The sequence below is a fragment of the Choloepus didactylus genome, chromosome 2 (assembly GCF_015220235.1).
Source record: "Choloepus didactylus isolate mChoDid1 chromosome 2, mChoDid1.pri, whole genome shotgun sequence".
Classification (NCBI taxonomy): domain Eukaryota; kingdom Metazoa; phylum Chordata; class Mammalia; order Pilosa; family Megalonychidae; genus Choloepus; species Choloepus didactylus.
Genome location: NC_051308.1, coordinates 92,782,817 through 92,916,841, shown reverse-complemented (window position 1 = coordinate 92,916,841; position 134,025 = coordinate 92,782,817). Strand labels below are relative to the sequence as shown.

Below are 134,025 nucleotides of genomic sequence, written 5' to 3'. Positions count from 1 at the left end.
ACCAATAGACATTCTTCAGCAAAGCTAGCAAATCAGAACATTGACTAAAATACTGTACACCATAAACTCACCACGTTGACACCTGAAATTACCATCGTAGTCCAGATATGGACAGAAAGATGTTTGGAGATGCTAAACTAAGAGATGCTAGCCCAGAGTTTGCTCCAAAGAAACTAAGAGAGGACCCCCAGATGGTTAGATACACAGGAATGGAAGAGGCTAAGAGACACAACCCAAAGACATTTTGAAGAAAGCCATTTTTAAACACAACCCAGGAACAGCAGACGCTAGCTACATGCCTTCCCAGCTGACACAGATGTTCCTGATGCCATTGGCCATTCTTCTCTGAAGGTATCTTCCTGTTGATACCTTAGTTTGGACACTTTTATGGGCTTAGGACTGTAAATTTGCAACCAAATAAATCCCCTTTATAAAAACAAATTCATTTCTGGTATTTTGCATAATGGCAGCATTAGCAAACCGGAACAGCTACATGGAGGTTCATTATATTCTTTCTCTTTGTGCATTTTTAAAAATTTCCACAATAAAGTTTTTTTAAAGATTTTTCTCAGTGACACATTCTGCACCAAATTCTTGCTTTAGTCTCTTTTAGAAATATTGTTTTGACAAACCTTCCTCCAGAAGCACATTAGAATATAAACACAATGACAATGACCCTTCCCATTCTTTGTTCTCAAATACCAATTCAGCATCCATGTATTGAATAATATATGCTTGGTGTTTGATGCAGGCAGTGCAGAGGCAACAGGATTTAAAAGGAGCACATGATCTGGTCCACCACGGCAAGTTAACTTTCTGCTCTTTAGTTTCCTTACCAGAAAATGAACAGACTAAACTGGATAACCTATAATCTTTCCTTCTATTTCTATGTGTCTTTCAGTCTAGCTTCTTGGGAATAAGGGCCAGAATGATCTTTCTGTTTAGACAGTATAAAACAATTAGACTTCAAATACGTATGCACTTAATGACAGGTGACATTGAGCCAGATGCATATTCCTTCATATGATAATAAAATACTCTTCATAGCACTCCTTCACCTGCCCTTTTCTTTCCTGGTACTGGTTTCTTTCTATGAAAAATCTGGGTTTTTCAGCCAAATAATTGCATTGAAGAATCTCCTCTATAGTTTTTGTGGTACTGAGGTGTATCTTTGGAATCAGCTGGCAATGATGTTTTATAGCAGAAGATGACCTAGTTGTTGTTGTCAGACAATTTATCCTTTGACTTCTGGATTTTTGACGTTTTAAACTGTGGTTTTAACCAAAAGTTTTAGTGATTTCACTCAACCTAGCTTTTTTTTTAAAAATGAGACCACATTCCCAAATTTAAAATATTTATTTTCTTCAGCTACAAAGAAGGAGGGGGTCAGGAACTCTAACTAGATAAGCCAAGCATAATCTGGTATGCAGGTATTAGGACATGAGGAAGAATTAAAACTTCCATTTTGACATGCTTGTTAAGAAAACAGGTAAATACCAGGATGTGCTAAAGAAAATAATTTAAAATAAATGTGACTATTAGAAAATGTGTTTAGCAGAGGCATGGGCAAAACATACTTACTGAGTTGAATTAAATTTCATGGAGAATTCAGAAGTTAACTTTTTTTTTTTGTTAACAACAAAAAAGGATAAACCAATTTCTACAAAAACATCCTCTTTGAAGCTCCCTGCACTAAATCAGAGTTGTTATATCTTTTTATTCTTCTGTTAGTTTATGTTGGCATTATATTATGATTAAATAATAATCATTTCCATCAAATATTGCCCAAATAGTATCTTATTCAGGGAGGCTTAGAGATTCATTCTGCAGTCAACACTACTAAGTGTATGTCTTTCTGAAATTTTTTCTTGAGAATTGGAAGTACAGAATGTAACTGCATGGCTTAGTTAACATTTTTATTAGTTGGGGGATGGGGATGGGTAGGCAAGAGCAAACTTAAGTTGATAACGTACATTTTCTTCTGTTTACAAATGATAGAAAATGTCTGGGTCCGTACCCCACCCCACGCCTAGTTTCTTCAGTCATCCTTCCTCCTCCCTTTCTTTCTTAAACAAAGATTTATTTAGATCTTTCTATAAGTCAGCTGTTAGGGATTCAGAAAAGTAGAGATGTGATGTAGAGGAGAGGGGCTTCGACCTTCCACTCGTCAAGAAAGTCATAAATTCTAGGGCAGAACTATATACCTATCACAATCTATTGTCCACCATTCTGATTCTCTCCTCAGCTCTCTAATTGTATTTCCAATTTTTAATTGGATTTTCTTCTAGCTAAAATTACTAATGATTACTATTGAGGTTTATATGCCTTCTCTCTTTAAACTCTTTTAGAAAACTTCAAAGGCAGGTACTGCTTATTCGGCTCATTTGACAGATGAAGAGATGGAGGCTCAGAACAATTAAATGGCTGAGCCAGGGCTCAAGTCCATTTGATGCAGAAATCTATGCTTTCTTTAGTTCCTTACTACCCTTATGTATGGTAGGATCCCAAACCCATGTATCTAATGGAGCTGGAGGTCCAGTGCAGACTGGAGATCTGGGGAACGCATGCTACATTCAATGGTGGAGGCGGCACATCAGCTCCATTCAGCTGAAGCCAGGCAGAAATGCAGTCTTGGTTTGCAGTGCTTCTGGTCTTTTGAAAGAAGTTGAATATAGAACTTTTGTGTGTGTGTGAAATCTCCCACATTAAATGATGATATTTAATTACACACACATTTTTAGATAATGTGAGGCCTAAACAAAACATGCCTGCAGGCACCTCAGCCTCAGCACATTGACATCTGGATTCCTCTTTTCCCCTCAAAACCTGCTCCCATTCTGTCTTTATTGCAGGAATGGCATCTCTAGTCTAACAATTTTCTGTGTTCAAAACTGAAGTTGTCCCTGACTCTCCTCTCTTCTATCCCACATCTGCAACCCTAGAAATAGCTCTCCAATCTGACACTTTCTCTACACCAGATGCTACTGCTGTTGGTCACCTTCTTATTTCTGTCTGAATTACAGCAGCATCCCTTACCTAGTATCCTACTTCCAATCTCCCTCCTCTGCAGAACTGCCAGTGTTAACTTCCCCCAAACCAAATTTTCCCACAAATCAATGGAGGGAAAGGATAGATTATTAAATGGATAATTTCGGGGGAATTGTCTCACTAGATGGAGAAAATTAAAACTGGATCCCCATAAATGCCACATGGAAGAATACAGATGGATTAGAAATCTAAATGTGAAAGGTAATAGGAGAACATGTAGGAGAATACCTTTGTAACCCAGTTGCAGGGAAGCATTCTTAAACAAAATAAAAGTCTGAACTGTAAGTAAAAAGTTGATAAATCAGATTTTATAAAAACTAAGGATTTCTGCAAAGGTGTTAGAAGAAAGAATAGGAAAAGTTATTTGTAATATCTAAACCTACCTAAGGATTAATACAGAGAATATTTAAAGAACTCCAGCAAAGGGTAGCAACCTCAATGGAAAAAAAGTGGGTTAAGGAATAAATAAAAAAAGGGGGGGGGGGGCTAAACAGGTTTAAAAAAGAGGAATCTTGAGGAACGGATGGGCATATGAAGAGAAGCTTGAGTCATTGGTGATCAGAGAAATGCAGATAAAAAAAGCAGTGAGATATCAGTTTATACCTATTGGAATGGCAAAAATTAGAAAGATGGGTAATTCCTACTGTAAATGGATATGCAGATTTCATTATCCTTATGCATTACTGGTGGGAGCGTAGAATGTGCAGCCATTTTGGCACTATTTAGGCAAATTAAATATATGCATATGCTTACCCTATGACCAGCAATTCTGCCCTTGAGTATATATTCCAAAGGAATTCTTATACAGATTTATAATAGGACAAATTTGAGGATGTTCACTGAAGCATTTAAAAATTTTTTTTGTTAGAGAAGTAGGTTTACAGAAAACTCATGCAGAAAATACAGAGTTCCCATATACCTCTCCCTCACACACATATACAGTTTTCCCTATTATTAACTCTTTGCATTAGTGTGATACCTTTGTTGCAATTGATGAAATAGTATTATTCTAATTATTATTAAATATAGTCCATGGTTTACATTAGAGTTCACTGCTTGTGTTCTGCAGTTCTATGATTTGCTGGTTTTTTTTAAATTTTTATTCTAGTAACATATATATAACCTAAAATTTCCCCCTTTTAACCACATTCAAATATATAATTCTATGGCATTAATTTTATTCACAATGTTGTGCCCCCATCAACCACTGTACATTACCAAAACTTGTCCATCACCCTGAACAAAAACTCTGAACCAATTAAACATTAAGTCCTCATTCCCTACCTCCACCCCAACCTCCGGTAGCCTCTATTCTAGCCTGATTCTAATTATTTCAAGTCAGTGAGATCATACAATATTTGTCCTTTTGTGTCTGTCTTATTTCACTCAACATGATGGCTTCAAGGTTCATCCATATTGTTGCATGTATCAGAACTTCATTCCTGTTTTGTGACCTAACATATGGTCTGTCCTGGACAATGTTTCATGTTCACTAGAGAAGAATGTGTATTCTACTGCAGTTGGGTGAAGTGTTCTATGTATGTCTGTTAGGTCTAGGTGGTTTATAGTATCATTCAAGTCTTCATTTTCCTTATTGATCTTGTGCCTAGATAATATACCCATTAATGAAAGTGGTAAATTGAAGCCTTCTACTATTGATTTAGAACCATCTATTCTTCCATTCAAATTTGTCAATATTTTCTTCAATATTTTGGGTCTCTATTGTTAGGTACATATATATTTATAAATGTTATGTTTTCTTGTTGAATTGACCTTTTATCAGTACACAGTGACCTTCTTTGTCTCTTTTAACAAGTTTTGACTTAAAGTATATTTCATCTGATATTAGTATTGCCATCCCAGTCCTCTTTTGGTAACTTTTTGCCTATTATGTTTTTTTCCATCCATTCACTTACAACCAACTTGTGCCTTTGAATTTAAGGTGAATCTTTTGTAAACAGCATATAGTAGAACCATGCATTTTTATCCATTCTGCCAATCTCTGCTTTTTGACTGAAGAGTTTAATCTATTTATATTTAAATAACTACTGATAATGCAGGACTTTCTTCTGCCATTTTGCCATTTGGTCTTGGTAAGTCATTCCTTTTTTGCCCCTCAATTCTTCCATTAATGCCTACTTTCATAATTATTTGATTTATTTTTATTGCAACATTTTGAGGCCCTTCTCATTTCTTTTGGTATTTATTTTCATATATTTTCTTCATGGTCACCATGGGGCTTTAATTTAACATCCTAAACCTGTAACAATCATATTTGATTTGATATCAACTTAATTTCAATAGCATACACTATTCCTATACCCATCTGTCCCCTCACTTTTTTGTTGTACTTGTTATAAATTATATCTTTATGCATTGTATGTCCAAAACAATAGATTCATCATTACTCTTTATGTCATTACATTTAGAATCTGTAAGAAGTAAAAAGTAAAGTTATATACCAAAAAATTACAGTACAATGTTACTGGCATTTGTAATTACCATATGGTTACCTTTACCAGAGATCTTTATTTCTTTATGCTACTTCAATCCACTGTCTATTATCCTTTCCCTTCAGTCTGAAACATTCCCTTTAGCATTGCTTGGAGAGCAGGCCTAGTGGTGATGAACTCCTTCAGCTTTTGTTTATCTGGAAATAACTTAATCTCTCCTTCATTTTTAAAAGACAGTCTCAACAGATATAAAATTCTTTGTTGGCAATTGTTTACTTTCAGCACTTTAAGTATTTCATCCTGCTGCCTTCTTGCCTCCATGATTTCTGATAAGAAATTGGCACCTAAACTTATTAGGACTATCTTGTACATAACAGGTTGCTTTTCTCTTGCAGGTTCCACAGAACTTTCTCCTGGTCCTTGGCATTCAACATTTTGACTACTGTGTGTCTGGGCATGGTTCTCATCATGTTTATTCTGTTTGGGGTTTGTTGGGATTCTTGAATATGTATATTCATGCCCTCTATTGAATTTTGGAAGTTTTCAGTCCTTACTTCTTTTTTTTTTTTTTTTTTTTTTTTTTTGCTTTATTTTTTTTAATCATCATTTTATTCAGATATATTCACATACCACGCAGTCATACAAAACAAATTGTACTTTCGATTGTTTACAGTACCATTACATAGTTGTACATTCATCACCTAAATCAATCCCTGACACCTTCATTAGCACACACACAAAAATAACAAGAATAATAATTAGAGTGAAAAAGAGCAATTGAAGTAAAAAAGAACACTGGGTACCTTTGTCTGTTTGTTTCCTTCCCCTACTTTTCTACACATCCATCCATAAACTAGACAAAGTGGAGTTTGGTCCTTATGGCTTTCCCAATCCCATTGTCACCCCTCATAAGCTACATTTTTATACAACTGTCTTTGAGATTCATGGGTTCTGGGTTGTAGTTTGATAATTTCAGGTATCCACCACCAGCTACCCCAATTCTTTAGAACCTAAAAAAGGTTGTCTAAAGTGTGCGTAAGAGTGCCCACCAGAGTGATCTCTCGGCTCGTTTTGGAATCTCTCTGCCACTGAAGCTTATTTCATTTCCTTTCACATCCCCCTTTTGGTCAAGAAGATGTTCTCCGTCCCACGATGCCGGGTCTACATTCCTCCCCGGGAGTCATATTCCACGTTGCCAGGGAGATTCACTCCCCTGGGTGTCTGATCCCACGTAGGGGGGAGGGCAGTGATTTCACCTTTTAAGTTGGCTTAGCCAGAGAGAGAGGGCCACATCTGAGCAACAAAGAGGCATTCAGGAGGAGACTCTTAGGCACAAATATAGGGAGGCCTAGCCTCTCCTTTGCAGCAACCGTCTTCCCAAGGGTAAACTTATGGTAGAGGGCTCAACCCATCAAACCACCAGTCCCCTATGTCTGTGGTCATGTTAGCAACCATGGAGGTGGGGTAGGCGAATACCCCTGCATTCTCCACAGGCTCCTCAAGGGGGCACTACATCTTTTTTTTTTTTTCCTTGTTTTTCTTTTTTTTTTTTTTTTAACTTTCCCTTCTTTTTTAAATCAACTGTATGAAAAAAAAAGTTAAAAAGAAAACAAACATACAATAAAAGAACATTTCAAAGAGACCATAACAAGGGAGTAAGAAAAAGACAACTAACCTAAGATAACAAAAAGTTAAAAAGAAAACAAACATACAATAAAAGAACGTTTCAAAGAGACCATAACAAGGGAGTAAGAAAAAGACAACTAACCTAAGATAACTGCTTAACTTCCAACATGTTCCTACTTTACCCCAAGAAAGTTACATAATATAGCAACATTTCTGTGAACTTGTTCCTACTATATCCATCAGAAATTAACAGACCATAGTCATTTCTGGGCATCCCCAGAACGTTAAATAGCTTATCTGTTCTTCTTGGATTATTGTTCCCCCTTCCTTAATTGCTCTCTATTGCTAGTTCCCCTACATTCTACATTATAAACCATTTGTTTTACATTTTTCAAAGTTCACATTAGTGGTAGCATATAATATTTCTCTTTTTGTGCCTGGCTTATTTCGCTCAGCATTATGTCTTCAAGGTTCATCCATGTTGTCATATGTTTCACCAGATCGTTCCTTCTTACTGCCGCGTAGTATTCCATCGTGTGTATATACCACATTTTATTTATCCACTCATCTGTTGAAGGACATTTGGGTTGTTTCCATCTCTTGGCAATTGTGAATAATGCTGCTATGAACATTGGCGTGCAGATATCTGTTCGTGTCACTGCTTTCCGATCTTCCGGGTATATACCGAGAAGTGCAATCGCTGGATCGAATGGTAGCTCTATATCTAGTTTTCTAAGGAACTGCCAGACTGACTTCCAGAGTGGCTGAACCATTATACAGTCCCACCAACAATGAATAAGAGTTCCAATTTCTCCACATCCCCTCCAGCATTTGTAGTTTCCTGTTTGTTTAATGGCAGCCATTCTAATCGGCGTCAAATGGTATCTCATTGTGGTCTTAATTTGCATCTCTCTAATAGCTAGTGAAGCTGAACATTTTTTCATGTGTTTCTTGGCCATTTGTATTTCCTCTTCAGAGAACTGTCTTTTCATATCTTTTGCCCATTTTATAATTGGGCTGTCTGTACTATTGTCATTGAGTTGTAGGATTTCTTTGTATATGCAAGATATCAGTCTTTTGTCAGATACATGGTTTCCAAAAATTTTTTCCCATTGAGTTGGCTGCCTCTTTACCTTTTTGAGAAATTCCTTTGAGGTGCAGAAACTTCTAAGCTTGAGGAGTTCCCATTTATCTATTTTCTCTTTTGTTGCTTGTGCTTTGGGTGTAAAGTCTAGGAAGTGGCCTCCTAATACAAGGTCTTGAAGATGTTTTCCTACATTATCTTCTAGGAGTTTTATGGTACTTTCTTTTATATTGAGATCTTTGGTCCATTTTGAGTTAATTTTTGTGTAGGGGGTGAGGTAGGGGTCCTCTTTCATTCTTTTGGATATGGATATCCAACTCTCCCAGCCCCATTTGTTGAAAAGACCATTATGGCTCAGTTCGGTGACTTTGGGGGCCTTATCAAAGATCACTCGGCCATAGATCTGAGGGTCTATCTCTGAATTCTCAATTCGATTCCATTGATCTATATGTCTATCTTTGTGCCAGTACCATGCTGTTTTGGCAACTGTGGCTTTATAATAAGCTTCAAAGTCAGGGAGTGTAAGTCCTCCCACTCCGTTTTTCTTTTTTAGAGTGTCTTTGGCAATTCGAGGCATCTTCCCTTTCCAAATAAATTTGATAACTAGCTTTTCCAAGTCTGCAAAGTAGGTTGTTGGAATTTTGATTGGGATTGCATTGAATCTGTAGATGAGTTTGGGTAGAATTGACATCTTAATGACATTTAGCCTTCCTATCCATGAACATGGAATATTTTTCCATCTTTTAAGGTCCCCTTCTATTTCTTTTAGTAGAGTTATGTAGTTTTCTTTGTATAGGTCTTTTACATCTTTGGTTAAGTTTATTCCTAGGAACTTGATTTTTTTAGTTGCTATTGAAAATGGTATCTTTTTCTTGAGTGTCTCTTCAGTTTGTTCATTTCTAGCATATAGAAACATTACTGACTTATGTGCATTAATCTTGTATCCCGCTACTTTGCTAAATTTGTTTATTGGCTCTAGTAGGTGTATCGTTGATTTCTCAGGGTTTTCTAGATATAAGATCATATCATCTGCAAACAATGACAGTTTTACTTCTTCTTTTCCAATTTGGATGCCTTTTATTTCTTTGTCTTGCCGGATTGCCCTGGCTAGCACTTCCAGCACAATGTTGAATAACAGTGGTGACAGCGGGCATCCTTGTCTTGTTCCTGATCTTAGAGGGAAGGCTTTCAGTCTCTCACCATTGAGTACTATGCTGGCTGTGGGTTTTTCATATATGCTCTTTATCAAGTTGAGGAAGTTTCCTTCAATTCCTACCTTTTGAAGTGTTTTTATCAAAAAGGGATGTTGGATTTTGTCAAATGCTTTTTCAGCATCTATTGAGATGATCAATTGATTTTTCCCTTTCGAGTTTTTAATGTGTTGTAATACACTGATTGTTTTTCTTATGTTGAACCATCCTTGCATGCCTGGAATGAACCCCACTTGGTCATGGTGTATGATTTTTTTAATGTGTCTTTGGATTCGATTTGCAAGTATTTTGTTGAGGATTTTTGCATCTATATTCATTAGGGAGATTGGCCGGTAGTTTTCCTTTTTTGTAGCATCTTTGCCTGGTTTTGGTATTAGATTGATGTTAGCTTCATAAAATGAGTTAGGTAGTGTTCCATTTTTTTCAATGTTTTGAAAGAGTTTGAGTAAAATTGGTGTCAGTTCTTTCTGGAAAGTTTGGTAGAATTCCCCTGTGAAGCCATCTGGCCCTGGGCATTTATTTGTGGGAAGATTTTTGATGACTGATTGGATCTCTTTGCTTGTGATGGGTTGGTTGAGGTCTTCTATTTCTTCTCTGGTCAGTCTAGGTTGTTCATATGTTTCCAGGAAATTGTCCATTTCTTCTACATTCTCCAGTTTGTTGCCATACAGTTGTTCATAATATCCTCTTATAATTTTTTAATTTCTTCAGGATCTGCAGTTATGTCACCTTTTTCATTCATTATTTTGTTTATATGGGTCTTCTCTCTTTTTGATTTTGTCAGTCTAGCTAGGGGCTTGTCAATCTTGTTGATCTTCTCAAAGAACCAACTTTTGGTGATATTTATCCTATTGTTTTTTTGTTCTCTATGTCATTTATTTCTGCTTTAATCCTTGTTATTTCTTTTCTTCTACTTGGTTTAGGATTGGTTTGCTGTTCATTTTCTAGCTTCTTCAGTTGATCCATTAGTTCTTTGATTTTGGCTCTTTCTTCCTTTTTAATATATGCGTTTAGTGCTATAAATTTCCCCCTTAGCACTGCTTTTGCTGCATCCCATAGGTTTTGGTATGTTGTGTTCTCATTTTCATTCGTCTCTATATATTTAGCAATTTCTCTTGCTATTTCTTCTTTAACCCACTGATTGTTTAGGAGTGTGTTGTTTAACCTCCAGGTATTTGTGAATTTTCTAAGTCTCTGATGGTTATTGACTTCTAATTGTATTCCATTGTGGTCAGAGAATGTGCTTTGAATAATTTCAATCTTTTTAAATTTATTGAGGCTTGTTTTATGTCCCAGCATATGATCTATTCTGGAGAAAGTTCCGTGAGCACTAGAAAAGTATGTGTATCCTGGTGATTTGGGATGTAATGTCCTGTATATGTCTGTTAAATCTAATTCATTTATCAGATTGTTTAGGTTTTCAATTTCCTTATTGGTCTTCTGTCTGGTTGATCTGTCTATAGGAGAGAGTGCTGTGTTGAAGTCTCCCACAATTATTGTGGAAACATCAATTGCTTCCTTTAGTTTTGCCAGTGTTTCTCTCATGTATTTTGTGGCACCTTGATTGGGTGCATAGACATTTACGATTGTTATTTCTTCTTGCTGAATTGCCCCTTTTATTAGTATGTAGTGGCCTTCTTTGTCTCTCAAAACATCCCTGCATTTGAAGTCTATTTTATCTGAGATTAATATTGCTACACCTGCTTTCTTTTGGCTGTAGCTTGCATGAAATATTTTTTTCCATCCTTTCACTTTCAGTTTCTTTGTGTCCCTGTGTCTAAGATAAGTCTCTTGTATGCAACATATTGATGGTTCATTTTTTTTGATCCATTCTGCGAATCTGTATCTTTTAATTGGGGAGTTTAATCCATTTACATTCAACGTTAAAACCATGAAGGCATTTCTTGAATTGGCCATCTTATCCTTTGGTTTATGTTTGCCATATTTTTCCCTCTCTCTATTAATATCCTTTATTGTACCCATACCGAATCTCTTTAGTACTGAACCTTTCTCCAAGTCTCTCTGTCCTGTCTTTGTTTCTCTGTCTGTAGGGCTCTCTTTAGTATCTCCAGTAGGGCAGGTCTCTTGTTAGCAAATTCTCTCAGCATTTGTTTGTCTGTGAAAAATTTAAGCTCTCCCTCAAATTTGAAGGAGAGCTTTGCTGGATAAAGTATTCTTGGCTGGAAATTTTTCTCACTCAGAATTTTAAATATATCGTGCCACTGCCTTCTTGCCTCCATGGTGGCTGCTGAGTAGTCACTACTTAGTCTTATGCTGTTTCCTTTGTATGTGGTGAATTGCTTTTCTCTTGCTGCTTTCAGAACTTGCTCCTTCTCTTCTGTGTTTGACAGTGTAATCAGTATATGTCTCGGAGTGGGTTTATTTGGATTTATTTTATTTGGGGTTCGCTGAGCATTTATGATTTGTGTATTTATGTTGTTCAGAAGATTTGGGAAGTTTTCCCCAACAATTTCTTTGAATACTCTTCCTAGACCTTTACCCTTTTCTTCCCCTTCTGGGACACCAATGAGTCTTATATTTGGACGTTTCATATTATCTATCATATCCCTGAGGTCCATTTCGATTTTTTCAATTTTTTTCCCCATTCTTTCTTTTATGCTTTCATTTTCCATTCTTCCATCTTCCAGGTCACTGATTCATTGTTCAACTTCCTCCAGTCTTGTACTATGAGTGTCCAGAATCTTTTTAATTTGGTCAACAGTTTCTTTAATTTCCATAAGATCATCCATTTTTTTATTTAGTCTTGCAATGTCTTCTTTATGCTCTTCTAGAGTCTTCTTGATTTCCTTCATATCCCGTACTATGGTCTCATTGTTCATCTTTAGTTCTTTGAGTAGCTGCTCTAGGTGCTGTGTCTCTTCTGGTCTTTTGATTTGGGTGCTTGGGCTTGGGTTATCCATATCGTCTGGTTTTTTCATATGCTTTATAATTTTCTGTTGTTTTTGGCCTCGTGGCATTTGCTGAACTTGATAGGGTTCTTTTAGGGTTTGTAGACCTATTGAAGTCCTTATCTCTAATTTATCAGATCTACAGCTTCGTGGAGTACACTTTCTCTAACTAACCAGCAGGTGGCGTCCACGAGCCACCTGTTCTCCACAAGCCAGTTCTCCCCTGCTTAGCCTTTTTGGTGAGTGGGGGAGTGAGTCTTGTGGGGCCCAATTGGTGTACCAAGCTTGTGTGTGTAGTTGGTGTTGCCTGCCCTGTATGTGGGGCGTGTTTCTGGGCAGTCGGGGAGAGGGGGTGGCCCTAACAATCAAATCTCCCTGATGATCCTAGAGTTTTAAAGCTGCTGCAATAGTCTAATCCTTCAGTTCAGTCCTGCCACAGTTTGTCTCTGCCACTGACCCATAAGTCTTTGGTATTGGCGTATGGCTCCTGAGACTTGCAAGTGGGCCCCTCTTCCAGGCTGTGCACCCTGGGTCCTCTGTTGAGGGATGACTGTGCTATGTCACAGGTGAGTGCCGTCCCCCCAGGGCAGTTCTGGGCTGCTGGGCTGTGTAGGGAGGCTCCCAGTCTGCTCAAATGATGGCTGAATGGGGCTTTGTTAATTCACACTGCTCCACCTTCCCAGCTCTGGGACTATCAGCTGAGGTTGCAGGGAAGGCTAATGTCCACGCCCAGTTTTGTGGTGTGTGCCTGTTATTTGAAGCACTTCCATCACACTGGGTTGTCTGGGGCAGCTCTGGGCTATGGGGCTGGCGATGGGCAGGAGTGTTTCCTGTCCACCAGGATGGTGGCTGTGAGCGGACACCCCCCTTTTCTTGGGAAGTTGTGGTGTTTAGTGAATTTTCTCAGCCACTGGATTATTGCCTTTTGTCTCAGAGCTCTCTTAGTTCTGCTCTTGACTTGACGTGCCCAAATTGCAATTCTTTGAAGCTTTCTGTATTGGGCTTCTTAGAGTAATTGTTTTAGAAAAAGAAAAAAGGATTAAAAAAAAAAAAAAAAAAAAAAGTTCCGTCCTCAGAGATCTAATGGGTTATTGAAATGCTAATAGACAAAGCAACCAGGGCCATTAAGGAAAGGTCCACAGGGCAGAGAGATCAGCTTTTCTTCAGGATTTGCATATGCGCCTCAAGGCCTGAGCTCCGCCCTTCCCCTTTCTGTGTTCACCAGAACTCCAAAAATCCTCTGCTTTTATTTTGGAGTTTTTCGTGTTTTTTTTTTTTTTTTTCTATGCCTGTCTCCTCTCTGCTGGGCTGGCAGCTCTCAGATTCTCTGGTGTCTGGTCTCAGTCTATCTATGGTTGGAGTATGGATCAGTAGAATGAGTTTCCGATAAGAGCTGCCACTGCAGTTCTCCCTTCTCCTTCCCGGAGCTGGCAGCCCCTCCTCCCACGGGACTGAGCCTGGCAGGGAGGGGCGCGGGTCCCCTGGCCGCAAAAACTTACAGATTTCGCTGATCTCAGCAGTTCGACATTTTCATGAGTGTTGCATGAAGTATGCCCAAAGACAGATTGCTCTGTGGTGTCCAGTCCACGCAGTTCCTGGCTTTTTACCTACTTTCCTGGAGGAGTAACTAAAACTTACAGCTCACCAGTCTGCCATCTTGCCCTGCCTCTCAGTCCTTACTTCTTTGAATGTTCTCTCTTCCCCTTCTGGAATTCCCACAGTGTGTATATTGGTTCACTTGATGGTGTCCCTCAGGTTCCTCAGGCTCTGTTCACTTTTCTTCATTCTTTTTTTCTTTCTGCTCCTCAGACTGAATAACTTCAAGTGTCACATCTACAGGTCCTCTAGTTCTTTTTTCTACTAACTCCAATCTGCTGTTGAACCCTTTAGGGAATTTTTCATTTCTGTTGTCATGGTCTTCAGCTCTGTTTGGTTCCTTTTCATAATTTCAATCTCTCTGTTGATATTCTCTTTGTGTTCATTTGTTACTTTACTGATTTCCTTTAATTATTTGTTTATATTTTCCTTTAGCTCTTTGAGGATATTTAGGACCATTTTTTAAGTCTTTCTCTGGTATGTCCCAGGTCTGTCCTCATTGGTGGTTTCTAATGCTTTAAACTTCTTTGCATGAGCCATCACTTCCTGCTTCTTTGTATGTTTTGTAATCTTTTGTTGAAACCCTGACATTTTGATATCTTAATGTGTTATCACTGAAATTTAGATTCTGAGATGGGGGATGTTCTTTAAGCTTGTATCCAGCTACAGTCTTTGCAGATTGGTCTGAAGGAATTCTCTCCTGAAGAATTTAGCCATAAAATGGATTTAGAGAATAGCTCAAGGCAAAAACATAGTGTTCTCCCAGTCCTTTCTGTGCTTGGGCAGGCATGTGTGGACCTAAGAATTCCATTTACATGGATCCAAATGTCCCTCTTCCCTAGGAAATAGCAATTCCTCAGGGTCATGGGAACAGCACCATATGTCCCACAGCAATCTCTTGCCCCAGGCAGCACAATTTGACTGTTCTCCACTACAGCGACTAGGCCAGATACACATGCTAATAATGTGTTCATGCTCCCTCCAGAACCAGGACCAGGGGCCTGTGCTGGGAGTATAGGGCCAGCTCTGCACCAAGCTGGTGAGAAAATGAGGCGAGGGCTGGCCAGGGCATCACAAGATCCTATTGCTTTTTAAGTTGCCTTTTTCTTCAACTTGGTGCCCACCCTGTTACTGCAATCCTTTAACTGTTTTCTGAAGCTTTGAGAAAGATCTTGGTGGTTATTCAAAGCTCCACTGGGGAGATGGAATCCTGAGTTTCTCACTCCACTATCTTGATCGGAGTCAGCTGCAGTTTTGCTTTTTGCCCCTTCTACCAATTCTCTTTCACTTTCAAAGCAACAGAGCTACCAAGATATTTTAAAATCCTCAAAACATGCCATGTTCCCTCTTTTGGGTGTTTCCACAGGATGTTCCCTCTTTCTGGAAACTTTTGAGCCCTTCCTATATGCAAACCAACTGTATCCCTCTCCCCAAAAATTGCTCCTGCCACATCCTGCCATATCTCTCCCTACTCATGATCACAGACACACACCACACATAAACACACACACAAACACATACCCTCACTCTTAATACACACCCACACATGTAGCTAATTCCTATAAAACTATTAAGTATCATCTTTCCTGAACTCCTCCCTCCCCCATCCCTGCAAATCTGGGTTAGGTGCCTTTCTTTGGACTCACATGGCACCGCTAATTCCCTCATCATAACATTGAGCATCTTTAGTCATAATTGCTTGTCTTTTTTATTTTTAACCCCCCCTCTCCCATCCTGCTCGACTATGAACTTCTTGAGAATAGGAGCTTAGATTGTCATACTTATATTTACATCCTTCATAGCTGGTGCAGTGTCTGGTATACTATAGGTTTGTCTTAATAAATATTTGTTGAAGGAAAAAACTAAATATAGAAATAATAAAATAAGTACAGCATACATTAAGTTGATGTCCCAAATTAAAAATAAAACTAAAAATACAGATTTATGTTATATGACATAACATTTACAAATAGTAAATACACAGTTTGAGTAATGCATAAAGAATCCCCATTCATTTTCTGCAGTCCACTTGGAAAAAGAGAGTGAACCCTTTATCTGTTACTAGATCACCTCTGTGACCTAATATAGATCTATGCAAAACTTAATGCAAGATTGTTGCCAATTCTTTAAAGCCAAATTGTCTCCAGGGTGATTTAAGGGAAATTTCTTCTAATACAAGTTTGCAAGGGTGAGTTATGATTTGTTAATAATGCCCTTCATCCTAATATGCTCCTGGGGGGCTAACTTCTCAGCTCTCTGCAGCCTGACTAAACTCCCAGGATTAAAAAGGCCTTTGTTTTTTTAATAAGGTTCCCTTCCTGTTAGTGGTCTCTGGCAAGGGCCCCTTCTCAGGCAGACAATAGAGACCAAAGGAGAATTTAATGTTGGAAAAGATTGGGACCAAGATCCATGTCTCCCCTCATCGTGGCTAACATGGGGTGACCAATAGTCCTGGTTGGCCTGGGACTGGGAAGTTTCCTGTGGGATTTTCACTGCTAAAACCAGGACAGTCCCAGGAAAACTAGGATTGGACAACCTACCAGCATCTCTGAAGGTTGGGCTGGTGGCCTGGTCATGTGAACCCTAACAGGTGGCACGGTTTTATTAACCATTACAGCAACTGAAACTTTTTCAATCAAAAAAACTAGGCATATAGGATATATGGCATATTGAAATGAAGAGAGTTTCATTGCCCTGCAATTCACCCAGGGTGGTAAAATTTTTGAGAAGCTTTTTCTTGATTCTCTTTCAATCGCCATGCCTTTTCTCTTTTCTTCTTGATGAGATTGTGCCCTGTAAAGTTAACAATGGTCCAATCCTTAGAGTAATGTACTATTAATTCCCATTTGAATCAATTATCTCATGGAGACTCTCAGCAACTCAAAGAAATATTTCTGAAATAGTCATTTAATTATCACCAGCAGAAATACGAATGGTGAGTACAAGGAAACAAAAACTGCACAAGGCAAGGGCTACTGGTTTCTTTGTAGCAGATGAAATTCTCTCTTCTACAGGAAGCCTAAATATTGTTTAAAATGCCTAGTTCTAGGTTAACAAAGAAATGTGCCATCAATCTCATATCTCTTCATTACTATGGAGCAGTAAAATATTTGAAACTGAGTGGTTTCATTTATGCATTGTATAAGCAATTGGTTGGGACGCAGAAAAAAAAAGCCTTCTACTTTGAGAAACGCTACAAGCAGCAGCCACGGTTAACACTGTAGAGTTATTTACTGAACACTGTATTTATATTCATCAGCAATATCTCAAGTTTCTATTTTCTTTCTAAAAAATTAAAAAATCATGTTTTCTGTACCCTCCATTACCACCTGGGTATTTTCCTTTGTGATCTCTTCTGCTCTGCTTTTGTTCAACCGGGCCCCTAACCCTTTGGTCTCATGATCTGTGCCATTTATCATCACTCATTTCCTGACTCAGGTGAACTTCCAGCTTTAGGTAAAACTGTGAGCCAGCAAAGTTTGTTTTCTCCATCTCTTCTCCATTCCCCTCTTACTCTTCCCACTCCATGGCTAAATATTCCAGATACTGTTCATTAACTCTATTAACTTGAGCCTACAGCTCCAAGAACTTAGTGTCTCCTTTCAGCTAAGAAAATTCTGGAAAATTTTTGGGTGGACAGTAAATCCTAGTGAGTTCAGACTTCATTAAATTATGACTTGTGACAAGTCAACAAAACTTTGGCCAAAATATACCTTGTATATTATTATAATTGCCTAATTATATAAAGGGTTTGCTGAGTCAATTAATAATAGACTGGTAAATAAGGAAAACATTTAACCTACTTTATATATAATAAAATATTTTATGTGATACATATAACAGATACATTATATTTAGTATGTAATTAATTCCTTACAAATTAGCAGAAGGCAATTTTTCTAGTACTGGCAATATTTTTCTTATCTTTATTAGCAAAATCACAATATCTGGTGATGTTTATACAATGAAGTTGTATTTTCATACAGTATTTGGGTATTATGGTTTTCATTACATCAGTTTTATCATGTTTCTCGGTTTTACTAAATGCGATTTGCAGGACAACTGACTGAAATGACAACAAAATTGTCATGTGCACACAAACATTTAAGTAACACTTCTAATGATGACACATGATACCTTCATTGACTCTTTTATTTTTCATCTAATATCCCATAAAACTTCAGCGCCTTTAAGTTTATGGGATCAATCCCAATGAAAAGGGCAGAAACGCAATAAAACCATTAGCAAATAAGGCTGGGCAATCACAAAAGAAATATGTCATACCGTTTGAAGAATTAATTTGTTTTCATTAAGAAATCAGTTTGCCTGATTTTATCCAACCAGTTAGCAGTTCAGTAATGTTACCCTGCAATTATTGTTTTAAAGGAAGTACTGGAAATCGAATGACAAGTTTTCATCCAATCTGTCATGGAAAAATTTTTGTTATGACAAACCTATCTATGTTTGCAAATAATCCCAGGCAAAGTAAATTTTAAAAGAATTTTATTTGATTTTGGACCTTGTGTCAGTACCTGGGGGTTTCAGTGAGATTTTCCCCAGGAAAGACTGCTCTTTGAGAGTTAAACTTTAAGCTCACATACAATAGAAAAGATGAGAAATAAGCACAAACTGACCTGACTTGACCATAACTTGATTTCTATTGAAAGAATATATCATTGCTAAGAGGTTTTGGTAGCCATAGAAACAGAGAAAAGACTATGCAGGGCCAGTAAGTACGAATGCCTACCCAAGCTCTGCCAAAAGAGAGAAGGAGCCCAAGTCAACAGTATAGCAGGATGTCTCAACTGCACTGGAGATCAATGTAAGAAAGTTGTAACCATTAGAAATTGAGTATTTCTATTTGGGGGTTAAAATCATCAGGTAGTGGAAATAAATGAATCAACAACAGTCTATTCACATAACTGTGCTTGTTCTGAATCTCATCATCAAGCACCCTTCTGATAATGCCTTTGGTTTCCTGAGTAGGTTTGGCTATGTGAAAAAAAAAAAGAAATGTTCTGCCTTTGCAGTCATGAGTATTCAGGAATATAAATCATAACTGTTGGAAATTAATAAATCAATATATTGGTTGTACACATCTGTCTTATGACCTTGGTTAATGTAAGCGCATCTGATTCCTGGAGCTGGTCTATGTTGCTAAAGCAAGGATTATTTCTGAGACCAGGACACTCTAGACCAGAGCCTTGAGGGTTATGGAAATTCACCCAAGTAATTCTTGGATTTAAAATACACCATAGATAATTCATAAAGTGGACAAAGTTACCATTTACCATGCATCTGCGATATGTTCACACACAATATTAGGCACTTTTACATATGCTATCTTATTAATATTCATTACATGGATCATCATTATACTCCCTCTCTTACAGATTCCCTGACCTCCCTACATTATACTTGCCTGGTAAAACCCAGCCTTAGGTGCATCTCACTATCCATCTTCTCCAGAGTGGTACCAAAAGAGCTGAACACTGCTAGAGAAAGCATATAAATCAACTGAATGGCTTATTTTACATTCATAAGGACAAACTCAAAAGAGCTCTCAGCTATAGCATGCTCATCCTTCTCTGTAGCTCCAAGCTGGTTTACCTTTTCACTCTCTGAGATAACTTTGAATTTTCTTCTTCTCCTCAAATTCCTACACACACCTCTCCCCAAGCCCTTTCAGCAGATTACATTGCTCCCTACATCACTGGGAAAATAGAAGCCATCTGATGGGACTTCTCTTATGTTCCTCCCATCAAATCATCTTACCTCCCTAGAGATGCACCTATTTTCTCCCTCTTCCCTTCTATCAAAGGTCAGTCCTCTACCTATGTTCTGGATTCACCCCCTTAACACCTTCTCTAGGATGTCCCTCCCCACCCCACCCCCATTTTCTTCTTTACCACATCATCACTCCCGGCCCCCTCCTCCTGTCCCCCTGCTCCACTTCTTATGGATTATTACCATCAGCATACAAATATGATCTACTGTCTCCCATATTTAAAAATACCTCTCTTCACATTTCCTCCAGCTACTATCATGGCAGAGTTCAAGTTCTGGAAAGAATTCTCTATATCTCTACTTTCTCAACACCTATCCCCTTTTTATCTCACTACCATATGGCTTTCTGATCCATTGCTCTCTGGGAAAACCAATGACTTCCATGTTGCCAAATACAGTGGACACTTCTTGCTCCCCCTTCATATGACTTGACATCTTGGCCCCTTCTTGTAATAGTCTCCTCTTGTTGGCTTCTGTGACATTGCCTTCTTTTGTTTTTCCAGCTCTCTGGCTTCTTGTCAGTGTTCTTTGCTAATTCTTCTTCCAACTCCAGCTAACTTCTAAATGTTAGGTCTTTCTCCACTCTGTCTGAGTATTCTTAGCTCTTTCCACCACTTGAAATACCATCTACATGTCTATGAATCCCATATTTGATCTCCAGTTGGATATTCCATGGACATCTCAAATTTAGTATGTCCAACAGTTACTTTTCACAACTTTTATTTTTAATATGTAATTTTTATTTCGCTACCATCAGAACTGTTTTCCTCTCCTCTCCCATCTCTCTAGTGTCTCTAAATGTCACTGTCATCCACCCCATTGTTCAAGCCATAAATCTACATCTTAATTGATTCCTTCCCTTTTCTTCACACCTGGACCCCAAGTGGTCAGCTCCCACAAGCAAGTCTAGTCTAGTTCCAAAATATTATATACCAAACCTGTCTACTTCTCTCCACTTCTACTGCCTCAATCTTAATCCAGGCAACTATCATTCCTTATTACTCAAACAGTAGCCTAGCTGGGCTCCCTGCTTTTGCCTTTACCTCCTTCCAATTCATTTTTCACATTCTTTACTGAGCAGAAAGTGATTTCCTTAAATGTAAAATCAGATCATATGGTTCCCCTGCTTAAAACCTTCTAGTGGCTTTCCATTGCTCTTAGAAGACATTCTGAACTCCTTACCCTGACCAACAAGGCCAAGCTACTGTCATTCCTTCTAGTCTCATCTTCTGCCACTCTCTCTCTCTCAAGTAAGCTCCAGACACACTGCTCTCTTCCTTGTTCCTAGAACATTCCAAGCCCTTTCCAAAACAGGGCATTTGCAATTGCAGTTCACTTGGTCCAGAACATCTTTCTGCCTACTCTTTGCATTGCTGCCTCTTATCATTTAGGTCCCAGCTTAAATGTCACCTTCTCAGAAAGGTACTCACATCCTTTCTACAACAGGGTCTTCCTGCTTCCCTTCCTGGTTATTCTTTATCTTGATATCCTGTTTGTTTCCTTCATATCACATCAGTATACTCTGTTTCATTAAAGCAAGTATCTTAACTATACTTTTGTATCCCAATACCTAGCACATATAGATAGATGCTTAATAAATATTTGTTGAGTGACTGAAACAACCTTGAGAGATAGGTATTATCCTATTATTATCTCCATTTTACAAATGACAACACTGAATCTGAGACAGCTGAAGTAACCTACCCATACTACATAGCAACTAATTAACAAAACTGGTATTCATACCTGTTCTCATTTTATTCTAAAGCCTAAAAAATACATAATGCTTTTTGAATCTTTATTTATTATATATAATACATACATCTGTACACACACACTTTATCATTTGTTTCTCATAAGAACTTTATGATACATTTTTTGTTATACATTAATTTTTTATGATGAATTGGGAAATTTTAAAAAGGTGTATATAAAATATATTTTATATATATTTATATTTTAAAATCTGACCACTCAAGAATAACCGTCATGTTTACCATTATTAACATTTCAGAGCACATTTTAAAAACTTTTTTTCTATGAACATGCATGTTTTTATGTGTATAAAGCATAATTATGGCATAAGCATATTATGGCATAAGCATTTCCCTGGTCATGATATCAAGGTTAAAGATTACGCATAGCTTAATCTTTATACATACTGCCAAACTACTTGCTGAATCGCTTTACACACCCACCCACAGATACCAGAGTGCTCTTTTCACTGAAGCGTATCAACTCATAATAGTGGTCAATTCGAGTTCCTGGAGACATCATAGGCTCAACTGTGCTCTGTGCTGGTAACTCTGGATGTAGGAACTCCCTCCGACCAGCAGGAGGCATTGTCTCCTGCCAACCGGGACAGGCCTCCACGGAGGCTTCACGCGATCCGACCGCTTCGGCGCCGGAGGGTGGTCTTGAGGAAATTTGCCTTACGTACGCAGCGGCATGACGTAATACGTAGGGGCTGGCTAGCCGCCATCTTGGTTCTTTTTCTCACTCGCTTGCTGCCTCTCGGAAAGCGGCGAAAGTGCTTCAGCGGTTTGCCGCTCCGCAGCTTCGGTTTTCGTAGTCCGGCCCCATTTTAACCCCGGTCTCCCCTTTCCCTTCCTGGCCCTCCTTTTAATCCCCGACTCCCCTTCCCCTCCCCTTGACTGAAGCTCAGCGGAGACCCTCGGAGTGCGCAGACACACTCAGCTTGACACTCACCCTGGACGGTAAGGAAACGAGGGCGTCGGGGCCGCGATCAAAGCGGGCCCCATCGGGAAGGGCTGGCGTGGGGCGGTCTGGGGCTTGGAAGCGCTCTTGCCCCGGCGCCGGGAGACTGGGGGCCCGCGTGGCAAGGGCCTCGGTCCAGGCATCCTCTTCTCTCTCTTTGGTTGCCATCACTTCTGTGCCTGGGGGAGTCTTGGCCTCCTGGTCCGGGAGCGGGAAACCGGAGTCAGATCCGCCCCATGTGTTCTGCAGCGGGAGTTCCGGACCCGTCTGTCTTCCTCCCACCGGATCCCCAGCTCAGACCCTACAGTGTGTGTGTGTGCTGGGGGGAGGGGGGTGCGGTACTCGCGTTGCCAGGTAAGCGAAGGGAATTTCCATCCTGGCGGACCAGCAGGCTTACATTATCATTTTTCTAGTGTGATGGATCGGGCCCCCAAACAACCCGAGTGCTTATCCGAGGCCTACTGCTTCCTCGTGAGCTTGTGTGGTGGGGATGAGGCTTGCAGTGAGCAATGCGTGGGCGAGACCATGTTAAAGACTTGACTCGGCGAGAGATTCTTTGGGAGAATCTGGACCAACCCTACTTCCGCTAGGGACGTGCTGCCCAACTCCAAAGGAGGACTTGGGTAGTCCTTTCGCACCCTAGGCCGCTCCAGTCTCGGACCTGCGTGGTAAATCCCACTTTGCAGCTCCCTCTCTTTGAGATAGCGTTAGTGTTATTGGTGTTTTGGTAAAAGCTCCGCTTTTGAACTTAAGTAAAGGTCAGGGCGGCCAAAAGGGACACTGGTGAAGTCGTCTTCTCTTGGCGCGATAGGAATGCGCCTTATCCTTTTAAAGGGATGTATCTCTGTTTTGACTTCATTTGAAATTTTTAGAGGTTTCCAACGTGCTGATGTTTGCTGTCTTCTAAAGCTACCCGGATTTCCGCATTGGCCGATCTTCACCCTAGGTTCATTGATGTATACCCCTCGCTAAGGTACTTGGAATTTACAGTAGGCGGCTCTGCTCTAGAGAACAAGATTATCATTTGGAATGCACCAGAAGAATCGAAGGATTCTTGATTATTGTTAAATGTTTGATAGCTTTCTCCCACAGGTAAAAATGTTAGGGAGATATTAAGCGCCTTCCAGGCCTAACTCCAGTATTTTTTTTAGAGTGGATTTAATCTCTTAAATTGGTAATTAAGATGCTGCCTCTGACTGGAGCCATTTTTAGGTGTGTGTCACAGATGCACTGCAGCATCTTTTCTAGCCCATCTCAAAAGCATTGATCCCCTAACAAAATTAGGAATAGATGGAATTTTGAGTTCATCTTTAGCATATTGTCAGATAGTAATTATCTTTTTTCCTGTAATGGAATTTTCAGAATATAGGCTTTTTATGTTTTATAGTCTTGCTGTAGAAGCTTATGTGTGTAACTGTTCTTCTTCCACACTAGTTGACCTTTTATTCTATTTTGAGCACAGTAATAAGTCCTTTGCATACATTCTCTTTTTTTAATCCTGCACAAGTCTGTTAGGGAGGTGCTATTATTTTCATACCCATTTTGCAGTTGAGGAAATAAAATCTGAGATTAATTAAACTAACTTGACCAAGGTCATAACAGCAGTTTTGTTGATACTGTGTAGATTCACCCCCAGACTATCCAAACCCAAAAAGGGTGCTCTAAAACATACTGCCTCCCTGTGCCTTGTTATTTTGTGACCTGTATTAGATATAACATTATTAACTGGCTGTTTTTCTTTAGTTTGACTTCAGTATTTGAACAATGTTGCATACAAAGGTTAAAGTGTTGCAAGGTGTGGAAAAATGGGTTATAGCTACTTGGATAGTGGGTGGAAGCTAATTTTTTGGTGCCTCTTTCTATTTAAAAGTCACCTGAGTTCTGAGAGATAGCTTAAATGCTGACTCTACAATATCATAGATATAATTTTGAAATTTTGAGATCTTGCCTATTTTATAGGTAGAATAGCTCCTCAGCTGTAAAGTGGGGATGATAATAATAGCACCTCTCTGGAAAGTTGCTGTAGGCTTAAAAAAGATTATGTAAAGGGCTTATTATTGTGATAGTAAAATTCAAACTAATGGTAGAGGGAAGGTGATTGAATAATGGTAGAAAAAAATGTTCTCTTTCAAGCAGTAAGTAATCTGTATATACTCAGAATGGAATGTTTATTCTCTGGGTACTTAGTGGTTTTTTTTTTTTTTTTTTTTTTTACTTTTACATACTGAGTTTTGTTTCTTAAGGAGTTCCTCTACAGTACCCCTGGGATCAGTATCTTGCCCACAGCGGAAAATGCATGATGTTTTGTGTCATCCTAGCCTCCTCTTTTCCTTCTACCACCACCACCCTTAATAGTAAAATGCCTTTGAAGATTATATGGTGTCTCCCTTTCCCTTCTAGTGGTTCTCCTTTTTGATGGTAAATGGGGATAGGGTAACTTTTTATTTTGAAATACTTTCAAAACTTGCAGGACAGTAACAAAACTAATATAAATCCAATACAGAGAACTCCAACATACCCTTACCTTCCCAGATACCCACATCCACCAATTTTAAGTTTGCCACATTTGCCATACTCCCTCCAGCTGTCTATCTGTCACACCATTTTCTGAATACTTGAGTATAGCTTATATGCTTCTCTGATACATTGATGCTCCTTGAAAACTTAATACTGCCATGTACATTATTTAAGAACAAGAATATTCACTTATGTAACCACCTTAAGTGTGGCTATCAAGTTCAAGTTCCATATTCCAATTTTTTTCATGTGTCCTGGTAATGTCCTTTCGATTTTTTTCTCTTTCCTTGTTAGATCCCATCCAGGGTCATGTATTGATCTGTTTGTCATTGTCTCTTTAGTTGCTCTTACTTTTTTTTTTTAGTTGTGGGAACATATATACACACACACACACACACACACACACACACACACACACATATATACATACATATATATATACATATATATATATATATAAAAAACACAAAATTTCCTATCTCAGTCACTCCCAAGCATACCATTCAATGATATGTGGATATAATATTCACAATATTGTGGTACCCTCCCCACCATCTATTATTAGAACTTTTCCCACCTCCCCCAAAAGAAACCCCATATCCCTTGTGTATTTACTCTCATTCTCCCTGACTCCTTCCCTGGTAAACCTGTTTTCTGATTTCTGTCTCTATGAGCTTGCATATTCTCTGTTTTCTCTGTAGTTATCATGGGGTTTAAATTTAGCATCCCAAATCTATAAAAATCTAGTTTGCTTTGGGTACCAACTTCAGTAGTATACATGAACTATGTTCTTATACCCTTCTGTATACCCCACCTTTATGTAAACAAATTATGTGTTTATACGCTGTTAATCCAAAGCCGCTGATTTATCATTACATTTTATGCATTTACCTTTTAGATCCTGTATGAAGTAAAACATGGAGTTACAAACCAAAAATACAATAGTACTGGCATTTATATTTGCCCCAGTGGAGATCTTTATTTCTTCATGAGACTTCTATCTAATGTCTATTGTCCTTTCAACCTGTGGAATGCTCTTCAGCATCTCATGCAGGGATCGTCTTGTGATGACAAACTCCCCCAGCTTTTGTTTATCTGGGTATTTCTCAATATCTCCCTCACTTTTGTGTTTGAAAAACTGTTTTGATGGATATAAAATTCTTGGTTGGCAATTTTTTTTTTGCTTTCAGCACTTTAAATATGCCTTCCCACTGCCATTTTGCCTCCATGGCTTCTAATAAGAAATTGGCGCTAAGTCTTATTCATGACATGTTACTTCTCTCTTTGGGACTTTCAGGATTCTCTTTGTCTTTGGCCTTCAACAGTGATCATAATATGCTGTGGTATAGGTCTATTTGTGTTTATCCTGTTTGAGTGTGTCTATTCATGGCTTTTGTTAAATTTGGGGAGTTTTCAGCCATATTCTTCAGAATATTCTCTCTGCCCCTTTCCTTTCCTTCTGGGATGCCCAAAGTGAATATATTGGTTTGTTGATGTTGTCCCACAGATTACTCAGGTTCTATTAACTTTTCTTCTTTCTGTTACTCAGACTGAAGGGCCTCATGAATGGTGTCAATTGTTTTATCTTTAAGTTCATTGATTCTTTCTTCTGCCAACTTCAACCTGTTGTTGAATCCCTGTTGGGAATTTTTAATTTCTGTTACTGTGGTCTTCCGTTCTGTTTGGTTGCAGCTCCCTGTTGATAATCTTTTTATGTTCATCTATCATTTTCCTGATTTCCTTTAGTTCTTTGTCCGTATTTTCCTTTAGCCCTTTTTGAGCATATCTAGGAACATTTTTTAAAAGTATGTCCCAGCTTTGGTCCTTCTCATTGATGGTTTGTGATGCTTTAATCTGCTCCATTGCCAGAGCTGAAACTTAGTGTTTCTTTGTATGTTTTTGTAATCTTTTGTTGAAACCTGGACGTTTTGATATTTTAGTGTGTTACCTCTGGAATTTAGACTCAAGGTGTCTGTTCCTTAAGCTGTATCCAGCTAGCGTGATGACAGAGCTCTCCTTGAATGTCAGGACCTAACATACACACCCACCCACACGCATACAAACACACAAAAGAAGGGAAAAAAGACTTTTCCAGTCTTTGCAGATTTACCTGTGCACATGTTGTCCTTTTGGGCTTAATCTGTACAATGAGTTTAGAGACTAGCTCCAGGCCCAAGCTCCCTGATCATTTCTGCCCACTTATCTTAGACATGAGCATGTGACCCCAGGAATTCCCTCTTTTACACCGTTCTGAATGTCCTCTCTTCCCCAGGAAGTAGTTTCCTCATAATCTCAAGCACTTCACTTGTGTCCTGTAGCCAGCAATTCCTTGTCCCAGGCAGCACAACCCGACTGCTTTCCCACAGTGTTCTGTAGGAGTATTCCATGAGCCACCTTCTACGTACGGGATAAGTTCTGAGACGGCGAGGCCCTCAGACCACCACCAGATTGACTGGGCCAGATATATAAGTTCCCAGTATGTGCTTGAGGGTTACTCTGTTCCCTCAGTACTGGGCCTGGGGATCCACACTGGGAGTGCAGGCTGGCTCTGTACTGAGCAAGTGAGGAGATGGGGTGTGGGAATGGATGCCACAAAATCCCACTGCTTTTAAGTAGCCTTTTTGTTAATTCTGTGCTCACCTTGTGTTCTAGTTTGCTAATGCTGCCAGAATGCAAAACACCAGAGATGAATTGGCTTTTATAAAAGGAGGTTTGTTTGGTTACACAGTTACAGTCTTAAGGCCATAAAGTGTCCAAGGTAACACATCAGTAGTCGGGTACCTTCACTGGAGGATGGCCAACGGTGTCCGGAAAACCTCTGTTAGCTGGGAAGCCACGTGGCTGGCGTCTGCTCTAAAGTTCTGGTTTCAAAATGGCTTTCTCCCAGGACGTTCCTCTCTAGGCTGCAGTTCCTCAAAAATGTCACTCTTAGCTGCACTTGGGGTATTTGTCCTCCCTTAGCTTCTCCGGAGCAAGAGTCTGCTTTCAACGGTCGTCTTCAAAATGTCTCTCATCTGCCGCTCCTGTGCTTTCTTCAAAGTGTCCCTCTTGGCTGTAGCAGCTTGCTCCTTCTGTCTGATCTTATATAGTGCTCCAGGAATTTAATTCAGACTCACCCTGAATGGGCGGGCCAACACCTCCATGGAAATTATCCAATCAGAGTCATCACCCACAGTTGGGTGGGGCACATCTCCATGGAAACACTCAAAGAATTACAATCTAATTAACACTGATAGGTCTGCCCACACAAGATTACATCAAAGATAATGGCGTTTGGGGGGGATATAGTACATTCAGACTGGCACATCCTGTTACTAAAGGCTTTTAACTGTTTTTGGGAGCTTTGAGAAAGATTTTTCTGTCGGTTCTTGCTGGTTGTTCAAAGCGTCTGTGAGGAGGATGGGCTCTAAAATGGCTCATTTCACCATCTTGTTCCTTTCCCTTCCCTCCCCTCCCCCACTCACCCCTGTCAACACTGCTTCAATTTGTAGGTCAGTTGGGTAACTGATTTGGATGCTATTTATAGCATCTTTGTGAAAGAAAACGATTGCTCATTGATAAAATGTTTTACTATAAATTGGTACCAACCATATTCTTACAGTGAAAGAGATCCGGAAGTATCTGACATGATTATACACTTTTCAGTAAAGTGAGACTTTGTTACTTTATGAATAGGGTGACACAGTGAAAGTTTATCTTCTGTTTTACCTATGATGCTTAGAAGTCTGACAGTTAATGTTTATTTTCTGAGTGAAAACATTTTAAATTCCTCAATAGCGCCATTATGCATCAGTCAGAATATCTTCTTGAGTAAAAATATTCTACAGAAAGGGTAACTTTAGTAATTTCTGTTGGGTTTTTTTTTTTTTTCCTCCAGAAAGGCTAAATTTAAACTGATCTTTTTTACCAATTCTGTTTCTTGTACTTTGCTCCAGATTAACACAATGGCAGTCATGTTTGGGGGCCTGTGTGGGCATGTATTTGTTGGCAAATCAGATCAAACAAGGGTTATTACTTTCAGCAGGAAACTTTTGTCTCAAGTTCGCAATAAAATTATTACTGTCAGTGTAATGTTGTACTTGACTGTGGTGCTGTGAGATGGTCTACATTAAAAGGAGGATGAGGTGTAATACATGTGGATCACCTCTAGTATAGAAAAACATTGTTCAGTATTGTGTACATAGCATACCATCTAGTGATTTTCTTTATATTTGTCTGTGTTCCCATATTAGTCTGTTTTCCCTTACTAGACTGTTTTCATGTCCATATTACCTAGTACAGTAATTGACATATGGAAGGATTTTATTGCATGTTACTGAGTGAATGAGTGAGACTGAAGGAGACAACAAGGACTCAAGTCCAGCCCATGCTCTGCTTGGAGAGAGTCCTGTAACCTGGCTTGGCTTCTTAGATGAATTGATGCCCCCATACCGCCATTCTCCCCTAAGGCAGCAGCCCCTAACCAAGAGGAACACCTGTATCTTTCCAAATGGGTGTATTTACACGAAGGTCCGTATATGCTAGTGGATGACCTGAAAAGAGACATATTAAGGAGACATTTAGAGCAACATCAAAAGCAATTGAGAAGATTGGAAAAATGTTCACTAAGGAATAAAGAGGGTAGAACTTTTTATTGAAAATGGGTTAATTAGTTGGACGAGAACAGAATCCCAGTTTATTCATTGTATTTTAACAATGGGTATGGGAGCTTGTTATGTTTTTAGTAAGTGAGAAACAGTGTAAATTAAATATCATACATAGATTATCGAATTTCAAAGAGAGAGAATATATAACTATAAAACTATGCTTAACACAATTTAATCTTCAAAATAAAGCACTTTTAAATTTTTCAGTTTCAATTAAAATTTAGATTTTTGGCAATATGACTTTATTGTAGCTTGGTCTGGATTTTATGTAATGGTTTTAAATGTCAGAGTGAAATGTATAGATCTTAATTGGTAAAGCACAATACGAAGCTTTAGAATTACTTCTGAATGAAGCAGTTAAAAGAACTTTGTTTTAAAAATATGAAAAGGAAGTTATTGAAATGAGGCTTTTGACAGGGACGTGAGATTGGTTATATTGCAATATGAGGGCTTTTCAAAAATTTACATTAGGAAAAACTTTTGTGTGTGTGTATAAGTTCTGTGCGTTTTGCTATGTATAGATTAATTTGTGTAACCCCCAACACAGTTAGGATACAGAACAATTCTATTTGCAGGATGAGTTTTTCAGTTACCTCTAATAGTATCCCTTGGAAAAAAAAAAACTTTTGTGAACTTGTAGTACATCTGTTAGCAAGATGATGTGTCTCCCAACTTTAGAACTAGAATCTTCTGGCATTTTATAGGCAGGGAAAGCACCTCTCCTGCTGCAGAAAGAACAATTGGATTGGGATGAAAAAGTTAAGAATAGCCTATACTTGCTGATTGATTGGCTTCTTGATCAGAAAAAAATAAATTTCCATAGTCCAGTTATATTTATTTAAAAATTTAACATGGAATAAATGGAGATAGAAAAGTAGGAAAAAGAAAGATATAGATGGGTTCATATGACTCAAGACAAACATTTCATTGGTAGAGAATAGGGCCAGTGATTGGGAGGACTTGAATAAACTTAACTTCTAACCCTTGAAGGCAGACCTTTAGTTATATAAGATTTAGAGTAATTCATGATGCCAGATGCGCAGTTATGTCTCTGGAGAGTATGCCTCTCCTTTTTCTCCCATAACATTCTTGCCTTGTAAAAAATAAGATTGGATTTTTATTTGTATTATATTATTTTTTAAAATATTAAGGAGCATTTATTGGGCACTTATTAAGTACCAGATATTATTATAAGGGCTTTATACAGATTATATCACTTAAATCTAATAACACTATTGGAGTAGATACTATCCCACAGGTAAGGAAATAAAAATTTGTTGAGGTGAAGTAAAATTTGCTTGTGGTCATTCAGCTACTGAATGTTAGAACTAGAATTTACACTGAATCCATTTTAAGAGAAGTAGTTGTGTAAAATTATATTTTAAAATTTTATTTTCTTATTCTAGATTATCTTTGTATTAAAAAGCAAATGTTGATAGAATTCTTTAATGACAAAGTAGCTCTTTGTCTAATACTAGAGGCTTAATCTTGACATATAATTCTATGAAATATTTTTTAATTTTCTTGAATTTCTTATCATAATTTAGAAAGAACCATAGCAGTAAGCTAGTATTTTTTCTGCAAAATGAACTAGTTTCCAATATTTTTTAAGTATTTTCAATTATTTCTTTAGTATGTTAATTTTAGAAAGAAATTACATGGCTTTAAACATTTTAAATGTTATGTAAGTTGTCAAAAAGCCTGCTCTGGCAGTTATCTCATTGAGTAAATGGTATACACACAGCTTTACTTTTTCTAGAATACAGCTTTTAGTATAGAAGATTTGATATCTAAACTTCTTTTCTGATTGTTAAGGCGTTCTTCTGTCACAGAAACATAATTCATTTGTTTCAGTTTCCAAGAACAGCCTGAGCCCTTCTACCATTCTGATTAGACAGATTTATTTATATTACACTTTGTTTTTAAAAAGACAATTTTTAATGCTTAACTCTAATACTATTTGTAGTTTAGTCATTCATCATATGGTGCAGTTCTTAGATTTACTTTTATAGCAGGAAATGCAATCTTAAAACCATTTGATGTCACTCTGACTTTAGAATTAGTCATTGATGATAACAATTGGAGATGAATGAGGATTTATAAGTTGGCCAATTGAACCTCCTACCCAAAGCAAGAATTATCTTTCAAATATTTCTGACAAAGGCTTATCTTGCTTATTCTGTTTTTTTAATTTTTTAATCACATTTTTTATTGTTGAGTGTAACGTATATACATAGAAGTGATAACTTTCCAAGGGCAATTTAACAAGCAAATTTCAAAGAATATTATAGGTTACAGTTCCACAGTTTCCGTTATTTCCTTATTATGAAATATAACAAATATACAAAAAGGTACTGTCTTTCTAAGTACAAGTTAACAAGCAGATGTATAGGAAATTTCCAAAGTTGTTATGTGCTATAGTACCATAGTTTCAGTTATTTTCTTACTGTGAAATATAACAAATATACAAAAAGGTATAGCTTTCAAATTACAAGTTAGCAAATAGCTATAGAACAAATTTCAAAGGATACAATGTGTTACAGTTCCACCATTTCAGTTCTTTCCTTCTAGCTATTCTAATACCCTAGCAACTGAAAAAGAGAAAATTATATAAAGATTCAGTATTCAAATCCTTTGTTAAATTCCATCTTGTCAGTTGCTACCCCTTCCTCTAGTTTAATCACTTTCCTGATCTTCAGGGATGTCTAGGCAGTGACCACCCTAACCAGTTCATGTTGAAAAAGAGTGTCAACTTTATGAGCAAAGGAGACACGTCTAGTAGATGTTCTTCAAGAGGCTGTTGCCTCTGGGTTTGGGGACTTAACTGGCATAGGAGCACTCTAAAGGACTTAGGTCTCTGAAGAATAAACTTAGTGAGTGAAACTTTTATAGACTCCCAGATAGGGATCTGGGTTTTCTGTAACGTTTTTGGGACTACTGTTGACTTGGGCTTATCATACTGTGGTCATTTGGCATATCTAGGTGAAGCTTGCATAGGAATAACCTCCAGGACAGCCTCTTGATTCTATTGAACTCTCTTAGCCACTGAAGCCTTATTTTGTTGTGTTGTCTTGCCTTTCCCCCTTTTGGTCAAAAAGGCATTCTCAATCCCTCGATGACAGAGTCAGGATCATTCCTGAAATCCATGTCCCATGTTGCCAGGAAGGCTTATTCATCTTGGGGGTCCTGTCCCACATTGGGGGGAAGGTGATGAATTTATTTACAGAGTTAGGCTTAGAGAGAGTCCACATTTGAGCAACAAAAGAGGTTCTCTGAGGGTGATTCATAGGTGGGTTTAGCCTCCCCTTTACAACCCTAAGTTTCACCCAAGCAAGCCTCAGTATCGAGAGCTTGATATAAAGCAGGGGGTTCCTCAGTTCACATAGCATATGTTATGTCCATCCATATTTCACATTATCATCAGTTAGCTGTACAATCCTCATCATTCTCCATTTTAAACAATTCTCATGACCCAAAAAATCTCTTGGCCCTTGTCACCCCTAGTATTTGTGTAATACTAGTATGATATTCCTATTAATTATAGTCCTTAGCATGCAATATGTGGATTTTTCCCTATACCCTTCTGTTGTCAACTCTTTGTGCTAGTGTCATACCTTAGAAGTTTATCGTGCAAGCACCTATCTTTATTTGTTGTGCTGATGTGTGGGAAACACCTTTAAACAACCACTTTCAATCCTATTTGCCTTCAATACCGCTCTGATACTTATAATCCCATTCACAAACAATTGTCTCCCCATCTATTTCCATACCTTTGAATTCACCATCATTAACATATCTGAACATATTAGATTATCATTCTCCCTCCACTAGCTTCTGTCTATTTCTAGGTCACCAATGTTCTACATTATAAGATATTGATTTTAAATTGTTCAGATAGTTCATAGAAGTGGTGACATACTATATCTCCTTTTGTGTCAGACTTACTTCACTCAGAATTATATCTTAAAAGTTATCCATCTGTCTCTTCACATGAGTTATTATATACCTAAAAAAGAAAACACAGCCCTGGGATTAGGCACCCAGCATGAGAGGTAGAGAGGAATGTCCAAAGAGGGATCCTTCTCTCACATACCTATGGTATTGTATTCAAATTTTGTGCCTCAGCAAAATTACAAATCCCTTCATGTCACATGTCTTTGAGTTTGCTTGGCATATTGTGAAAGAGTATGCTGTGAGTTTTATTTTGAGATAACTTATCCCCACCTATGGATATAGATAAACTGAAAAGTTAGAAAGTTCTTCCTTTGTATTCAGCCTGTCTTTTTTTTTTTTTTTCCCAATGTTTATCTTAATAAGGCTCAGACTTGAACACAATAAACATAGTGTGATGAGCACAGGATTTAGTGTAACTGTTACAATTTAGATTTCTATTAAAGTAGCACTTTTCATAAAGCAACACTTAGACGTCACACAGAGCTAGAACCTTTACATATGAACAGGCTGGGTCTATATTCTGCATTTATGAAATTTGGTTTTTGAACTATGACTATGTAGAGCTCTATTCTTACATTTGGTTTAATTCTAAATCTTAGAAAGTCATTGAGTACATTGTTATTCTTTCAGATGTATATATCATTTCATATGTGATGTCTGCTTACCAGATCTTTATCCAGGTTATTGGCAAAAGACATTGAAAGGAAAAAGTCCAATATATTAGTTTTTCAGGACACATTACTTCATAATGACCACATGCTTTAAATATAAAATGCTTTGTCTACTTCAGATATTCTACAGTTCTGATTTGTATTCTGTTTATTGAAGGAGTCTGGAGTTTTATATTTTATGGAGGTTTATTGGCCAGACCTAGGTGGAGTGGCAAATGCTTTGGCCTTTTGATTTTAAATGCAAAATTTAGTTAAAATTTGGGGGATAAAATATTCCTTTCTGAAATTAATATATTACTCCCCCACTTTTTACAACCTATGGTGCATTGATTCTTAACATGTTTTACATCATTGTACCTCAAAATGACATTTCTAATGACAGATGGAATACTTTTGTTAATATAGATATTACTGTTTTGTTGCTGTATTTTTTGGTTTTGTTTTTCAGTTAACTCAAATGTTTGTTTTTCTCGTGAGAGCCTATGTGGTGGGCACGGTGGGGGAGACCCTGGTATGGGTCTTCACAAGATGGTTGGTGAACTCCTGATAGAAAGGGGGACTTGGTGAACGTGGTCTTTTGATGGGAGTGAGATAACTGTAGGTCTTGGACGTGGTGTTGAAAGTGGCCTTGGTGAAGTTGTCCAGGGTGGCCGTGCAGCCCCTAGCCGAGGTGTAGTAGTTGTTAATACCAGCAATCAGCAGCAGCTTCTTGAGCACAGGGACTGAGGTGATACAGGGACCGAGGTGATGCTGGTGCCTCTGGGGGTGGGGATGAGGCGCTCCAGCACAGAGCCACAGCGTTCCATCACCTTCCAAGGGGCAGTGTTGGGCTTGCCAGTTTTGTTCCCCTAGTAGCCCTGCCACAGAGGGATGATGGAGAGTTTTGCCAGAATGATGGCCCAGAGGATGGCAGGGGCTACCTCCTTGGAGCACTTCACACCCAGACTGATCCGGCTGTTGTAGTTTCTGGTAGCAATAAAAGCCTTGAACCTGGTCTGCTGGCCAGTGCAGATCTGCTTGTACACAGGTATAATTTTCAAAACCTCCTCCTTGAGGGACGTCTCCAGAAAAAAGTCAATGATCTTAGACTCCTTGGTAGGCAGGGAGAAGAGATAGTTCTCCAGAGGTTTGATCTTCATATCCTTGGCCTCATCTGTGTCCACCTTGGTGGCACCTCAGCCGTGACCTCAGCCTTGGACCCTGCTGCCAGAGCTTCACATTGCAGGGCCCCTGGGGCCTCCTGCAGCACCGGAGTCACCCGCCATTTGGTGTTTTCTCGAAGAAGCTGTAGTTTTTATCCTTGACATTTTACTTTGTATTGTAGCAGAATAAGTTTTGGTAATGTAAATTTGGATCTTTTAGAATCTCAACCTCAGATAACATGCTGTTTAAATATATTTTAAAGGTTTGTTGTTCTTCTATTATATGATGAAAATTGAATTCTCATTTTCATGTAGTCAGGTGATTTTGGACAGTGGCTTTGAAGTCAAGTCTGGATGTAATCTTGGCTACACCACTTTAATTGTATGAGTTTTGATTAAGTTGCTTTACTTTTCTAAATTTGTTTCTTCACTGGTAAATTCCGATGACTTGGGTTTTGAGCTCTTCTAATTCTCAATCCGATATTTTTACATTATACTACATTCCTGTAGCTCAGAGTTTAGAAAAATTTGGCTGCAAGAGACATTACTAAGTTAGAATGTCTAGAACTTGGATCACAGTTTTAGAAGAAGGTGCAATGTCAAAGATTATTCAAGGTTTAAAATTTATAGGTCAGGGAAAATGGTTATGAGGAAGATGGTGAAAAGAAAATGGGAGAGAAGATAAGCTTTTTCATTTTTTTTTTAACTTTTTCTGTTGAAATAATTTCAGTCTTAAAGAAAAGTTGCAAAACTAGTACAAAGAATTCTGATAGTCTCTTAATCCAGACTCCCCAAATGTTAATATTTTACCATATTTGGTTTATCATTCTCTGTGTGCTCACATTTCAGGTATATTATGTGTGCTTGACTTTCAGTGTCTGCTGTCTAAACCTGTCATCATCCAAAACTGTCCTATAACCTTAAATTCAAATGACACACTTGTGTGTCTCCAGTTTTTTCATTCAGAGAGTACATTTTCTCTCATTGTTTTTATTTAATGAACAAAGCAATTCATAGTAAGCTTGACCCATAGTAATTACTGAATAGTTGTCGCAACCCCATTTCCTTCTGCTTTCTCCTTACTCCCTTCTTCAGTCTGGACTAGATCTCCATGAAACATTACTACAGCCATTCTCTTGGCAGTATTCTCATCTTCTTGCTTTTCTATGTACTGGTCTGGCACAACTCTAATTCCTGATTCAGTCTAGCTGCTTCTATGCTTCACACCACCCACCCTCTGCTTCCAGATGTGCTGTTGTCTGGGCATTGGTGAGAATCTTCAAATTGCACAGACTTGGTCTCCAGCTTCTACTGGGCTTTCAACGGTCATTGTCAATGCTTTGCTTTCCTGGTTGGTTGCGTTCCTGTTCTCCCAGTTCTTTTTCAAACAATATTTTTGTAATTATACTATTAACTATAGCCCATAGTTTACATTGGGGTTCACTCTCTGTGTTTTACAGTTCTATGGGGTTTTTAAAAATATGTTATTCTAGTAGCATATATACAACCTAAAGTTTCCCATTTTAACCTCTTTTAAGTATACAGTACAGTGATGTTAATTATACTACCATCCATTACCGGAACGTTTCCATCACCCCAGATGGAAACACTGTGCCAATTAAACATTAACTCCCCATTCCTCACCCCCACCCTTCCCCTTTGTAACCTGTATTATAATTTCTGATTATGAATTTGCACGTAATGATTGCATATACTAATGTTAACTATTTAAATCGGGTGGGACATTGTACTGTGTTTTCTGGGGGAATTTAATCACCACCGTTAGAATAAAAGGAGGAAATAGTAAACAGACCTTGGATACTTAAAGCCCATCATGGCCAGTAAGATATTTATGTCACTAAATCAAATTTAGTAGCAAATTGGCAGTTTGTTAAAGATGTGTTTTTTTCTTCAAATATACTATATGTTTTTTTAAAAATTAAATATGCTAGATTTTAATTATCATTTATTGTTTTCAATACTGAAAACTTTCGAATCCCTTGTGATGGTAAAATAACCTTAGAATCTGATACTTTTTGGCACCACATCTCCGTTTATATATGTGGAAAACAAGTGTTCTCAACTGTGGCTTTGCGAAGCTTTTCAAAGAATACTGTTACCCACCTTGGTCCCAGAGATTTTGGTTTAATTGGTCTGTCCTGGGGCCTTGGCAAATAGATTTTTTAAAAAGCTTCCTGGTTAATGTTGTGCAGCCTGGGTTGAGAACCACCAATTAGTTTTCCTTAGCTCATGTCACCTTTTTTAGAGGGGTCATCCCAAACTTACCATCCTGTCCTTATGTACCTGTCTCAACTCTATCCTTTTGCTCAGTTGAGTTGTCTTCATTCCCACCCTTTTCTTTCCTTGTTTATTGTTTTTTAAAGATTTCGTGAAGGCAGGGGCAACATCTGTCTTTTCAATCTATACCTAGTATCTAAAACTGCATTTCAACAATTATTAGTGCTCAGTACATATTTGTGGTATAAAGGCTGTTGGAATGAATATTTTCACTGCAGTATTAGGGTGAAACTTTTGAGAAGTCTTGTTTCTGTGTAACCTATAGAGAATTGTTTTGCTTAACTGTATTTCAGAGAATATAGTAATTACTCCAGCAGGCTTTAGGGGGACATTGGTTTTGTTAATTAAGGTTTTAGTATCCCAGGGTAAGGATACACAAGAGAGAAGTAGGTATCTTAACCCTTAGAACCAGGATTATAGGTGTGTGTTAGGTTTCCATGCCAGTAGAGAAAAGTTAGAGGCGTGACCATACTTGTAACAGTCTTTGATGGTGGGAGGAGGGTTAATTATGTGCTGTAATGCTCACATTCAACGAAGTAGTTATGTGCATGTGTTCGTAGGTTACTTTTTTTATTTATTGCATAAACCATGAGGCCATAAAGGAGAAAGTAATTTCTGATTTTAAAAGCAGTATGTACTCATTGTTTAGTTATAGACACTGCAGTCTGTATGACCGGCAAAGTCCCTTATGATTCTGCACCCAGAGATATCTACTGCTGATCATTTGTGGTATGTTTTTCTGAACTTTTTCATACTTGATGTTGGTCAGAAAGAGAGAAACTTATTGCCACCTCCAGGGGAGGAGTCTCACTGCATGGAGGATAGCAGAGGGCATAACAATGCCTGCCACCAGGACCTAGGGTCTCAGCCCACTCCGTGGTTTGCAGGTGTCAGGGTCACCGGCAAAAGCAGGACTCAACACAGAGGCACTGGATAGAACAATGTTTACTCACACAGAAAAGAGAAGAAGTAAAGTCAGCCTCCCTAGTGATTGACAGTTGCCCATGGCCATTGGGTCTCCATCACAGCCAAAGGAGGTAGATGATCCATGTGTATCTCTCTTGTTGCCATAGTGGAAAGATACCACTCCCACCCCACTAGAAATAGGTATAGCCGCAGGGGTGTGACAGGTACCATAAAACTTAAATACTTTAGGCAGGTTATCTCTAGTGTATGTTTTATGTTTGCTAGGGGCAAAATAGGGAAGGAATATGCAGGCTGTGTCTACCAAAGGTTGTGTTTTACCTCAAGGCACTCCCCAGAAGGGAGTCAGTCCACATTTATCATCTCTTCTAGGAGCAGGCTAATGCATTCCCAAGCACAGTTTTTATTTGTGGGTCACAGGGAAGAACGGCAGGCTGTACTTGACTGTCCCCTGCCACACTTGACATATTTATTGTTTTTTAAAATGCATAATGTATTGTATATTATTTATTGTTTCTAAAATCATATTGTACTATAAATACTTTTGTTTACTTTATAACTTGAGCATCTTTCTGTGTAAAACTCTGGTTGCTGCCTCATAAATATCTCAAACAAAATGTGGCTAAAACAGAACTCTTGATTTCCCCCCCCCCCACCATCCGTCTTCTTAGCTCTCCTCTCTGGTCTTTACCACCTCACTTAATGCCCAGTTTATCAAGCTCAAGATCTAGATTATCCTTGATTCCTCTCCTAGGCTCCTGTATCCGTTTTCACAGTCACATTATCTTGTACCTAGACTATGCAGTCACCTTCTCTGGAATCTACTTTCCACCCTCTTAGCCTCTTACAATCCTATCTCCACACTGTAGCCAGAATGATATTTTTAAAACAAAAGATATACCTTTGCTTAGAAGCCAGTGGTTTCCCATTGTTAAAAGTCAGAATCCTGTATTTCCTTATCATATTGCTTTATCTCTTTGATCAATTTTGTACCTATCTCTTCAACCTTCTGTTTTCCATTTTCCTTTTTTTTTCTTTTTACTACACTTTTTCTTTAACAGTCCCCCCCCCATCCTTTTTTAAAGTATGATTAGCATATCAGGGCCCCAGGGCTTTGCATTTGCTTTTCCTTCAGCCTTGAAGCTGGCTCCTGGAACCTTTGGGCCCAAATCAAGTCTCTTCTCAGAGAGGGTTTTAGTGTTCTACTTGTCTAAAATAGTCACCATGTCATACTTTCTAATGACTGCTCTATTTGGGTTTATTCATAGTATTTTTCTGAAATTATCTAAAATTAACTTGCTTACCCATTATTTGACTTGCCACACTAGAAAGGAAGTCCCAGCAGAGCAGGTTCTTTTCTTTCCTCAGCGATATATCCAAGTCATAAAATTATTTGCTTAGTAGGTTTTCAGTAAAATATGTTTCAAAAATGGTTTACTAAATGATCTATGGCAATTGGTTTATGTATTTTGTGTGTGTATTTATGTTTGTGTGCTGATTTTGTCTTTTTTCTGTGTCCATACTAGTCTGGTTTGAATTGAGAATCTTTCCTCCTTTTTGCCAGATGTTGGGAAATGTTTTCTGTAAAGGATCAAGTAAATATTTTAGGCCTTGCCTCATACAGTTTCTGTTGCATGTTCTTTTTTTCCTTCTCTTTTCTTTTTCTTCCTCCTTAATTCTTTGAAATGTAAAAACCAGTTTTAGCTCACAGGCCATACAAAGACCTGGTCATAGGCCTAATTTGACCCCTCTCTTAGTTTGCTGAGCTGTTTATGCCTCTAGTTCATTGTAAATAGCAGGGGAATTGTCTCCATTAAATGATGCCCCTGTGAAACTGCAGGGGTTTTTTTTCCTGCTGCTGTTTTTGCCTGTTTATTTTCATGAAATTTTGTAATTTATATTTTCCTAGAAAACACTTTTTTTCAGACTTCGTATGTAAAGCATTCTCAACTTCATGTGTGTCTTTTATGTCATCTTTCTAATTCTTAGTTATGTTTTTTCTTGAATTTTTAAAATTAGGGTGATTTAGTTAACCTATATATTTTCCAAAAGAGCTAGCTCTCGAATTTATCAATTCTGTTGTTCTGCTTTCTAATTCATTAATTTCTAATTTTCTTCCTGATTTCTTTGAGTTACCTTTTTCTATTATTGAGATTGTTTATATACCATAAAATTTTCCAAAGAGCCAAAGTGTACAATCAGTTGCCCATGGTACCATCCTACAATTGTGCATCCATCGCCACAGTTAATTTTTTTTTCAATTTTTAGAACATTTTCATTACTCCAGAAAAGAAATAAAGACAAAAAAAGGAAACTCCAATCCTCCCATACCTCTAACCACCCCCCGCCATTATTGATTCATAGTGTTGATATAGTACATTTGTTACTGTTGATGAAAGAACGTTAAAATACTACTAACTGTAGTATATAGTTTGCAATAGGTAAATTTTTTTCCTATATGCCCCTCTATTATTAACTTCTAGTTTTAGTGTCATACATTTGTTCTAGTTCATGAGAGAGATTTTTAATATTTGTGCAGTCAATCATGGACGTTGTCCACCACTAGATTCACTGTTTTATACATTCCTATCTTTTAACCTGCAACTTTCCTTCTGGTGACATACATGACTCTGAGCTTACCCTTTCCACCACATTCACACACCATTCAGCACTGTTAGTCATTCTCACAATGTGCTACCATCACCTCTGTCCATTTCCAAACATTTAAGTTCTCCCTAGGTGAACATTCTGCTCATTATAAGCAGCCGCTCCCTATTCTTTAGTCTCGTTCTATATCCTGGTAACTTATATTTCATGTCTATGAGTTTACATATTATAATTAGTTTATATCAGTGAGACCCTGCAATATTTGTCCTTACGTGTCTGTCTTATTTCACTCTAATATAGTGCCCTCAAGTTTTCTTCATCAACCCACTTTTTTAAGACAGTTTTGTTCACACCCCATACATTCCATCCTAAGTAAGCAGTTGAAGGATCCCTGTATAGTCACGTACTTATGTATTCACCACCATTGCTACTATCTGTATAAGGACATCTCCATTTCTTCCACAAAGAAGGAGAAGGGAGAGTCAAAGAAGGAGGAAGAGTCAAAGAAGGTAGAGAGACAAAAGAGAAAGAAAAAATAAATAAATAAAAATAACAGCTAGGAAGCACCAAAAGGAAAGATAGCATTAAGCTAAAGTAGGATAGAGTCTGACAACATCACCAGCGCCAAGTCCCATACTCTTCCCCCATTCCCCACCCCCCATATGCACTTAGCTTTGGTATTTTGTCTTTGTTACATTAAAGGAAGCATAATACAATGTTTGTTAATTATAGTCTGTAGTTTGCATTGATTGTATTTTCCCCCCATCCCACACTATTTTTAACACCTTGCAATGTTGGCATTCATTTGTTCTACCTCATGTAAAAACATATTTGTACCTTTTATCACAATCAGTGAGCACCTTAGGTTTCACTGAGTTATACAATCCCCATCTCTGTCTTTCCTCTTTTCTTCTGGTGTTCCACATGCTCCTAACCTTCCTCTTTCAACCATACTCATAGTCATCTTTGTTCAGTGTACTTACATTGCTATGCTACTATCTCCCAAAACTGTGTTCCAGACCTCTCACTCCTGTCTTTTCCTTTCAGTCTGTAGTGCTCCCTTTAGTGTTTCCTGTAGAGCAGGTTTCTCGTTCACAAACTCTGCCATTGTCTGTTTGTCAGAGAATATTTAAGCTCTCCCTCATATTTGAAGGATAGTTTTGCCAGATATAGGATTCTTGGTTGGTGATTTTTCTCTTTCAGTATATTAATATATCACCCCACTTACTTCTTGCCTCCATGGTTTCTATTGAGAAATCTGCAAATAGTCTTGTTAAGCTTCCTTTTTATGTGATGGATCACTTTTCTCTTGCTGCTTTCAGGATTCTCTCTTGGTCTTTGACATTTGGTAATCTGATTATCAAGTGTCTTGGCATAGGCCTATTCAGATATATTCTGTTTGGAGTACGCTTTGCTTCTTGGATCTGTAATTTTATGTCTTTCATAAGAGATGGGAAATTTTCATTGATTATTTCCTTTATTATTGCTTCTGCCTTTTTCCTTTCTCTTCTCCTTCTGGGACACCCATGACACGTACATTCCTGTGTTTCATGTAGTCATTCAGTTCCCAGAGATGTTGCTTATATTTTTAGATTCTTTTCTCTATCTGTTCTTTTGTGTGTAGAGGTGTCTTGTTCTCCAGTTCCTGAGTGTTTTCTTCTGCCTCTTGAAATCTGCTGTTGTATGTCTCCATTGTGTTTTTCCTCTCTTGTGTTGTGCCTTTCATTACCATAGATTCTGCTAGGTTTTTTTTTTTTTTCGAACTTTCAATTTCTACCTTACGTATGCCCAGCATTTTCATCAAACGCTTCATCTCTTTTGCCATATGTTCCCTAAACATTTTGAATTGATTTAGTATTAGTTGTTTAAATTCCTGTATCTCAGTTGGAGTGTAAGTTTGTTCCTTTGACTGGGCCATAACTTTGTTTTTCTTAGTGTAGGTTGTAGTTTTCTGTTGTCTAGGCATCTGGTTTCCTTGGTTACCCCAATCAGATTTTCCCAGACCAGAACATGCTCAGGTCTAGACAGAGGCAATAGTATCGGGTTTCCCTGAGGGTGTCTTAGATTGATACACCCTGTGAGGCCTCAAGTCACTGTGGTTTTCTGTCCAGCAGGTGGCGCCTCTTAGCCTGTAGCTCCAGACTGGTGTAAGGAGGTATGTCCCGTGGCTGTTTTCCCCCAGGCTCTGTGGTCTGGTTCTGAATGGAAGGCGGGTAGTAGAGCTTTACACCAATTCTTTCCTCCTAGCTACGATTCCCCACCTAGGGAAAGAGTATTAGCATTTTTGTAGTCTTTCTGCCTGTGCTGTCTCCACCCTTGTCTGGGTCAGAGCACTGGGAACTCAAAATGGCTGAGGCTTTCTCCACTGAGCCAAAAAAGGGAAGAAATCCCCTCTTCAGGGCCAGTTCGCAGCCACTCTGTTTCACCCGTTGGCCAAAGATAGCATCCAGTTCCCTGGGCTCCGCCTCCCTCCCAGAGAGGTCCTCCAGCTCTCCAAGGTCAGTCGTCACCAAAAGCCTCTGTCTGCTTGTCAGGAATTTGTAACTTGTATTGATCAGTACATGCTTGTTAAGTAAAACCCCAGTTGGTGCTCAGCTGAGCTATATTCTCTTGCTCAGAGAGTGCTGCTCTCGAGCACCAGGAGGCTTTGCAGTTTGAGATGTGAGGGGAATGGGGCTCTCAGCTCAAGTCCACAAGTTTTTACCTACAGATTTTATGCTGCGATCGCGGGCATTCCTCCCAGTTAAGGTACGTGTATGATGAGTGGGCAGTCACGTTTGTCCCCCAGTAGTTATTCCAGGTTATTTTCTAGTTGTTCCTGGTTGTTTATTAGTTGTTTCAGGGGGACTAACTAGCTTCCATTCCTCTCTATGACACCATATTCTGGAACTCTCTTGAGTTACCTTTTTAAATTAATTGTTTCATCTGGTATTAAAAATATTTAAGGCAATGCTTTCCTTTGAATTAACTATGATTGTATACTATATGTTTTGAAACGTTTCCTGTGTTATTTTTGTAATTTTGGTTTAGTGTTCCTTTTTTATCCAAAATAGATTTGTTTCTAATTTCCAATTGCTTCTCTTCTATTTTTTCTACTTTTGTTGCATTGTGATCAGAGAATGATTTACATTTCAGTATAGTGGCAGTGAATTGAAGTTTTTGTTTTATTTCTCAAATAGTCACTTTTTCAGATACTTTTCTGGACAGTTGGGAAGGATGTGCAATATTTTCTCTTGTGCTTGTGTTATATAGTTATTACAGTTATTGGATCAACATTTAATATGGATTTTAAATTCTTATTTATTTTAATCTAATTGTTTCTTGTGTATTTTGCAATTATGTCTCTATTGTTGATTGTGTCCTTTGTCATAATAAAGTGCCCTTGTCCAATTTAATGTTTATTTTCCCTTTAGAATTCAACCTTTTCTGATACCAATGTCCCAACCTCATCTGTTCACTTTTACGTTTCCCTGTTACACCATTGCTCATTTATTTATTTTTAACCTTTTAGGAAATTTTATTTTTAGGTTCATGTCTTATAGACAGATTAGAGTTTTACCTGAGTATTTTCCTTTTAATGAGTTTATCTCACTTTTATTTTATTGTAATTCTGTAGTATGTATTTGGATAGCGAGAGTCCATTTTCGTATGTCTAGTAGTTAATGTTGTAGCAATAAAGAATCTTAAACTGTTTTCTTACCAACTCCAGAACCAAAATACTATTTGTTGATTCCTTACTTAAATTATGAGGTTTTTTTTTTCTGCCTCAAGTACTCTACTACTACATTGTTCTCCATGATTCCTCATCAGAGCTGCTAATTTCTATAGTTTCATATCTTGCCAGCCTTTTTCCTACCTGGCCATCTCTCCTTCCCTTGCAATCCACACTCCACTTAAACTAAATTTGCATGTCTATAATATGCCAGTCTTACCTCATATTTAATCTCTTGATCATCTTTCCTCTGTCTTAATTTGCTCTAGTAGATATGTATGTTGATACTCTTTGTTAGCATAGGATCTCTAGGGGTCCTTGATATTTTTAAGGCTAAACATAATATTCTATTGAGGTAGAATTGCATGCAATAAAAACTGCACATATTTAAGGTGTATTATTTGATACACTTTGACATATATATATCCCTTGAAATCCTTGCCGTAATCAAGATAATGAACATATTCATCATCATTAAAAATTTTCCTCCTGTGCCTCTGTTACCCCTTCTCTGCACCTTCCCTTCGCTGTCCCAGGCAACCACTGATCTGTTTCACATACCTAAAGTATAGTATGAATTTGGGGTGAGGAGAGATCTTGCTCCTTTCATACAGGGTAATTACTTTGGTATTCATCCATGATGTAATGTGTATCAATAGTATATTGCTTTTTTACTTCTTAGTGATCTATTGTATGGATGTACACTTTGGTTTGGTTATCCAGTCACCTGTTGATAAACAGTTGGGTTGTTTCCAGTTAGTGGAGGTATCTTATTGTGGCTTTAATTTGCATTTCCCTTATTAATTATGTTCAGCATCATTTCCTGTGCTTAAATTGGGTTGCTTTCTTATTATTGAGTTCTGAATGCTTTATATGTACTCTCAGTATTAGTCCTTAATCAGATATATGATTTAAAAATATTTTCGTCAGTCTGTAGTTTGTCTTTTCATTCTCAACAGTATCTTTCAAAAAGCAAAAGTTTTTAAATATTGATAAGGTTCAATTTATACATTTTTGTCTTCTCTTTCTGCGATGTCTAAAACTCTACTAATTCCATCCAGTGTATTTTTCATCTCCCTAAGTTCATTTTGGATTTTTAATCTTTTCTGTCTGTTTGTATTCAGTGTTTCCTCTAGCTTGTTGTATATATAGAACGCAGTTATAATTTTTTTTAAAAAAAAACAGCTTTTAACATCCTTGTCCACTAATCCTATCATTTTTCATTTGTGGGTTGATTTCAGGTGATTGATTTTTTTTCCTTTAATAGGGGTCATATTTTCCTGCATGGTAATTTTTTTTAATTCAGTTTTATTGAGATATATTCACATACCCTACAGTCATCCACAGTGTACAATCAGTTGTTCACAGTACCATCATATAGTTGTGCATTCATCTCCAAAGTCAATTTGTGAACATTTTCATTACTCCAAAAAAAATTAAAGTAAGAATAAAAGTACAAGTAAAGAACACCCAAAGCACCCCACGCCCCCATCCCCCCTATCATTCATTTAATTTTTGTTCCTATTTTTCTACTCATCTGTCCATACACTGGATAAAGGGAGTGTAAGCCATAAAATTTTCACAATCACGGTCACACCGTGTAAGCTATATAGTTATACAGTCGTCTTCAAGAATCAAGGCTATTGGGTTGCAGTTCAACAGTTTCAGGTATTTCCTTCTAGGTATTCCAATACACTATAAACTGATCTATATAATGCATAAGAATAACCTCCAGAATAATCTCGTGACTTTATTGGAAATCTCTTAGCCACTGAAACTTTATTTTGTTTCATTTTGCTTCCTCCTTTTGGTCAAGAAGACTTGCTTAATCCCATGATGGTGGGTCCAGGCTCATCCCCAGGAGTCATGTCCCACGTTGCCAGAGAGATTTACACCCCTGGGAGTCATATCCCACTTAGTGGGGGAGGGCAGTGAGTTTACCTGCCAAGAGGGCTTAGAGAGAGGCCACATCTGAGCAACAAAAAAAGTTCTCTGGTGGAGACTTTCAGGCACAATTATAAGTAGGCTTAGCCTCTCCTTTGCAGTAACAGGCTTCATAAGGGCCTTCTAAACTGGTAGTCCTCAATGATTGTGAGAATATCAATAATTCCCCAGGTGAGGAAAATTAATATTTCTGTATTTTTTCCCTAATCCCTCTTGTAGCCTCCACATGAGGTCCTGTCCCCATGCCATGACTTGAAAACTCTCAAGGCAGTAAGTTCAGACACCCATGGGGCTCACCTAGGTTGTTGCCCATCTCTCAGGGATCACTTCCTTTGGTTGCCTTAAACCCTTGTTATATGTGAATTTTGACCAGTTTTTGAGTTGTTTCAGGGAACGTGAATCTGGTCACTGTTACTTCATTTTGGCTGCAAGTGTAAGCCTTGATCTTTAATTTCTTGCAAAATTTCTGTGTGCCCAGGCGTCTGTGATTAAGCTTAGGTATCCAAACAGGAATTAAATTTTAAAAATTAAAAAGAAATGATACAAAGTGAACCTAAGTTTTGTTGGTGCTTTTCCTGAATTGTTTAGATTGTTTTGATATTTTGATTTAAAAGCAATCTTAATTTTGACCCAAGTCACTGGCTTTTCTCTCAAGTATATGTTGCATGAATGTTTAACCTAATTGAGTTTCAGGGTGTCTTCAAACCTTTCAGAAGGAAGACACCAAAAAGCAAGTAGGCTGAATTATGAATTAAACTTTGACTTTAAACTAAAAGTGCCCACACTTAACTGGCATACCATAATAATGGAATTGGCCTTTCTGATTTTTCCAGACATATTCTTTTTTTTTTTTTTTAATTCATTTTTATTGAGGTCTATTCACATACCATGTGCAGTCATACAGTGTACAGTCAGTTCACATTACCATCATATAGTTGTGTGCCTGTCACCAAAATAGATTTTTGAACATTTTCATTACCACACACACAAAAGTAAGAAGAATAAAAATTAAAGTGAAAAAAAAAAAAGCAATTAAAATGTAAAAGAACGCTGGGTGCCTTTTTTTTTTTGTCCCCATTTTTTACTCATCCATCCATACACTGGATCAAGCGGAGTGTGGTCCATATGGCTTTCCCAATCAAATTGTCACCCCTCGTAAGCTACATTTTTATACAGTTGTCTTCAAGATTCATGGGTTGTGGGTTGTAGTTTGATAGTTTCAAGTATTTACTGCTAGCTGTTCCAGTTCATTAGAACCTAAAAGGGGTGATCTATATTGTGCATAAGAGTGTCCACCAGAGTGACCTCTTGGCTCCTTTTGGTTTTTTTGTTTGTTTGTTTTTGTTTTTTTTAAATCTTCATTTTATTGAGATATATTCACATACCACACAGTCATACAAAACAAATCATACATTCGATTGTTCACAGTACCATTACATAGTTGTACCTTCATCAGCTAAACCAATCCCTGACACCTTCATTAGCACACACACAAAAATAACAAGAATAATAATTAAAGTAAAAAAGAACACTGGATGCCTTTGTCTGTCTGTTTGTTTGTTTGTCTGTCTGTCTGTTTTTCTACTCATCCATCCATAAACTAGACAAAGTGGAGTTTGGTCCTTATGGCTTTCCCAATCCCATTGTCACCCCTCATAAGCTACATTTTTATACAACTGTCTTCGAGATTCATGGGTTCTGGGTTGTAGTTTGATAGTTTCAGGTGTCTACCACCAGCTACCCCAATTCATTAGAACCTAAAAAGGGTTGTCTAAATTGTGCTTAAGAGTGCCCACCAGAGTGACCTCTCGGCTCCTTTTGGAATCTGTCTGCCACTGAAGCTTATTTCATTTCCTTTCTCACATCTTCCTTTTGGTCAAGAAGATGTTCTCCATCCCACAATGTCGGGTCTAGATTCCTCCCCGGAAGTCATAGTCCACGTTGCCAGGGAGATTCACTCCCCTGGGTGTCAGATCCCATGTAGCGGGGAGGGCAGTGGTTTTACCTGCCGAGTTGTCTTAGCTGGAGAGAGAGGGCCACATCTGAGCAATAAAGAGGCGTTTGGGAGGAGGCTCTTAGGCACAATTAAAGGCAGGCCTAGCCTCTCCTTTGCAGCAATAGTCTTGCCAAGGGCAAGTCCCGTGGTAGAGGGCTCAGCCCATCAAACCACCAGTCCCCTATTCCAAACTTATTCTTTAAGGCTACAAATACTGTGCCTTTAGAAATGCATTATTATTTTGTATCAGTAGGCCAGTAAGTCACAGTTTTTCCTTTCTTTTGATTGGATTTCTTTTGTTTGCATTTGCAAATGCAGTCATGTGTTTATGATGTAGCATTTTGATTTATTGTAGTAGGTACTGTGAAACCTAAAAACAGATTCATAAGCTTGTAAAACCATAAATTTCTATTCTGTTGCTCTGAGTAGCTGATTCTTTGCCCATCTGTCTGAAGGGTGTGTATAGATAATGGCTTATTAATAGTGGCAGTAGAAACTTTTTATAGAATTCTGAACCTTAAAAAGAACCAGTTCAAACATGAATTTTAGAACATATTTGCAGGAACTTTCACAGAACTTGTATTGTGGCTTTCAGAGATATTTGCTTGTCCTTTATTTGTATTTGGAAATTTGTTATATTTATACGAAAGTTTTTCATTGTTTTTGTTTTAGTTTCAAGTAGGGAAATTAAGATTCATTTTATGACTCTTTCCATGTTCTAGTGTTCTGTAATGGCTAATATTAAATCAAGAGATTCTATAACCTTGTAGTTTAGATGGTATAATGTTACATCTGTTTTCCTTGTGTAAGATATGGACAAGCTGAATCTACTGTCTTAATTTTTAGTTGTATACTTGTGAAATTGAATGCTTTACTGCATTTTCTTAATTGTACATTTCATTTTCTTAATTGTACTGTTTCTTTAGCGAATTGCTCATGGCCTTTTTGGGGTTTCTTCAAGTTTTTCTCTTTAATTTGTTGAATGCTTTCTGTAACACTTACATTTTGTCAAATATTGAGGTATTTCTTTCCATTGTGACTCAGTTTTGTTTTTTTAACTATAATTTTCCTTATGCTGGGCAGAATATTTGGTAGATTTGCTTCTGAAAGACTTAAAATGAAATAGATACATGTGTTCTAGGTAAAGTTGAAACTTCATTCAAAATAAGAAATGTAAAAATATAAATAGGCAGTGGGATATATTCATTAGGAATGCAGATTTCTGGGCTGGAGATTGAGATTCTTTTTTTGGTAGTTGAAGCCATACGAGTGGATGAGATTTCCTAGGGAAAAGAGTTTAAACTGAGAAGGAAAAGGGGGATAGGATGGGAAGCACAGAGAAAAAGATTGGCCTTGGATGGAATGAGAGGAAAGATACACTCCTTTTATTGTGGTGATTTTCAAACTGCATAATAGAATCATTTCGGGAGCTTTTTAAAAATAAGAATTGATACCCTCACTACCCCCTCCCACCCCCACCCCACCCCCCGCACACACACACCCCAACTGGTATATTTTTAAATCCCCTTGTGATTTTAATGTGCAGCCTTGGTTTAAAACAGCTGCTTTTCATATATATGCTTATATAATAATAGGTCTGAAACTTTTATGTGCATTAGAATCACCTGGAGGGCATATTAAAACACAGTACTAGGCCCCATCCCCAGAGTTTGACTCTGTAGGTCCTGGGTGGGGCCTGAGAATTTGCATGCTAACAAGTTTCCAGATCCTACTGAGAATCAACCACTGTAGGAATAGGTGGAGGAAGGAAAAGATGGGAGTAGATGTAACTGGGTTTGTATTTGTAGGCTTGCTCCTAGGAAGTGGAAGGGAGCTCCTTTCTTGTGATGTTGCTTTCTCTGTGATGTAGGCTTGTGAGGGTCTTCCACCAAGAGAGTTACCAGAGTGAATAGTGGTGGTGTTAGGAGAGATTTGATGTTGGAGGAGTCTTAGGGGTCTTTGGTATTAAATAACCATCATTAAAAGTAAGCTCACTTTTTCTTGATATGTCAGTTTTTCTTTGTCTTCTAAATAAAGATCTCTTTGGCTTTTAATATTGACATCTAGTGCATATTTAGTCTCTCTTTTGTCGCTGTAGATGAATATTCTTCCTTTATCTTTGTCCAAATTATTGGTGATAATGTATAAATATGAGATTCTGAGAGTTCATCTTTCACATCACCATCATTATGAACACCCTTGAGATATAATTGCAGACATTCTTCTGCATATTATAGCAAACTGCTTATTTTTTTGTGTTGGTTCTAGGTGAGTCCTTTTCACAATTAACTCAAGTAAGGTGGGTTGTGGTAAGTGTTTACATGGAGAGTTAAGTGGTTATCCACACTGCTATGTGGGAAGGGACGGCACAGTGTAGTGGACTGAACCAGAAGTTTTTATTTGAAATGCAGTCTCATTTGCCTGGTAACATTAGTTTCTTCATTTACTATCTACATCATAAGATTATTAGGCTGAAATGAGATAATAGATATAAAAACACTTGACAAATTTTATGGAGCTACAGGATGTTGAGTATGGCAGTTAATAGGCTTATAAAATCACTTCTCTTTATGTTATGCTGATTCTGCAATTGACAAATGTAAAACTTGAACAAATAAAATGAATTTTGTAGTGGTAAGGTATATATAGACTTTCCTTAACTTTGATTTTTTTTTTTTTTTGCATGATGTATCTATTCTGTACTTCCTTTAGCTCCTGTACTTCGGTTCTCAGTGCCTTTTAGTGCTGTGGATAGTTTTTACAGTGTAAGTTGTCACCTTCTGCCCTATTTCTCCCCTTACCCCTCGAAAATTCCTTAGATTGATACACCTTCGTATTAAATGAAGAGAAATAGTATGAGGCTTGTGTCTTTTCCTCTATTAACAGACTCTCTTTCTAGTTAGGGTGCATGTCCAAGATTAGAGTACACTAACCTCAAAGTTTAAAATTCTTATTATTTATGAATCAGTGTTTATTAAAATATGTATTTCTGATAACTTCTCATATGTACAGGGACTTTTTCTGACAGATGCACACAATTTCTTGAAAAGTTAATCCATAGTCATGAAATATGTAATTTTTTTAAAATACTCTGTTTATGAGGAAATATTCTACTTTTTATAGCATGCAGAGAAAATGGAATTTTTTTTTTGTTCTAAAGTGTTAATAGTGTTTTGTTGGTTACATACTGACTGAAACCACAAGCATGGAATTTGTTACCCTTGTATCATATTTGGATTCCATATGTGTAGGCTGGTGTTGCCAGTCATCTCAAGCCTATTGAATAATATTTGTTTATTAAGTAGACAGTCTCCACAGATTTGACTGTGTTTGAACTATTCATCTCAGCATGGATTGTCTTCAGTATAGTTAAGTGATTACAAACCATAAATTCAAGTATATTCTCCAATGCATAGTAGTTATATTATGATTAATTTTGTCATGCATTGGTTGACTTTGATAGCATTAAACTGGTCTATGAAATTATTGTTGATATGATTGTTGACAATTGATTTATTCATTTCCCAGCTTTTATTTTCAGGATTTCTGTGAACATTTGTATTTACTAAAACTCTGTTGTCACCTAATACATTCTAAAATCTTCCTTCTTATTTTCTTTTTTTATGTGCCTCTTAAAGACAGGTTTTAAGGGGAGTGGCAGGAGGTTTTGGACTCGATGAGTTTCCATCGAAATGTCGGAGAAGTCAGGCCAGAGCACAAAAGCAAAGGATGGGAAAAAGTATGCAACACTCAGTTTATTTAATACTTACAAGGGTAAATCATTAGAAACTCAGAAAACTACAGGTGAGTAAAATCAAGTGCACATATATTTTTTGTATTTCTCATGATTTTGTTTTGTTACAGTAAATGATACAACAAACTGCTGTTAGGATTTTATTTTTCCCTGTTCGTTGTCAGATAGCAGAAAATAAATAAAAATGTCTGGTGCTGTATGCACAATTATGTGATGATACTGTGAACCAGTGATTGTATACTTCAGATGGTTTCTATGCTGTGTGAGTGTATCTCAATAAACATGTGCATTTTAGAAAAAGAAATAGCTGCAAAGATATCAGAAATGATAAATTATAAAATATTAGTATGAGCAAATATACAGTGATAATTGAAATCATAGTTGAAACAAGTTTGGGACGGGGGGAGAAATTATGAAATGCCAAAATTGACACAAGAGGAATAAGAAAACTCAAATAGACCAGTATTTCTTGAAGACCTTGGATATAATGAAAAGCCTGCTTTCCAGGATAGTACCAGCCCAACATTGTCTCATCTGTGAACTTTAGCAAATGTTAAATGTGCACTCAAAAAGAAAAAAAAATTATATCTGAGAATTCCATTTTCTGGCATTTTTTTAAGTAATTCATTATCTGTTACCATTTTTTCTCTTGGTTTTCTTTTATGTAGCTTTGCCTACTCTAGTACCCCATTATTTTTTATTGCTTGCCCAATGCTGTAATTAAAAACTTCTAACATTTTTAAAAATGTGTGGTTATAACTGGGGACCTCAGTCAATGAGGTGGCTAGGCGTGAAGGTATATGATAGCAGGTATTTACTGTCACTTTTGTAGTGTAGTAGAGAAAGCCCTGTGTTTTTATATTTGGATATCTTGATCCCAGAGTATCCAGTGAAAATGAAAACTGGACCATATTTGATATATTAGCAGTATCCATTATGAACATAAAATATAATTATTCTCTAACATTCTACGTTTGAATTTGAAATAGATTCCCTGAAAAAATTTCAAACCCAGCACTTTCAATGTTTTCTTTTCTGTAGTGTATTGGGTTACATTATTAGAATTTTTGAAGTATATGTTCAGTAGTTTGATTATTTTGATATTTCTGTATTGGGTTACATTGCAAGTGTGTAACTTAGTTTAAATTTTCTTATTTTAAAATATTAGGAAATAATGGCTATATCATTTGAAGAATAAAATGGATAATACAATAGATGTTCTTAGAAAGTTGATGTTATTGATCTTTAGTTGCAGCTCGACATGGACTACAAAGTCTTGGAAAAGTTGGTATTTCACGGCGTATGCCTCCACCAGCTAACCTCCCAAGTCTCAAAGCAGAAAACAAAGGCAATGATCCTAATGTGAACATTGTACCTAAAGATGGCACAGGATGGGCATCAAAACAAGAACAACATGAAGAAGAAAAGTGAGTCAAAGAATTAAATCATTTCCTTTTTTCTTAGAGAACTTACATTTGAGTGCCTGCTATATACTAGGCATTGTACTGAGTGTATCACATATCTCATGTCCTTTAAAGTCTTTGATTATGTAGGCCGTTTTTGATTAGTTTCCCTAGGAGTGGGTTAAGTCGCAGTATTTCCATTTTTCAAGATGGAACAGATGACAGAATTGCTAATCACAATTTTTCTTGTATCATCACTTTTGTCAAGCTCCCTTGCCAGGTTCCCTCAGCCCCTCAAAAGCAGGCATTCTTTTTCTAATATGATTAAAAGTTGATTGCATTAAATAAGCTCCATGACAACAACGATTTTTAATCGCTACTGTATCTCTAGCACAGAAACTATGCCTGATGCATACTAGGTGCTTAAGTAATATTCGTTGAATGAATAAACACCAAGAAAGCTGGGACTTAATAATGTCCCTCTTAATCATCATTTATTCAACAAATATTTATTTGAATATCTTTTATGTGTCAAGCTGTGCTCTTAGTTAATTGAATGATCAAGTTACATAGTGATACTTTTTAAAAATAAGTTTAGCCATTGGATATTTAACGTTTTCAAATTTCTCTATTCCTTCTTGGGGAACATTACGTAATAAATTTGATTACTTGTGTAAAACTTCTTGTTAAAGACTTATCGTTCTCTACTTGTTTGTTTTGTAGAACTGTTTTATAATATCAATTCAGTTATAGATGTGAATGTACCAGAAATATATTGCATTTCTTAAGTCTGTTAACTGCATTTTCATTTTTAAGCATTACCTTATTACCTGGATTGAATAAAACTATGGGCCCTTTTAAAATACATTTTACTCATGGAAGGAAACGGGCGGGTTGCAGTTACCTCTTTGAATAGCAGTAATAAATACAGTGGTGACCTTTTGACTGCTAAATGGAGAGCTTGCTTAGACTTATTAGCCCATGGCTAGTTCCACCAATCTAGACTGTATATATGCATACACGGTTATTTCTAATTATTAATGTTCACTTGTTTAAAACTGTTTTCTGGTACCTGTGTTCAGAAGAGTGTTTTTGGTTTTGTTTTGTTTTAATCAAATGGGAAAAAGCAAAGTTGTCTTTTCTTTGGCGGTTATCATTCAAAGATAAGAGATGAAAGGAGCCTAAAGTAGCCATAATTCATTTAAAAGAATGTAACAGAAGAAAAGCATTTTTGGAAGATGCATTTATGAGTAATATGTAGCCAAATAATTTTTTACACAAATTTACCTTAAGTGTAATTTTTTTTAATTTTATTTAAATGTTTAATATCTAAAATAATGGATTCTTTTTTTTTTTTTTTTCTTTAAGAACACCAGAAGTGCCACCAGCACAGCCAAAACCTGGGGTTGCAGCTTCCCCAGAAGTAGCACCTGCTCCCAAATCATGGGCCAGTAACAAGCAAGGTGGGCAAGGTGATGGTAAGTGGACATTAGGTGGGGAAACTGGTTAGGCTTGCATAGTTACTGAACAGTCATGTAGGAGATAAGGGGTGGATCTGTCATATTTTGAGGACACACTCAGGCTCTAAAAGAGACTCCTGTCTCTTTTTTTTCTCTTAGGCTAGTTAAATTTTTGTGTCAAGGCCCATATATGAGGCACTTATAAGGATTAATAAAAGTCTTTACATTTTTCATACTGAAACCCTCTGACTCTACATGTTCAGACAAAGCCTATACCTTCAGCTCTTTGAGAAATTAAGTACCCAAACATTGCATTTATTGTTAGAGAGCATATTCATCCTTTCTTATTTCAGACATGCTGCCCATGATTTCCTGGGTGGAGAAAAGCTAGAGAATAGCCATAAAGCAGAGTGGTTGTAATTTGTTTCTCTTCCCTCCCCCAAGGAATGATGGAATCTCTGACAAAATTTAATTTTCTCACTTGGCAAAGTATGTACCGTCAATAAAACATTCTGTGGAAGAAGTGCTCTGGGCCCTCAAGCTAATAAGATTAGCCCTTTGGATTTATAGAACTATAAAAATAGATAGGCAGATACATAGATAGGTCTTTGGGTGAATAGTGAGGTATAATCAGTATCTCAGGAAAATGAAAGGAAAGATTCATGAATACATTGTAGCCTCAACTTGATACTTGCAGTGTTTAACCACAAGTTCTATATTGACAAAATGACTTGAGCTGATTCTTAAGAGTTATTAGTAAAGGATTTTGATGTTTTTTTGAAAATATAAAAGAATCATAATAAAAGAGATATAGAAGTGAAACTCTCCCCACTTACCTGTTCATCTTAAATGAGTTCTCTGCAACAGTATCTGACAGACTCCTTTCTTGGATTTTTATCTCCTTGTGTTTGTTCATTAACTTTCAGAGATTCTAGATGCATTAAGAAGCTTTATAGATATGAATAGTCATCATTGAAGAGTGGAATATTATAAGAAAAAGGCAGTGAATGCTATTATGGAAGGGTTATTTGAATTATCTTCAGTATTATAGTTGCATTTAATATGTTTTTTAAAAAAAATCTATAGGAATCCAGGTGAATAGCCATTTTCAGCAAGAATTTCCCAGCCTGCAGGCAGCTGGAGATCAGGAAAAAAAAGAAAAAGAAGCAAATGATGACAACTATGGACCTGGACCCAGTTTACGCCCGCCAAGTAAGAATTTTTTTTACTATTTTTATCCTTGTAATGTGATTGATGAGTTTATATAAAAATAAATATTAGCTCTACTATTTTATCGTTCAGTTGCATTTTCACTAGAGGTATTATTTATCTGTTACTGCATACCAAATTTGGTGGCTTAATAAAAACCAAACTGAACTGAAGATTTTACACAGTATGTGAGGGTCAGAAATCCAGGAGTGGCTTAGCTGGAGGTTCTGACTCGGGGACTCTCACAAGCCCAAGATGGACTTGGCTGGGGCTGGAGACTGCAGTTCCAAGCTCATTCACTTATAGGCCTCTCAGTAGGACTGCTCACAACATGATTTACTCAAACTAAGTGACGGGAGAGAGACAAAGACACATCTCCACCCAAGACGGAAGCCTGCAGTTTTATTACTTAATCTTGGAAGATATTTGCCATCACTTCTGCGGTATTCTACAGGTTGAACAGACCAATTTTAGTACACTGGGAGGGGACTACACAGTGTGTGAATACCAGGAGGTAGAAATTGCTGGAGGCTATCATGAAGGCTAGCCTGCCACACTGGGTTTCCTTACAAAACCACTTACCTCTTTTATTTGATTAAGTAATATAATTACTAAATCTTCTCACCTGAGTACACATAACTAGCAATAGTAGGCTGAAAAGTAGACTGAAAAAAGCATTGCCATCAGCCCTTCTGGGTTGAAGAACTCAACCTTCAAGAAATCTTAGGTATTATACCTGAAACATGACCATCTGACATACGAGTACAGTGGTTATAATCTTTATATCAAATATTGGTAAAGCTTAATAGAGAAGTTGTAATATTTTCTTCCCCCACCCCAGTATTTGCCTGTATGTGGTGGCATCCTCAGGTACATGCTGTCTGCTTTGGGGACCACTGCTCTCGACTCCCTAAACACCTTGAAAAGCATTAGAAAGCAGTAGGGCCTAGGAATAGACTTTGTCCCTTCACAGTGCTTGCTTGCTTAAATTTTCTTGAAATGTGCCTAATTTGGTTTCACTCTGTTCCATTTTCTTATTTTTTCTCCTCTCTCCTCATACCAGATGTTGCTTGTTGGAGAGATGGTGGTAAGTCTGCTGGCTCACCTCCATCTGATCAAGATGAAAAGCTCCCTGGCCAGGATGACAACACAGCTGGAACATCAGAACAAAATGATATCCTCAAAGTGGTGGAAAAGAGGATAGCTTGTGGTCCACCACAGGCTAAACTGAATGGACAGCAACCTGCTCTCGCTTCCCAATATAGAGCTATGATGCCTCCTTATGTGAGTATTGTTAAATAAGCTGGCTAGTTAAGATATTCTTAATCTGACGTCCAAGGAGAGAATTGGAATGGGTTTTAGGTCTTTATTTTCACTAATATCCAACTGAAATTTTTATGAGTGTCAGAAGCAAATCACAGGAGTATCACCAGCACCTGTGACTTTATCATTAGTAGGAATTTTTATGACATGTTACATTGTAGATATCACAAAATACTGTTTATTCTCAGTGTTATTTTAAAATTGTTAGTTTAACTACTCTCCATCATCTTAGATTACTAAAGCATATATCAAAAGATACCATTTCATCTGTAAATATTTTAGGATGTATCTCAAAATATCAAATCAGCATTCTAGTTTCTCTGATTGTTTCCTGATTAGAATCACATAATGTTCATTCACCGAGATGGCTTATTTCTCCAAAAAATCTTATCTATTCTATGGGGTACTTCTGCTCATCTCTTTTTTTTTTTTTGAGTTTATTTGTTACAGTTTATTGTCCTGTGGAGTTTCTCATAGTCTGAATTTTGCTGATTCAGTCTTTTCATTTAATATGTGATTCTGACCTCTATATTTCCTGTAAATTACTATTTTAATTCAGTGCCCACGTTCATTTGCTTTCAGCCTACTGTGAAGTTATATGGCAAGGGTAAACAAATTTATATTTTTCAGAAGACTGTTAATCATATAGACAAGAAACATCTAGATCATATATTTATTTATCTTGTTTGTGGTTTAAATCCTGTTTTTGATTTCTAAATATCATATTTTCTTTTTCTTGTATTATCACTTTTTTAACTATTCTAAGGTAGGAATGAAATAAATGTTTAAATACGAGTACTTGTTTTAAAAAATCAGCCTTATACTAATCTGGCCTTGAAAAATACTTTATATCCCAAATCACCTTAGTGATTTTCAAATTGTGCTTAAATAGACCCCTGAACTTCCATGTATAGGGGTGGGACAGGACAGGGAACATAACAGGGAAGGTCAAATGGGCTTTGTTCCCAATTTCCTGAATGAGTTTATTTGAATAAAGTATTCCACTACTTTAAAAAAAAAGTTTAAAACCAGTGCTATATATTGAGAATTTAAAGTTTGTTTCTATAATTAATTTTGTTGCAAATTCCTAAATTTTAAGCATTTATTAAGACCATATGAAATTAACCTTTTATGTTTGAATGATGAGCAGAAGAATAATTCAACACAACTTTACTAAAGAACATTTGCCTCCAAGAGCGTGTTGCTGATGTTGGTACAGAACTTTGATGCATCTGGAGATTCTCTAGGATAATTCCCCCAAACAGAAAGCTTCCCCAATTGAGTTTCAGCTGCTGCTTAACTTAATTAACTTAGCTCTAACCCTACTTGGGAGAAATTTCTAATGTAGAAAGCATGATCATCTAAATATAGCCTTTCAAGTTTAAGGTAACTGCCTCATCTAACACAGAGTTATTTTTTTTTTTTAGAAAAACTAATCTCTTCTATTTCAGGATACAAATTATATATTGAAGGTAATACTATTTCATATTATTTACATAATTGGCCTGTACATCAAGCAAATAATAATAGAAGATAAAGCACCCCTTGACCCTTGTTTCTTTCCAAATCCCTTGGTGTTATTATTTATCTTCATAATCTATTTTATTTCTTTTTCTAAGTTTAGCTTCTCAAAGTCAAGGGAACTGTTTGGGCCTCGGTATATAATTATCTGTATAGTAATTTGATTCAGAATCCATGTAGGCCCTGCCCCTAGAAGAACTCCAAGTAGCTCCCTATGCACCTCCCACCCCTCCCTTTTTGAGTTATGGACTGTCCCTTACTTTGATTTGAACTGAATTCCTCTTTTTCAACAAATCTGTTCCCTCTTAGTACACTCCTACTTCAGCGTGGAGTCACATTATTTGCCTTTCAAGTATTCTAACTTGATAAAGGCTTTGCATTTTTCTGGAAGGGGTATGCACTTTCTTTTTAGTTTAAGTTTTCATGTCAATACACAATGAGTTTTAGGTAATGTTCTTAATGGGATAGCATGTTCTTCATATGACATCCCTTAGTTATTACCTGTATTTTTAAAAACTTGGTGGAGGCAATAATCTTGTAATTGGCTTGTTACTGAGGGTGAATGCTGATCCAAACCAGCAAATAGAATTAATTATTAATAATACCATTTGTTTTAATAACTTCAGACTTGAGTCAGTTTGGTTGTTCATTATTTTGTATCTGGGTTCCTAAATTTATCAAAAAAATTTTGTCCCCTTTATTCAGATGTTTCAACAGTATCCTAGAATGGCATATCCTCCTCTGCATGGTCCCATGAGGTTCCCACCTTCTCTATCTGAAACAAACAAGTAAGACTATTAAAATATTTTGTTCTTATGACTTTAAAGTGACATAAAATTCTGAAAACTGTTATCATGGTCCTGTAATTCTTTGAGACTTGTTTCTCCCTTTCTCCTTCCATGATGATGAGTCCCTAATCTTTTTTTTTCTGCCTTATGGTTTATCTTAAGATTATGTATTTGGAGTTTGGTTTTGATCACATTGTTATTCTTTAATCATATCTTAAAGTTTTGTTTTTTTGTTTTGTTTTTTTTTAATCATCATTTTATTGAGATATATTCACATACCACGCAGTCATACAAAACAAATTGTACTTTCGATTGTTTACAGTACCATTACATAGTTGTACATTCATCACCTAAATCAATCCCTGACACCTTCATTAGCACACACACAAAAATAACAAGAATAATAATTAGAGTGAAAAAGAGCAATTGAAGTAAAAAAGAACACTAGGTACCTTTGTCTGTTTGTTTGCTTCCCCTACTTTTCTACACATCGATCCATAAACTAGACAAAGTGGAGTTTGGTCCTTATGGCATTCCCAATCCCACTGTCACCCCTCATAAGCTACATTTTTATACATCTGTCTTCGAGATTCATGGGTTCTGGGTTGTAGTTTAATAGTTTCAGGTATCCACCACCAGCTACCCCAATTCTTTAGAACCTAAAAAAGGTTGTCTAAAGTGTGCGTAAGAGTGCCCACCAGAGTGATCTCTCGGCTCGTTTTGGAATCTCTCTGCCACTGAAGCTTATTTCATTTCCTTTCACATCCCCCTTTTGGTCAAGAAGATGTTCTCCATCCCACGATGCCGGGTCTACATTCCTCCCCGGGAGTCATATTCCACGTTGCCAGGGAGATTCACTTCCCTGGGTGTCTGATCCCACGTAGGGGGGAGGGCAGTGATTTCACTTTTCAAGTTGGCTTAGCCAGAGAGAGAGGGCCACATCTGAGCAACAAAGAGGCATTCAGGAGGAGACTCTTAGGCACAAATACAGGGAGGCCTAGCCTCTCCTTTGCAGCAACCGTCTTCCCAAGGGTAAAACTTATGGTAGAGGGCTCAACCCATCAAACCACCAGTCCCCTATGTCTGTGGTCATGTTAGCAACCATGGAGGTGGGGTAGGCGAATACCCCTGCATTCTCCACAGGCTCCTCAAGGGGGCACTACATCGTTTTTTTTTTTTTTTTTTTTTTTTCCTTGTTTGTCTTTTTTCTTTTTTTTTTTTTTTTAATTTTCCCTTCTTTTTTCAAATCAACTGTATGAAAAAAAAAGTTAAAAAGAAAACAAACATACAATAAAAGAATATTTCAAAGAGACCATAGCAAGGGAGTAAGAAAAAGACAACTAACCTAAGATAACTGCTTAACTTCCAACATGTTCCTACTTTACCCCAAGAAAGTTACATACTATAGCAACATTTCAGTGAACTTGTTCCTACTACATCCATCAGAAATTAACAGACCATAGTCATTTCTGGGCATCCCCAGAACGTTAAATAGCTTATCTGTTCTTCTTGGATTATTGTTCCCCCTTCCTTAATTGCTCTCTACTGCTAGTTCCCCTACATTCTACATTATAAACCATTTGTTTTACATTTTTCAAAGTTCACATTAGTGGTAGCATATAATATTTCTCTTTTTGTGCCTGGCTTATTTCGCTCAGCATTATGTCTTCAAGGTTCATCCATGTTGTCATATGTTTCACCAGATCATTCCTTCTTACTGCCGCGTAGTATTCCATCGTGTGTATATACCACATTTTATTTATCCACTCATCTGTTGATGGACATTTGGGTTGTTTCCATCTCTTGGCAATTGTGAATAATGCTGCTATGAACATTGGCGTGCAGATATCTGTTCGTGTCACTGCTTTCCGATCTTCCGGGTATATCCCGAGAAGTGCAATCGCTGGATCGAATGGTAGCTCTATCTCTAGTTTTCTAAGGAACTGCCAGACTGACTTCCAGAGTGGCTGAACCATTATACAGTCCCACCAACAATGAATAAGAGTTCCAATTTCTCCACATCCCCTCCAGCATTTGTAGTTTCCTGTTTGTTTAATGGCAGCCATTCTAACCGGTGTTAGATGGTATCTCATTGTGGTCTTAATTTGCATCTCTCTAATAGCTAGTGAAGCTGAACATTTTTTCATGTGTTTCTTGGCCATTTGTATTTCCTCTTCAGAGAACTGTCTTTTCATATCTTTTGCCCATTTTATAATTGGGCTGTCTGTACTATTGTCATTGAGTTGTAGGATTTCTTTGTATATGCAAGATATCAGTCTTTTGTCAGATACATGGTTTCCAAAAATTTTTTCCCATTGAGTTGGCTGCCTCTTTACCTTTCTGAGAAATTCCTTTGAGGTGCAGAAACTTCTAAGCTTGAGGAGTTCCCATTTATCTATTTTCTCTTTTGTTGCTTCTGCTTTGGGTGTAAAGTCTAGGAAGTGGCCTCCTAATACAAGGTCTTGAAGATGTTTTCCTACATTATCTTCTAGGAGTTTAATGGTACTTTCTTTTATATTGAGATCTTTGGTCCATTTTGAGTTAATTTTTGTGTAGGGGGTGAGGTAGGGGTCCTCTTTCATTCTTTTGGATATGGATATCCAACTCTCCCAGCCCCATTTGTTGAAAAGACCATTATGGCTCAGTTCGGTGACTTTGGGGGCCTTATCAAAGATCAGTCGGCCATAGATCTGAGGGTCTATCTCTGAATTCTCAATTCGATTCCATTGATCTATATGTCTATCTTTGTGCCAGTACCATGCTGTTTTGGCAACTGTGGCTTTATAATAAGCTTCAAAGTCAGGGAGTGTAAGTCCTCCCACTTCGTTTTTCTTTTTTAGAGTGTCTTTGGCAATTCGAGGCATCTTCCCTTTCCAAATAAATTTGATAACTAGCTTTTCCAAGTCTGCAAAGTAGGTTGTTGGAATTTTGATTGGGATTGCATTGAATCTGTAGATGAGTTTGGGTAGAATTGACATCTTAATGACATTTAGCCTTCCTATCCATGAACATGGAATATTTTTCCATCTTTTAAGGTCCCCTTCTATTTCTTTTAGTAGAGTTATGTAGTTTTCTTTGTATAGGTCTTTTACATCTTTGGTTAAGTTTATTCCTAGGTACTTGATTTTTTTAGTTGCTATTGAAAATGGTATCTTTTTCTTGAGTGTCTCTTCAGTTTGTTCATTTCTAGCATATAGAAACATTACTGACTTATGTGCATTAATCTTGTATCCCGCTACTTTGCTAAATTTGTTTATTAGTTCTAGTAGGTGTATCGTTGATTTCTCAGGGTTTTCTAGATATAAGATCATATCATCTGCAAACAATGACAGTTTTACTTCTTCTTTTCCAATTTGGATGCCTTTTATTTCTTTGTCTTGCCGGATTGCCCTGGCTAGCACTTCCAGCACAATGTTGAATAACAGTGGTGACAGCGGGCATCCTTGTCTTGTTCCTGATCTTAGAGGGAAGGCTTTCAGTCTCTCACCATTGAGTACTATGCTGGCTGTGGGTTTTTCATATATGCTCTTTATCATGTTGAGGAAGTTTCCTTCAATTCCTACCTTTTGAAGTGTTTTTATCAAAAACGGATGTTGGATTTTGTCAAATGCTTTTTCAGCATCTATTGAGATGATCAATTGATTTTTCCCTTTCGAGTTTTTAATGTGTTGTAATACACTGATTGTTTTTCTTATGTTGAACCATCCTTGCATGCCTGGAATGAACCCCACTTGGTCATGGTGTATGATTTTTTTAATGTGTCTTTGGATTCGATTTGCAAGTATTTTGTTGAGGATTTTTGCATCTATATTCATTAGGGAGATTGGCCGGTAGTTTTCCTTTTTTGTAGCATCTTTGCCTGGTTTTGGTATTAGATTGATGTTAGCTTCATAAAATGAGTTAGGTAGTGTTCCATTTTTTTCAATGTTTTGAAAGAGTTTGAGTAAGATTGGTGTCAGTTCTTTCTGGAAAGTTTGGTAGAATTCCCCTGTGAAGCCATCTGGCCCTGGGCATTTATTTGTGGGAAGATTTTTGATGACTGATTGGATCTCTTTGCTTGTGATGGGTTGGTTGAGGTCTTCTATTTCTTCTCTGGTCAGTCTAGGTTGTTCATATGTTTCCAGGAAATTGTCCATTTCTTCTACATTCTCCAGTTTGTTGCCATACAGTTGTTCATAATATCCTCTTATAATTTTTTTAATTTCTTCAGGATCTGCAGTTATGTCACCTTTTTCATTCATTATTTTGTTTATATGGGTCTTCTCTCTTTTTGATTTTGTCAGTCTAGCTAGGGGCTTGTCAATCTTGTTGATCTTCTCAAAGAACCAACTTTTGGTGATATTTATCCTTTCTATTGTTTTTTTGTTCTCTATGTCATTTATTTCTGCTTTAATCCTTGTTATTTCTTTTCTTGTACTTGGTTTAGGATTGGTTTGCTGTTCATTTTCTAGCTTCTTCAGTTGATCCATTAGTTCTTTGATTTTGGCTCTTTCTTCCTTTTTAATATATGCGTTTAGTGCTATAAATTTCCCCCTTAGCACTGCTTTTGCTGCATCCCATAGGTTTTGGTATGTTGTGTTCTCATTTTCATTCGTCTCTATATATTTAGCAATTTCTCTTGCTATTTCTTCTTTAACCCACTGATTGTTTAGGAGTGTGTTGTTTAACCTCCAGGTATTTGTGAATTTTCTAAGTCTCTGATGGTTATTGACTTCTAATTGTATTCCATTGTGGTCAGAGAATGTGCTTTGAATAATTTCAATCTTTTTAAATTTATTGAGGCTTGTTTTATGTCCCAGCATATGATCTATTCTGGAGAAAGTTCCGTGAGCACTAGAAAAGTATGTGTATCCTGTTGATTTGGGATGTAATGTCCTGTAGATGTCTGTTAAATCTAATTCATTTATCAGATTGTTTAGGTTTTCAATTTCCTTATTGGTCTTCTGTCTGGTTGATCTATCTATAGGAGAGAGTGATGTGTTGAAGTCTCCCACAATTATTGTGGAAACATCAATTGCTTCCTTTAGTTTTGCCAATGTTTCTCTCATGTATTTTGTGGCACCTTGATTGGGTGCATAGACATTTACGATTGTTATTTCTTCTTGCTGAATTGCCCCTTTTATTAGTATGTAGTGGCCTTCTTTGTCTCTCAAAACATCCCTGCATTTGAAGTCTATTTTATCTGAGATTAATATTGCTACACCTGCTTTCTTTTGGCTGTAGCTTGCATGAAATATTTTTTTCCATCCTTTCACTTTCAGTTTCTTTGTGTCCCTGTGTCTAAGATGAGTCTCTTGTATGCAACATATTGATGGTTCATTTTTTTGATCCATTCTGCGAATCTATATCTTTTAATTGGGGAGTTTAATCCATTTACATTCAACGTTAAAACCATGAAGGCATTTCTTGAATCGGCCATCTTATCCTTTGGATTATGTTTGCCATATTTTTCCCTCTCTCTATTAATATCCTTTATTGTACCCATACCGAATCTCTTTAGTACTGAACCTTTCTCCAAGTCTCTCTGTCCTGTCTTTGTTTCTCTGTCTGTAGGGCTCCCTTTAGTATCTCCAGTAGGGCAGGTCTCTTGTTAGCAAATTCTCTCAGCATTTCTTTGTCTGTGAAAAATTTAAGCTCTCCCTCAAATTTGAAGGAGAGCTTTGCTGGATAAAGTATTCTTGGCTGGAAATTCCTCTCACTCAGAATTTTAAATATATCGTGCCACTGCCTTCTCGCCTCCATGGTGGCTGCTGAGTAGTCACTACTTAGTCTTATGCTGTTTCCTTTGTATGTGGTGAATTGCTTTTCTCTTGCTGCTTTCAGAACTTGCTCCTTCTCTTCTATGTTTGACAGTGTGATCAGTATATGTCTCGGAGTGGGTTTTTTTGGATTTATTCTATTTGGAGTTCGCTGAGCATTTATGATTTGTGTATTTATGTTGTTTAGAAGATTTGGGAAGTTTTCCCCAACAATTTCTTTGAATACTCTTCCTAGACCTTTGCCCTTTTCTTCCCCTTCTGGGACACCAATGAGTCTTATATTCGGGCGTTTCATATTATCTATCATATCCCTGAGGTCCATTTCGAGTTTTTCAATTTTTTTCCCCATTCTTTCTTTTATGCTTTCATTTTCCATTCTGTCATCTTCCAGGTCACTGATTCGTTGTTCAGCTTCCTCTAGTCTTGTACTATGAGTGTCCAGAATCTTTTTAATTTGGTCAACAGTTTCTTTAATTTCCATAAGATCATCCATTTTTTTATTTAGTCTTGCAATGTCTTCTTTATGCTCTTCTAGGGTCTTCTTGATTTCCTTCATATCCCGTACTAGGGTCTCATTGTTCATCTTTAGTTCTTTGAGTAGCTGCTCTAGGTGTGTCTCTTCTGGTCTTTTGATTTGGGTGCTTGGGCTTGGGTTATCCATATCGTCTGGTTTTTTCATATGCTTTATAATTTTCTGTTGTTTTTGGCCTCGTGGCATTTGCTGACCTTGATAGGGTTCTTTTAGGGTTTGTAGACCAATTGAAGTCCTTATCTCTAATTTATCAGATCTACAGCTTCGTGGAGTACACTTTCTCTAACTAACCAGCAGGTGGCGTCCACTAGCCACCTGTTCTCCACAAGCCAGATCTCCCCTGCTTAGCCTTTTTGGTGAGTGGGGGAGTGAGTCTTGTGGGGCCCAATTGGTGTCCCAAGCTTGCGTGTGTAGTTGGTGTTGCCTGCCCTGTATGTGGGGCGTGTTTCTGGGCAGTCGGGGAGGGGGGGGTGGCCCTAACAATCAAATCTCCCTGATGATCCTAGAGTTTTAAAGCTACTGCAATAGTCTAATCCTTCAGTTCAGTCCTGCCACAGTTTGTCTCTGCCACTGACCCACAAGTCTTTGGTATTGGCGTATGGCTCCTGAGACTTGCAAGTGGGCCCCTCTTCCAGGCTGTGCACCCCGGGTCCTCTGTTGAGGGATGACTGTGCTATGTCGCAGGTGAGTGCCGTCCCCCCAGGGCAGTTCTGGGCTGCTGGGCTGTGTTGGGAGGCTCCCAGTCTGCTCAAATGATGGCTGAATGGGGCTCTGTTAATTCACACTGCTCCCCCTTCCCAGCTCTGGGACATTCAGCTGAGGTTGCAGGGAAGGCTAATGTCCACGCCCAGTTTTGTGGTGTGTGCCTGTTATTTGAAGCACTTCCGTCACACTGGGTTGTCTGGGGCAGCTCTGGGCTATGGGGCTGGCGATGGGCAGGAGTGTTTCCTGTCCACCAGGATGGTGGCTGTGAGCGGACACCCCCCTTTTCTTGGGAAGTTGTGTTGTTTAGTGAATTTTCTCAGCCACTGGATTATTGCCTTTTGTCTCAGAGCTCTCTTAGTTCTGCTCTTGACTTGACGTGCCCAAATTTCAATTCTTTGAAGCTTTCTGTATTGAGCTTCTTAGAGTAATTGTTTTAGAAAAAGCAAAAAGGATTTAAAAAAAAAAAAAAAAAACGGCCCTCCTCAGAGATCTAATGGGTTATTGAAATGCTAATAGACAAAGCAACCAGGGCCATTAAGGAAAAGTGCCCAGGGCAGAGAGATCAGCCTTGCTTCGGGATTTGCATATGCGCCTCAAGGCCTGATCTCCGCCCTTCCCCTTTCTGTGTTCACCAGAACTCCAAAAATCCTCTGCTTTTATTTTGGAGCTTTTCGTGTTGTTTTTTTTCTATGCCTGTCTCCTCTCTGCTGGGCTGGCTGCTCTCAGAGTCTCTGGTGTCTGGCCTCAGTCTATCTATGGTTGGAGTTTGAATCAGTAGAATGAGTTTCCGGTAAGAGCAGCCACTGCAATTCTCCCTTCTCCTTCCTGGAGCTGACAGCCCCTCCTCCCCCGGGACTGAGCCTGGCAGGGAGGGGCGCGGGTCCCCTGGCCGCAAAAACTTACAGATTTCGCTGATCTCAGCAGTTCCACGTTTTCATGAGTGTTGTATGAAGTATGCCCAAAGACAGATTGCTCTGTGGTGTCCAGTCCACGCAGTTCCTGGCTTTTTACCTACTTTCCTGGAGGAGTAACTAAAACATACAGCTCACCAGTCTGCCATCTTGCCCCGCCTCCTAAAGTTTTGTTTTAAATCATTGAGAATTAAAAAGTCCTGCCAGCTATTAAATAATGTGTAAGAATTGTATTATGTATTGACCTATGTTTATGTATAAATATTATAATTTCTCTGTTAAATCAAATTCAAAATTTTTTATATCTTGGTATAGAAAGACACTAATGTTGAATTGAAATGATCATAGTTCCAATTTTCTAATATTCTCTTAATTTAGAAATTATTAAAATTTTGTTATCTTTTCTCCCCATAATCTCCTGTCCATTAGAGGCCCTCGAGGAAGAGGCCCACCTCCTTCATGGGCTTCTGAGCCTGAACGCCCCTCCATCCTTAGTGCATCAGAACTGAAGGAGCTTGATAAATTTGATAACTTAGATGCTGAAGCTGATGAAGGGTGGGCAGGTAAGAGGTAAAATTAATTAAGTGCTTTTAGTTGTTACATACTCTAGGCATTCATTCTAAGGTTTTCCTTAATTATATAGGTGCTCAGATGGAAGTGGATTATACAGAACAACTAAATTTCAGTGATGATGATGAACAAGGAAGTAGTAGTCCTAAAGAGAATACCAGGTAAGTAGTGCTAGCTCTTACTAGTAACAGTATGAATTTGTATATACATCAGCCGTATATACAAAAATCCTTCATTAATAGACATTTGTTCCTTATCTATAGATCTACATTCTTCTCCCAAGGAGCTTTACTAAGTAGGAAGAAGATTAATGAGCCAAATTAAAATAATATAATAATGAAAGAATTGAAGTTTGATGTGTCTCAAGAAAGTACATGTTAAACAAAGAATATTTTAGATGCTCAGCATATGGTTGGAGATATTTTCAAATGCCTTAGTTTGATTTCTTTTTCATGTAAGTTAGAGTGCAGTTATATGATAGCTCTAATATCACCCAGTTGCACTCAGATGAGATTTCTTGGGTGGAAGGGATAGAAAAAGTGGGATATATTTCTTTACCGGGATGTGTGTCAACTGTGAATGTCTAGGTTTGACTACTGCTGTGATGGGTTTTATGCCTTCTGATGATAATTTGGACAAGTTCAGTTACCAACACATTACAGTTTGGTAGTATATGTTTACTGAGTAAATGTATCAGCAACACTAGATCACAAAAGTATCTCATTTCTTGATACATTTTTTTCTTCTCAAACCATATGGAAATAAATATATTTTATGGTATTGTCCTCTTTGCTTTTTTATTTCCACTGGTTTTTTGTTTCTTCAGTGAGGATCAAGTTTCAAAAGCCTCTGAAAACTCTGAAAACCGAAAAGAAGCAGATGAAGTTTGCAGCACTAAATCATCTTCTCAGATACCTGCCCAGCCATCAGTAGTAAAAGGTCCTTATGGGAAAGGACCTCCATTTAATCAGGTTTGTTGGTCTCGTGGAAATCCTTGATCCTTGTCATTGCAGATATTATGGGTGAATTATCTTGAAATCATTGAGTTGGAAAGGGACTTAGAAAAAGGGAACTATATATTTATTTTTTAATGTCTGTGGAACTGAACCATAATTTTTGAGGCAGTTTTAATTTTTATTTCTTGTAGCAACTTAGTCATATCAAAACAGAAGTATAAAATTATTTTTTCCAAACTAACATTTCTATGAGACGCTTTATGGTTTACAGATTGCTTTATAAATCCTGATTAGTCTTTGTGAGTGAAATTTTATCATGTGTAAGAGCTTCACATAGGAATAGGGAAATCTAAGAAAATTCGTTTTGAAGAATGTTGCAAAAGTAGGAACATATGAGAGTGACATATATTTGATCCCACTTTTTAGATGGTAAAGGGTAGCAAGCGCTGCATTGCAAACTGGGAATGAGAAAGGGCTTCCCACAAGAGTCCACTTACTCTTGGTAAGGAGTCACAGTGTATTTATTGAATTCATACAAAAGAGAGCTAAAAGAACCTGTCTCTTCAGGGAGCTAAAAGAGGTAGCTAACTGTCTCCATGAAAGGAAAAAGTCCAGTAAGTACCAATTTTACAATATATTGTGTTAAGTGATGTGATAGAGGTTAAGCACATAGTGAGATTTTAGAGAATTCACTCAATTCCTGGAGCAGGAATTAGTCGTAAACAAAAGGAAGAAAGCTATTCCAAAGAGTAGGCACATTGCAGAGCAGAGAAATAGGAGAAAGCATGGCCCATTCAAGAAATGCTAAGTAGTTTGATATGGGAGAGTAGTAAGAGAACCATGTAAGAACCAGTTAAGTCTTGTATGCTGTAAAAGGGAGTTTGGGTTTTATTCTTAAAGCATTGGTGTGCTGTTGAAGAATAAACTTAACAAACTCTTAAAAAAAAGGACTTGACAGCAAATGTTTTAATAAAACTATTGTTTTGTGACTTTTTACTTACTGACATAGTGAGAGGTGATAATTGCTTACTTCATGAAAGAGTAGAGGAATGTTACCTTGATGTCCAATTTTTTTGATGACACTGGTGTGTATATTAGCAGGTGAATATTTCACATATAGTTCCAGTATGTTTTAGATGCCTGTTATTCTTTAGAGAAATCTCACATTTTTAGTTTCCCATTAGGACACAAAATCCAGAAAAAAAACATTGATTGCTTAAATAAAATTTAATAATTTGGTGAGGCACACCTCCCCAAGCCATATTTCCTAGGTTAGAATTCCAAAATTGATACACTAAAGTTCTATTGTTTGCACAGTCTATTTAAGATTTCCAACCTTATTGAAATGGCAGAGAGACTCTAGGAAATGGAAGATTATCTTGCAGTTGTATGCTTTATTAAAAAGAGAAAAGGACAAAGATGGGTTACTTGTAGTGGTTTTGTGGTTTCATTGAGAAAGTTAATACATTAAAAATTTTCCAGCACATATGTATTTTTTTGTTGTTTTCTGAGTATTTTGTAACAATCTTTTCTAACTTTATTTTGATATATAAAAAATTCACAGGAAAGTTGCAAATATATTAAAAAAATAGGAAAAATTCCAATATACAACCTACCTACATATCAGTTACCAACTTTTAACATGTTGCCACATTTGTTATAGCTATCTCTCCTAAAAATTTGAGAGTAAGTTGCAAACATCATACTCCTTTAACATTTAGTGCTTCCATGCGTACTCCTAAGAACAAGGATATTTACTTAATATAGTACAGGTATCAAGTTCAAGAAATTTAAATTGGTATAAAGCATACAGACTGTATTCCAGTTTCTTCAGTTGTCTCAATAATGACCTTTTGGGCGTTTTCTTCTCCGTTATTAGATGCACTTCACGATCATGTATTGTTTTTTTTTTTTTTTTTTTTTTTTTCCTTGCAATTTTATTGACATGTATTGTTTTTAATTGTCATTGTCCCTTTTAGTCTCTTTTTATGAATTGCAGCAACATGTATACAACATAGAATTTCCCATTGTAAACCACTCCCAAGCATACAATTTAGTGGCATTAATCACACCATCCATTAACAAAACTTTTCTATCACCCCAAACAGAATCCCTATACCCATTATGGTTTAGCTCTCATTCCCCCCACCCCCACCCCATATACTACTTTCTGTCGCTATGAATTTATATACTATTTATTTCATATGAGTGAAATCATGCAATATCTCTCCTTTTGTTTCTGGCTTATTTCACTCAACATCATGTACATTCTCTTCTTTGTAATAGGAGCGTGGACCATCTTCACACCTGCCACCACCTCCAAAGTTGCTTGCACAGCAGGTAAATCATAACTGGATACTGCTTTATGGTCTATATGGTTTGGTTTGTTTGTTTGTTTTGTTCGACTTTTTACTTTGAGATACTTTCAGATTTACAAGACAATTGCAAAAATAATAAACCCAATACAGAGAATTTCAGCATAGCCCTTCCCCCCTCAGGTTCCCAGAGCCATAAATTTTAACACTTTGGCTGTGTCATGCTACCTGTTGATATCTATCAATCTATCAATCTATTTCCTGAACATCTGAGTTTGGGTTATATGCATCATGCTTCTTGAACACTTAATACTGCCATGTACATTTTCTAAGAACAAGGATATTCACTTGTAACCATTGTAAGTGTAGTTATCCAGTTCAAAAATTTAACTTTGATATAAAGCTTTACAGTCTATATTCCAGTTTTGTTTTTTTTTTTATATGTCCCAGTAATGTCCCTTCGAACCTTTTCTCCTCCCTCGTTAGATCCCATCTGGTCATGTATTACATCTAATTGTCATTGTCTCTTTAGTTGCTCTTTTTTTTTTAATTTTTTATTGTGGAAACATATACATACATAAACTTTCCCATCTTATCCACTCCCAAGCATACCATTCCTTGGGATTAACCACATTCACTATGTTGTGGTACCCTCACTCCCATCCATTACCAGAACTTTCCCATCTCCTAAAATAGGAACTCTACACCCATTATACATTAATTCCCCATTCCCCTTGCCCCCACCCTAGAAACCTGTGTTCTGATTTCTGTCTCTGTGAGCTTGCGTATTCTCTTGTATTTTCTTTGTAGTTACAATGGGGCTTAAATTTGACATCCTAAATCTATTAAGAATCTAGTTTGCTTTGGTACCAACTTAACTTCAACAGTATACGTGTTCTATGTTCTTATACCCCTCCACCCCCCCACTTTTTTGTAGATTTTGTCACAAATCACATGTTTAGACATGGTGAGTCCCAAACCACTAATTTATCATCACAATTTGTGCATTTGCTTTTTAGATCCTGTAAGAAGTAAAAAGTGGAATTACAAATTAAAATATACATTAGTACTTGCTCTGTTTACTTTTCTTCATTCTTCTTTCTGTTCTTCAGACTGAAGGATTTCAATTGTCATATCTTTACATTCACTGATTCTTTCTTTTGCCAACTTCAACTTGTCGTTGAACCCCTCTAGTGAGTTTTAAATTTGTTACTGTGGTCTTTGGCTCTGTTTGGTTCCTTTCCATAATTTCCATCTCTGTTGATAGTCTCTTTTATTCAGCTATCGTTATTCTGATTTCCTTTAGTTCTTTGTCTTTGTTTTCCTTTAGCATTTTGAACATATGACCCTAACATTTTTTTAAGTCTTTTTCTGAGAAGTCCTTGTCTGGTATGTCTCATCATTCTTCTCATTGATGGTTTTTAGTGCTTTAACCTTCTCCTTTGCCTGGGCCATCGCTTCCTGTTTCTGTGTGTGTTCTTTGATCTTTTTTTTTGATACCTGGACTTGTTTTTAGTGCGTTATCACTGCAATTTAGACTCTACAGTGTCTGTTCCTCAGATTGTATCCAGCTGGTGTTACGACAGAGCTTTACTTGAATGCCAAGACTAATCCCACCCCCTAAGGAAAGGAAGGAAAAGAAGGAAACACCTTTCCCAGTCTTTGTAGGTTGATCCAAGAGAGTGTTTTCCTTTGGGGCTTATCCATACTGCGAATTTGGAGAACAGTTTGAGGCCAAAGCATACAGGCTTTCCCTGATCCTTTCTGCTCATGCGTCTTGACTTGGGCATGCATGTATGGCCCTAGGAATTCCCCTGTGTACATGGATATGACTATCCCTTCTTTCTTAGGAAACGGCGTCCTTACAGTCCCAGGCACTACATTGTATATTCTGTAGCCAGCAATCCCTTGCCCCAGGTAACCACAATTTGACTGCTTTCCTGCAGTGTTCATTAAGAGACCGCTGTAAGCTGTTTTCTACATGCATGGCAACTTCTGGAGCTGCAAGTGTCTGATGAGTATTCTGGTTCAGTACCTCAGGCTGCCACAGGAAAGATTGGGCCAGACATACATGCTGCCAGTGCATGCACAAGGGTGCTCCCTCCAGAACCAGGGTACAGGGACCCACACTGGAGCACCATTGGGGATAAATTTAACTGAATATGACAAGAACACAGTTCTTCAAGAAAACTGTGAAACATAGATGAGAGTGGTTAGGGAAGACCAAATAAAGAGACATATCATATTTATGAATTGAAAGATTCGATATTATTAAATGGCAGTTTTCCTGAAATTGTGCTATATATTTAATATAGTCCCCATTAAAAGTCCAGCAGGCTTTTTTTTTAAAGGTAGAGGTTGACAGGTTGATACTGGAAATTTATTTGGAAATAAAAAAGATCTAGAATAGCTGAAACAATTTTGGAAAACAAAACAAATTGGAGGGGGATTTATACTGCCTCATTTGAAGACTTACTCTAAAATGACAGTAATTAAGACAGTGTGGTAGTGGCCTAAGGATAACAGAGGGCAGTGGAACAGAATGGGGAAATGAGGAACAGAAATAGTATCCACACATGTATGGTCAGTTGATTTTCAGTACAGGTACCAAATTAATTTGATATGGGGAGGAGGAGAAACCAAGATAGCGGCTAGGTGAGACAGGGCTAAGGAACACCTCCGTGGAGAACACTAGATAAGGACCAGAGAGTGACCCAGAATACCGGTTACACTGTTGTGCCAGCTGGATGAGATCTGCTAGTTCCCAGGGGCTGTATACTTGGTGAAACTGAGAGTCTGCATTCTGAAACAAGTGAGTAAGCTGGCTGGAAGTCCTGCAGCCGCGCGGCGATCCGGGGAAGCCAGGGTTTGGCATCTGGAGACCAACAGGCTCTTTTAATTAAAAAAAAAAGGTGGGGGAGATCCCAGGAGCGGCTGCAGGTGCGATCGTGGGAAACACACAGTAAAACACAGCAAGAGGGGGCTGGGCCGGCCTCTCGGTGTCTGGCCTGGAAGATAGCCCGCTGCAGATATCCCTGGGGCCGGGGGAACGGAGTGGAGAGCCAGAAGCCGAAAGAATCCCCGCGGCTAGCAGCTCGCTCCCGGGAGGGCTGGATAAACTCCTGCCTGGGGCCATGCCCACGGCCCAGAGCCCTGCCAGTTGTCCCGGAGCTGGGAAGGAGGAACTGTGCAAGGAGGAGGGTGTGGAGACGCCCCGCTCGGCCATTTTTGCATAAGGCTGAAAGCGAGCTGGCTTGGCCCGGTAGCCCAGGGCTTCCCTTGAGGGACAGCGTGCGCTGGTGACGTAGCACAGTATTACCTCAGCAGAGGTCCTGGAGGATCACGGCTGGGCCAGGGGACCTGCTCGGAGATCCCAGAGACAGTACGCCAAGTCCGGTGGTTTGTGGGACATCGAGAGAGAGGGGCTAGGGCTGAAATGAAATGAAGGCTTGGACTCTTGCAGCAGCCTTGAATCTCCGGGAACCAGGGGGATTTGAATATTGAGGCTGTCCTTTCTCCCTGACCACCCGTGCAAGTGCTCTGCATTCAGGGCGGATGGCTCTAGCAACACACCCAGGCTGGGTTCTCCAGCTGGACCTCAGAAGAATCGTTTCCCCATATAACACGGGGACAAGGTGGAGAACTGACTTGAGAGGTATAGGTGACTCACAGTCGCCATCTGCTGGTTAGTTAGAGAAAGTGTATGTCACCAAACAGTGTTTCTGAAAAATTAGTTTTTTTGTTTGTTTTTTTTTTTTTTTAACAAATTAAAAGAACCCTGTCGAGCACAGCAAATGCCAAGAGGCCGAAAACAACAGAAAATCTCAATGCATATGATAAAACTAGACAATATGGAGAATCCAACTCCAAACACACAAATCAAGTTATCAGAAGAAACGAAGTTCCTCGCAGAACTAATCAAAGAAATACAATCGAGGAACGAAAGCATGGCAAAGGATTTAAAAGGCATCAAGAAGACCATGGCCCAGGATATAAGCTACATAAAGAAGACCCTAGAGGAGCATAAAGAAAACATTGCAAGGCTAAATAAAAAAATAGAAGATCTTATGGAAATAAAAGAAACTGTTGGCCAAATTAAAAAGACTCTGGATATTCACAATACAAGACTAGAGGAAGCTGAACAACATCTCAGTGTCCTAGAAGTCCACAGAACAGAAAATGAAAGAAAGAAAGAAAGAATGGAGAAAAAAAATTTAAAAAATCGAAATGGATCTCAGGGAAATGATAGATAAAATAAAATGTCCAAACTTAAGACTCATTGGTGTCCCAGAAGGGGAAGAGAAGGGTAAAGGTCTAGAAAGAGTATTCAAAGAAATTGTTGGGGAAAACTTCCCCAACCTTCTCCACAATATAAATACACAAAGCATAAATGCCCAGCGAACTCCAGATAGAATAAATCCAAATAAACCCACTCCAAGACATATTCTGATCAGACTGTCAAATACTGAAGAGAAGGAGCAAGTTCTGAAAGCAGCAAGAGAAAAGCAATTCACCACATACAAAGGAAACAACATAAGATTAAGTTGTGACTACTCAGTGGCCACCATGGAGGCGAGAAGGCAGTGGCATGACATATTTAAAATACTGAGAGAGAAAAATTTCCAACCAAGAATACTTTATCCAGCAAAACTCTCCTTCAAATTCGAGGGAGAGCTTTAATTTTTCACAGGCAAACAAATCCTGAGAGACTTTGCCAATAGAAGAGCTGCCCTACTTCAGATTCTAAAGGGAACCCTACCAACAGAGAAACAACAGAAAGAAGAAAGAGATATAGAGAATTTTAACAGAAATATATAGTACCTTACATCCCAAAGCACCAGGACACTCATTTTTCTCTAGTGATCACGGATCTTGCTCCAGAAGGGACCATAAGCTGGGACATAAAACAAGCCTCAAGAAATTAAAAAAAAAAAAAAAAATGAATGTACTCAAGGCACATTCCCCAACCACAATGGAATACAAAGTCAATAATTTTTGAATTGTAATTCCACTATTTATTTCCTACATGATATAAATTACACAAACCCTAATGGCAAATCAGTGGTTTTGAACTCAATGTAAAATATGTCATTTTAGACAACTATATAAAGGTAGGGGAATGGAGGAGTATAGGAACATAGTTTTTGTGTCCTATTGAAGTGGAGGTGGTATCAAAGAAAAACAAGATTGTTATGGATTTAAGAGGTTAATTTTAACCCCCACAGCAAACACAAAGAAACTATCAGAGAATGTAACCATAGAGATGAATTGTAGAGTTTGGGTTAAGAGAAATGGGGGAAGGTGCAATGGGGAGTTAAGAAATGAGGGTGGAGTTGCTGTTTGAGGTGAAGGGAAATTTCTAGTAATGGATGGTGGGAAAGAGCATTACAGCATTCTAAAGGTGATTAATCCCACTAACGGAAGGCTAGGGAGGGGGTGGAAATGGGAAGATTTAGGCTGTATATATGTTCCCACAACTAAAAAAAAAAAAAAAAAGTCTAAATAGATGATTGAATGCCAAGGATGAACTTGGATGGAATTAGAGGATAGAGGACAGATGGCTCAAAGGGACACAGTTGAGACATAAGGTAAAGGAAATATAGAATGTAAGCTTTGTATCATTGTTGAACCTGTTGTACTTCTTAGCTGTGCTTAATGGGATTGCATAAAAGAATGTTCTTGTTCATGGGAAGTGTATACGTGAATTATAGTGTATGTTCAAGGATGTGTGCAGCTAACTCTCATATGTTCAGAAGACAGAGCAATAGATGATGGATGATAGGGAGGGAGGGAGGGAGGGAAAGAAATAGCGATGTGACAGCATGTTAAGGTTGGTGGATTGAGCTATCAGGGGAGGGGGGTCAGGGTATGATGGAATTCTTTGTATGGGGTTAGTATTGTTTTTGCAACTGTTCCTATAACTTTGAATTTATTTCAAAATAAAATAAAAAGTATCATAAAAAAAAATTTGATAAGGGGCAAGGTTAATTTTTCCAACAAATGGTGCTGAAATAAGTGGATATTCATAGAGACAAAAATGGACCTTAACCTCACACAAAAATTAATTCAAAATTGTCATAACTCTAAATATAAAAGTTAAAACTAAAACATCTAGAAGAAAACATAGGCAGAAATCTTTACAACTTTGGGTTAGACAAATATTTATTGGATAGGCTATAAAAAGCACAAATTGTAAAAGCAAATAAATGATTGGACTCTGAAAAATATCTTTGAGAAAATGAAAAGATATGCCACAGGAGAAAAATATTCATTTTACATGTATGTTACAAAGAACTTGTATCTGGAATATATATAAAGAAAAAAAAAACCTTACACCTCAATAATAAGGTGATGAGCAGCCCAATGATTTGAATATTCAGTTCACAAAAGAAAATACACAAACGGCCAATAAGTACATGAAAAGATGTTCAGTATTTTTAGTCACCAGAGAAATGTAAATGAACAGTAAGATTTTGCTATGCATCCAAAATTTAAGATTGAAAATACCAAGTGTTGAAGGTGATGTGGAGCAGCTAGAATCTTCAATACATTGTGGATTAGATTGTAAAACCTTATTAATCTTTGGAAAACAGTTTGGCAATTTCTTATTAAATGAAACATACACTTACCATATGACTTGGCACTTCCACTCTTGGGTCTTTATCCAAAAGAAATTAAAATGTGCATTTACATGAATGGTCATAGCAGTTTTATTCACAATAACTAAAAAACTTGAAGCATTCTACATGCCTATTGTTAGGGAATGGACATTCATATAATAGAATACTATCCATTCATAAATGGAGCAAACTTCTGATATACACAATAACCTCAAAACCATTACACTGAGCAGAAGAAGCAGGGCATAGAATAGAACTATATATGTCCATTTAAATGAAATTATAGTAAAAGCAAAACTGTCTGTAGTGGTGGAAGCAGATCAGTGGTTGCTTGGAGCAAGGGGTGGGAACAAACACAGGTGTATCATTTGTCCATACTCTTTGAACTTTACACTTAAAATGTGTGCATTATATTTTATATTAAAAAACACTTTAATGAATTTTTTAAATGTCCATTCTGGGAATTTACTGTGACTATTTAGTTATTTTATATAATTGTCTTATTTTTGCACCTTGTCTGAGCTATAGGTGAAAGAACTGAGTACCAGAGTGATTATGTGGTTTGCCCAAGATAGCACTGACTGGATTCATGTTCTTTTATATTCAGTCTGGTGTTTTCATCATACCATTATTTTCTCTTTTGTAAGGTTCTGACAAGGTTGTGTGGCTTTTGTAAGGTTCTGACAAGGTTGTGTGGCTTTTCTTCAACCTAATAGCTTTTGAAACCAGTATGTTGTCTTCTTAAAATTTAGTGCCCTTATATTTCAACCCTTCATGTGCTCTTTTCATTTTGCTTGTTTTTTTCATAGTTGCTGGCAGTGATTTTAGGCTTTGTAGTAATTGTTTATATCATGGTAATTTGAAAGTTAAATTGTTGAAATTTAGCCTCCTAGGTGACCCCTCCATTCCCCACTATGGATTTTGGACATACTTTTCTGGATTGAAAGACAGAGCTGCTCCCGCCTCCCTCAGCTGATTTCTAGGAATTTCTTTGTGGGTGTCATCAGCAACATGGTCTCCTTCTTTTTGCTTCTTTGGCCCTCTGTTTTTTTCCATGTAGCTGCACCTCAGTCGTCTCATGGCTCAGGTGCTGCTGTTTTGGATCTTTATGGCTTTTTCTCCCTGTTTTAGATATTCCATCTCTGGCAACTGCTGCTGAAACACTTGCACTCTAAATTTTTTAAAAAAATTATATTCAGGTCTCTAAATTTAGCCTTTGAGATTTATGTCATGCTTTTGATTTTATTCAACAAATGCTGAGTGAGCAGTAATTTCTTGCACAGTATGTAGGTACATGCTCAGTAAATACTGGGTGATTGGGATTAATTTATTCTGGTCTTAGTTTGGGAAATTATCTAGATATATTTTTCCCCCATGTTATTTGTTTTCATTTTAAATGCATATATTATATCAGGAGAGTTTCTAACATTTTTGGGGGTGCTTTTTCTCCCTATCTGTGCCTGTGAGCTCCAGTATTGGTCAGAAATAGAGTTGTCATACATATCTCAGTGTTTTATCTTAATGTTTCAGCATCCACCTCCAGAACGACAGGCAGTATCTGGAAGACCAGGCCCTTTCCCCTCCAAGCAGCAAGTACCTGATGAAGATGAAATCTGGAAGCAAAGACGAAGACAACAATCAGAAGTTTCTGCAGCAGTGGAACGTGCTCGTAAACGACGTGAAGAAGAAGAACGAAGAATGGAAGAACAAAGAAAGGCAGCATGTGCAGAGAAACTGAAACGATTGGATGAGAAGTTTGGCATTGTGGAAAAACAGCCATCTCCAGAGGAAATTAGAGAAAGGGAACGTGAAAAAGAGCGAGAACGTGAGAAAGAACTTGAGAAAGAGCAAGAACGGGAGAGAGAAAAGGAAAGGGAGAAAGAGAAAGAAAGACAACAGGAAAAGGAGAAAGAGCTGGAGAGGGAGCAGGAAAAACAGAGACTAATGGAGAAGGAAAGAAAGCAAGAAAAAGAGAAAGAACTAGAACAGCAGCAGGAAAAGGAAGAAGAACTACAAAAGACAAGAGAACAGAAGGAAAGTGAGCTAGAGCAGGAAAGGGAGAAAGTGGAGGAAAATGAGCCCAAAGAACCTATTTCAGAGCCTATGGTAGAAAAACAAGAAAGTGAAAACAATTCTAATAAAGGTATGGTAGGCTATTTGTTCTTATATAAGCTTCACCAAAGGTTTTATGTTACTTATTGTGTGGGTGTTAGTGTGCATGTGTGTTTTTAATATATATAATCTAAATAAGCATGATTGTTTTAAGATAACATTTGTAGTACAAAATATGGGCTTGAGCCATGTTTTCCCTATTTTATATTAAAGAAAAAAGGTGTCCAAAGAAACAGATCATTTGGTTTTGGGAAAGATGATAGTGGGGTTATTTCTCAGTGGAAAAATAAATGAATAAACATTCCTGAAATGATTCTCAAAATTACTAGATAAGCTTTAATTCTGTTTTGTCTGCAAAACTGTATTGGCTTCGTAGTCGCATGTGGTGATTCTTCCCCTACTTTTTTCCTGATTCTAAGACCTGTAAACAAAATCTCATGTTCACATGCATTACTACCTATAAAAATTAACTGAAAGAGGACTTAAAGGGAATGCTGGATTGTCAGAGTTAAATGACCTCCCAGTTTGTATTATCGGATATGTTTTTTTACCATTTAAAATACTCTTTTCCACTGTTTTGTGTTTATCAGTTTATAATTTCCATGTACTTATACATTTTTGTCTTTTTAGATGTAGTCATTTTTTTGTGTCTTCTTCCCCAAGTTGGCTCATATAGACTTTAATGGAATTAAAATGTAGTATAAAACTTGGCCATTATCTTGTAGTAAAATACAGTCTTAATGACTAGCTTGAATTAATAATGGCTTAAAATAGAAATACCATTTTATTTCAGGATATTTTCTGATATAAAAATAGTGCAGCTTTTCTAACACTAAATCCCTTTATGTTTTTCTCCAAGGCCCTGCTGCTTAAAATTAGGTTATAAGCTATTTAAGAATTTGATATAAGTTTTTTATACCTTCAGACTTGACTCTTAGTATTAACTATAAAAGCAAGAGTGTTTTTTCCCTAGACTTCTTTTTTAGATAAGGCCCACTGGATCATTTGTTTACTTAAGATTATCAACTTTAATAAATTTTCTTCGTATAAATCCATCTAGAGGTACTTTGATACTAATATCAGGCTTTTATTACATGTCATAAGTACTTAAAAAGATTGCTTGTAACACCAGTGAAAGTAAAATTGCTCACAACAGAAATGGAAATATTTCATTCAAAAATGAATGCTGAAAGAATCAACCTCAAGTAATCTGGTTTACTAACCCACAATAAGAAAGAACTGTGGATTGATTAGAAGGAAGGAAATTTGTATTTTAGCCTTAGTTCTGCCACTGAATAGATGTGTTGACCCTGTATAAGTTAGTTTAACTCGTTAGTGACCACATATACGCAAATTAAGTATGTTTGTGTTTGGGTTTTTTTGGTTTTGATTGTTTGTTTTTTAGTAATCCTTATGTAGTGGTTGTTTTTGTTTTCATCCACATTTTATATGTTCTTCCATGGCAGTTTAACTTAGGCCTAATTTTTCAGCGAGATATACCCATTTGATTTTTAAACATTATGCCTTCTTGGCTCTCTCTTTTTTACCCCTCCAATATTTTATTTTCCCTTTTACAACATTGTTAATATTGCATACAATGCAAGCAAGAAAAAGGTAATTCTTGACATCAATTTATATCTGCAAATAAACTTCCTTTAAAAATTCATCCCTAGTCTCCTGAGAAAAGAATTTGTAAGTTCTGCTTTGTAATTGTGACAGATGACTTACTCTAAAACAAATATGGTTTTAATATTCCTTGGAATGAGGTTTTTTTTTTTCCTTTTTCTTTTTATAATGTGTACGTTCTCTTTTTGATATAGCATACTTGACACCTTTTATATAGAATAATGATTAATATATTTGAAAATAGTTGGTCACTTTGTTTACCTCACTCCGTTTAACTCACTATTGTTACTTTTCTTTATAAATGTCACTTGATAAGAACAAAATTTTTCAACTATTTCAAGTATAGATAGGTATAATTTGTGTTTTTACATAAGTCCTAGTGAACCATGAGTAAATATTGGCAGCTGCATTGCTATTTATTGAAATAAATGGAAATGGTAGAGTTTGAAGTGTTTTATTATCACACACAAAAAATCAAATGCAAATTTTCTTTTTTATGGTAAGCTGTTTGGACATGGTCTTTATCTTAAGAATACAGCTTTGAGAAAAATCTAAGGTTTTGGTAATCTGATGTTAGCTCATTGATGGCTACCAATATTAAAATACAAAACCGTGTTGGAGATGCCTTTTTCCTCGTTAACTTATATATTACGTCAATCTAGTAATTCCAATACAAAATCATATATTTGATGAATGTAATAGTTGAAAGCAGTTGTCTTTTACCTTTCCTTTGAGCAGAGGAGGAGCCTGTTTTCACTAGACAAGATAATAATCGCAGTGAAAAAGAGTCAACACAAGTGTCTCCTGAAACAGAACCAGAATCAGGATCTCAACCACGGCCTGCTGTGTTATCTGGCTATTTCAAACAGTTTCAGAAGTCTTTACCACCCCGATTTCAGCGGCAGCAGGTAAGGATAAAAGTATTTTCTCAAGTATGTGTGACTAGAAATGTTTATTGTTAAGTAGGCTGAGAGATTAATTTGACATAAAACCTAAAGGACACAAAGCACCCAGTTTTGCCCTGAATTTCTTTTTCTTTTTAGTAAAACTTTGTGGGTATGGGTTTCACCCTGACCTTCTGTGTCATTTCATTTTTCTCCTGCCTCATTTATTGACACCATCTTACTTGTACATGGATTGTACAGTACAATGAGTAAATGAATGAATCGTTTGTTGCTTAAGTCAAGTGTGGGGCAAAATGTTGCAACTTATCCTTTATTCTTTTGTCTTACTACCTCTCACTGTTAGACAAGTAAGACACCTTTCAAAGTCTTACTTTTACCTCAAGGATTCATAAAAAGCCTATTATTTTCTGCTATGACTGATTGTGTTACTTCATCATATGGAACTAAACCATCAAGATGTGGAATCTTGCTTTTTCAGGAACAGATGAAACAGCAGCAGTGGCAGCAGCAGCAGCAGCAAGGTGTACTTCCACAAACTGTTCCTTCACAACCATCCAGTGGTGCTGTCCCACCTCCACCACACAGACCTCTTTACCAGCCTATGCAGCCCCACCCTCAGCATTTGGCTTCAATGGGGTTTGATCCAAGGTGGCTCATGATGCAGTCGTATATGGATCCTCGAATGATGTCAGGAAGACCTACAATGGATATTCCACCCATTCATCCTGGTAAATTGAAACAGGCAGTCTCGTGGCTCACTTGTAGTCTTGCGGGATGAAAGTTTTTCATCCCGCCTCTCCCTCACTCCCCCCAATCCCCATTTTTAGTCTCAATTCCTTTGAGAGTTGTAATACAGTAAAAGCTTAAATAGGACCTCTAGATTTTTAATTATAAAATTAGGTAAATGTCTTTCAGCACAGGGCAGTTAAATGCCAGACACTTGTACCACTGTATGGCAAGACCAAAATACTAGTTCTTTTCTATTTTGTAAATATTACTTTAAGATTTTGAGACTGAAATTATGCAGTATCTTTTTAACGATATCTATTATTGACTACATTGTTTTTGTTTTTTAAGTCTCTAGTGTTTGAATTTTGTCTCCATGTATCATATATTTCAGGCTTTCACTTTTCTCCATCATTTACCAGCCTACCATATGAATTTCTTCATAGGTTAGCTACAAACAAATGAACTTGCTGTTTTTTTATGGAATCCATCAGAGTAAATCCAGATAATGAGTTACCAAAATGATACGCAAGGAAATTTTGGGTGTCTTCTAGTTTGCTAATGCTGCCCTAATACAAAACACCAGAAATGGATTGGCTTTTGTAAAAGAGGGTTTATTTGGTTACACAGTTACAGTCTTAAGGCCATAAAGTGTCCAAGAACACATCAGCAATCTAGTACCTTCACTGGAGGATGGCCAGTGGTGTCCAGAAAACCTCTGTTAGCTGGGAAGGCACGTGGCCAGCGTCTGCTCTAAAGTTCTGGTTTCAAAATGGCTTTCTCCCAGGATGTTCCTCTCTAGGCTGCAGTTCCTCAAAAATGTCACTCTTAGTTGCACTTGGGATATTTGTCCTCTCTCAGCTTCTCTGGAGCAAGAGTCTGCTTTCAATGGCCATCTTCAAACTCTCTCTCATCTGCACCTCCTGTGCTTTCTTCAAAGTGTCCCTCTTGGCTGTAGCTCCTCTTCAAAATGTCACTCACAGCTGCAGTGAGTTTCTTCTGTTTGTCAGCTCATTTATATGGCTCCACTGATCAAGGCCAACCCCGAATGGGTGGGGCCACACCTCCATGGAAATATCTTATCAGTTGTCACCTACAGTTGGGTGGAGCACATTTCCATGCAGATAACCTAATCCAAACATTCCAACTTAATCCCCACTAATATGTCTGCCCCACAAGATTGCATCAAAGAATATGGCTTTTTCTGGAGGACATAATACATTCAAACCAGCACAGGGTGATAAAAAGCTGATCAAGAATCAAATCTTCATTTTAAGTGGAATAATTTATAGAATATTCATCAACTAATTGAACTCGATTAATAGATTTGCTATAGGAAATATTTTCTATGAAAATTTATCAGTGTTGGTTTATTTCTCATTTCTCTATCTACATTCATGGAATCAAAATACCCGGTATTTGATCTTTATACACATATTTTGTTTAAAAATAAAATAGTCTACTCTTGTGATTTTGCTAATTTTGCTTCCTTCATTCTTAAATAAGATTTATTTAACAGCAACAAAAAAAATCTCATTCATAATTAGCCCTGATTTAATTGTCACTCGTTTTGTTGAATTAATCAGTTTTGATCAGAAAAAAAAATATTTCTTTAGTGTAAGTATAGAGAATTCCAAACTAATTAATAATCTAGATTCTGTGTTTATCTTGATTTTGGTTCTCTGATTTTCCATGATTCTCATTTCATCTTTTTCTTGACTTTTGTTATAGGAATGATTCCTCCTAAACCATTAATGAGAAGAGACCAGATGGAAGGATCACCAAACAGTTCTGAGTCATTTGAACATATAGCTCGATCTGCGAGAGACCATGCACTTTCCCTCTCTGAGCCTCGTATAATGTGGGGGTCAGATCCCTATCCTCATACTGAGCCTCAGCAAGCAACTACTTCCAAGGCGGCAGAAGAACCTGAGGATGTAAGGTAATAAATTATTAAAATTGATTTTTCCTGCATATCTGTATTGATCAGGGCATTTATAACCTAATTCTGTGCAGTGAATTAAATGCTGAAATTCAGTGTTAGGTGTTAAAACTTGGCAAGTTTTTACTGTAGATTAGATGTGAAGAAATTTAAACATGCCTACCATGCTTATCATGTAGTCTGGCTAAAGTGTTGATGTAATTCTTCCATAGTGAAAATTATAGACATTTAATAATCAGTATCTTTGAGAAAAGATCAAAGACCAAGATAAGGAGAAATCTTAATTTTCAAAGGTACTTTGAAGTGGCAGATGGTTGGTGCCTCTAATAATTTATATCCAAAAGGTTAGAACTTCTCCTCTTTAAAGGGGCAAATCATGTGATAAAGTTTTATAATCATTTCAGATTAATTGGAACAGATATACTTACTCTAGTGTATTCTTTCATTTTAGGTGGAAACTATTAGTCTTGATGGGTTAGAAAGTCACATAGCATTTTCTAAATTTTTTTAAAAGATAAAGATGCTCTTTTCAATTCATTGTTTTATGTTTTAAAACTAGAGGGATTATTTTGCTATACTATTACAGTATAGTATTTTGTATACTGTGCAAAAGAGGAAAGATTTGCTTTGTTTACACCTTTGAATTCTCTTCCTCCTAGGTCTGAAGCCCCATTGGATCAGGAACAGATTACTGCTACTTATCCCTTAGAAAATAGTCAATTAGAGGTTCATCCAAAAGCAGATTTTCTCAGAGAATCAAGTGAAACGGAAGTACAAAAGTTTCTTAGCAGATCTGTGGAGGACAGTAGACTTCATCATACTGAAACAAATAATCAGTCTACTTGTTTTGAAATACTTGATCAAAAGACTGTATCCAGTCCTCAGGAAGAGCGGATTTCAGCTGGAGAAATCCAGCCTATCCGGAAAAGAAGCATTTCCCATGGATCTAACCATACTCAAAAGTCTGAGGAGCAAAGAAATGAGCCGTTAGCAAGCATTCCTAAAGTAACTAGCAGATACATTGATTCAAAAGAACCAACAGAAAGGTCAGAGGAAAAAACGAAAAAGGATGGCTTCATACGATCTTCTGAAGGACCCAAACCTGAAAAACTGTATAAATCGAAATCTGAAACTCGTTGGGGCCCAAGGCCAAGCTCCAATAGAAGGGAAGAAAGCAATGATAGGCCTGTGAGAAGATCAGGTCCTATTAAAAAACCTATACTTAGAGATATGAAAGAGGAACGGGAGCAGAGGAAGGAGAAAGAAGGAGAAAAGGGAGAAAAAGTTAGTGAGAAAATTGTGAAACCCGAAAAGATGGAAAAGAAGGATTCTCTTCCTCCACCCCCTCCACCTCCAGCACCGAGTCAACCACAGTCAGTTCTACCACCACCTCAACCAGAACTGGAGAAAGTTCCTTCAATAGAAAATTCAACTTTGGCCCAAAAGCCATCTCAGGATACTGAGAAGCCCTTAGAACCTCTGAAAAGCATTCAGGTAGAGCCTGCAGTTAAAACTGTAAACCAACAAACAGTCTCAGCACCAGTAGTCAAAGAAGAGAAACAACCTGAGAAAGTCATCAGCAAAGACCTTGTTATAGAGAGGCCTCGACCAGATTCAAGACCAGCAGTTAAAAAAGAATCAACTTTACCTCCTAGGACCTATTGGAAAGAAGCTCGAGATAGAGATTGGTTTCCAGATCAAGGATACAGAGGTCGGGGCCGAGGAGAATATTACTCCAGAGGTCGAAGCTATAGGGGCTCTTATGGAGGACGTGGCCGGGGTGGTAGAGGACACACTCGAGATTATCCCCAATATAGAGACACTAAGCCAAGAACAGAGCATGTGCCCTCAGGGCCTCTCAGGCAACGAGAGGAAAGTGAAACACGAAGTGAGAGCTCTGATTTTGAGGTTGTTCCCAAAAGAAGAAGACAGCGTGGTTCAGAAACTGACACAGACAGTGAGATTCATGAAAGTGCAAGTGACAAGGATAGTCTAAGCAAAGGTAAACTTCCCAAAAGAGAGGAACGGTCTGAAAATAAAAAGCCTATAAAGCCCCAGTCTTCTTTCAAGCCTGATAATCATGTCCGAATAGATAATAGACCGCTAGAAAAGCCTTATGTGAGGGATGATGATAAATCTAAACCAGGCTTCCTTCCTAAAGGAGAGCCTACAAGGCGAGGCAGAGGAGGAACATTCAGGCGTGGTGGAAGGGATCCTGGAGGTCGTCCATCACGCCCTTCCACCTTACGAAGGCCTGCTTATCGGGACAATCAGTGGAACCCAAGGCAGGCAGAAGCTCCTAAACCAGAAGATGGAGAGCCGCCAAGAAGACACGAGCAGTTTATTCCTGTACCGGCAGATAAACGACCTCCAAAATTTGAGCGAAAATTTGACCCAGCTAGAGAGCGGCCCCGAAGGCAACGCCCTACCCGACCACCAAGGCAAGATAAGCCTCCCCGATTTAGACGACTAAGAGAGAGAGAGGCTGCCTCAAAAACAAATGAAGTAACAGTGCCCACAAATGGCACAGTTAATAATGTGGTTCAAGAACCAATTAATACGACTGGGGATATTTCTGGGAATAAGACTCCAGATTTATCTAATCAGAACTCCTCAGATCAGGCAAATGAAGAATGGGAAACAGCTTCTGAAAGCAGTGATTTCAATGAGAGGCGTGAGAGAGATGAAAAAAAAAATGCTGATTTGAATGCACAAGCAGCTGTAAAGACTGGAGAGAATGTTTTACCTCCAAAGAGGGAAATAGCCAAGAGAAGTTTTTCCAGTCAGAGACCAGGAGTGGACCGTCAGAATCGGCGCAGCAACAATGGTCCACCCAAATCAGGAAGAAATTTCTCAGGTCCTAGGAATGAAAGGAGAAGTGGCCCACCATCAAAAAGTGGGAAGAGAGGGTGAGTACTTTGCTTTAGAAATAATTGCTTTTGCATCTTTAGAGAAGCTAGAAGACAACTTTTTTGGTTGAACTTTGCAAAGGGGCCAGTCTAGATAGAGGATCAAGACCTTGTTCTCTCCAGATGTCCTCACAGTGTAAGGGTGCTTGAAGAGAGGCATTATCTTAGGAGTCTTTGTCTGCTGTTACATTTTTCACAAAAATCCTCTTGGGAATTTGTAGCTTTAGGAAACTTTGCACACCTAGGTAGTGTTATGTACAGTCCACCTCCATTTGGTACATCATCGTCTTGGTGATTACTAGCCCTCCTTTCTTTCTCGGTTTCTCGTTCTTTTAAAATTCTGTTGCTGCCTAGGTGTCCTCTGAGACTTAAATTAATATGTTTTAACCATATACTTGAGTGCTCTTTACTGGTTTCCCAAGAGTGAATGTTGAGCCTTAAGGGTAAATTATATTCCACTGTCATTGCAAACTTGCAATAAATGATCCAACTAAGAGGCCCGGAGAGCATAGCTATCCCCAACCCCAGGGCCACCAATAATGTGAATAACCATGACATTGACTTTAAAAAAAAAAAAGGGGGTTGTTTTCTAAATTATTCTGAGCTTGAAATATTCTTTTAAAAATTAAAATTTTGGTTACAGTAAACTAATATTGATTCCTTTGGTGTTAGAAAGCATTATAAAATAGCAGTTAAAGAGTCAGAATGCCTAGGTTCAAATCTAGGCTCTGGTACTTAATAAAGGAATAAATTCTTTCTTCCTTATAAGTAAAATGGAATAGTAATGGTACTTATAGGAATGTATGAAGAGTACTGAGATGGTATTTGTGAAGCACTTAACATAACTGGTATAGAGTAAGCAACTAATTGCTGTGCCCTGTTGTTGCTTTTATATCAGTTTCTCAGTTTGTGGCCTGAGCCAATAAGAAATTTATTAGAGCAGTATTATGTTAATTTGAGTTCCTTAGTTTCACATACTTATCATGTCCAGTTACTAGACTAATAAGGCAAAATATTTTTGCTGATAATTTAGGAAGAGTTATGATAAATATTGCACCCACTTTTACTTCTTGAGTGCTTGCTTATCTGTAAATTGAAACCTCCTTTAAAGATTCAGGAGAATCAGGGTGACAAAAATAAATGAACAAAATATTTCAGTGACTGTAGCTGAACTATTAGAATTTCAAGTAATGCGTAAAGGAAATCTTGATCTGATTTTTAAGCTGTGAGATCTCAACCAAACGACTTTTGGGCCATCTACATAGCAACAACTTTTAACCTGCAGAAATAGCAATGACTGATCGTAGTTCAAACAAAATGTTTTGCACCAATCCCATATCTAGAAAAAATCAATTCATTCTTCAAATATATGAGGTCATGCTCTGTGTCAGGCATTTGATAAACTTTTGTAAGCTAAGATGAAAAGAAATTAGTAAAACCATTTTCCATGGTCTATTTTCCCCTGGAAATTTCTTTTAACAATAAACCTAAGAAAGGAATTATATGTTCACAACAAAACTGTCAGAATACATTTGGTATATAAAAGAAATTATATTCATATCAAAAGTTTATTTGTTTTCATTAATGTGTAAATGTGATTGAGCCTTTTTAGAAATGTACCACATAGTGTAAACTTATACTTTGGACTACTGTAGATCACAAATATTTTCTGCTATACGATAGGAACCTTCAGGGAATAAGTAGAATTCTAGAATTTCAGTGCTGGAAAGAACTCCAGGGAGCTAATCTGTCTCTTATTTGAGAAGCTCAGTTACTATCACAAGGGCTTTACTAAAGTAATAAAGTAATACTTTATTAGAGTATGGATCTTCTGGCTCAACATTGTTTCTTCTTAGACTTAATTTTAGTAAATGCTAGCAGGAGCTCTTTTCTTTTGTTTGGGTGACTCAAATTATTATTATTTCGTAGGCCATTTGATGACCAGTGTGCTGGCACAACTGGTGTTGACCCCACCAATGGCAGCTCTGCACACCACCAAGAAGGAGTACCTAATGGTACAGGACAAAAGAATTCCAAAGATGTTACTGGGAAAAAAAGAGAGGACCCCAAACCAGGTCCTAAAAAGCCCAAAGAAAAAGTAGATGCTCTTTCACAGTTTGATCTCAACAATTATGCAAGTATGTCTTAGATTATTTTTATTTTATTACATTTTAAGTAGATGCTATAAATAAGAGTTACCATCAAGGAAAGCACTGGACCTTCAAGGTGGAAATAGAGGCTGTTTATGAATTACTAATTGACTTCACTTGAAGCACTAGCTTTTAGGTTAGTCTTGAATGTTTGGTAAAGTTGTTGTTAAAGATAATCCAGTGTACACTGTACTTCTTAAAAAAGGAATAAACCCAACATTACCAAACAGGTGTGAGAAGGCACAGAAAGCCAAGTAAAAATGCTTAATTGTATCTGTACGTATGTGTTGCTCTTTTAAAAACTGGTTGGGGAGGAAAAGATTCAACTGAAATTATAACTTTGATAAAATTGGTATCAAAGATAAGATAAATAGAGAATAATAAGGCGAATACTTCAGGAAAGCCATGAAATGTTAGAGTATCAAATGTGAAGGAAAACACAGCAATAAGAATATATATATTGCATGAGGAAATAAAAAAGAAATATGTATGATTAGACATTTGTACGTGTAAAAATGCAGTTTGTCAGCTGTTCAGACGATGAGACTGAAACTGGGAATAGTGAATAAAACTGAGATATTTGCTAAGTTAACACCAGATAGTATTAATGTGAAACTTAGGTTAGATACTAGAATTCCAGTATTAGAGGTATATATGAGATTTTTCTCTCATCCAGTTATTTATACAAATTAAACCCTGATTTGAGCCCTGGTCCTGGACATTTATTTCTAAACCAGTGGTTCTCAAAAGTGTGGTCTCAAGACCATTAGCATCACCTGGGAATTTGTGAGAAATGAATTCTTGGTCCCTGCTCTGGATGAACTGAATCAGAGACTACAGGAGTGCAGCTGTCTGTGTTTGAGTAAGTCCACCTCATGATTCCAGTGCTTGGTACAATTTGAGAACTACTGTTCTAGACTACCGTTTTAGAATTCATTTGGGAAAGAAATAAGCTAATGTTAATTATATGTTGAAGAATTTTTCATTAGATTATTTAGAGCAGTTCTCAACAGGTAATTTTGCTGCCACATACCGCCCCCTTCCCCCCATTTGGCAGTATCCAGAAGCTTTTTTGTGGTCATAACTAGGAGTTGGAGTGCTACTGGTATCTAATGGGTAGAGGCCAGAGATGCTGCTAAACATCCTACAGTGCACCAACAACAGCCCAAAATGACGATAGTGCCAAAGGTGAAAAACCCTGATTTAGAGAGAGCAGTTTAATTAAATCCATGGGAAGCTTGGATGCTAACTTTATTGTGAATATTCCACAGGAGAGAGGAGACAAACATCATTTTAAATACCACGTTTGGAAACTTGACAAAAGTGGATTCACAAAAAAATGGCACATTTGTCTTCTTCTTTCTTCTAAAGAACTTTTATAGTAGAAATTTCCCGAAGTATTATCTTATTGGATTAAGATGCAATATAAAGAAAGATAAATCTTTAAATATTTCTGAATAGGTGCTGGAAATTAAGCTATTCATTTTATCTCATTAAAGGTATGTTAAAGAATCAGCTTTAGGTTGTTTTCTATATAAAATTGGTTGAGTAGTATCTCATTAGCCTAAAGTATAAGAAGTACCCGGCAATAATGGCTCAATATTGCTCAAATTTGCATAAATGCTGTATGTGGTAGGGTTAATTAACTCTTCAAAAAAGTTCTAAAGAAGCACCTTGCAAGGAAGGTAAAAAGATAAGTGATGGTATTGCTGTGAAGATAAGCTTTAAACCACATACACACAATTTTTAATCTAAATGAAAAGCTGGTGAATTTAAAATTGTGAACGAAGAGATCTCTTCACCACTCTAAAATGGTGGAGTGCATGGCATCCTTTGAAATGTTTGACTAAGACCTTTCCTTGAAGCAATAATATATTCCATTTTGCAAAGTTAATAATTTCTTACGCAGTTTGAAACACATGTAGAAAGTGTCTTAGATAAACCAGAAAAATTGATTTTCCCCTTTGAAATCAAGTTTGTATTAGAAAAAGAGAATATTGTAATGAATCAGTCCTGGTATTCATTTTTCATTTCCCCTTTCAGTCTTTACAAAATGTAAATTTTTAGCTATTTAAAAAGAATTGGTTTGCAGATGGATTCCCCTATGAACTCATCCTTGGTCATATCCTGTTGGCACCCTCCACAAAAGTTATCACCATCCTAAATTGTATTTTGTCATATCCAAGCTAATATTTGTTTTTACTATATGTATATGCCCCCATCAAAGCATATTAGATATTGTTTGCAAAATTATAATAACGGGCAGACATAACCTGTAACCAAAAGTTAGATCAACTCAACTAATTTAATTTTTCCTTGAAATAATATTTAAATGGATGTAGATTTCTTAAACTTACTGGCATATATAGTAATTTATAACAAGATAAGACGCAATGATGGTTAGTTGGACAGTAAGTTGAAAATATATCTTGAGTTACTCATTTGCTAGGTAATTATGAGTACATCTGCACTGCTTTGTACTCCCGTGGAACTTTCACATACATTTCTTTTGTTTTTAACTATCTCTCATTGTGGATAAGGGTCTACATAAAACAGAGGCATTAGGAGTCACAAGACCAGCTAGCTTGGTCACCTCCTCACCTAGAGACCTTTAAGAAATTCTCTCTGATCTTAATTTCATCCTTTGAAAAAGGGAAACAATAGTAATACCCACTTCTCAGAATGGTTAGATGCAAATAAGGTAAAGTACTTTGCAAATCTTGAAAGTGCTGTGCATGTCAGGGTCTTTGAAAAGTAAGGGAAAAATGATTTAACTAAGGTCATAGGATAATTTGATTTTTAGACATCAACCCTATATTGTTTAAGAGAAAAGGTAGGTAACAGAGATGTATATCATCGAAAGCAAATTATTATTAATACTTTTGACCTTATTTCTGGAATCTTCAAATCGTGATTCTGAAGTTATTTTACTACTGAATGGCCATCTTATGGGATAGGAAATGGCAGATGGGTTATATTGTGAATTATAAACACAAGGTCTATGACTTGTCTTTTTTTTTTTTTTTTTAATGCTATTGAACTAAACTTTTCTATTTCTATTTAACTCTTCAGTTGAAAAAGGAAAATATCATTTTGAATCTTTTTCAATTCCCCATAGGTGTTGTTATAATTGATGACCATCCTGAAGTAACAGTACTGGAAGATCCCCAGTCAAATTTGAATGATGATGGTTTTACTGAAGTAGTATCCAAAAAACAACAAAAACGTTTACAGGATGAAGAACGCCGAAAGAAAGAAGAACAAATCATACAGGTTTAAAGCTTGTTTCAATTACAGAGCTAATTTTTTTTAAATTCAGTTTTATTGAGATATATTCACATACTGTACAGTCATCAATGGTGTACAATCAGCTGTTCACAAGTACCATCATATAGTTGTGCATTCATCACTGCAATCAATTTTTGAACCTTTTCCTTACACCATAAAGAATAGAAGTAAGAATAAAAAATAAAAGTAGAAATGAAAACCCAAATCATTCCACCACCAGCCACCCCCCCAATCCCACCCTATTTTCAGTGATTATTTCTTCTATTATTCTTTCTGCCCCTTTTTTCTGTTTTTCTCCTTCTGGGACACCCATAACACATATATTCGTACCCTTCATGTTGTCATTCAGCTCCCTAAGTCCTTGCTCATATTTTTCCATTCTTTTCCCTGTCTCTTCTTTTGTATGATTTCAAATGTCCTGTCTTCCAGTTCACTGATCCTTTCTTCTGCCTGTTCAAATCTACTGCTGTATGTCTCCATTGTGTTTTTCATCTCTTCCATTGTGTCCTTCATTCCGATAAGTTCTACCATTTGTTTTATCAAGCTTACAAATTCTTCTTTATGGTCATCCAGTGTCGTCTTTTATATCCTTCATCTCTTTTGCCACATTTTCCTTTAGCTCATTGATTTGGTTTATTGGAACATTTTTAATTAGTTGTTTCAGTACCTGTGTCTCAGTTGAACTGTTAGTTTGTTCCTTTTGCTGTTCCATATTTTCATGTTTCCTAGCATGGCTCATTATTTTTTAGCTGCCTTGGCATCTGATTTTCTTGATTAATTATTCTGGAGCTCGTTTTCACTCTCTGACCTAGGCTTTTCTTGTTGATTGGCTTTGTTCTCTATCCTTTGGCATTCAATTCAACTTATTCTAGACCTCTACCGTTTAGTAGGTGAATCTTTCACCTCTTGTTTTTCTGGCTCTTGCTCTGCTTTTATGTAATCTTTTTGTGAGAGGGTCTTTCCAGATATGATCAACCCCAATCATAGATTCCCAGTCCAGACAGGCCTAGGTCTCAGGAGGAGGATATGGAGTTCCCCTCAGAATAAGAACCTGCAGGATGTCAGACCCTCCTTTGAAGCCTCTAGACTTTGTGCTTTTCCTATCCTGTCCAGCAGGTGGCTTTTGTCAGCCCACAGCTCCCACCAGTGTAAAGTGATGCTTCAGGTGCCTTTAATGCTCTGCAGGCCTTTTTCCTGTGGGGGAGGGGAACATGGCTGACTCAAGCTGATTTCTATAATTAATGTTTCTGTTACAAACCTGAGTTGAATAAAGATAATAAATAGCTTTTTGCCAAGTGAGATTTTTGGATTTCAGAATTGTGGAAAAGAGATTGTGGGCCTGTGTATCAAGAATGTATAATACATATTTATATTTTCTCTCTACATTATTTTGGCTTCTCATAGTTTAAAATCTCATTAGCAGACTTCAAACTTGCATTCTATTGAGTACCTATTTTGAAAAGTGAAGGAGCTAAATTAGCAGGAGGTATTTTTGTTAGAATTTATATTCATGAACTATTACTTTCAGCTGTGTTGACAAAAATGATTCGTACCAATTTTTAAGGTCTGGAACAAAAAGAATGCAAATGAAAAAGGAAGAAGTCAGACTTCTAAGCTTCCTCCAAGATTTGCTAAAAAGCAGGCTGCGGGATCCCAGCAAACACAATCTCCAGCCTCAGCTCCAGCTCTGGCCTCAGCTCCAATTCCAGCCTCAACCTCAGCTCCAGTTCCAGCTTCAATCTCAACTCCAGTTACAGCCTCAACCTCACCTGCAGTTCTAGCATCAACATCAGCTCCGGTTCCAGCATCAACATCAGTGCCTGTCCTAGCCTTATCCACAGTTCTAGTTCCAACCTCAACCTCAGTTCCAGCCTCCACCTCTGCTCCAGCCACATCTTCTTCCTCAGCTCCAGCTACAGTCGCAACCCCAACCCCTGCCCCAACCCCCATCCTTGCTTCAGCCTCGGCCTCGGCTCCCATCCTTGCCTCAGCCCCAGTCTCAATTCCTATCCTTGCTTCAGCCCTAGCACCAGCTTCAACTCCAACTCCAGCACCAGCAGTCTCAGCCCCAACTGTCCTAGCAGTCCCATCCCCATCTACCCCAGCCTCAGCCCCAACTACCCCAGTGCCACTTGCCCCAGCCCCAACTGCTCCAGCCCATTCTCAGGCACAGACTCACAAACCAGTCCAAAGTCCACTACAGAGTACAACACAGACTTCAAAACAGCCACCACCTTCAATTAGGCTGCCTTCAGCTCAAACACCTAGTGGCACCGATTTTGTAGCCACAGGAAAATCCATCCAGAACTCACAGTCACATGGCACCCTTACAGCTGAATTGTGGGATAATAAAGTGACCTCACCAGCTGTGCTGAATGACATCTCTAAGAAATGTAAGTATACAACAGAGAAGTGAAGGGTGGGGAATGAAATGGAATATTGACATTTGTTAATTATATACTCAGTAAGTTTTTACAACCATATTGTATATTTTTTTGGATGCAATTTTGTATTCATCAGAAAGTCATACACAAAGTTTAGGGAGCTTATATTTATTTCAGTATATACGAAAAGTATATTATGAAAAGTCAATGTTTCAGTGTCTGGCTACCATTAAGAGAAAGGGTTAAATGGACTAGGGATTATTGGTCTCTAGATTTTAATGGACACATTTTCTGTGAATGCTTCTTTTCAGTGGGTCCCATTAGCCCACCACAGCCGCCATCAGTCAGTGCATGGAATAAGCCCCTAACATCGTTTGGATCAGCTACTTCATCAGAGGTAGGAATAAATTTAATAAGGGTATTCGTGGGTTTCATGTAGTAGAATTTTCCTTAAAACAGCTTCTCTAATTTTAGTATACATCCAAATTAAATGTAAGGCTTACTAAAACAGATTGCTGGACCCCATGCAGTTTCTGATTCATTAGTTCTGGGTTGGGGCCTGAAAACATTTTTCTTTTTTTCTTTTTTTTTTCCCACAGCACTTACAGTTTTCTGTTTTATTTTTTTTAACAGTTTTATTTTCATACCATACAATCTCTCCTAAGTGTACAATCAGTGGCTCCTGGTATAATCACATAGTTAAGCGTTCACTGCCACAATCTAAATGAGAACATTCCCATTTCTTCCAAAAAGAAAGAAAAAAATCCCATACCCCTCCCTTATATCCCCCTTTTATTGACATTTAGCTTTGATATAGTGCCTTTGTTACAACTAATGAAAGAGTATTACAGTGTTACTGTTAACTATAGACCTTAGTTTGCATTAACTTTATTTTTCCTATATACCATCCCATTTTAAACACCTCATAATAATGACATACATTTGTTCAAGCTCATGTAAAAACTTTCTTGTATTTGTACAATTAATAACCATCATTGCCCACTCTAGGTTTCACTAAGTTCTACTGTCCCAGTTTTTATCCTCTAGCTTTCTTTCTGGTGACAAACTCGGCCCTAGCCACCTTCTTTCAACCATACTCACATTCAGCTTTGTTCATCGTACTTAAAATATTGTGTTACCATCACACAGTATTGTGCTAACTATTTCTGAACCTTGACAATAAACGTTATGAAAAATTCTATACTCCTTAAACATCAGTCTCCCAATCTGTATACTCTGTCTCCTGATAACCTGTGCTCTCAAATTTAACTCTCCAAGTTTGCTCATTATAGTTAGTTCATATGAGTGAGACCATATGGTATTTGTCCTTTTGTTTCTGGCTTATCCTGCTCAGCATAATGTCCTCTAGGTTCTTCCACGTTGTTGCATGTATCATTACTTCATTCTTTCTTACAGCTGCATTATATTCCGTTGTATGTATATACCACAGTTTGTTTATCCACTTGTCCATTGATGGACATTTGGGCTGTTTCCTTCTTTTGGCAGTCATGAATAATGCCGCTATAAACATCGGTGTGCAGATGTCTGTTTGTGGCCCTGCTTTCACTACTTCTGAGTTTATACCTAGTAATGGGATTGCTGGGTCATATGGCAGTTCTATTCTTGGCTTCTGAGGAACCGCTAAACTGACTTCCAGAACAGCTGCAGCATTCTACAGTCCCTCAAACAGTGAATAAGTGTACCTGTTTCTCCACATCCTGTCCAGCATTTGTAGTTTCTGGTTTTTTGATTATGGTCTTAGCTCTAATGTTTAGGTCTTTGATCCATTTTGAGTTAACTTTTATATAAGATGTGAAATAGGGATCCTCTTTCATTCTTTTGGATATGGATATTCGGTTTACCTAACACTATTTGTTGGAGAAGCTGTTCTGTCCCAGTTGAGTGGACTTGTTTCCTTGTCAAAAAACCTGTTGTCCGTAGATGGGAGGGTCTATTTCTGAACTCTCAATTTGATTCCAATGGTTGGTATATATATCTGTCTTGATGGTTTGACCACTGTAGCTTTGTAATATGCTTTAAAGTCAGGAAGTGTGAGACCTCCAACTTCATTTTTCTTTCTCAAGATGTTTTTAGCTATCTGGGACACCTGCCCTTCCAAATAAATTTGATTATTGGTTTTTCTATTTCTGCAAGTAAGTTTTTGGGATTCGATTACTATTATGTTGAATCTGTAAATCATTTGTGTAGAATTTACATCTTAACTATATTTAGTCTTTCAATCCATGAACACGGTATGTCCTTCCATCTATTTAGGTCTTCCTTGATTTCTTTTAACAATGTTTTGTAGTTCTCTATGTGTAGGTCCTTTACGTCCTTGGTTAAATTTATTCCTAGATATTTGATTCTTTTGTTTGCTATTGTAAATGGAATTTTTTTCTTGATTTCCTCAGATTGCTCATTACTAATGTATAGAAACATACTCATTTTTGCACATTGATCTTGTATCCTGCCACTTTGCTGAACCTGTTTATTAACTCTAGTAATTTTGTTGTAGATTTTTCGGGACTCTCTGTATATAGGATCATATCATCAGCAAACAGTAAAAGTTTTACTCCTTCCATTCCAATTTGGGTACCTTTTATTTCTTTTTCTTTCCTAATTGCTCTGAGTTTCCAGCATGATGTTGAATCATAATAGTGACAGTGGGAATCCTTGTCTTGTTCCAGATTTTAGAAGAAAAGCTTTCAGTCTTTCCCCATTGAGTATGATGTTAGCTGTGGGCTTTTCATATATGCACTTTATTGTGTTGAGGAAGTTTCCTTCTATTCCTAGCTTTTGAAGTGTTTTCATCAAGAAAGGATGCTGAAGTTTGTCAAATGCCTTTTCTGCATCAATCAACATGATCATGTGGTTTTTTTTCCCCTTTGATTTGTGGATGTGGTGTATTGCATTAATTGATTTTCTTGTGTTGAACCACCCTTGCATACCTGGAATAAAACCCAATTGGTCGTGGTGTATAATTCTTTTAATGTGCTGCTGGATTCAGTTCGCAAGTATTTATTGAGGATTTTTGCTTCTATATTCATTAGAGAGTTTGGTCTGTAATTTTCTTTTCTTGTAGTTTCTTTGTCTGAATTTGTATTAGGATGAGGTTGGCTTCATAGAAGGAGTTATGTAGCTTTTTCTCCTCTTCAACTTTTTGGAAGAGTTTGAGCAGGATTGGTACTAATTTTTCCTAGAATGCTTGGTTGACCTCACATGTGAAGCCATCTTGTCCCAGACTTCTCTTTTTTCTGAAGTTTTTGATGATTGATTCGATTTCTCATGATTGGTTTGTTGAGGTCTTTATTTCTTCTTGAGCCAGTATTGGTTATTCATGTGTTTTTAGGAAGTTGTCCATTTCATCTTAAGTAGTCTAGTTTGTTGGCATTCATTTGCTCATAGTGTCCTTTTCTCGCTTTTATTTCTGCAGGGTCAGTAGTAATGACCCCTTCCCATTTCTGATTTTATTTATTTGCATCCTGTCTTTTTTTCTTTGTCATTATAGCCTGCAGTTCCATCAGTTTTACTGATTTTCTCAAAAACCAACTTCTGTTTTTTTTCTTCTCTCTTGTTTTGTTGTTGCTCTCAATTTCATTTATTTCTGCATTTGCCTCAATATATTTACTGATTTCTTGTAATTTCCTCTTTGACCCACTCATTTAAGTGTGCATTGTTTAGCCTCCATATATTTGTGAAAATTCCAGTCCTCCACCCATAACTGATTTCCAGCTACATTCCATTATGATCCAAGAAAGTGTTTTGTATAATCTCAGTCTCTTTTCATTGAGACCTGCTTTGTGACTCAGCATGTGCTCTATCCTGGAGAATGATCCATGAGTACTTGAGAAGAATGTAAATCCTGCTGTTGGGGATGCAGTGTTCTGTAAATGTCTGGTTGGTCTAGTTCATTTATCATAGTATTCAAGATCTCTGTTACCTTATTAATCCTCTGTCTAGATTTTCTGTCTGTTGATGAGAGTGGTGTAATAAGCCTCCAACTATTGTAGAAGTGTCTATTTCTCCCTTCAATGTTGCCAGTCTTTGTGTTACGAATTTTGGGCATCCTGGCTAGGAGCATAAATATTTATGATTGTTATTTCTTCTTGATAGATAGCCCGTTTTATTAATACCTAGTGTTCTTCTTTGTCTCTTTTATCTGTTTTATATTTAAAGGGTATTTTGTCCTTATAGCTACCCGTGGTCTTTTCTGGTTGTTATTTATGTGGAATATCTTTCCGGCCCTTCACTTTCAACATATTTATGTCCTTGAGTTGAAAGTGAGTCTCTTCACCCAGGTGAGTGAATCTCCCTGGCAACGTGGAATACGACTCCCGGGGAGGAATGTAGACCTGGCATCGTGGGACGGAGAACATCTTCTTGACCAAAAGGGGGATGTGAAAGGAAATGAAATAAGCTTCAGTGGCAGAGAGATTCCAAAAGGAGCCGAGAGGTCACTCTGGTGGGCACTCTTATGCACACTTTAGACAACCCTTTTTAGGTTCTAAAGAATTGGGGTAGCTGGTGGTGGATACCTGAAACTATCAAACTACAACCCAGAACCCATGAATCTCGAAGACAGTTGTATAAAAATGTAGCTTATGAGGGGTGACAATGGGATTGGGAAAGCCATAAGGACCACACTCCACTTTGTCTAGTTTATGGATGGATGAGTAGAAAAATAGGGGAAGGAAACAAACAGACAAAGGTACCCAGTATTCTTTTTTACTCCAATTGCTCTTTTTCACTCTAATTATTATTCTTGTTATTTTTGTGTGTGTGCTAATGAAGGTGCCAGGGATTGATTTGGGTGATGAATGTACCACTATGTAATGGTGCTGTAAACAATCGAAAGTACGATTTGTTTTGTATGACTGCATGGTATGTGAATATATCTCAATAAAATGAAGATTAAAAAAAAAAAAAAAAAAAAGTCTCTTGTAGACAGCATATAGACAGATCCTGTGTGTTTAACCATTCTGACAGTCTGTGTCTTTTGATTGAGGAGTTTAATCCATTAACATTCAGTGTTATTACAGTAAAGGCAATACTTACTTCACCTATTTTGTCCTTTGGATTTTATATGTTATATTTTATTCTTTCTCTCTATTTGCCCTTTTAGTTACCCTTAGTGATAATCTTCATTTCTGTACTCTCTTCCAAACCTCCCTCTCCTGATTTTTCCTATCCTGCTGTAGCACTCCCTTTAGTATTTCTTGTAGAACAGGTCTCTGGTTAATGAATTCTCCCAGTTTCTGTTTATCTGTGACTATTTTAAACTGTCCCTCATTTTTGAAGGGCAGTTTTGCTGGATATAGTATTCTTGGCTGGCAGTTTTTCTCTTTCAGTATCTTAAATATACCACTGCCTTCTCGCCTCCAGTATTTCTGCTGAGAAATCCTCACTTAGTCTTATCAAGCTTCCCTTGTATGTGATGGATCACTTTTCTCTTGCTGCTTTCAGAAGTCTCTCTGTCTTTGGCATTTGACAACCTGATTAGTAAGTGTCTTGGAGTAAGTCTATTCAGATCTATTCTGTTTGGGGTACATTGCACTTCTTTGATGTCTGGTTTGATGTCTTACGTAAGAGTTGGTTGGGAAATTTTTAGCTGTTATTTTCTCCATTATTTTCCTCCTCTTTTCCTTTCTCTTGTCTTTCCGGGACATTCATGATATATATTTGTGTGCTTCATGCTGTCATTCAATTCCCAAGTCCCTGCTCAAATTTTTCCATTCTTTTCTCTATCTGTTCTTTTGTATGTAAGATTTCAGATATCTTATCCTCTAGTTTGCTGATCCGTTCTTCTGCCTGTTCATATCTGCTGTTGTATGTCTCTGTTGTGTGTTTATTTATCTCTTCTATTGTGCCTTTCATTCTCATAAGTTCCTTTTTCATGCTTCTGATTTCTTCTTTATGGTTACCCAGTGTCTTCTTTATATCCTTCATCTCTTTGCCACATTTTCCTTCAGCTCATTGAATTGATTTAGAAGATTTGTTTGAACATCCTTAATTAGTTGTTTCAACTCCTATATCTCATCTGAATTTCTAGTTTCTTCCTTTGACTGGGCCATATCTTTGTGTTTCTTAGTGTGACTGTGATTTTTTGCTGGTGTCTAGGCATCTGATTTTCTTGATTAATTTATTCTGGGGGTCATGGTCTGTTACCTAGGGTTGCCATGTCAATTGGCTTTGTGCTATAAATCTTTGACTCTAGAGAACCTTGTGTTTCACTGATAAGAATTTTTTCAGAATCTTATCTGATTCTTGTCCTGTGTATATTTGTTTCATCCCCACAAAAAAGCTTTCTCTTCCCTCTTTCTCCTTGGGGAATGTTCTGCTCTTTTTTTTTTCCTTTTTTTTTTTCTCTTTCTCATAACTGTATGTTTTTAACACTCCTTCTGTTATCTCTAATGACTTTTATCTGAAAGCTGATTCTAGGAGGAAGATCCCCCCAGAGAGGACCTACCTACCCCAGTCAGTTTTTCCTAGACAGCACAGGTTCAGGATGCCCAAAGTGGGTGTAGATCGGTTTCAAGGTTCCCTGGGGATGAGACCCAACAGGATGCCAGTCTTTCCTGTGAAGCCTCCTGATTCTGTGCTTTTCCTATCCTGCCCAGTAGATAACACTCTTCAGCCCACTGCTCCCCATAGGCATGGTTGAGACAAAGGCTGCAGGGAAAGGCAGTTGAAACTGTTTCTGTCCCAGCCCCTGGGGTCTGAATTCTCAAAATAACTGCCACTGCCTGCACTGGGACTTGCGTCCCACCCTCCTGCTTTTCTTGGGGAAGAGCGACCCTTCAGCAAACTATCTCTACCACTTGAATGGTTACTGTGCCTCTCAGGCAGCCCTGCTTCTGCCTGTACCGGGGGCAGGGCTGAACATGGAGACTGCTGGCTGCTTTCTTTAAAGGGCTACTTAAAAAAAAAAAAAATGCTGTTATTCTCAGAGCTGGACCCCTCCTCAAAAAAGAAAGAAAGAAAGAAAGAAAAACCCAGTATCCCAGGTTCACCAATCAAGAGCCAAAGTTGGTACCCAGCTTTTTCTGCCCCTTTTTTTCGGACAGAGCCATCCTTCAGCAAACTGAACTCAGCCAACTCCAGATGCCTCTGTCTTTCCATCACCCCTGATTCCTCCCTGCTGCGAGTGGGGCTGAAACAGAAATTCCAGTTTCTTGGTTGTGTGGTAAATTTATATGTGCTCAGAGCTGGTATCCATTAATCAGAAACCACAAATGGTGTCAGGCCAAGTTCCCTCCCCTTGCTCCTAAGAGAGAGGGCTTCTTTTTCCCTCCAGGGAGTGACTCCCGAGGTAGTCTGTCATGCCAGTTGGGGAGGGACACCGGCCTCTGTAGTGTGGAACAGTTTACTTACAGCTCTTCACCACAATTTGTCATTCTCACTCTTCCACTCACTCCTGGCTGGTGTATGATATATGCATCTGGTCTCCAGAGTCTCCCAAACAGTTGTTTCAGATAGTTTCTGGCTATTTACTATCACTCTTGGAGGACAGATGGACTAAATCCTAGAACTCCGTATGCCACCATCTTCCTCTGAATACATTTCTAACAAGTTCCCATGTTTTGCTGCTGTTCTGGCCCTTTACATTTAAAAATACCTTGATTGTAAGCTGTTTCTCACTGTTAGACATTAAGGTTAAAAAAAATTTCATTCTGTTCTTAAGAAAAGACTTTATAAAACAAAGTATTTTAATTTCCTTTTTTTAAAAAATGCAATTACTATTTGTGTACTTTTCTACCTTGTTTTTAGCTTGAATAATTAGTATAATTAGAAGCAGAGTTCACATAGTTTTTGTTTTTACAACATAACTTCTCAAACATCTGCAGTATTTGTAGGTGACTTATTCCACAAACAAAAAAAAATTGCAAATTTTATTCAGAGAAATCCAATTTACTTTGAAACATAAAACATATATATAGTTTAGTGTATACATGTGAATATAAATGTTGGTAGCTTAAAATTTAAATGAGTGTCTTTCACATTCATTTTTTGCTATTAATTTATTATTTTGCTATTAATAATAATATTATTAAAGCTACCACTGACTTACTATATACTGGGCATCTTTTTTTTTTTTTTTTTTTTTTTTTACATTTTTTTATTGTGAAATGTAACAGAAAAGTGATAACTTTCAAAGTATGATTTAACAAGTAGAGAGAAAATGTCAAAGAATGTTATGGGTTACAGTTGCACAGTTTCAGTTATTTCCTTACTGCGAAATATAACATACATATAGAAAGGTAATAACTTTCAAAGTACAATCTAACATATAGCTGTAGAGCAAATTTCAAAAAATGTTATGGGTTTGTATTAGTTAGAATTCTCTAGAGAAACAGAACCAACAGGCAATATCTGTAAATATGAGATTTTATAAAAGTACCTCACGCAACTATGGGGATGTGCGAGTCCAAATTCCATAGGGCAAGCAGAGAGCTGGCAACTCCGATGAAGGTCTTCAGTGAACTCTCCAGGAGAGGCTGACCAGCTGAAAAAGAAAATGAAGGTTCTCTTTCTTCTCCCTTAAAAGTCTTCAACTGATTGGATTAAATCGAGCTGATTGAATTCTCATCGTGAAAGACATCCCTTCCTTGATATAATCAGCCACAGATGCAGTCAACTGGCTGATTTAATAAACCAGCCTTCTGGTTTATTAACCAGCCACAAATGTCCTTGCAGTAATGGTTAGGCCAGTGCTTGCTTGATCAAACAACTGGGCACCATCACCTGGTCAAGTTGACACATGAACCTAACCATCCAGGGTTACAGTTCCACTAGGTAAATGGCTATTTGGATCAATGATTCTCCTATTCATTGAACAAGTGTTTATTGAGTACTTGTGGTGTACTTATATTTAGGGGTCCACTTTTTCTAATTGGTTTTAAAGAGTCAATTTCTCAGCACTCTCAGCTGCTAGTTTTTTCTTGCAGGCATCCTACTGCAAATTTGCAATACTAGAAGGATGCTTACATTTCAGTTCAGTCAGTGGAGGAGCAAGCTATTTGCAGGCTGTCTCAATTTTCTCTTATATTTTTCTTCTCTTTATGTTCTTTATGTTTCTGGAATAGAAGGTGATTTTGTGTGGAGATATTCATTGTATATCAACCATATGTATATGATTGTGAAATTTTGAGGTAGCCATGTTGACATTTTACTTTTAATTGTTTTCACAAAAAAGGATTCCCTACTGGTACCTTTTCTCACCCTAGTGAAATAAAGTTACAGGTTATTTTGTTTAAAGCCATGACTGTTAGTTAGTTACACCAAATACACTCAGTTAATTTAGAATTTTAATGTGATCTAAACTTCATTATTCTTCCTTGTATTATTTATATTTTATAAACATTTCTTTGTTTCAAACAACACAATATTCCAAAAACTACATAACGTTCTCTAATTGTCATAGTATCTGCCAATCTATTTTCCTATCCATATCACTACTTGTAAGTTCTTGATAATTTGTTTTTGTTTTTGTTTTAAATTCAGTTTTATTGAGATATATTCACATTACCATACAGTCATCTGTGGTATACAACCAGCTGTTCACAGTACCATCTTACAGTTGTACATTCATCACCCCAATGTTTTCGAACATTTTCCTTACACCAGAAAGAATCCGAATCAGAATAAAAAATAAAAATAAAAAAAGAACACCCAAATCTCCCACCCCCCCCCATCCCACCCTATGTTTCATTTAGGTTTTGTCCCCATTTTTCTACTCATCCATCCATACACCGGATAAAGGGAGTGTGATCCATAGGGTTTTCACAATCACATTGTTACCCCTTGTAAGCTACATTGTTATATAATCGTCTTCAATGGTCAAGGCTACTGGATTGGTGTTTGGTGGTTTCAGGTGTTTACTTCTAGCTATTCCAATATATTAAAACCTAAAAAGTGTTATCTGTATAGTGCATAAGAATGTACACCAGAGTGAACTCTACTGTCAGCCACTGAAGCTTTATTTCATTTCATTTCACATCCCCCTTTTGGTCAAGAAGATATTCTCAATCCCACGATGCTGGGTCCAGATTCATCTCCGGGAGTCATATCCTGCATTGCCAGGGAGATTTGTACCCCTGGGAGTCAGGTCCCATGTAGAGGGGAAGGCAGCGAGATCACCCAACAAGGTGGCTTAGTTAGAGGGGGCCACATCTGAGCAACAAAGAGGCACTTGGGGAGACTCTTTGATAATTTGTTTTTGAATATAAAATAATAGCTTTCACAGTATACAAAAAAATCATGCAGAACTCACTGCCCTTTTTTGTTCTCAACCTTTATACTAGGTATTCTCTCGGTCCAAAACGCTTTTCCACTGATCTTGCCTTTTAGATTCAGCTTCAGTGACTAGTTCCTCAAGGGCTTTCTGTCTACCAATCTAAAGTGGCTGTCTGTCCCTTAACCCTATTTTAATTCTTGCCTATTCCTTATCTGGGTTTTGATTTTACTTTACCCACTAAAATGCAAGTTTCACAAGTTAGATTGCTAGTGTCTGAATCAGTGCCTAGCACACGAAGTACAGTCCTTCTGTTGTACTTTTTAAAGTATGTGATGCCACGTAAATCATTACAATTTTAACTTTTTTTGCTATGCTAACAAGTTTTTACATATTCTCTAGGGAGCAAAAAGTGGTCAAGAAAGTGGAGTTGAAATTGGAATTGATACAATTCAGTTTGGTGCTCCAGCTTCAAATGGAAATGAAAATGAAGTTGTTCCTGTGCTTTCGGAAAAATCTACTGACAAAATACCTGAACCCAAAGAACAGCGGCAGAAGCAGCCACGGGCAGGGCCTATCAAAGCCCAGAAGGTAAATATCATTCATAAGACATCAGTTTTAAAATTGAATTTAGTTTTTAATGACTGTCTTTAACCGTCATGCATTCTTGTCATAAACATTGAATTTAGCTTCCAGATTTGAGTCCAGTAGAAAGCAAAGAACATAAACCTGGTCCCATTGGAAAGGAACGTTCATTAAAAAATAGAAAAGTAAAAGATGCCCAACAAGTGGAGACAGAAGGACAAGAGAAGCCAAGCTCTGCTACAGTCAGAAGCACAGATCCTGTCACAACCAAGGAAACCAAAGTGGTCTCAGAAATGTCTACTGAAATAGGAACAATGATCACAGTATCATCTACGGAATTTGGCACTAATGCAAAGGTAAGCAGCTCGCAGTAATTACCAGTTCAGTTACTGCAAACTCTAAGGTGGGGGAAGAAAGCACTAACAGTATACTTTTTTTGTTTTTGTTTTTGTTTTTTTTGCTTGAAGCATTTAATTCTGAGACTATGATCTACTTCTAAAAGAAGATTTTATTTCATTGTGTGTACATGTGACCTAAAGAAATTACTTAAATTATTTCCTTTTGTGAAGACTTTTCTCTGTTCTTAAATAGTCCAGAGACTGTTTGAGTAGCTTAAAGTGAAAATTATCTACACAAGATTGGAGTGCTCGCTGTATATTACTTTTAGTTTGTTCATAGAGTTATGGTGTGGCCTTATTTTACCACTGGTGAGATTCTAAATTGAAGATATAAGGCAAAAATCAAATGTGGTGATTTTTTACTACATTTGATAGCCAGTCTTTGAGTAACTCTACTGTAGCCAGTTTTCTTCCAGGGTTGAAACAGACGACTTGTTTCTTTGGTTGAACACCAGTGGAGGTAGTTTGATTGATTTGCTTTTAGGAGCCATGTTAAATACTTATCTGTGAAAATACTCATTAAGTCAAGATACACTGAGTGACTTTTGGAAACAACATAGTTGTATCTACCACGTTATGTTCACTCTGTAACATATACTCATTGAAAAGAAAGGTAGAAACTTTCATATTATTTAAATATTTTTCTCTTTTTTAATTGCCATATAAGTGAATTCATGTAAGTAAATAGCTTTTGTGATCTAACTACCATATATAAGGAAGAAAGGAGATTAATGGTGATAAACAAGGAATGTATCCTAAAACCTAATTAATTTTGATAACTAAAATCTTGACGTTTGTTTATTTATCTACATTTTTTATTTCAGTAGTAGAAAATAATTATGGATTGAGTATGCAAAATACATAAACAAGTTTTTTTAGTAATCCACAGAAATAAATATTTGGTACTGTTGAAGTTTGCAGTGCATTTTTTAAAAAATGAACAAGACCCCAGCAACAGTTACAGTGTTAGCTTTTCAGTGGTAGGTTCATGTTGTTTTATACACACACCGTTGAGTGAAATTAACATTTGAGTGAGTTCAGTCTTAAGGTCTCCCCTCCTGCTTTCTTCCAAAACAACTTGACAAGTGTTAGTTTGTCATTAGAAAGAGATTCATTAATTTGGTTTAAAATCTGTTTTTTTCTATTACTACTCCACAGGAATCTGTTACAGATTATACTACCCCTTCTTCTTCTCTGCCTAACACTGTGGCTACTAGTAATACAAAGATGGAAGACACTTTAGTTAATAATGTAAGTAATCAATCTGAGATGTGACAAGTTTGGTTTGGAACCTGGTTATGGTTATCTAATGCATCATTGTTTGTTGTGCTTGCTTTTGTGACCAGTATCTGACTCTAATCAGAAAAAGAGCTGGTAGTAAGTTTTTTATGGGAACACTGTATTATAATTAGCAAGAAAGTCAAAGCCTCTTTCTTTTCCTTTTTTCTGAAAGTTATCAGCTTTCCATTGAAAATCAAGGTTTGCAGGGTTTAGGCTTGGTTTCATAAGTACTAATCCTGTTAACCTGGTTTTAGTAAGAATTTTTGTTCTTAACTCTGACATTCTACAAATTCAGCATTTTTTTTCGGTTGGTGATTTTGTTCTTAAATGAAACTTCTTAATGCAGTGAAACCTAGCTGACTTAAAAAGCCAAAGTATTTCTCAAGATTCAGGTATTTCTTTTTGAATCTTTAAAAAATTTGCTGAATCTCAAAAACAACCATGTTCCTGTTGTGAAGATTGAGCTATAATGTATATGTAGGTACTTTGAAAAAACTTTTCAATGCTCTATTATAAGGTGATGTTAAGTCATTTTGTAAATCATGCCTGTTTCCCAGAGCAATTTAATACAATTCAAGATTGTATTAAACCTGCCATGGTCACACGGAGTAATTTAGAAGAGCATTTTAGAGCTTATCTGCAAAGCCTGTTGGGGAAGGCAGGTATGGTGGAAATCTGTACAGCTGTTCTCTTTTTTTAAAATATAGCCCTCTATGCTAAGAAAGGCTGTCATGCTCAAATGTTGATCATTCTTTTCAAAAATATGCTCTGCAGATAAATATTTAAAGGTCTCACAAAGGGCTTTAACTGTATCACTTTGATTACAGAAATCTTGGTTTTGTCTTTTTAAAATTTTTTTCCTATTCTTTCTATTTGTCTTCCTTCTATTATCAAGTATATATAATTTTAGAGAGGTAAGTGGCATTAGGGGTCACTTAATCCAACTTTTGTAGTCCAGTCAAAGGGTTCTTACTGTGTAGCTCAGGAAAAGGAAGAGAAAGGAGTCACACACTTTCTTTTGATGATAGAAGAGTTTTCTAGGAGCTGAATAATACAGTCTTCCCTATTTGGAGATGTTATAAAACTTGACTTCATGTGCCATGTCCTCTGCCCCCTATCTTTTTGAGAATGTTTTAAATTTTGTTTAACTTCTGTACCTTGTGTAGGCAGCAGTAGAAACCTTGGGAAGGAGAAAAAGTGCTCCTGTTAGTTTAAGTGCCATTATCCCTACTTACATTATCAAATATTGAATCAGTAAATTCTCAACAAGTAAGGTTTAACTATATTTTAATTGTGTCTTTTCTCAATTAAAAGATAAATAAAGAATATTTCTAAGATGTTTTTTCTTCAAGAAAGTACATGATATTTTCTGCCGAACTGTCCTCTGAAGATTCAAATTTATGAAATAGTTAGAATAAGAAAGAAAAGATCATTAGTCTAGGACCCTTAAAAGTCATTCCAAATATCCATATGAACATTTTAATGATTTCTGTGTTATCTGTAAGGCTGATTAATGTAGTGGTTTGTACACTGGTGCCTATTTGGGGAAAGAGACCTAGTTATGTATAGGTGAGTAGTGAATAGTAGATAATTAGCAGTGTATCCTGGGTATATTTGAAAAACAGAAAGATGAGTTGGAGTCAAGGAATATTATAAATGGTCATCAGTTTGGAATGATTTCAGCATTGCTTACTTGAGCTAAGTGTGGTGGTGATTTGGAACTTAATTACTGTAGTGTAAAAAACAAATGTCCTACCTGGGAAAAATTTTTAACTCTTTTGAAATATTCTCTTTTCTTTTATTAGTCTGTTTAGGAGTTCCATTTTATACACAAAAGTTCTGTCTTTTAAAGAGTTTTATTCCCCTTACTGAGGCTAAATGTACTTTTTTAGGCTCTTAATTGGTATTGATGGTTAGTGTTACCTAATATTACAAACGTTTTGCATCTTGAGTATTCTGAAGACCTACATTTAAGTGGTGTTTTGGTGATTATATCACACCTACTTAAAAGATTTATTAAAAAATCTCTATTAGGTAGTCCATAGTGTCACAAATCTCCCTGAGATTGTCCATAGTATCACAGAGTGATTATCTTAAAGCACCCAAGCATCACAGTCATTTTACCTAAACAACAGAGTCAACCACTAAAAGTCTCAAACCTTAGAGGGAAAAAAGAGGTATGACTAGTGAGTTTCTGATAACTTCCAAGTCTCCAGCATTATTTGCCATAATCATTTTATTACCATATAGCAAAGCAATTTATTTAATGTAATGAGATGGAGGCAATGTATCATACTTCCCCCCAATATTATTTTTGATCTTGAATGTAGTTATAAGAAACTTGACTCTGTAACTGGGAAGTTGTTAATATCTTTAAAATTTTTTTACTGTCATGTTAAATGTCTCTGATAGAACCTGTAGATCTTCCATAATGGACTACACAAAGTATGGTCCATGAACCAGCAGTATCCATATCACCTGAGAGCGTGTTTGAAATGCCGAATCTCAGCCCCACATGCGATTAGACTTACTGAATCAGAATCTGCATTTTAACAACATCCTCAGATTCATACAGACATTAAAATAAGAGAAGCATTGCCTTTGATGTGTACACCTTACATTTGGGAAGACTTTTTCTGTCAGTTTGCACATAAAAAGGCAGATAGCAATTCTCTTCAGATGTTTTATCTAAGATGTCCATAACTATTAATTACTATAAACAATATAATTCTGAATAATTACATTCCTGTTGGCTCTGATCAAAAATAAACACCCTTAGAGTACTCGAGCATTACTTATAAGGGCTTTTGTAGCATTCTTAGTTAGACTGTGATATGTGTTGCCTCTTTTTCAGGTGCCCTTGCCCAATACCCTTCCCCTCCCTAAGAGGGAGACTATACAACAGAGCTCCAGCCTAACTTCAGTTCCTCCCACTACTTTCAGCCTCACCTTTAAGGTATGTACAACGTCCATCTCTAAGGGTCCTTGATATTGCATGCAGGGGGACATAAGTTAACAGTATTCTTTTGGTATTTTACTGGTTTGATATGATAAGCAACAATACTAAGTTGGGGAAAGGGAGTGGTGTTAAAATTTATAACTTCTAACACCATTTAGCAGTGATTTGATATACTAGAATTTGAATTAAGGTTTATCCTTGTCAATTTTGTCTTCGAAGTACAGCATAGCATTTATTTGTATTCCATGGTTTTGCTGAGTTTCTTTTAGAGATCTTAATTTTTGAACATATTAGTTGTACACGAAAAAGTACTAGCTTAGTGTTTCATGTTTTTGATGGTTTTTACCTGAATCCTTAGTGCTGATATTGGTAAGAACTGAACTGAATGCATTTTAGAAATTAATCACCTCTTCATAAGAATGTGCTTTATAAGCTACATAAGAAAATTTTGATTTAATTTTGAATAAGGGACAAAAGACATTTTAGATGTGATTTTTTTTCTTTTGTCAAGAAGTAGAGTCTTGTTTGTCTCCTAGTAATATTTATAAATTATGTTTACAGTTTTGAGCTTTTTTGCATTTGAGTTATAGGGAGTATTTTAAACACTTGTTCACTTTAGAATTAGTCGTTTAAAAAAGTACAGACATAGAATTAAGTGGGGATTTTTTAAGGTGCATTTATTTATCTTACTGATGCTGTTTGTTCAGTTTTAGAATCTGGGCAAGTACTTAACCTCTCTTATAGCAAGACTTCCTGATGCTGTACAGTGAATCTTTTTGATTGTCTTTGGGGAGCTAAGAAGTTGTGTGGCCAGTGTTCATTTCTTGACTCTTTTATTTGAGTCCACAGCATCCTGATCATTCATTTCCCACTCCCTAACTTCTTTGTAAGAGGTTTTGTAAATATGTATTCAAATTTTGTAAGGCCACAGTCTCTGCTTTGTATAATTCTTTACTACCAGTTCCCATTTGGCCTTTGTTGTTTTCTATTTGAATGACTATCCCAATCTGTGTTCCTTATTTGTCTTATAACATAGGCAGTTTTTATCTTTATCCCATTCAAGGGAATAATCTGATTTCACATTAGCGAATATGTCATCTTTATTCTCAATTTCTTCAGATAACCCATAGCACTTTGCCTTTCCCACATGTTTTTCTAACACTCTAAGAAGAAATAATATACATTTAGAATTAAAATAAATTTAAATTAAATTTCATTATCTTAAAACCTTCCTTAGTTTCTTTATTCTTACTTCTTCTGACATCTATATTTGGGCAATATATAAAGTATAGTAAAGCTCTATTATATGGGCATTATTGACAGTATATTTTGCCAACAAAAGAGTATAATTAAGTAATTTAATTTTTAGCTTCCTTGAATTTCCAAAAATAGAAACTTTACATTTTCTTGCTGTTTAAGAAATTAAATTAAGCCAAATGCTTATGGACCTATATATTATGTTAAGTTGGTTAGCTATAATTTAGTAGTTTGTGTGCTTTCAATACAATAACAAAACTGGTATAAAAGACATTGTGCTCTATCAAATCACTCTCTAAACCTTAGAATCTCTGCAAAAAAATTGTATTATGGGTAACCTCTTCAGTTCGTTTTTACCCCCAATGCTTTTATTTTTATATAAATAATGTTTGAAATCAAGGTGATTGTGAGAAAAAGAATCGAGCAAACATAAAGTGTCCTATATTTTGAATTTACAGCAATGACATTAGACATTAAGGAAAGGCTAAATTATGTATAGTGTATGTTTTAGAAGGGAGTCAGGGTGAAATGTGTAATATTTCTCAAATTCTTACTATTACAATAAGGTTAAAATTTTAGAACTTGGTACTTCATTCACTTCTGTAAAATCTTTACTTCCTAAAAATAGTATTAAAAATGTTACTCATACAAAAGTACCCTTATTAAAATCATCACAACTGAATTGTATAGATTATTTGGGTTTTCCTCTCCATCCAGCATTTTGGTTCATAGAACTAATAAAATGAAAACTTCAAAATTTTTATATCTGTTCCCTTCCTGTTTAAGAAGCCTCAGAGTATTTGATAATCAGGATAATTCACTAGCTACTTGTAGCTTGACCCTTGAAATATGTCTGTCCAAATTGAGGTGTGCTGAGGGTGAAATAGTCACTGTATCCAAGATTTTGCTATTAAAAAAAGAATTTCAGATGTTTCAGTTTTTACCTTGATTACATGTTGAAAAGTATAGTATTTTGGGTATATTGGATTAAATGTTAATCATTATTTTTGTTTTTTTTTTTTTTTACTGTAGCTACTAGAAAATTTTAAACTTACATACATGCCTTTCATTTTAGGTCAGTTGAACAGCACTGCTCTAGATAGATTGAAATATAAGACCTGTTTCTAATTTTGAGAAACTAGGAAACTACATCTAAAACCAGGGCCACAAATATAAATGGCTGCAGCCAGTTAGAGTTACCTGAAATGTTTGATGAGATCTGGATGTGAAAAAAGTATTTCTACTGCAACCAAGCATAAAATCTTATCTAGTTACATTGCCTTTTAAAACACTGCTAACATAAATGAAAGATGCATGTCATCTGCCATTTGAGAAGCATTGACTTAAAAGGAAAAACTGAAGGAAATGGGTATTTTCTGAGGGCCTTTCCTACTAGAAGCAGAGCCTCAAATCATACCTTAAGGGGCATGGTATGGTAGTTTTCTTTCCTTATTCACTGGTTCATACTTAGATGATTGATAGAGGAGCTGAAAGCCACCAACAAGCTCTCTATAGAGATAGAATAGACACTACCATCCCCCAATCCCCAGTTTGAATAAAGGTGCAAAGATAAATAGGAACGTGAAAACTTTGAAAAGCCCCGGAATTTTAATCTTTTATTTTTGTGGTTTTTGAAAGATTTTATTTGGAATTTAGAATAAAAATATAGATACATATATTTACACGTATGTGTGTATGCGTATTTTATGAGACATACATTCTATGTTGCCATATGGATTTTTTTGCTTTAAAAAATGTCCATTTTATTGCAGATGGAGTCTGCACGCAAGGCATGGGAGAATTCTCCAACTTTAAGGGAAAAGGGATCTCCAGTAACTTCCACAGCACCTCCACTTGCAAGTGGAGTCAGCAATAGTGGTGGTGGACCAAGCCCTGCTAATTACAGTTCATTCTCAAGCGCATCAGTGCCTCAGATTCCTGTTGCTTCAGTCACTCCTACAACATCACTAACAGGTAGAAGTTTTTGACCCTTCTGTTAAAATTTTTGAATTGTTTAAAACTTTTTTTACCCTATACAAGTAATTAGGCCAGGTCAGAAATAACACAGAATCACACAGCTTTTAAATTTTTTGCAACCTGTATCTCAGTTGAAAGAGTTACTGGACTAAGTATGTTAGGGTAATGTGATTTTCTGGTGAAGAATTATGGGTCAAGATTTCCAGCCTCTGCTATTTGGCTAGATAGAATCCATTGGTTTTGTTTGTTTTTAAGGAGACTCCACCAGCACCCCTAAGTTAAAGTGTATGTATTTCTTGCTTGTTTCCTTAAGTTTTCAGTAGTGTGTAATCCTTTCATTGGACTAATTTCTAATCCTTTGCCTATAGGAACATGCACCCTTTTACCTTTTCTGCAACCATGTGTCTTCTGTTGAAAACAGAAATTTTATTCCAAGTTTTCCCAGTATTGTCGAATGCAGTAGCTCTCTAATGTTTCCAAAGTAGTGGGAGGCTCCTTTCCAACAGTTATAAAATATATGCAGCACAGAATTTACTTCCTTTGACTGGTTTTCATTTAGTGATTGCAATACTGTTTTTCAGTATTTTGGCTTACTGTCCTGTTTTTTAAGTGCCAACAAAACTGGTCTTTGTGCTGGGCTACAGTTATTTATTTTTATATTATCTGAAATCAGAATGATGTCTTAAGACAAACATAGAGATTGTATGCTACAAATTAGAATTTTAAATTAAACAGCACTCCTTTAGAAAAGTCTTCCAACTATGTCTCTCTCTTCTTTAAAACCTTTCCAAGCATTCCCCATCACCGGTTGCCAAAGTATCTTCACTTATGCTTACTAGTAATTTTAATTTTTCTAGTTTGGGCCGTGTCTGCTTTGCTGAAGGTATGTAAAGGAAATAGCAGAGTGTGGTAAGAAGATTAGGAAATGAAGGGACTAGGAAGGTTCCTAGTTCTTACTATCTACTCCTTTCTCCCAGAACTAGTTTCCCCCTACTCTTCTCTACTGGGAAGACTTTTGAACAGGAGGATTCTTGCCCGTTTATCCTACTGGTAGAGACTTAGCTGAAAGAACAGAGGCACCTGGATCTTGGTCCTCTCTCAGGTAGAACAACATCTGAGGGCAAAGTGCTGAAGATAATAATAACTGTATCTCACTTATTTTGCTCCAGTTTTGCACTCGATAAAGCTCAATAATTTGATTGACTCGTCAAAATCTAAGTTTTATAATTCTGTTTGTTTAGTGCTCCAGTTTGCTAGAGCTGCCAAAATGCAAAATACCAGAAATGGATTGGCTTTTGCAATGGAGATTTATTAGTTCACAAAATTACAGTTCTGGGGCCATGAAAATGTCCAAATTAAGACATCAAGAAGTAGATACTTTCTCTGAGGAAAAGTCTGGTGGTGTCCAGAGTACCTCTGTCAGCTGGGAAGGCACATGGCTGGGATCTGTGGGTTCTCACTTAGCTTCTCCAGGCCAAACTCTGCTTCATCTCTTAGCTTAGTGTGTCCAAATGTCTGGTTTCAATGGCTATCTCCAAAATGTCGCTGGGCATTTTCTCTGAGTATATCTGAGCTCTCATCAAAATGTCTCTGCATTTTATCCTCTCATAGAGGATGCCAGTAAACTATTGAAGACCCACCTTGAATGGGCGGGGTCACATCTCCATGGAAATGCTCTAAAGTCTATATGACTTTTTAGGAACAATTATGATCTCTCAAAAGGCTAGGCCTAGCCTTTAGTAGGTTTTCAAATATTGAATTTTACTGTGATCAACAGTGGCATTTTAAAATATGCTGTGTTTTCCCCTTGTTTTATCTCTCCCCAAATATAGGAGCTGGCACATATACTACTTCTTCTTTGAGTACAAAATCTACAACAACATCGGATCCTCCTAACATTTGTAAAGTGAAACCCCAACAGTTACAGACAAACAGCCTGCCTTCTGCAAGTCATTTTTCACAGTTAAGCTGTATGCCTTCCCTTATTGCCCAACAGCAACAGAGTCCACAAGTCTACGTGTCTCAGTCTGCAGCAGGTAGCATTTTAGGGTTGAATATTGGGAATTTAGAAAATGGAGAAATTTTTTAATGCTTGGTTTTTTTGTTTTGTTTTGTTCTGTTTTCTCAGTTAACCTTTCAAGTTTAAATTTGTTTTTGGTCTGCTTTGCAGATTTGTTCTTATGTAAAATTGAATGCTGTATCTCCTTGATAAGCATTCTGGAGCTCTTTGAGGTTGTTTTTTACATATATGTTACATATATATTGACAAATTAGTGTCTAATAATTTGCAAAATAAGTTATGTATTAATGCAGTTCTGTCAAATTACCAAAGCTTGAAAAGTTGATAATAAAATTTATGTGGAAGAATAAATATAAGAATAACAAGAAAAAAATCATGAAACGGGTGGAGAACTTGCCCTACTAAATATCACAGTGTTATTTAAGTTAAATGGTCAATAAACATTTGAAAAATACTCAAATTCACTAATGATGTAGATTCAAAGTAAAGAATAATGAGGATTTTTTTGCCTTTCAATTTGGGAAATATTAAGAAGATTGATAATATCCAGTATCTTTTATACTCAATATCAATAAAGATACTGGATTTATTAATAAGCTCTTAAAATACATTGCTAGCATGTTTCTTTTTTTTGAAAAGGCTCTTAGAAAAATTGTAGTGTGCATACCCAATGTAATAGCAAGTTGTGAAGATAAGCCCCTCCCGTGTCCCAGCAGGTTGCAAAACAGTATATAAAAAAGAAATCTGGGCAAACTTTTTAATTCTTAAATTCAGATATTCCTTTGAAATATTTTAGCAGATTCTAGTAGGTAAATTTAAAATTGGAATGGATTTGCTGTTTCATTGGGTTGGTTGGTTTTCAATTTTAGTAGACAATGTGAAATTTTACCAATTTGTAGCCCATTGCATTATATGGGTGTCTCTTCCCATCCCCTCACAAGTAAGTACTAGATTTACATTGTTTTTGTTTGCATATACCTACCTGTCTACTAGGAGTTTTGCATCTTTTCTCATTTTTAGTTTTTCCCATAGCTGTCTTAATTTCCACTCAATTAAAAATCTGCTATAAATCTTAACTTTCATTTACTATTTGGAAATTCTAAAATTTAGACCTTATTACTGCTTGTTTTTCCTGGGGGCTTGTAGCTCAAATCCCAGCTTTCTATATGGACACAAGTCATTTATTCAGTACTCAACATGCACGGCTGGCTCCACCATCCTTGGCTCAGCAACAAGGCTTCCAACCGGGTCTTTCTCAGGTAAATATCAAAGACTCATTCCATTCTATATTTGTTTCTTGGCATTCTTATGATTGTAATAGTCATCTTGGATTATAAATAATAGACTCTCTGATGTTATAATCTTAAATTAACATTGACTGCCTTGATATTAGCAAATTTAAAGCACTTTCCCAAATTTACCAAAGCTTAATAGTTAACACTGTAAAACAAGTTACTGGGTTGAAAGGAAAATTTAGATAAAAGGGAGTTTATCCATGGCATTAACTTATATTTGTTTCATGTCCCAAAGTTATATATTTACTAGTGTTGTATTTTGTGTGTATGGTGTTCATAAATAATATGTTTGTATACAGACATTTTTTTTTTCCATTATATTGCAGCCAACTTCAGTTCAGCAGATTCCAATCCCTATTTATGCACCACTGCAAAGTCAGCATCAACCTCAGCTGAGCTTGGGGGCTGGACCTGCTGTTTCCCAAGCTCAGGAATTATTCAGTTCTTCACTGCAACCATACAGGTAAATGGTTGAAATTACTTTTGTAATGTTGAAAACAGTGTAATTGCTCATCCTCCTTGCCATGATCTCTCCTATTCCTTCCTCCCCTTAAAAAAGTTAGGAGGATCCTATTATAAACTACATTAAATAATTGAGCATGTTGATTATGTATCTTGAAGCTCTGATCTGTTTATTTCAACTAGTCTTTATTGAACAAAGTCAGACATCAAAGCTTCTTGAAGAAGAGGGCAACAACAACCCCATAGCAATTAGAACGCTCAGAAAATAGGTTACTAAAGGATCTGAAAGTTTACATGCTTTCTGGCTACTAATAACTATAAATGCAAGTCCCCTTTGTATAAGAGTTGAGACATGGCAGATACCTACAGTAGAAGGTGGAGGGAGGGGTAGAATATAATAGAAGAGAGAGGAGTCAAGTGTAGACAAAGAGAAATGGTGACAGGTATGCTCTGTAGCATAGGACAAAGCTTCTTTTTGAAAGATTCCCTGAGACACACTGTAAGTTATCTCTGCAATTAGGGAAGTGATGAAACTATTCTTTATTAAATTTTCCTTCTGTATAATAGATATTTGGCCCTTCATATACATTAATTCAATTTAGTCTTCATACAACATAGAAAGTAGATTAAGTCTTCCCCATTTGATATATGAGGAGGTTGGGACTTGAAAAGGTTGGATTTTTTACCTAAGGTTATGCTACAAATAGGTGACAGAACCTGGATTCAACTCCAATTATCTGGTCTCCAACTGAATGAGGGTGGAAGGGTAGGGGTAGAAGTCAAGTGGTAGGAGCAGTGCATTGTGGTATAGCTCTGTCGTCAATACTCATGGTAATGGCTTAAAATCATTGCATTCAGGACATTGTGTTTAAGAAGGTTGCAAAGCTGTGTTTTTGGATATCTGTTTTCTTTTGATTTTAGAAGTGGTTCAGATAGAATTTCCATACTCTATAGATTAAACTTGGATTCAGTTGGTATAGTTCATTTCTTTTAGATTACCATAAATGATACTACTAAGGAAGCCAGGTTCAGCTAGTTAAACTTCCTCAAAAGAGAGCAGAATCATTAGTAAACTTGAAAAATATGACTGTCACTTTTGTGTTTTGATTTAAGATTCTTTAGTAGAATTTAGTGCATATGTATCATTAATTATGTAGCTTATTTTCTGGTCTTATTCTGTTGTTTGGTTCAATTATTCCAACAAATTCTTTGCTAGTAGAAGTAAAAACTTCACCCCAACTTGAAGTTAGAGGTAATCTCTTTCCTAATTATCACTTTTTATTCATGTGTTATTAAAATCTTGGGATTATCTTGGAATTTGTGGTAAACTTTAAAATTTCTAGTCTCGGAATGACAAATAGATTGAATCCACTACTTGCACTTATTTACCTAATTATGTAAAAATAAAGGCCTCTACCTCAAAAATGATATGGCACTTTGGGGTTAGAGCTCAGCATTATGATTTTTAAAAACCCCTTCATGGGCAATCCTGACATACAGTTAGGATGGAGAGCTACTTTTCTGCTTCATTCCACAGGGATCTTGAGTCTACTTGTAGGAAATATAAGTGGCAAAGTAATGAAATGCAAATAATAAAAATCAGGACAGTTGGTGCTATAAATTTGAATGGAATGTCACTACCAAAGGGAGAAACAGATTTCATTATGGGCTTGCTAGTGACCACATGAAATGGCAGTCATTCTTGTTGTTCAGAAGGAAAAAACCATACCAGTTCCCTGGGGAGAGCAAACTTTTTTCAGAACTTTTACATGTGGGACTTCATTCATATAAGGGGCTCTAACAAGTTATCTTGCACACAGTCTGTATTCTCTAACTCTTCTTGATTTCTGTGCTACAGTAGCTGACTATTTGGAATCCTCATTCTTAAAATTTCCCTGTTTGATATATAATTAATTTCTAATACAAAACTTTTTCTCTTTGATATTTATGTAGATCTCAACCAGCCTTTATGCAGAGCAGTCTTTCCCAGCCATCTGTAGTCCTTTCTGGCACTGCCATACACAACTTTCCAGCTGTCCAACACCAGGAACTCGCCAAGGCACAGTCAGGTCTTGCCTTTCAACAATCTTCAAATACTCAGCCAATTCCTATCTTGTACGAGCATCAGCTGGGTCAGGCATCAGGCCTAGGAAGTTCTCAACTAATTGACACTCATCTTCTCCAGGTAAGGCAGGGGCTAGAACCATGTATGTCCTTGTATTCCTATGCAGCAGATTATTTTAAGGAGACATTTTTTTAGAGAAAAAAATGTTAAAAGACACAATGAAAAAAACAAAGATTTTCTCTTGTTTTCTAATACTAAGATTTTTTGAGATTGCTTTGAAGTCATACCCTGATCTCTACATTGGCCAATTTTTCAGTCTTACTGCTGTTTCTTTCTAGGCTAGAGCAAATCTCACCCAGGCTTCAAATCTTTATTCTGGACAAGTACAACAGCCTGGTCAGACAAATTTTTACAACACTGCCCAGTCACCAAGTGCTCTCCAGCAGGTAAACTATGGCATGGTAAATTTCCTCAATTTTCTTTTTTTTTTTTTTAATTGCATTTGTTATTGTTTTGGAATCTAAATAGAACCAAGATGGGCCATAGTGTAGTGATTCCATGAATAGAAAAGTTTGAAAAACATTGCCTAGAATATACAGTTACATAAGTGTGATAGGTGGTTTACACATTAGTGCCAGAAGTGGATGGAAGACCATACAACAGACTGTAAATGACAAACACCTTTCTTAAGTATATGAGTATAATAATTTTAAATGAAAAGTTTTTTGGAACACTTACCTCCTCTAGTAATATCAGCTTACTCTTTAAAAGTTGGTAAAGGGCTGGAGGAAAGAAGCAAGTCATTTTTCTCATTAGTATTTTTGGTTGCTATTTCATTTTAGGGGATGAAATTCATAAATGTCTTATTGACATTCAAATTAAATACTATGTTTGTATGAAAATTGAGTTTCCTTCTTGTCAGAGCTGATTTTGCCTGGCTGTTTGAGAAATTGTGACTACTTAAATGTATCCTCATAATTTTGTTGTACTTTGTGGTTATTTGACATGTACTGTGGATTAACTCAATGATAATTATTTCAGTTATATAGTTTCTCTGCTTTACGTAGCATTAACTAATCCATTTTGTTGCACTTTCAGTAAAAGAATGGAGATAATAAATAGGCAAAAGATTTGTATGTGAAATAATTTAGTAGATTGATGTATTTTATTTTTTAAAATCTTAACAAAATGTATTCGAGCCGTATGCGTATATACATACATACACACACATATAGTTAATAGGGTTATTTATACAACAAATATAAGCAAATTGCTGAGGTTTTTGTTTGCTTATTTTCTAGGTGACAGTACCTTTGCCAGCATCCCAGCTTTCCTTGCCTAATTTTGGGTCTACAGGGCAACCTCTAATTGCTTTGCCTCAGACTCTTCAACCCCCGTTACAGCATACCACTCCACAGGCACAGGCCCAGAGCCTGAGTCGTTCTGCACAAGTAAGCCAGCCTTTCAGAGGATTAATCCCTGCTGGAACCCAGCATAGCATGATTGCAACCACAGGAAAAGTAAGTGAAGAGAAATTTAAATAACTTATTCAGGAATTGGAGTCCATTAAGTTAAGATAAATGCATGTTGTATATTCTGCAAAAGTAATACATCACTCTCCAGGGTATTTTAAAACCCAGTATACTTATTGCTTATCTATTTGTTTTAAATGTGTTTGGCCCGCTCTGATTTTTACTTAATGACAAAGAATTCATAAATTTTGTGCAAGAAGTGGATTCACATAGCCTCAGATTTTTTAGCCACAAATTTGGCCTGATAATTCCATAGTATTTGAAACTTATTTATAGGTTTTTTTTACTAAAGATTGTTTGCCCTTTGCTAGATTAGGCCTTCATATATAGGATGTTAAACACCGCACTCAGCTTATGGAATTTATGAAATCTTACTTTTTTTTTTTTTCTCAGATGTCTGAAATGGAACTAAAAGCCTTTGGAAGTGGCATTGATATAAAACCAGGCACACCTCCAATCAGTGGTAGAAGCACCACGCCAACATCTAGTCCCTTCCGGTAAAATGGGCATTTAAATTTGCTTACAGAATTTCAAAATTATTGATCACCGTTTGTTTGTTATATGCTTAATAAGTCACTGGTCCTGTGTTAAACACAAAAGAAGTTTATAAGACGTTCTGATAGCTTTATCTAGGATGTTAAGTTTTTGAGTTTGTTGAGAATGTATTTTTAATACTATATTTTAAGAAAAATTCTTGTCATACAGAGCAAATTTACCTCTAGTATCTTTTCTCACCTATGCCCTTCTTTTATCTCACTGCTGCCGTAATGTTTGGTAATTCACCTTGATGGCTTTTCATCAATTCCAAAGTGTTAGAGCAATGTTTCTAAGAAGATAGCAGCATTATTTACTTGGCACTACTGTACTGACCAGCAGTGGCTTCTTTCCAAGGGCTTCTTCCACAAGTCCGAACAGCCAGTCCAGCAAAATGAACAGCATTGTCTATCAGAAGCAATTCCAGTCAGCCCCTGCCACTGTGAGAATGACACAACCATTTCCTACACAGTTTGCACCTCAGGTGGGCCAATATAAGTGAGAATGAGTATTATTTACATGCAGATTATTGCTAATCCAGCTAATTCTCTGATCATATAATCTTGCCATATGTTAATCCGTCTAAAAGCACAATTTTTAATGAAAAACAGTTTCTGACTTAACAGTAAATTCATGACACTCAAATATGTTCTCTGAAATTTGTAGCTAGACACGGGTAGTAATTTTAAAGCAGACAATAGAAATAGTCAAGAGGTTCCCCACACAGCTCTGATATTTCATTTTAGTCCTGTCCTTTTATCTTTTTGAAGAAGTCTTGACTTTTCAGAGAAGGGTCCCAGTGCTTGAAGTTTCCTAGGTTTCATTTAAAGACATCTGTGTGCATTTGAGGCAAAATTTTTAAAAGATATTCTAATAAATGTATAAAAAAGTTGGCTTCCCTTCCCTTTGCTGACTGTATGAAAGTACTGTTAAAATTGATAAGAACTCTCACAAACTAGAATTGGTTCCTGAGAAAACTCTTACTTGTTAAATTTGTATTATCTTTATTCTATGTTTCGTATAGGCATGTGCATTTTCTGCAATTGCATCTTTTAAGGTACTCTAATCAGTAGGTTTTCTGTTCCCCTTCAGAATTTGCAGCTGAGATGCTAGAACCAAGTGAAGTGCCATAGCATGCATTGCCTAATTTTTCTGTTAGACTCTCCAAGCAGGCCTGTTGGTCTTTGCCCCTATTAATGGAATGGCACAATCCATACACATCCTTTCACTGACAGACTGGGCACAGATATACTCTGGGATAAGCCAACCTGGTTTAGTTGGCAATTTTTTTTTTAACAGTTCAATGTTGTATGTTTTGTTTTTTTCACTCAGATTCTCTCTCAGCCTAACCTGGTCCCTCCATTGGTAAGAGCCCCACATACTAACACCTTCCCAGCACCTGTTCAGAGGCCACCAATGGCACTGGCCAGTCAGATGCCTCCTCCGCTGACCACAGGCCTCATGAGCCATGCTCGTTTGCCACATGTAGCCAGGGGTCCTTGTGGATCACTATCTGGAGTCAGAGGTAATCAGGCCCAGGCTGCGTTGAAGGCCGAACAAGACATGAAGGTTAGTACAGCGTTGACAGCCAACAGAGCAATATTCTGTCTCTGAACCATGTCTTAAGATGCCTCTGGACCCATAACCGTATATCCAGGCATTCATTGGCTTAGACTTAACCAAGCTAACTACTTTTATTCATTCTTTTTTTATTTCCTTTTTTTTTTCTTTTTTCCCTATTTCCACCCTTCCCCTACACCCCCCCCCCCTTTTTTTTTTTGCAACTGTAGTCAGCAAACAAGATACTATTTTAAATTCTGGCCAGACAAATTACTTACAGAGTAATAGTTGAGGGAGATCTGAGTTTAAATGCTACATTTTTTAGAAGAGCAAAAAAGTAATATGCATTATTATAGGCTTCCCCATTTTTTTTTTCCTCTTTTCATTGATTTTCTTTTTTTCCCTCCTCCCTTTTTTTTTTTTTTTGTTTTCCCCCCCTTTTTATGGTTTTTTGTTGTTGTTGTTCTTTTCCCCCTTTTCCCCCCCTCCACTCCTCCCCTCTCCCCAAACTCAAGATGTAAATCATTGTCATGTCAAAACTCTCAAATGGGTAAGACATGTTACCTGTCTTGATTTTTTTTTCCCCCCTCATGAGTCATCCAAATACAGTTTTCTTTTTTGGTCTGCCGCCTGAGGTGGCTATATTCCGCAGTGTAGTGAGCAGTTGTAGATACTCAGAAAAGCACTTTGGGATCCTTCATGATGAAAGGCACTGATAAATGTGAGGTTTGCTAATCCTGAAGAGTGCCTAGGAGTCTGTGTGGGGACAGTTTTTATTGCACAAACTATCTGTCTGCCTGTACCGCCAGCTTAATAAGTTCATTTCTTAGAAATATTGCCTATTTTGTCACTATAGCAGGTCAGACTAGAACAAACAAAAGCTTCTTTCCAATAGGGAAATGTCTGTAGTAATGCTTTACTCTGAATTAGAAACATGTTTATGATAATCTTTTGAGAGAATTTTGTTGCCTGACTAAAGTTTCATTCTGGGTTGATAATCCCTTGTGTTTCTGATCCTGAGTAATCAAATATAAAGATTATCCTGCAGTAAAACCCTTGTTAGATATTATCTACTTTTATTAAGGCTGTGTGGCCAGGACTTAGTCTGTAATTACCACTAAAAGTACTGTTACATGTAGAAAGGTTTGGAAACTATTTGCCTTGGTTTCCAGTTCTGTCCCTGGCTCCTTGGCACTTGATTTTCCTGTGGTCCCATATTGAAAATGACGTTAGAGCTTTGCGGTGGGGGAGGGTACAAATGTCTTGAAAATTGCTTCAGATCTTTGGCTAATACAAATTTACCAGTATAACATGAAGAGTATTTTATTGTATGCAAGAAGTGTAGAAACCTGAGTTTTAACTGTGTATGTTACAGTGATATAATTTACAGATTGGCGTAAGTATATTCTTTGGGGCTCATAGTCAGTGAAACTAAGAAATTATCTATTTTACCAGCTCAGAATGTGGTAGGAGCTATCAGAACTTAGTGATCAAGTGAAGTTGTAGTTACTAATTTCTGATGCTCTTCCCCTGCAGAAGAGAGCTGTGGGAAGAGGACTCAGCCACAAGACATTTGGTCCTAGGTGTTGGTAATGCCACAATATAAGTGCTTCCTTTTCATTTTACTGTAGACCAAATATTGATAACTAGAAGTTTTAAGTGTTACCTATATGTTTTCAAATTTGCAAGCAGGCTCCCTAAATAAATTTTATCAGTAAGCTTTGTTCTAGAAAAAAATGCAAACCAGCAGCAAATTCTATTTTATTATTCTTTAAGATGGCAAGCTTTTAAAAGGTGGTGGGAGGTGGTCCTGTTGTTTCAAATGTAAAAATAAACCATATGGACTATTTTACAAAGATAGGAAGAAATCCATGAATTAAAAGTTGAAAGATCAATGAGGTACTTTTGGTTTGGGCCAAACCAGTGTGGGGAATAACTGATTTATGATTGGTAAAAGAATTTGAATTGAGATTGATTAACAGGCTTTGGTAATGCTGCAGCATTTTCAGTTGTTTTTTCTCATTTTTTAAGGCAAAGCAGAGAGCAGAGGTTCTTCAGTCCACGCAACGGTTCTTCTCTGAACAGCAACAGAGCAAACAGATAGGAGGCAAAGCCCAGAAAGTGGACAGTGATTCAAGTAAACCTCCTGAAACGCTGACTGACCCTCCTGGTGTCTGTCAGGAAAAAGTAGAAGAAAAGCCACCCCCTGCATCCACCATAGCCACGAAACCTGTTAGAACTGGACCAATCAAACCTCAGGCGATCAAAACCGAAGAAACAAAATCTTAAAAGGCTATGGTTTATTGCCGGGTTTGGGGGATGGGGGGAGGGAGGGGAAAGGGAGAATGAAGTCAGATATTGCCAGCAGCCAAAGGGGTAAAATGGTCTGTGACATTATTCTGTCCAGAGTTTGGAGGTGCACAAGGGACATAGGAGCAATTTATACTGACACACAGCTGCTACACCAGTAAAAGTGAGGCTTTGCAAGCTTGCACCTACTGTATAACACATGCTCTGTTGATGGCCACACATCTTCAGTCAGATATATACAGGTATGGGCACACATTCCTTGAGTGCATATAATTTAGAACTAAAATCCTTATGGTTAGATGAAAACACCAGAATATGAGAAAAATAACCACAAAGGAATAGCTCAGCCTGATCAGTGAAGTAGTCCCAGCTAAGACATCAGATGTGGTTTCTTTGCTCTCTTATGTTCTTTGGATATGGTTATAGTGTTTGTAGGCTTGGTGGTGAAGAACTGAAGATAACTGGTGCTGGATAGAGGAGCCTTATTTTTTATTATGGCAGCTTGCTATTTTTGTAACATGGTGATTGAGTTGAACACAATCAAAGTACAATGACTGATCTCCCCTTCTTCCTGGATGAGTGAGCAGATGATTAAATATTGATGTCAGCATCCTTGAATATCTCCAAATGGGCAGTGTTTGGCTACTGCTTCTGTTTGAAATGATGCTGTGTTTTGGTTGTGGCCCGAAGCTTTGGGAATTGCTACTTGGCCTCTCCTTTCTTCAACGGAGCGCTCAGCATTCGAACATGACAAATATGGCAAAATACTAGTTAGGTTGAGTCCTGCTTGCCTTCGCTCCATCATCTTTGTATGAATCACATATTTCCTTTTTTGTTTGTTTTTTTAAAACGGTTTTTAGCTGATGTTCATGAAGAGCAACGTCCTTAGAACTGTGCCGCTAATTAAAGAAAATCCTATCTAAGAAGGTGCATTTCTTCACCAGAGCTGTGTCACACCAACCTTTGGGCCCTCTGCTGGAAAAGTAGAATCAAGTCTCAAATAATGCCTTTTTAATTATATCCTTTAGTATTATAGATGTAGGACAATACTGTATCATACCTCTGTGAATGTAAAATATCTTGTACCTGCTTTATGATAGGTAGTAGTGACTGTGCTGTATCAGACCTGTTTTTAATGATGTTATTCTAGAATGTTTTCTTTCCCGATGATGATTGAGAAGCTAATAAAAAATGGGTGCCAGGTACCATAACAGTAACAGAACTTACTGTTTTCTGGGATTTTTATTTTTTACTTTTTTTGTTTCTTTTTTTTTTTTTTTTAATGGAGTGTGCTGGATGTCTCTATAATTTTGTTCAGATGACTGCAGAACCTGGAAAAGCTGTTGCTGCTATTGATGCATAACATACTGCTATTGGTCTTTTTATATAAATATATATATATATATATACATATATATATAATTTGAATTTTTGGAAACTTTAGCTGTGCTGTCAACTTTGGAAAAAAGTATCCCAGTTGTACCGTGTTGAGTTGGCATTGTACAGAAATTAACAGCCATATTGGTCTAGAAACATTAAATTTAATTTTTTTCCATTTGTACAGGGGTAATGCACTGTATTAAATATGTAAGGTCTTATCTACATGGGTTTGATTACAGAAACTAATAAAGTATTCTCTAAATAATGAACCCTGGAGCTTCTAATCCATTCCTAAATTCTGAAGCAAGAAGGTCTGTCATATGCCAAAAATGGTAACCAAAGTACATTATGTTCTAGAAGTTTATCATCCAAAGACTTGATTTCTCACTTTCAAGAACTATAAAACAAAATCGGTCAAAGCAAGTATTGTCATGGGGGATAATAGTCATGGTCTCTGTTCTCAGGGTAGCTATACCCATATTGAAAACAGTCAAGAAGGAAGGGGGAGTACTTTTTGATGATGGAAAGTGCTGGCTGTAGAAAACAGTTTCACTGTTCTTCTGGGAATAAATTGAAGGACCCAAAATAAATCTCAGTACTTATATTTCATATTTTTGTTAGCACAATCATAGACATTATCACTTGTTTAAGAAGTCAGTGAGGCATTTGTTTATCATTTACTTAGCTTTTAACATAAAGTATTGAGAGACGTTGATTGCCTAAAATGCCGCATCTAGAACTTCTGGCTTGCAGGCCCAGCTTTAGAAAAATTTGTCATTTAGTCACTAATCATATATGTGCCTTCTTTACTCATGGTTACAGTGGTTCTTAAACACTTAAATTATTCAAGTACTAGTAAGCCCTCCCTTGATCCAAGCTTTTCAGTCTAAGGTTTTGGTCAAAATACTCTATATTGATGCGATGGATAAATTTGGTGTATTAGTTTCCTATGGCTGCCAAAACAAATTACCACAAACTGGGTGGCTTAAAACAACAGAAACAAACTTGTAGTTCTGGAAGCTACAACACTGAAATCAAGGTGTCAGCAGGGCCAAGTTCCTTCCAAAGGCTCTAAAGGGGAATCTGTTCCGTATTTCTCTCCTACGTTCTGGTGGTCGCCTGCTGTCCTTGGTGTTCCTTGGCTTGCAGCTGCACACTCCAATCTCTGCCTCATCTGTCACATCACCTTCCCTCTGTATATCCTCTGTGTCTTCATCTCTCCTTATAAGGATACCAGTCATTGGATTTAGGACACATCCTAATCCAGTATGACCTTACCTTGATTACATCTACAAAAACCCTCTTTCCAGATTAGGTCACATTCACAGGTACTGATCATGCCACCAGGTGTGTGCCATCGAGTTGGTAGTATTAACTTAAAACACCACTAATACCTTGGGCCCTTGGCTAGGAACACAATGGAAAAATGGCAATAGAAGCTTATCCAGTGAAATGAGATGTTCATTTAAGCATTTCTCCACAATTTGGCCATATAAATCTTGTTCTCTGTGTTCTCTGATACATGGCAAGATAAAGCTAAAGATGCTGCAGGTAATGCTTGACAGATTTAGTCACATAAACTTCCGAACGTGTCTCTGTCCCATGAGCTGCTCTGGAAAGTTGGGACGGGGGGAAACAGAGTGTGTTTTTGTCCTTTGTTATAACAAATTGTACTTCATGATAAAAGTGATTGGGGGAGTCAGGTTGGGGAATGAGAGGAGGGCGTGGTTGAAAAAGTCAGTTACTTATTTCACATTACAAACCACAGAAAGTAAAATTCCACCCAACTCTTGAGGCAAGATGTAGAAGGTAAATGCGAACTTACCACAGGTTAGAAAGGTTGGGAATAAACAGAACCTAAATTATTAGGTTATGTGTTTTCTAACATCACCAGTGATTATCATTATGTATATTTCATAACTTAGCATTTTCAGTGTTAATTTCACATTCCCTATGCAATCCTTATGCTACCCATAGTCTGCAGTTAACCACAGTCAACCTATTTATAGATAAAGCTTTTTTTAGTGCATCTTAACTTGACACACTTAAGAATTCATTATTTTTTAGGTGCTTGAAGACATTCAACCATAAAATTTCTACTTGTGAAATGAAATAGAAAACAACAGAAAAAGGATGAAAGTGTAACATTGGCCATCTTAACATTTGCATGATGCTTCTTTTAAGAAGCCAAAAAAAAATGTTTCCTTGGCCCTTTTCCTTCCACCATATGTTGGTCTTCATTCATACTTTCGGTTGTAGGGTTGAGTCCCCTTTTGGAGCTCAAAGCAGGGGCTCTGTGGCTTTCCAGAAATACCCAGAGGACAATCACAACAGATATCAAGTCAAGAGTGCTATTGATTTTCAGACTTTCTGAGGACAACTATGGTTAGAAGCGCACATCTATGGATAGGGTGATCATGACATGATCTTTTGATTAAGGATTATGCCATTTCTTTGACAGTCTGCTAATTAGAGTCATTTTTTTTTTACATAGTCTATCCACAAAGTGTCATTTTACAGATAGTTTCCTTCAGTTTTTCCCATACCTAATTTGACAATTTTCCTAAAAGTGGAAATCGGTAAAAAAAAAAAAAAAAAAAAAAAAAGAATATAGACTTAATAGACAGCCAACTAGTTATGGGCATCAGGTAGTGTGTTATCTAGCAAGTGGGTAAATAAAGATTGGTTAAGAGCTGCTAATTTATTCCATATTGCAATGTAAGTGTAAGAAATTTATCAAAAATTTCCCTTGACAAAAAAAGATAATATGCCATCAGAGAAGGAAACCCTGCCTGAGCTGGAGAGTTTGAGCAAAAGATGAGGCTCAGGTATAATTAAGCAAGGGATCAAGTATCAATCAGGTGCCAGATGCTGGGAACATAGAAGACCGTTTCTATGTCAACACACTAGTGGGAAGGGGGGAGGTTCACATGGTGACTTGAGGTCTTCCACTGATTTTCATCACAAATACCTGGCCTCTATTTCCTTGATGTCTCAAGCTGTCTTCTGCCAGTCTAGGTTCTCTCCCTTCCCCCAACCCATATATCTATACTGGTAAACTTTATAAATTTGATTAAAAGCAAAGATTTTAGCCAGTCCTGATGGCCTTGTTTCTTAATATGTATTGACATGCTAATAAGTAGTGGAACTGGTACTTAAATTGGGATCTTACTGGATTCTGATAGCAGAAGTCAACAGTTTGCTCATCTTTAACTGAAAAGTGATTCCCAAAGTGCATTAATTTTTAGTGGAGGCTAGAGAAAGGTAATTTTCAGGTTCTGAGATAGTGTACAGGGTCAGAAAGAGTATGGGCAGATGTATTCTGGCCTTCTGGAGTTAAGATCTGCCAAGAGGTGAAATGTTCCATTTCAGTTGACTTCAGACTGTTCTGAGTAGAAAGGTATATAGTTTACTGACATAGAGCAGTGATTTGCAAAGTACACATATTGTTCAATGGAAACAGTTTGATTCTTAAATTGTTTGACTAAAGGAATTAGTGGCTAAAAAAATTATCACTAACATGTAAGACGGGTTTCAAAGAGGAGCCAGCCCTCTCAAACTTTTAAGGTATGAGAAGGCTGACAAGAAGATTGCCTCAGAAGTAAAGCCAACAGTCCCCCATGAAAGTTGACAGTGATATGCATTGGGGTGATCAATTGGGACTTAGGATTTCTATAACCTGAGAATATAAATTGGTATTATAGAGATAAGTCTCCTATTATACTGCTCAGTTACCAGAATTTTATCTCCAGCTTAAAGCATCACAGGGGAAAAGTGGAAATTACCAATAAACATCAACAACCCTTTATTTCCTCATTTGAAGCTCGGAATCAGGGAAATCGTTCAATCACTTGAACTTTTTGCCTTCCTCCCCAAAGCACATCGGGATGTAATCATTAAGCACCTAGCATGTGCCAGGCATCATCCTTGCTAGGTCTTGAATGTATGAAAGCCAAAAACAACACGATCCCACCCATCAAGGAGCTCAGTTTCCTCAGAGAGACAAGCAAAGAGAACAGTGGAAGGTGGCAAGAAGAACGGTGATAGCAGAGCAAACTTTTGGCTACCACATGTGTAAAATTAGCTTGTCTTCTTCCTCAATCCTGCCCTTTCTATGGAAAAACGCCTGCATGCCACTGTTCTTAATTACTTAGCATGTACCAATTCAATCCTGAAACCCTTATAAAGTAGGTAATCCTTTTATTCTCATTTTACATACGTGTAGAATGACTTAGATGAAGATGTGTCCTAGGATACACAGTGAGTGGAGGAGCCAGGATTTGATCCAGGCACAAGATCGTTAGCTACTAAGCCACGCTGCTTTGAATACACTGGATGTGAAGTTACTAGGTAAATAACCAAAGCAAAATTATTCAGCCTTTGTCTTAGTTTTCCCAGCTCTAAAGTTGGGATGATAATATCTTCACAGGGTTTTGATGATTAAATAAGTATATATTTAATTTATATTACTGGTGCACAATATAAGATCAGACAGAAGGAGCAAGCTTGCCACAGCCAAGAGGGACACTTTGAAGAAAGCACAGGACCTGCAGATGAGACTTTTCTTCCAAGTGTCCCTCTTGTCTGTAGCTCCTCTTCAAAACATCACTCATAGCTGCACCTGCACTGAGTTCCCTCTGCCCTTCAGCTCATTTATATGGCTCCACTGATCAAGGCCCACCCTGAATGGGTGGAGCCACGCCTTCATGGAAATTATCTCATCAGAGTTATCACCCACAGTTGGGTGAGGCACATTCCATGGAAACACTCAAAGAATTACAATCAAAATTACTGGTGCATATATATATATCTGCTTAGTATTTAGTTAGTTACAATTAAATGATTACTTAATTGCCTTGTTAAATCTATATAGTCTAAACTAACATCTGTGCTCCTCAGAAAGCTGGAATTTCCTAGAGTTAAATGACTTATGTAAATATGGGATTACGCCAGTGTTTCTCTTTCCCTCTTCAAACTACACTGAAGGGTCCTAGTTTCCTTAGAAGTGCCTCAGAGTAAAAAAGGGAAGCCAAATAATCAGTTGTGACAAATGTTCCAAACCAGTGCAAGGTGTTGGTAATGGGTGGTATTAGGATTTCTATATAAATTGGTATTATAGAGATAAGTTTCCTAATTTTTTGCAGAATTATCCTTGCCTTGATGCAAGGAGGCCAGACTTATACACTCACATTGTCCAGTTATTGCCCTGGGTGGTGGGAGCAGGGTGAGGGGGCAAACATGATCTTGGGTGAGGCACTTTCTTTCTTCAGCTAAGGGCAATTCCTGGAGAGGGCCTTGGCTCAGAGCCAACATTCCCAACAATTAGGAAATGAATGCCTCAGTCCAGAAGGGGGATCTAGGTGGTGTGCTACAGGATCCACTACAATCCATTTACTGCTAAGATATACTTGCTTCATATAATGAGATTCTGGTTGGCCTCTTCTGGGAAATACTTAAAAAGATAAGTG

The 134,025-nt window shown here is 37.1% G+C and overlaps 1 protein-coding gene and 1 pseudogene across 10 annotated transcripts; one reads left to right on the top strand and one right to left on the bottom strand.

Moving 5' to 3' along the window:
- Positions 1–22,202: 22,202 nt before the first annotated feature.
- Positions 22,203–128,448, top strand: PRRC2C (proline rich coiled-coil 2C). Of its 10 annotated transcripts, XM_037825355.1 has the most exons (36): positions 22,203–22,431; positions 52,482–52,647; positions 53,847–54,024; positions 55,369–55,478; positions 56,547–56,672; positions 57,733–57,953; positions 60,219–60,301; positions 68,638–68,771; positions 68,852–68,939; positions 69,605–69,749; positions 72,021–72,074; positions 80,200–80,812; positions 83,146–83,315; positions 83,791–84,040; positions 85,770–85,980; positions 86,640–88,889; positions 90,819–91,027; positions 94,158–94,312; positions 95,892–96,720; positions 97,023–97,108; positions 107,345–107,533; positions 107,632–107,883; positions 109,084–109,176; positions 112,061–112,162; positions 115,195–115,396; positions 117,232–117,435; positions 118,566–118,678; positions 119,041–119,177; positions 121,130–121,361; positions 121,580–121,702; positions 122,543–122,761; positions 123,167–123,270; positions 123,665–123,791; positions 124,640–124,876; positions 126,404–126,456; positions 126,899–127,117. In XM_037825355.1, the coding sequence occupies exons 2-36, from the start codon at positions 52,536–52,538 to the stop codon at positions 126,969–126,971; spliced, it is 8,484 nt and encodes a 2,827-aa protein (XP_037681283.1). In that variant the 5' UTR covers positions 22,203–22,431; positions 52,482–52,535; the 3' UTR covers positions 126,972–127,117. The 10 variants fall into 10 exon arrangements, with proteins under 10 accessions (XP_037681283.1, XP_037681279.1, XP_037681282.1 ...); XM_037825351.1 differs by lacking the exon at positions 126,404–126,456 and having other exon boundaries at positions 52,486–52,647; positions 126,899–128,448; XM_037825354.1 differs by lacking the exon at positions 126,404–126,456 and having other exon boundaries at positions 53,853–54,024; positions 121,580–121,687; positions 126,899–128,448.
- On the bottom strand, positions 22,376–35,359 carry LOC119512284 (annotated as a pseudogene).
- Positions 128,449–134,025: the final 5,577 nt, after the last annotated feature.

What these genes read in the sequence shown, in the direction of transcription:
- PRRC2C (XM_037825351.1), top strand. Translation starts at nt 52,536, where the DNA reads ATGTCGGAGAAGTCAGGCCAGAGCACAAAAGCAAAGGATGGGAAAAAG. An exon ending in TCAAAAAGTGGGAAGAGAGG is followed by an intron (nt 88,890 to 90,818) that starts GTGAGTACTTTG and finishes ATTATTTCGTAG; the next exon opens with GCCATTTGATGACCAGTGTG. An exon ending in AAGAAGAACAAATCATACAG is followed by an intron (nt 94,313 to 95,891) that starts GTTTAAAGCTTG and finishes CCAATTTTTAAG; the next exon opens with GTCTGGAACAAAAAGAATGC.